Here is a 140,230-nt window from a genome sequence, read left to right as displayed (position 1 = left end):
ACAAAATATATCTTTAAAATTAGTTTCTTCACAGACTCTGATCCAGAAATATCTACCTCAGTAGCTTATAGATACACCACACTTTCATGAGTCACTCATCTCTATATTCTGAAGGTTCCTACAGAGGGGTTTGTTCATAAATCATTTATAGTCTGATTTACACAACATTTTATTACTAAAAACATGTTTCAATTTTCTTTTGTGGCTGTTGGCAGTATTTTTGGGATTTATGAAATTCCCTATAAAGCCCTTGACTCTAATATGTCAACAAAGTGACACAATAATTTCCACCTTGCTTTATTCAATGTTCAGATCTCTGCTCTGGAAATGTACGTGTTTAAAATAGCACATATTTGATAAGGCAATGCCTCATATGCATATTCAAACATCAGAAAACTCAATCTAAAACATGGTAGCTATTGCACAAAGTTTTTACCCTGTTCTGGTGAAATGTTTCCCCTTAGAGAAGTGAAAACATTGAGACTGAAGGTTGTCCGTCAGATGAGCAGACATCACTCTGTCTTTATGCTCATTGCTGCTCTCATCTGCTCACAACAGAAAATCCTCCATCACACATTTATGAGGCCTCACTAAACAGCAGCTAATGCCATTAAAGGAAACACAAACAGTCACAGAGCTGCTCTTTTATTGCAGTGTGAGTCAGGGTCCATGTTAAAGGTTCCATAGTAGACCAGCAGGAATGTACAAACCATGTGTATTTCATCTGTTCTATGGAGAGTTTGAGGGTTTCTGAATATATGAATTATGAATATACTCTAACATCCACAACTCAAAGCTCCAGTTTGCACCAACTCACCTGCAGATTCAGCTTTTCATTTCTCCCTGGACTCAGCAGAGAGAGTTTGTGTGTTTGTGTGGCCGTTGGCCGACCTCTGAGCTGTGAAAATGTGACCCAGTTTCTCCTTAACCTTCAGGCGCTGCATGACCTCGTGGAGACAGAAGGTCAACATGCTTTCTGCTGTTCTTACTCAGCGCGGACACATGCACATTTCACATGAGGAGCAATGGAGTTTTCTTTTTCTTCTTCTTTTTCATTAAATCAAATTAGTGATGCTGACATTCTTGCTGTAGAAGTCTGACTCTCAGCAAGTGAGAGAAAAAGGTAATAAATAAATAAATTAAACAAATAAACAAACATATAAATAAATAGCAAAAAAAGTATTTTTCTGGTCCTTAGTGTCACACACAGACTGAACAGGTACAGAACAGGATACATGATAAGATACAAACATATAGTGCAATAATAATAGATATGACCACAATAAGTGGTAAGTAAAATGTAGGAAGTGTAAATAAAAATACCTGGTAGTGTAAATATAAATACAGGTAGTTAAAATATAAATAGAGGTAGTGTAAATATAAATATAGGTTGTTCTAATATAAATATAAGTCTTGATAAAAAAATACACGCAGTTATAATGTAAATACATTTAAACAAATCTCTAGTTGCATTAAACAACATTAAAAGCCGTTTTGCACTCTTTTCCACCTTAAATTCCCCCTTAAATTCCGTAGTTGACTCAAAGCTGCTTACACCTCCTTTAAGTCTGCGAGGTAAATATTGAACACCAGGCCAGACAGACAGCAGCTGAACCAACAGAGGAACCACATTATTTAGGAACTACTTTATGGTGTTTACAAAAGCCACAAGTCAAATGTGTTGGCCAGGAAGTGGAGGTGGCAACAAGTGGCAGCCAGGTTTGAGTGAAATCCCAAGAAACAAAGAGGCAGTTAAAGGGTTAAAAGTGTTTATTACAGTCATTCAGTTTGGAAATCACAGTTCAAAGATTAAGAGTTATGGAATGACACAGCGTAGAGGCTTCATTCATGAAATGGTTTAAAATGTTTGATTATTCTGCTAAATTTAGAGCAAATGGTATGTTTGGATGAATAATAGTTTTATTTTTTTACAATTATATTAGTGTGTAATAATGCAGCCAGAGTAAACCTTTCAGATTTACTTTTTTTAAATTCCATATTTCTGATAATTCAGTAGTTTGTGGCAGCTATGGCTGTGAATAGCTAGCACTTTACTGATGTTGTTGCATCCCATGATAGCACTCCCATGTCATAACATTTCCTCCCATTGATATTTGGTGCACTTTCATTAAGATCAAGTAAAAAAAACAACAACGATGGTCTGGAATGATATAATTCAAAATACGAACTCTGAATCAACAATATAAAATGCTAAGTCTAACTATATTATCCTTTAAGTTAACAGTCCAAATTACGATCTGTTAAAGGGGAAACTACTGGGTTGCACTGATTAGTTTGCAGCCTTTAACAGTGAAAACAGGCTGCACATTAACATGGATCAGAGAGCTCCAGTCTATTTTTGTCCCGCAGCTCAGATACACCTGGTTCAGCCTCACACCGCCGGGAGAAGAACGGAGGAGATTTCAGTCTATTATCTCATCAGTCTGATTTTTTGTGAGGCACAATTTGAACTCTTATCAGAATTTGGACTTAATTATAAACAGACTTTTCAATATATAGCAACGCCTATACAATGTATTTGATTTTTCTAGAACAAAAAAAAGCTAAATATTAAACATAACCTTACCTAAGAAAAAAAAAACCTCGGTGAGTCAAAACAAGTTTAAAAAATAACTTACCGACAGAGAATGATGAGTTTAACCTTAAATGTTTCACTCATTTTTGTCACTGTGTTTCTGTGCAATGATATTAGATACTAGGAAAATAATAATAATAATATTTCCAATAACCTCAGAGTAAGCCACACCGCAGATGATATGGGATCATAACTTTAATCATAACTGCAGTGTCTCCGGTTCATTCTCGCGTGCGCAGGTGCCGACAGGAGACGCGGGCGGCAGACGTACACGCGCCACCAGACGCTCGAGCTGGAGAAGGAGTTCCACTACAGCCGGTACCTCACGCGGCGGCGGCGGGTGGAGGTGGCGCACGCGCTCTGCCTCACGGAGCGGCAGATCAAGATCTGGTTCCAGAACCGCAGGATGAAGTGGAAGAAGGAGAACCGAGCCACCGAGGGCGGCTCCCCGACGGCGGCCTTACAGACAACTGGAGATGAGGAGGAGGAGGAGGAAGAGGAGGAGGAAGAATAGGAGTGACAATAACTCTACTGGACACTTTGGCTCCTCGTTTTTTTTTCTCAATAAGCTACATTTTCACTAGTGATGTAGGGAATTTAAAGTATTTTCTTTCTGTATGTACGAGCAAAGGAACATTTGAAATCAGAAGCACGTTTTTTTTTTCTTTTTATAAGCAAATACATATCCATGTTGGTTTATTTTAGAGTTTACAGCTCAATATATGTTTTAGCTCAAGCTAAGAAAAAGGAGGCAATTCATTGAAGGCACTAACTTCCATAAACACTTGATTTTTAGAACATAACAGTGATGTTTTAAGCTTCTTAGTCTTTTAAAGTCAACGGTTTGCTTCAAATACTGTCGTTTTTCAGAGGTCAAACTGAAATGTATTGATCCTGGTTCCTCTCAGATGTCGCATTCTGTCCCACCACAGGAAAAGCTTTTTTTTTTTTTTTTAATCTACAGTATCCCTGAAGTTATGAGAACAAGCTCGCTCCTCTGAGCTGCAGCAGAGAGAGAATGCAAACCTGGATATTAGTAGAAATGTCTGCAGTGAGTGGGATCATGTGCCGATTATTATTTTATGTGTGTTGAAATTTCAGATTAAGACAGCAGCTCTAATGTGCTCCATCCAGGTGGTTCTTAGTATTTAAAGCAATCACAAAATGTATTATACTTTCTGTAATGCTGCAGCTCCATTATGGTCTTAATGATGTGTCGTAACTAGACCCCCTTTCCTCCATTCGGTTTTATTACTAAAACACGTAGATTGTATAGGTGTTTAATCTATGAGACCTATTTTTGAATCTGCCGCATTGCTAAAGATATGACCAATGTATGTGCTCAATATGACCGACACCAGTTTGCACCAGTACGAATGAGGGTTTGATCCTTTTCCCGTTTGATTATAATCAATGTAAAGGTCTCTTTTCCAATGATTGAGAAAGAACACTAAGTTAAATGGAGAACCAACGGTTTGTTTAAAGACTATCTCATGGATCAGTGATGTGTGATTTTTTTTTTTTGGTTGAATTAGCAACTGACTGAGTCTTAATTTTCTGTTCTTTCGTCTGTGTTTATGTTGCCCTGATACATACGTGTTCAGACTATAGTGCACATGTAAATACAAGAAATAATACAAAAATAAAACGTTAACTTCAGTGAATGTGTTGTTATATCTTGGAAAGGTTCCCAGATTCGAGCTGTTTCATAATTTCATTATTTTGAGGTTCCGTTTGAAGATAGAACTACTTCATAATATGAACATAATACTACTACTACTACTACTACTACTACTACTACTACTACTACTACTACTACTACTACTACTAGGCCTACTACAACCACTACTGCACTGGCTGTAAGCAGAACAATAAGCCACCGTTAAAGGTCTGGGACAATAACTTCCCCAAATCTGGAATAATGCTAGTGGAGAAATCTACAGTTTCCCCAGGTCATGCTTCTCTCTTCATTTTGGTTTCTATTATTCAGAGAATGTTGGAATGAGATAAATATCAAGTTCCTAGAGGAGGAGTGTCATTCTTGAACACATGAAGCATTTCTTATATGGTCAGCTTTCATCCATCGTTCTGTGTAAAAAAAAAAAACCTATCAGCACTCTCCAAACCACATGTTAACATAGAAATTGATAAAAATGTTAGATTTGTGTAAAAATCTAGACCACAATCTGATATTTAGTGTGTTCTACGTATAAGGGGTAGGGAATAAACAGGATGTAAACAGCATATCCAGATATGATTAAAATGTTCTCATGTGGGCATTTTTTGTCATATCTGACACCCTTAACTAACGATTTCAATTCGCAAATGAAAAAAAAGGTTGTCTATTCATATGCAGTTGACACACACACACACGCACACACACACACACACACACACACGCACACTGCAAGAGAAGCATTATGAAGAGTTCCAACCCTCTTTTATAGGTTTCACTTTGAGAGTGTAATCAAGACTTTCACAGATTATAAACCACAGCAAAGAGCGCCGATGTGTCAGTATTTACATTTGCATTTATGTCAGTATTTAGTATTGCATACTTATTTAGCAGCAGTGCAGTCACGGCTATAAGGTGCTATTTTTTAGCACCTTATGAAGACAAAATATGATGTGTGTGTATGTATATATATATATATATATATGTATATATATATATTCCCGTTTCAGATGTTATGACACCGACACATCACTGCACCAACTAATGACACCGAGGAGCTCGTGGGCATTTTTTGTTCCCCAACACCAGTTCGATAGCAATCAAATAAGAATCCACTTTATTGGCCAGGTATGAAAACACAAAACCATGAATTTGATTGCAGTTGCTGCTCTCATTTTACATGCACATAAATAGAGAAACAGCCTTAAAAAAGGACAACGAAACAAGAGAAACAGAAAGATTCAGCTTTATGTAAATGTCGATAGGTGAAAGAAAATCAATATATAAACAAAAAAGTACAGACGAGGTATAAGTCAGGCTGTTTCTGTAACAAAAATGTTAATCAATATATATCACACGATCTAATTACAACATGGCACAGATAGTACACAAATATTTGCTGCAAAAGGGGAAAATATGTTTTGCATTAATGTCATATTTAAAACAAACTTACAATATTACAACTTCCTTCATTTAAATCTTACATTTTTAAAATAAAGGTTGAATAATTTAAGAATTCACACATTCATTATCTCTGACGCCTTCTTACTGCCTGTGTGTTTTTTTTTAAAATAAAAAGAATTGGAGCTGGATTTTTAAACGAATTTTACCTGAGTTACCCCCGCAGCCTGGCGTTGCCCAAAAATAATCCAGGTAGCTACAAAAAAAGTCTCACCAAATCTGCATGAGATTTCTAGGGGGGGGCACAGTCTCCTCTGGTAGTCCTGTGGAAGCCAAATGAGCTGGCCTAAGGTGGTGTGTATATGTGGGTATACATGGGGGGGTGTTATAGCAGGTCCTAATGTCTTTATTGCGTCCATGAAAAGGCCGGAAACCCCAATAAAAGCGACAAAACAGACAAAGAACACCAACAGGACGCGGAGCTGTTTGTGGCTCCTGCTCTGCGGTTTCTGTTAATTTTTAACAGGACGTTTTTAGCATAGAGGAAGCTGCGGATCCGGGTCTCCATGCAGAAACCAGACGTGCAGTTTGGAGGAAAAATAAGGGTCACGCGTGGGTCACTGAAGGTTTAACATAAAGTGTTGTGGGGTTAGATAAGATACAACATGTGAACCATGTCTGTGCTGGATGGGGGTTTTCTGCATATCCAGATATGATTAAAATGTTCTCATGTGGGCATTTTTTGTCATATCTGACACCCTTAACTAACGATTTCAATTCGCAAATGAAAAAGGGGGTTTTCTGCAGGCTAGTTTGGACATAGAATCACCTGACTGAAACCTGACTTTGTGTTTAGAGACACAAAGGCTGGATTTCTTCGTGAAGTCCTACCCTCACATTGCATGCTTTATGAAACAGATGTAGGAGGACAGTATGAATGCAGACAGAGAGCCAGATATAACAGGAAACAGTTGACCAGGTGTTTAATAAATTGGGACGAAATATATTCTGGTTGCAGCATTTTAAACTCTGGTTTTTGGCACCCGACATTTAGAAAATGTAGCAATATCCCTGTACGTGGACGGCGTCTTACTGAATCAGAATTGTTGTTGCAGGGGGCGACATGGACCTCATTTAGGATTCAGGATGAGTTCGGGCTCGTGTTTCTGTCTGGGAGGAATGGATCTTCATCAACACAACCAAAGAAGATGTATTTATATATTTAACCATTGAATCAAACAGAAGAAACCGACCAGCGGTTATTAAGGTGCGTTTTTTCACGTCTCTCCTTCAGACCGCTTCTGGCTGCTTTAAAGATGCTGTAAAGGCAAAAAATGTTGTGTCCAAAATAGAAAAAAAACAACCCCGCTGCGGTGTGTATGTGTCTGCAGCGTCTCTCAGAGCTTCCTGCGGCTCCTGCGGCTCCGGGGCCTGCAGGGCCGTTAAAGACGGTGACGCGTTGCCGCAATGCGAAACCGCTTTTTACGCACGGCTCCTCCAGGCCGCCGCTCAGGTGATGCTGGTTGCTGCGGCTGACAAAAACGACATCGAGCCAACATTTCACCTTGTGTGCACCACTGTACCCCCAGATACAAACCAACAACACGGACACATTAAGGCCTATTTCGCCTCTGGGAGCCTGACTTTATTTTATTTTTTTAAATAACGAGTCATATTTGGAACCTATTTGGTTGGTAATTATGAGGATTTCATGTTTCCATTAAAAAAATGATGTGTTTTTTTTCACGCTTCGTGGTGCAGCCAGCCAGAGAGCCACGGCTTCACCTCCTCGGAGCTGCTTTCATTCACACACACACACACACACACACACACACACACACACACACACACACACACACACACACACACACACACACACACACACACACACACACACCTTCCTGCTGGATTCATCTGTTGGATGACGCTCACTCCCGCATGGCACAGAAATGTGGCTTAAACATGATTAAACCTCGGTGCTTTGTCTCCGTTAGCACTGCCGAATTGTAACCCCATCGTGTTTGGGAAGTTATATCTGACTATCTATCTTTTTTTATAATAAATTGTGAGCTTTATTATAACCTTTTGGGTTCTAGTGTGTATAAAAAAGCATCACATATAGCATAAGTCCAACCTCAGTGGATAAATAAAGGAGCCTGTAGTAACAGATAGTTTAACAGAAGAGGAAAAGACAAACTCTCAATTTTTGCTATGTGTTTTGAGAACTGCTAGCTGTTCTAAATATGGGCCAGAAGAAGAAGAAGAAGAAGAAGAAGAAGAAGAAGAAGAAGAAGAAGAAGAAGAAGAAGGAGGGGAAAATGGCGGCGGGAGGAACGGGAGAAAAGAGCAGCACCCCCCCTTTAGCAGCGCTCCGTGAAGAAACGCAATAAATTCCTTGTTGTTTTATGAAAATTTACAACTTTGTGATACAAGTTTATGAGTGGCCGCGCGCGGGGATTGGCCGACGGGCTGGTCATGTGGACGCGCTTAACGTGAACATGAACTTTTTATGATTTCCCAAGTGGCTATATTGCTGCTGCTGCTGCACTCCGGCCCGAGCAGCCCGCCTCTCCTCTCCTCGCTCCGGGCCGCGGTGCTCGGGAGGCGCGCGGCGGCGGAGCGGCGGATGAGCGGAGCCGGTCTGACGGGCTGCCGGCTGTAATTAAGCGGACTAGTTAATGAGGATACTAGTTGCTAACGAGGAAAACCGGCACGAGGAGACGCTGACAACAACCCGCCCCCTCCTCCTCCTCCTCCTCCTCCTCCTCCTCCTCCTCCTGCTCTTCCTCCTCCGCTATGGCTCCGCGCGCTCCGTCTAGTCTCTCGTGTTGCTGAATCGGCGGACCCGAGCTCGGGACGGTTCCGCTGCGGTGAGGCGGAGAGGGGGGGGGGGCCGAGCCACCGACACCACCGAACCCGGAAAGGAACATCCCGGAGATGACCTCATTTAATTTTTTTATTTCTAATTTGACATTTTATTAAATTTGGAGGATGAGGAGGAGGAGGAGGAGGAGGATGATAGGCTGCGGGATGTGATGAAGATGACAGCGGGGTGTTTTGACGACTGGGTGACAACGGGGGGGGGGGGGGGAGGAACGCACCCCCCCACCACCTCCCCTATCCGGCGTCCCTCTCATCCTCACCCCCGCGCGCCGCCACCGCCTCCATCCAATTATCATCCATCCATCCGGTCTGCACGCGGTACAGGACTCTGTCTCGTGCCATTCCGGGGCGCCCCGGCTGCCTGCGCGCGGGACGCCGAGAAGTGAGCCGCAGGTATGTGTGTGTGTGTGTGTGTGTGTGTGTGTGTGGGGGGGGGGGGGGCTCGTGACGGATGATCAACAAACGGTAAGAGCCGCCCGTGCACGTTCCCTCCTCTTGGCAGCTCCGCTCTTTGCGCTGCTGCTGCTGCTGCATGCGCATTGTTGAAGCAGCAAAACAAGTCGAGCCGCAGTGTTTTTTTGTTTTTTTTTTTTTTAAAAGTGATTTCTGCTGCTTCTGGTTTGCACATTTACGGTATAAACGAGGTGTTACTTCTCCGTCTCACATTAGAGCGCTTTCCTTGGCCGGATCAGGCTCCGCGGTGAGCCACCCTGATGGATCGGCTCTGTAAGTGGTGGGATCAGCCGCGGAAGAGCCAAACATCGGTTAGAACTCGGTTGGTTTAGGATCCGGGAGATTAGCTGCTTTCTTGTTTGTTATTTTTGTTGTTTTGTGTGTGTGTGTGTGTGTGTGTGTGTGTGTGTGTGTGTGTGTGTGTGTGTGTGTGTGTGTGTGTGTGTGTGTGTGTGTGTGGCCCCGAGCCGTTCACGGTGAACGGAGGGAGGGGGTAGATGGAGAGGGAGGCTGGCTTTTTGTGTGAGCGCAGGTGTGCTGGATTTGTTAAATAATCTTTTTGGATATCACGTATTTTATTTTGAAATGGAGACATTGTTTTTCTTCACTTTACCGGTTGTTTCTTATTGTATGTCTTTACATTCATAATTGTTTATTATAGTTCCTGTATTTTTAACTCCCTGCGTTTCTAAATTGTCTTTTGTGCTCTCGGGGAGTGTTTGAATTGTTACACTTCCAGATCTCAGTGGAAGAGCTTCCAGGTTTCAGCTGATTGACAGCCTGTGTGTGTGTGTGTGTGTGTGTGTGTGTGTGTGTGTGTGTGTGTGTGTGTGTGTGTGTGTGTGTGTGTGTGTGTGTGCTAGCAGACACAGGAATGTTTTTTTTTCTCTGTCTCGGTCCGTCCAGCCCACTTTTATGACTTTGTTTCCCTTCTCATTTCCTCCCTGCGGCGGGCAGGCTGTTTTTTTTTTCTTCTTTATTTTTTTTTGTCTACACCTAACCAGCCAGGACACCGCCCAACAACCTCCACCCCCCACCACCACCACCTCTAACCCACACCCACAAACACTCTGCAGGTCTGTCTGTCTGTCTGTCTGTCTTCTCTTTGGTCTCCAATATATCGCAGTCTCAAATATCAAACACATTTAAAGATGTTTGATATTTTAGAGGGAGTTCCTTCATCCCACACAAACACACACACACTTGGAAAAAAAAATCCATCACTCTTTAGATACAGTTATAAATGCATGTCAGTTCATTACATTACATTACAGTCATTTAGCAGACGCTTTTATCCAAAGCGACTTACTGTTCATTTTGAAAGTCTGTATTTTTGTGTGTTGGCTCTCCGAATTCTGTCTACTAGTTCAGTGAAAGGCTTACAACCACAGTTATAAACACGGGCTGAAAAGCAGGCTAATAAGAAAAAAAGGGGTTTATTTTATTTTATTTTATTTTATTTTATTTTATTTTATTTTATTTTATTTTATTTTATTTTATTTTATTTTATTTTATTTTATTTTATTTTATTTTATTTTGAAGCTGCACTGTTTGTTGTTCGCCTTTTTTAAAATGTAAATTGTATTGTTTTAAATGTTATAATTATTGAAACTGCATTGGTTCGTTATGAGACTAGTATTAACTTCTGTGACCATGTGTTGATGTGTGATATAGACATTATTTCTCATAAACAGCAGATAGGCTGCGGTTGGTTCCATGTGTGTGAAACAGACATGTGTGTGACTGTGCAGTGGACATAAAGACGATACACAAGCTGAGGCGTTTAGTCTCTTTATTCGAGGTGTTTTTCAAAGGCATAACACAACACGTAGACATTCTGCGAAATATAGGCCTACATCTGAATTCAATATTCTATTTCCGCTGACCTCGCTCACCCTGGAGGCGAACACAGACGTGCGTTGACACTGTATCCACTGAATGTCAGAGACACCTCTAACTGGAAAGGCAGCTTTCATTTCTGGAGGTTTAGCATTTTATGGCGCAAAGGAAAGTCTACTTTACGGTATGAATTTGAAAGCAACACGGCGACGTCTCTTCGCCTCTGGACCAATGAATAAACACATGTCATCAGCAGTTATAGATACAATTATGCACTATAGTTAAAAGAATGATAACAATTGTATTTGTATAGCACTTAGATACTTAGAGAGTAGATCAACACCAATACAAAATATCAAGAAATAAAAACATAAAGCATCATGTGGCCCGGCTACATTTCCCAACAGCGTATTATTGGCGTAGTATGTTTTCTATAATTAATTTAGCGTTAGTAGCATATTCATTCTGCAACCATTTCATCAGACATTATGTAAAACTCAATCTGTAGAACTCAGCCAAATTTATGATCATGAACTTTATGTTCATAACCCATCCTTCATTCCCGCAGCACAAACACGTCTCTGTTAAATCGCCTCGTGTTTAAAAAAAGAAAGAGAGGAGAAGGAACAAGAGAGCCAGCTTTGCTCGGGCGCAGATTTATGCTTTTAATATCGGCTCAAACGTTTTATTCAAAATAAAGACTTTATTTGTAAATATTAATTCGTGTGTGTAAATCTTCTTCCAGAGGATCATATAGTCGCCACAATACACACATTGGGGTCCTAGTTAAGTCTTTTACTGTAGCTGTTAGTGTTTCTGGTTTTTTTCCCCGTGCAGTAAAGATGGATATTATTGTTGTCAGTATAATAACAGTTATATGATTACTATTTATATTCAAAATATAATATTCTCATTATCGGCTGGTCGGCAGCTGTGTCATGTTCCAGGCTATATTACCTGCAGCAGCAGTTTTAGTATTAACAGTCACGGGGTACGAACCAAGTGCGTGAGTTTATTTATATTAACATGTTTTTGTACAAATATTATTTTACTCATATACACTTATGTTCATTCATATTCTCAGTCCAGATCGACTTACATCACAAGTTAACTATGTAAATATAATTTACATGGCATATTTGGCACCGGTTGAAATAAAATATGTGTCTTCCCCATACTAACTAAAGACACAAAAACATGGAAAAATATTAGATATAAATATAGTATTTTGTTGAGAAAACCAGGATACAAACTTGTTCAGCTCAAGAGGCTCCAGGAGCGGCAACACACACACACACACACACACACACACACACACACACACACACACACACACACACACACACACACACACACACACACACACACACACACACACACACACACACACACACACACACACACACACACACACACTGACCCGGCCGGGACGGTCGCTGCACACATCGGGCCCCAGCGCGCTCCTGACGCTCTGGTGCCATCTAGCGTCCCGTTGACGACAGTACCGAACATTCACAAACACACTATTACTTCATCCTCTTGGTATAATTACACACTAGTCAAATACTCTCGCACACACGCTTTGCTCCCTGATGTCCGTGCTCAAAGTGTCTGTGAAGCAGTTTAAATGTGTGATGTGCTGTTGGCTGCATGTGCGTGAGTGTCTGTTGACGAACTGTTAACTCCACTTTTTTTTATGGTCCTCTTTGGAATGAAAGCAGACTTGACGAGAGGCAGGGAGCGCGAGCGTGTGCGCGCTCACGGGAGGGGCGTGCGTGCGTGTGCGCGCAAGGGAGTCAGTCTTTTGTCTCGCTGGCTGTGGGCTTCTCTCTTGTCTTTGATGTGAACGCAGAGAGGGGACAGATTTGTGGCATCTCTCTGCCAGGTTAAGGCTTCACTGTGGTGAATGAGGCGTGGAGAAACACGTGCACGCGCAAGAACACACGCACACATGTTGTGCCCAAGGAAACAGAAGCCTTTTTTTTTTTTTTTGTGCTGATTGGTCAGGGTCCCTGTTTCGATCAACAAAGGCAAACATAATAACTCGTCCTTGCTCTGTGATTTCATCAACTTTTATTGGCTCGCTCATCTGCAGATCTGCTGTGCAACCTCCCGAATTTATGCATCCAGGTGTCTGTGTGTGTGTGTGTGTGTGTGTGTGTGTGTGTGTGTGTGTGTGTGTGTGTGTGTGTGTGTGTGTGTGTGTGTGTGTGTGTGTGTGTGTGTGATCATTTGAAAAACCCTCGTGGAGGGAAGGCTGGGGGGAGAAAATAATCCACAGCGTTGCATTTGATTTATGTCTCCAGCATCATCTGACTTTAATCCGGCATTCAAAATCAACTTCAGCGCATTAAATCAACAACCCCCGCCCCCCCGCAGTATCAGGGGGGGGGTTCCACAGAGCCATTCAGCGGCTGTAAACGATGCAAATGCACCACCGTGTTCACACAGAGTAAATTACACTTTGGTAATATTATTGGTAAATTAGAGATGCTGTGCAGGCTGTAATGAGTGAATTAGCAATGCATTGTTTTTTTTTATTCTAACAACATTATATTGTAGTACGACCACTACCACATAATGACACAAATCTAAAAATGCATTCCTTTCTAAATTCTATTTAAAACCACATTAGAAAAAAAAAAAAATGTTGTGTAAAATTATGTTAAATCATTTACCTGTGTGATGCCACGCTCCTGCACGTTTCTTATTTAGCAATGACTTACAACAAAAAAAACTCAAACACTTTCAGAGAAAAACAAGCAGCCCTCCCCGTGATGCTGCATTCATCCGCCCGTTAATCTTTAACTCGGCCCCGGGGGCGGGGGGGGGGGGGTTTCTTGGATGTGGCCGAGGGCTCGAGTCCACCGGTAACAGTTCGGTGAGCTGACCCAGAGCACGAGCTCACGGCGCCGTGAAGGACGCGGCCAGCCGGCTCGCGCTGCCCTGGAACGATCTAACATTGGAAAACAACAAAAACAAAAGCAACAGTGGAGCAGTTTCTCTCGGTTTGTTATTAACTCGCACAGGACACACACACACACACACACACACACACACACACACACACACACACACACACACACACACACACACACACACACACACACACACACACACACACACAGCACTGTTTCCTATCCAGTATAATGAGTTTAAACTACACAGGCATGGACATCAAGTTAACCTTTAGTTTGAAAATTGTGGGTAAAGTCACAATTTCCTCTCTTCCTCTTACACGAGCCAACGGTGAATCTAGCTGCTAATTAAAATGCACAGCCTATTTTCAAATATTTAACTTTCGGAACAGAATCCACAATTGAAGATATTAATTATTCAATAAAAACGAAAAATCCCCTCAATCATCTGCTGATGAAAATATTCCTGATTATGTTTTCTTCAGCGTGCCGTGGAGTATATAAATGGGTTCCCCAATTGAGAATAAAAACAAATAGTAAAAACGACGAAAATCGAGAAATAAACATGCGTTGTTTTTTTTTTTTTAAATCTTATAGCAGCATTATCAATTCTAGTTCCTTTGTGAGGTGGTGAAGGGATATTAAAAATCATTTTATATCTCTGCTTGGCTTAAAATCAAATTCTTAGTGTATAAAAAAAAGAAATCTATCTATTCAGAAAAGGGTTAGTAAATTAAATAAGTCGCAAATGTTTAATTTCACAGACCGTTAATTATTTCACCACGCGTTTTTACTGAGTGAATTGCCGGCGCTTTGAGCATTACCGAGGCTGAAATGAACCGCAGATGAACTGTACAACGTCGTGTGTGTTTGTGTGCGTGTGCGTGTGTGTGTGTGCACGCGCGTTCCTTGTGTGCAGCGCAGCACATGTGTTCATCTGCTGTTTGCTGCGGGCCTGTTTTTCAGTTCGTCGCCATTCCTCGGACTTTACAAGGAGTCATAAACGGCCATAAAGCCATAAAAGTCCTGAGGTCTCACACACACACACACACACACACACACACACACACACACACACACACACACACACACACACACACACACACACACACACACACACACACACACACACACACACACACGCTCACACACACAAGCGCGAAGCCATAAAGCCATAAAGCAGCAGTCTGACTCCTTCAGCTTTAATTGTCGATAATCTCTGAAGTTTCTCAGATTCCTGGAGTTCCTTTAGCAGTTCTTAACTGTTTCCACTGCAGCTCAATCACAGTCTGATTCACTGCGGCTTAAAACGCGTGTCCGTTATGAAATTAAAATGTAAAATACTGCCATTCTTATTGTACCATCACCCCGGCGTATTTAAAAAAAAAAAAAAAAAAAAAAAAGTAAAAAACTCTATCACACAATGCATTTTTTTGTATTATTATTATTATTAATATCATCATTTGTATTATCAGTATTATTCGTATTATAATATGAATTATTATGAATATTATTATTATTTTCCTAACTTTTGGTTAACTGTCTCCCAGTCTGAAACAAATCCAGAATATCATAATTTGTACTGTTTTATTTCCATGCAGGCCTATAACTTAAGCATATTATCATAATTGTTATTACCATTATTAGTATAGTCGAAGTAGTAGTAGTAGTAGTAGTAGTAGTAGTAGTAGTAGTAGTAGTAGTAGTAGTAGTAGTATTACTAGCTAAGTATTGCTGTTGTTGGCTCTAAAATCCGTTGCTGTAATAGTAAAAATATTTATACAGCCAATTCCCCTTGTTTTAATTCGCGTATTTTGCTAATAAAATTTCAATTGAATAAATATGAGCAAAAAGTCCAAGAATTCAGTCCTATAAGAGAACATGTCCATCGCTTTGCCTCACAACAGTCGTTACAAATATTTTAATAAAGAAGTAGTTCATGTAACGTTCAATGCTCTGAACACAGGAGGAAACGGCAAATATGGGCGAAAAGACAAAGCATTGACAAGTCTCCCTTTAATGTAGGTCTTTATGGGAGCCATGTATGTGTGTATGCCTTACGCTGTCCCGTCGCATTAGCTGCTGCTCCCAACCTGACCCAGGTTTAGGTTTCCCCATTTGTACCAAACAGTTTCCAGTCTCGTTTCCTCTCTCCCTCCTCTCTCCCTCCTTCGTGCCATTTGGTGCCGTTTGTCTCCCCGAATCTCCCAAACTGCACACCTGCAACGACAAAAGACAACAACCCCTCTCATTACAGCTATCTTAAGTCACAAAGACAGGCTAGCATGTGAGCTATGCTGCTGAATGAATACATGTGGAGGCAGTCAGTCACATGACATGGGGAGTAGAAACCAGCAGAATGAAGCAGTAGGCCCAAGTCACACGGTTTCAGTAGCCGCTGCTGCTAATAGTTAAACTAACAATTAGCTTCTCTAATAGGTCCCATGGGTTGTGTAGACTAACTTTGTATTATAGGTATTCTAGCTTCATTCCGCCTGCTAGGCTATTAATTAAACACTGATATGAGAGACTTACAGTGTTGTATGCCAGACTTTGCTATTGAACAAATAATAAAAAACGTCTAAGCCTTAAGTCATGTATCATTATTCTACATTATGTCATAGAATATGTCATAACATTTCTGCACCTGTTATCAGCTGGGATGTGTGTAAAGGTTCGGCTAACATTTATCCAAAACAGCTTATAGCCTTTATTGTTAGCTTAGCCCTTGCCTGCTAACGAAGTGTAATAAAACTCCATCATGGAGTATTTGTTAAAGGTACTTGAACCCCACCAGCTAAGGCCTGCCGCTGCATAATTTAGACACAATGTTCAAACACGTTTTTATCAGCATAAGGTCTTCTTTTATATAGACTCAGTTGCACTGTAGATACACTGGATAAATATTAATATATCAGAATTTCATATGTCCCCTCCAGGCTGCCGTGCAGGTACTACTAAGTGTTTTTTTTTCTTTATTATACCAAAGCCACACTCAGGTTAAAACCATGCAAACGGCTGTGTTTGTAATAATAATATTACACCGTCCTGTGTGTGTGTGTGTGTGTGTGTGTGTGTGTGTGTGTGTGTGTGTGTGTGTGTGTGTGTGTGTGTGTGTGTGTGTGTGTGTGTGTGTGTGTGTGTGTGTGTCCCAGGTTGAAGCCATGTCTGTCCGGCCCCGACTGTTAGTGCTCATTAATGATTAAACCACAGTCGGGCCCGAACACAATGCTGCTGCTTCCCGTTCCCACAAAGCGGAGAGGAAGCGGAGCGTCCTGCCTGGGGAGAGAGAAAGGCAGAGGAGGGGAGAGAGAGAGAGGAGAGGGAGAGAGAGAGAGAAAAAGAGGGGTCAAAATGAGAGTTAAAAAGTGAGATTCCCCCAACTGTCTGTGTGTGATCCTTTACAGAAAGCGAAAGTCGAGGATTCAACTTGTTATCTGTCTCCCTGCTCTGAACAGTGTTCCTTTAAAAAAAAAAAAAAAAAAAAAAAGAGGGAGAGAGAGGGGACATGGAGGAATGGACGGGGCGGGAGGGTAAAGTAAGAGTAAAAATAGAGTCTTTGTCTCTATTTGTCAGTCGGACTTGTCTGCAGTTTGGCCATGCAGACAAGTCAGAGCCTGTAAGGGAAACACAGACAGAGAGAGAGAGAGAGAGAGAGAGAGAGAGAGAGAGAGAGAGAGAGAGAGATTTATTTATGGCTGCGGTTATTTTACGACCTCAGCGACACATATTCCGTTTGTAAGTGCGAATGAAAAGCAGGCCGACTTTTCGCTTTTCAGCTTTTTTTTTTTTCCTCCCTCTCTTTTTAAAATAATCACAAGGAAAATGAAACAAATGTATAGTTTTTGTCTCATATTTGTGTAAGTCAATAGCACTAAGTAACACAGTACTCGATGTGTGTGTGTGTGTGTGTGTGTGTGTGTGTGTGTGTGTGTGTGTGTGTGTGTGTGTGTGTGTGTGTGTGTGTGTGTTGTGTTTCTATTTCTTGACATGTTTTATTTATTAGGCTGCTTCTGGATTCATTAAACTCAAAACACTATTATGCTAAAAGTAGCCCCCAAGTATGTCATAATAATATAATAAAAATAAGTTTGTGATACGAATATGGCCTTTAGGAACTATGTATTTACTGTATATACACATTATGTTTTTTATTTATATAGCATGAATGTATTTGAATCAATCCTATAATGTACTGTATTGGTTTAAAAAAAAAAAAAATTCAATGACTAACAACGTATTTTAAGAAAAACAATTCATCCTGTTTCAAAGACCAATTGATACAAAATAATTCTGATTATTTTATATACAATCACTTTATAAATAGAAGATAGCTGACTAGACATTTCCATCAACATTTATTTCATTAAAAAACTATTTGTTTTAACATGTTATTTTGATTTTATTTCTGTTTATCTCTGTGCAATTACCTTAACATGATGAATCTAGGCCTACAGCCTAATATGTAATTGATAATATTAAAACATATCTTTTTAAATAGCTGGATGCTGTAGTAATAAGATATAATATATGGGAATACAAGTTTTTTTTTCTCCTTAGGATGTAGTTTGTATCAGTATTTAGACTATTGCTGTAGTAATAAGATATAATATATGGGAATACAAGTTTTTTTTTCCTTAGGATGTAGTTTGTATCAGTATTTAGACTCCATTTGTATAAATATATTTCACTTGATTATATATGGCCCCCATGGAAAGAGTTCAGGCGCAAGGCTCCAATCAGTGTCAAGAGAACGGGGGGGAAAATTGGGGAAACTTGGAGACTGTTTTCTTTCTTCCTTCTCCTTTTACATGTTCAGCCCTAATCAGTGTCACGGAAGGAGAAAAATAATAATTCACGGCGCTCACTGATCAAACAGTCACCGAACACAACTGGAACACTTTTTTTAATTATCTACAGACAGCGCAGCTCGGAACTATAACGCGGTGTGTCACCAGCACAGACAGAAGAGGCTCCATCCGGGTTATCTCCCATCAATAAAACAGGAACAGCTATCAGATTATGTTCACAAAATCCCTTCCACATAATAATAATAATAAGCCCACTCGTCCGATATAGAGAAAAATAACTGCGATGAAAAGGCCTGCGGTGAGAAGAGGACACACACACACACACACACACACACACACACACACACACACACACACACACACACACACACACACACACACACACACACACACACACACACACACACTGACCGGCATGGGAGGCATAAATCCACCCACCGACCCAAATATACCAATTACAAATGTTCAAACACCTCAATTATAGACGTGGATAGCCCACATTATGTTGTAGGATAACTCACACACACACACACACACACACGCACGCACACGCGGGACCACACATGACTTGGTGCGCGCTCCCGTCTTGTGATTTACGCTCTCCAAATTCATTTTAATACGGTCGGTATTATCTGCAAAGCGCCGGGAATATGTTTTATTGTTCGGTTGCCTCCGGTGGTGGTGAAGCGGCAGCAGCAGCAGCCCCGTCCTCTCGGTGGGAGGGCTGCGTGCGCGTTTGCGTGAGCGAGCGAGGGAGGGAGCGAGCGAGCTGCCGTTTATTTTGTATTTTTTTTTTTTTATGGGTCCAACAACAGACGGAGGAGGACACGCGGGGAGAGGAAAAAAAGAATCAATTTAACGCGCCGAGGATTCCGGTGTGATTGCGCAATCTCACCGGGAACCGGAGGGGAGGGGGGGGGGGGAGATTAGAAAAGAGAGGATGGGAATTAGAAAGAGAGAGCGAGGGAGTGAAGGAGGAAAATAGGAAAGAGGAGAGGTGGTGGTGGTGGTGGTGGTGGTGGGGGGGGGTCGTGGTAGTCCCCCCCCCCCCCACCTCCGCTTCTTCCTCTCTCCAACGAAAAGGGGCGAACGAATGCCAGGCACGGAAGCCTCCCATTGGTCAGTCTGAGGTCAGCTGGTCTCTGCCTCCCCCTTTACACCCCTCCTCACCCCATCTCGTCTTCTCCGCACACACACACACACACACACACACACACACACACACACACACACACACACACACACACACACACACACACACACACGCCCCCCCATCTCCCCTTCTCTGTCCCACACTGGCACTCAGCCACCCAGATACCCCCTCCCCTCCTCTCGCCCTCACCCTCCTCACCCCACTCCTCCCAATCTGCGATAAACTAAGTGATAGCAGCAGCCCGTCGGACTGTCGGCTATAAAACACAACAAATCATAAAGTGCAGGCAGGGGAAGGCAGAGGCAGGAGGACGGGAGGGAGAACCGTTAGCCGTTAGCCGTTAGCCTCTTCTACTCCTCCTTCTTCTCCTTCTTCTCCTTCTTCTTCTCCTTCTTCTTCTTCATCATCGTGTGAACGTTGTTGTTGTGTTTGTTCCGTGCCCTCCTGTCCTCCCCTCTCCTCTCCTCTCCTCTCTTTCTCTTCTCCTCCTTCTTTTCCTTCTACTCCCGTCCTACTTTCTTCCGATGAGTTCCTATTTCGTCAACTCCACTTTCCCGGTAACGCTACCGGGAACGGGCGCCGGCGGGCAGGCTGCGGAGTCGTTCTTGGGTCAGATCCCGCTCTACTCTTCGGGATACGCCGCCGACCACCCGCTCCGCCACTACTCGGGGGCAGCGGCCGTCACCGCCGCCGCCGCCGCCGTGGCTTACGGTGCAAGCGGCGGCGGCGGCGGCGGCGGCGGCGGCGGCGTGCACCAGGAGAAGCCGTACCCGACGGCCGCCTACTACCAGCAGGCGGCGAACGGAGCGTACGGCGGCGGGCACCGGGCGGCGCAAGGGGTCGGTGTCGGTGTCGGTGTCGGTGTCGGTGTCGGTGCTTGCGACTACGCCACCGCGGCTGCAGCGGCTGCCGCAGCGGCCACGAGCTTTTACCGGGACAAGGAGCACGCGCTTAGCCTGGAGGAGCACCAGCTCGCGCTCAGCCAGGAGGGCATGCACCGCAAAGCGGAGTGCGGTAAAGGGATGTTCGGGGAAACGATGGACGAGAAGCTGGCGTCGTCAGCTCCTATTTATCCGTGGATGCAGCGGATGAACTCGTGCAACGGTGAGTGTCTTCTTCTTCTTCTTCTTCTTCTTCTTCTTCTTCTCCCCCACTTGTTTCTTGCATATTTTATGATCCCCCCGTCATAAAGCTGACGTTCGCTTCCTCTGTCGAGCCCCTCCGCTGTCTTCCCTCTCCTCCTCCTCCTCCTCCTCCTCCTCCGCCTCCTCCTCCTCCTCCTCTCCCAGTAGCTGCTTTACGAGCCCCGTTTGTCGGCCTGTCAGTCAGTCATGTACTCGGTATTTTATTGTCCGTCATAAACCCGAGTTTGTTTGGGTTGAAGCTCCTGTTACTGTATGTGACCCGATGACCGACGCCGCTACCGGGCTTGAGGGGGGGAGGGAGGGAGGGGAGGAAGAAAAGTTAGAGAGGAAACGCCTGTCAGGGAGTGTTGTGGGTGAAAACAATGACCAGATACAAAGATAGATAGACAGACAGAGATGAAACTAAAAGTATGCAATCTCTACTTGTCAGTCATCTTGTCTCATATGTTTCCTTTCACATGATTCCTTTTAGTCTGCGCTGCCTAAAAAGGCAGAATTAAAAAGATAATTCAGCACCTTATGAAGACAAAATATGTTGCATATATCTCTTTATTTATTTATTTTTGTTACATTGTGTAACCCGCTTCTGATAAAGGAAACGACTGCTGTTTATTTTGCATTCCAACTCCTCTTTTGTTATCTCATGCTGACCCTGCACTGTTATTCATAACCGAACAGATTAGATATTAAATCCGTTTTGTGCCACGGCACGGCCAACCCCGAGCGTCTTTGTCAAAAGCCAGAGAGAAAAGCGGGCCTGTTGAGAGTGTATAGTGAGTAATGCGGACGATGCGGCGCTACTGTGGTACTAAAGCCCTGCAGGGCACTCCGAGCTATGACAGATGATGTGGAAAACCGGGCTCGGCTGCAGAGAAAATACACATAAGTAATATAAAAAAAGGCTAAAGCCGTGAGTGACAGTTGAAGATGTAAAGGGCAACTTTGAGAGAGCGCGCAGAAACCCTGTGTGCTCCTCCATAATCTGATATATTCTTTTATTTATTGATGGATATTTGGATAGATATTCGCCCTGAGCAGCGTGCGGTTTTTCCATCCGTGCTCTGCCCATCAGATCGATACAGAAACTGAAGCTGCTAAACTGACAACATGGCGAGTTGTTTACCACCGGGGGCCAAGAGATCAGAGGAGACTGTAGCCATGGAAGATGATCCTCTCTGGGGGGGGAAATACCCTCCGAAACATCATCCGTCCTCCACTTACTTTTACTAGTATTTTAAAATATATATTATTATTATTATTATTATTATTATTATTATAGTGTGAGCTGGAAAAGTTGAACAACGCGTCTCTTTCTTCTCCGCTGAATGCTGCTATTCACCAAGTTTGATAAATAAACGAGTTATTATTTTTCACGGGGTTTTATTTTGGTTCCACATCAAACCAATCATCATAGTTATCTAATATAACATTACACCGAGAGATGTGTGATTACTCTGCGACCTGTTGGACTAAATTCTAACTTGATTGATCCCCACCTGCTAGTTGGAGCAGAATAAATTGCATTAAACAACGTCAGGTTGTATCATAGAGAGTAGAAAGAGACAAAAGGAAAAAAAAGACGCACTCTTTCTCTTTCACGCATACAGATTTGGCATTAATTCGGTTGAAATGTAACTTTCTGTCCTCCATTCCCCTTGCAGGGACCTTCGGCAGCCCCGGGAGGCGCGGGCGGCAGACGTACACGCGCTACCAGACGCTCGAGCTGGAGAAGGAGTTCCACTTCAACCGGTACCTCACGCGGCGGCGGCGGATCGAGATCGCGCACGCGCTCTGCCTAACTGAGCGGCAGATCAAGATCTGGTTCCAGAACCGCAGGATGAAGTGGAAGAAGGAGAACAAGCTGATCAACTCCTCGTCGTCCTCCTCCTCTTCCTCCACGGTGAACGGTGTCGAGGAAGAGGAGAAACGGACGGAGTGAAAGAGGAGGACAAAATGAAGAAAAAAAAAAAACTGATGTTATACACATAAAAAAGGAAGATGGAGGAAAAGACATGCTGGTTGATCCCTACCCTTTTCCCGTCTCAAAGTCCGTCCAGACGCGTGTCTGATGTGAAAACTCTGGGAGAAATGAACGTAGCCTACATATTATTTTATTTTATTTTTTTACCTGAGCAGGGTTGTGAAGCACGTGCAAGAGATGAAGTGGGGATTACTTTTTTTTTTTTTGGATCTGTGTGGTCTGAAAATTGGGAAATAATTTTACTCTTGTGGAAAGGACAGATAAAAGTAAGAAATAATAAAAAAAAAAAAACTTAAAAAGGAGAGAGGTGGGACAAGTGAAGTGTATTTAAAAAAAATACAGTAAATAAGTAACCCGCCACCCAACGGGGACAAACTGTGTTAAGACGCAGTTTATTGTTGCATTCCAAGAACAACCGCCCAACTTCTTATTGTACTTAAGTTTTAATTCTCCTCAAAAAACGTACTTCCTTTATGTCAGGCACTTGTTTGTGGAAGCTTTTGGACCCCACCTATTATTATTATTTTTCTTATTTTGTAAACGTACTGTATTATACCTTTAATTAGACGCGCAGACACTCTCATACGAGGACGAGCTATAGGAGAAGTGTATGTATGTCATATGGTGTTCATATTTAAACTGTATAGAAACAAGCAATGGGGGGGGGAAAAAGCATCACCTTGCACGGTGAAAATAATGTCATTTTGGGGGTTAGGGGTGGGGGTAACTTAACCTTTCCAGGGGTTTTTCCAGTATTGAGGTGGGGGGGGGGGGGGGGCTGTCAACCTACTGATGTTATTCTCCAGACTACCTATAAAAAAAAAACCTTCAGGAAAGTGTATATTTTATGGATTTTTACATTGTTTATGTTAGTGTTTTTGTCAAGTAACTACGTATACTACCTATGAGAACTGTTCAATAAAATGTAAAGTATGTATCGGGAGGGATTCTTCTCATTGATTGATTGAAACGTGAAACGAGCAGGTCCGCGTCAGAAAGTGATCATTGAGAAGTGGAGACTGTTTTTATTTGATGATTTAGTGCCCCGCTTACTCGCGCGCTCGAAGAATCATAAACCTTTTTTTTTTTTTTTTTTTACCCTCTCACTTGAAACGGAGGGACGGGGGGGGGGGATTGCACGAGGTTGTCCGGATGGGCAAAGTGACAAGGAGCGTGAGCTACACTGCTGCATGGCGGTGCCGAGCTAATTGATGACCAGACCCAGGGAGAGAGAGAAAGTTGACCTGTCCTCGAGGCGACCGGCCAGACACGTCACACACACACACACACACACACACACACACACACACACACACACACACACACACACACACACACACACACACACACACACACACACACACACACACACACACACACACACGTACTTCAGCCAGACAAAGTGGACAATGTCCTCACGACCCTTTGAACTCTGCGTTGTCCCCTGAGTGACCGCCGCGCACGGGTTCCATCTCTCGGCAGTAGAGCGGGTTTTGGGTTTCAGCGAAAAATATATTTTTCACTATTTCTACACTAGCTTATATCGTGTGAATGATTCTAATTATTACCAAATAAAAAAACATAAACACGCATAGTAACAGCATTAATAAAAAGGAAACCAGGAGCTATGACAACCACACTCATAATATAGTTCATAATAATGAAGTCAACTGATATACTGAATACTACTCTAATGTATAAACATTTAGTGTCTCAGTGTCTATTTTATAAATAAATACTATGTTGGCAAGAAGAAAGACTCTCTTTTTAGTTTGTAAGAGTTTTTTTTATTTTTTTATTTTATATTATTATTGTCTATTGTAGAAATAAATCCGCTGTTAACTCCCAGATCACTGCTTTCTTTACTATATTGAGTTGCAGAAGGCATATTAAGTCTGCTATTAAAAGCCCGTGCAGTTGTCGAGCAATGCAGTGAACAGTTAATAACAGTAAAAGTTTAGATTTATGATTTATTTCAGTCCAATGAGATTCAAAAATCACGCAGAGCTTCAGCTCAGACCAAACAAAAGCAGACCCCAGCACCAAATGAAAATATCAAGTTAAACGTGTCACAACTGTGTGTGTTTCGTTTAAATTGGTTGTTGTAAGACTCCTTCTTTGGCTCGAGCATACCAGAGTCGGTGGTTCGATTCCCACGCAGTGCGAACGTGTTCTGGTTAGCTTTAGGCCAGCAGATGTTCCATGTAAAACGCAGTGGGAATGGTTTCACTGTGACACCGAGGGGGAGCTCAAGTGTCACACCAACTGCACACGTCTTTATTTTGTCTACGCTTTTCCATCCTTCACTCTCACTCTCGTTCCCGCGAATATAACGTTTTGGGGGGAGTTTTGAAAAGTACGTTTTGTTTCATGATGTGACTTTCTTGCAGTAAGATCACCATCTGTGGCATTTCAACTTTAAGTTAAAAGGTGTAATCCTCCAAAAACGGGGTGCGTCTCAACAGCATTTTAACATGTGGAAACGAGGATTTAGGTAGTCTATAGATTACAGTGGATTGTTGCGCTCCACGAAAGAAAGTCTGCTATTTAGTGGATGATTTGATCCATAAACAATGTGAGCAGAGGCAGATTCACATGGCAGTTGAAACACCTTTCTCCAACAACAATTGAAACCCTGAATCCTCACAAAAGACACAAAAAAAAAAGAGGGGCAAAGAAATATGAAATAACATCCAGCACAAGAACTGAATGTTCTCCAATTTAGAAATTGTGTATTCTATGAAAAAAAAAAAAAAATCTAATAAATTATGACTTCTGTTATCTGAAACTGTGGAATTTGTTTGGACCAAAGTGTTCAGCGAGCTTTCACGGCGCAAATATTCAGTGTGGTTGGAAAATCTATATATAACGAGGGGAGTGTGTTCTGAGGTGTGTGCCAACTGGGTCAGTTCCTCCTCCTCCTCCTCCTCCTCCTCCCCCCTCCTCCTCCTCCTCATCGTCCCTGCGGCTCGCAGGCCATTTCTGGCACAGTTTTGGGTTCTGTGCCTCTGAGCCCCTCGGCCTCTAGTGAGTAAAAAGATAAATGTGATCTCTGTTTTGTGCATTTGTACCCCTGTCTCGCTTGGTGCCGCGTTCTTTCATTCTGCCCTGGTTAGTTTGGAATATTCGGGATGATTTCCATTCCAACTGCTGCTTTCTTTTCTTGCGCATGACTCCCAGTGTGCAGAGGAGCAGCTCAGTGTCTCAAATGTGGCCTTAAACTGCGCACACATGCACGAGAGTATGCGTGCACACTTGGGCCCCCGGCTGAAGTGCGTTCTTTTGTATCATTTTGCACACACACACACACACACACACACACACACACACACACACACACACACACACACACACACACACACACACACACACACACACACACACACACACAACACAAATCTGGAACTCTTCATGTGTCCCATGTTCAAGCCCGTGTGCATGTACATGTGTGTGTGTCAGACTTACACCGAAACATGCGCACCCGAGTGCAAGTTGAGGCCTAATACAAATAGACACACACACACACACACACACACACACACACACACACGCGCGCGTGCACACACGCAGAGGCACCGTGCCTGAAATGCATCCCCGACCCGGGAATCAACAAATCATAAATCAGCAGATCTCCATCCAGTGTGGACGTCACAGATCAGGTTTAACATTCCTCCTCTGCAGCTGGAAGGGAGGCTGCAGGGAGAGGAGGGGGGGGGGGGGGGGGGGGTGACGTTATAACGCGATTAGAGAGAGCGAGAGAGGAGCACAGTAGGCCGAATCTAAAAGGTCTGGGTAGGCTTTACTCATTAAAACAGTTTACTTTGGTACTTCCGGGTTTTTTAAAGGCAAAGTTTGAACCTGCGAAGGATAGTTTGTTGTTCATACTGCAGTAAACATGATTATGACAACAGCAACACGACGCTATTAACAATAAATAAGTAAATAAGGTCCTATCGGACTTTATTGATGAGGCCAGTGTTTTGGCGTTTAAGGAGGACGAGTGTGGTTATTAACTATCGATGATATTGTTTAACATAATCGCTGCTATCTGACATTGCATAATGACGCAGGATAATGACTCAGTTTGCGGCATTTAAGGTGCATTTAAGGTGCAGTAACGTATACATATTAGTTGGCATCGGAAACGTCCGATGCCAACTAATATTTATATGTTGTTTTTAATTGTTTGAATTATTTTAACCATGGTATTATTATCATTATTATTATTGTTGTTGTGGTTATTATTATATTTTATCATTTTCATTTGTTTGATCATTTTTTTAAATTATATTTCATTTTTACATACTAAACTCTCAACTGAAGAGCAGCATAGGTATACATATTGATATATATTGGAGATATTGAATGTTACTGGTTTGTCTGCCGTGTTAGATATTCTATTATTAACGGGTTATTGTATTGTTTATGGTCACTGGCTTCTAATTTCCGGCCTAAGCAAAAGGTCAATTAACTGGCCTGAGTGATGAGATACACACTCACTAACAGGGAGAGAGAGAGAGAGAATATTTTAGAACAGCTCTCTAACACTCTTCTTTTTTCGAGCGTCTACTTTCCTCCTCTCCTTCTATTTCGGTCTCTTTTTTTTTTTTTTTTTTAAATCAGTGCAATAAATTATGTCTGCAGCAGGTGGCGCTCTGAGCTCACCCCCGGCACCTCCGGCAGTAGCATGAAGGGTGAGACAGACAGAGAGAGCGAGAGAGAGAGAGAGAGAGAGAGAGAGAGAGAGAGAGAGAGAGAGAGAGAGAGAGAGAGAGAGAGAGAGAGAGAGAGAGCGAGCTTCCCCCGCCCATCCCTTCATCATTAGAAACCCCAGAGCATGAATTACCTCTCCAAAGTCATCGGCGAGAATTTACGACTGGTCAACAAAAGCACGTGACCGCCCTCCACCCCCCTTCTCTCTGTCTCTCTCTCCTCCCTCACCTCACCCCTCACCTCCCCCATCACACACACACACACACACACACACACCCCCCTCAATCCAGGACACACACACACACACACACACACACCACCACCACCCCACCCCCATATTTGGACGACGCATACATAGCTAAAAACGAAGTACAGTGCAACGCCATAATTCACTAATACATCATAAATCGTTGAAAGTACCCGCGTTATAACGACCAGGAGAAATCTAACAAATCAAGCGCCCCTTAGTCCTCAGCCGTAAGCCTGCAACTCTCTAAAACAACCTAAATGAGCTCTTACTTTGTAAACTCGTTCTCGGGGCGCTACCCAAATGGCCCCGACTATCAACTGCTAAATTATGGAGCCGGCAGCGGCGCAATGAACGGCGGGACGTACAGGGACTCTTCCTCCGCCAACATGCACCATGCGACGGGCTCGTACGGCTACAGCTACAATGGAATGGACCTGACCGTGAGCAACCGGGGAGGGGGAGCGGTGGCACCGGCAGCACCGGAGGACACTTCGGGGGCGGCTCGGTCGTCGGGGACTCCCGGGGCTTCGGCTCCCCGGCACCGGAGACAGGCTTCCGACAGACGTCCAGCTGCTCCCTCGCGTCTGCGGCGGATTCCATGCTGTCACCCGGTGGCGGAGACGCCAAACTGGGCGCCCGGAGCTCGTCTCCCCGTGCGGAGCAACCAGGAAGCGGTAATCTCAGCTCTCCAAACCTGTCCTCCACCTCCACCTCCTCCTCCTCCGGCGGCGGCGGAGGAGGAGGAAGCACGGCGCAGCTTTTCACGGAGCTGGACGACGCGTCTCCGGACACTGAGGAGTTGTCCCAGCACAACCGGGAACTCGGCCACGGCGGAAACCCGACGCCAAGGACCGGGCAGAGGCAAGAGGGCGGCCCGGCGGGATCAGCCTCTGGCGGCACGACGGGCAACGAGACTCAGCCACCACAGATATTCCCCTGGATGAGAAAGCTGCACATTAGCCATGGTACATGCTGCTCCTGTGTTTACGGCGTGTTAAGCTCCGTGTCATAGGGCGATAATATTCATAAAGATGTCGCCTATATGTTTTGGACACATGGGGGTCGGTGACAGTGTAGTGCTTATAGAAAAAGGACACGGGGGAGCCACGGTGCCTCTTTACATTCACACCAAAGATTCCGCAGATTTATTGCTGCTTTGATTTGAGTTGTGTAAACCGTCTGGCACACGTTTAGCCACGGGTTTTCTGTTTTTGTGTGCACCTCATGGAGCTTTTTTTCCACTGTGCAAATTTCATATTTTCATATGAATGTCAGAAACCAGTCAGCGAGGTGTTTGAACCTCCCAGTAAAGCACAAATTGTATTATTTTGCTCATTACTTTTATGCGCATACATAGCGGTAAACAGGTATTTTGAACGCATTTGGAAACGATAAGAAGTAGCCGAACTAAAGGGGACAGCTTGTCAGCCTCTGGTGAGCCAGCTGAGGTCGTGTATTCGCGTGTTTTTCCTCAGTGCGCACTGGGTGCAAATTGCGTTTTAGCATTTCTCCCTTATTCAGAAGCTTTTTTTTTTTTTTTTTTTTTTTTTTTTTTTTTTTTTTTTTGCTCCCTCTTCTTTTATTTTAGCAAATTCCACAAAAGCGTCATAAATCTGTCAGGGGGGGAGAGGCAAAAGCCGGGCAGCGAAGCCCAACAGGCTGAGGAGCGCAGACAAGAGCCGGGTGGGAAAAAGACACACAAAAAAAAATAGTAAGAGGAGGCCAGGAAAGGCTTTTGGAGACTGTTGCTCCTTTGAAAAGTGAAGCTTTATTACGTGTGGGAACTTTATTAGGGAGGTGAGGCAGAGGACGGGGGGCAATAAAATCCTCAAGGCGGCTGGAGAGGTGGGGGGATATAGAGAGGGTGATGGTGAAAAGGGTTGGTTAGAAAAGAAAACATTGATGTGACAAATAAAAGCAAATCTTTTAGCACGGGCTGTGGAGCGGAAATGGCACAAAATACTGCTGCCAGAATAAGGCAAATGTGCCTTTCTTCTGATAAAAGTATAGAAATCAGCCTACTATATTATGTGTGTGTGTGTAGGGGGGTTATAGATAGGGTGGACATGATACTATCAACACCTGTAGCTGCAATAAACCACAATTCTGCAGATAACACAACCTTGCGCATGTTTAAAGCCCAGCTGGGGGTTCTTTTATTCTAGGGTGGATTGTAGTCTATTGTAAGGTGTTCCCGGTATTTTGTCCACCCGCTGTTAGTGAGCATTTCTAAACGGTAGCCCGGTTATATCAGATGTTTGTGCATCCAAACACGCCCCCCATCCCCCCACCCCACCACCAATCGATCCCTAACAGCCTTTTTGTTCGCTCCAAACCCACCTATAGATATGACAGGCCCGGACGGGAAGCGGGCGCGGACGGCGTACACCCGCTACCAGACGCTCGAGCTGGAGAAGGAGTTCCACTTCAACCGGTACCTCACGCGGCGGAGGCGCATCGAGATCGCGCACGCGCTCTGCCTCACGGAGCGGCAGATCAAGATCTGGTTCCAGAACCGCAGGATGAAGTGGAAGAAGGACAACAAGCTGAAGAGCATGAGCCTGGCCACCGCCGGCAGCGCCTTTCAACCCTAAGAAATGAAAAATCAAGAAAAAAAGAAAAGAAAAAAAAGGAATCCATCCGTCCATCTCTTTGATGAAGGTTTCACTACCATGTGGTAGGGGGGGGAAAGACAGACAAAACTGTATAAAGACAAGCAGAAAAATGGAGCAGAAGATGACGGTGATGAAGAAACATATGTACAAATCCAGATCTAGATTTAAAAAAAAACAAAAAACACTTCCTTACTATCAACGGAGTACTGTACAGCAGCGCAGCACTTTTTATTTGTCCGGCATGTTGGTGTTTTTAGGGCAACGTAAATACAAACTGTGGTACTTGCTCTTGTTTAAAAAACGTAGTGTTCCTGTATGTTGTTTAAAAAAAAAGAAAAGAAACATCTGTCCGGAGCAGAGGAGTCGAGATAAGGGAAAGATGAATAACGCTACCTAAATATACGTTTCTACTTTACGTCCTACCTTGCAACCTTGCTACCTATACCTGTTGTTTAGTGTCTGAATATCGTTTTATGTGCCACGTGCGATGTTTTATAATTGACAAAGTGCTTTCTAGAGATGTTAGCATGTGAGCTCTTATTCTAAGTTTACGGCCAATAGCGTGTGTAGCCTTCTGTCTGTCTGTCTGTCAGTTACTCGCCAGTCAAATCAGCCCCTATTTCTAATGTAGGAAGCGGGGGAGGTGTGTGTGTGTGTGTGTGTGTGTGTGTGTGTGTGTGTGTGTGTGTGTGTGTGTGTGTGTGTGTGTGTGTGTGTGTGTGTGTGTGTGTGTGTGTAAACAAACTGCTAACATCTCCGTATCATGTTGTGTATAGCTCTATTATTAAAAAAAAAGGTGTAACTGTATATTATTGTTATTATTATTGTAATTATTGGATACATGTTTCAGAAAGGATGTACATAGATATATATTGTCATTTTTTTAAATGTGACCAATTGGCTATTTGTAGTTGCAATGTGTGTGCGTGTGCGTGAGAGAGAGAGAGAGAGAGAGAGAGAGAGAGAGAGAGAGAGAGAGTGTGTGTGTGCGTGTATGTGCGCATGTGAGATTAACGGCTACCGTCCTGTGAGGCCTGTGAGCTTTCTGCCAATGAGCTTTTTGTATTTTGTTTGTAACTTGGAGTAAAAAAAACAACAAACAATAAAGTTGCCCATACTCGTGAAAAGCAGACAGACTCGACCACAGCTGCTCGTGTGTCCCCCAAACTGAACGCACAAATGGCTTCGCTGTTCCTCTATGCCAAAAGGTTTTTTTAAGGTTTAGGTCTTTGGGTTCAGCTGGAGCAATGTCCTCGTACAACCAAGAAATATGATTTGTACAAATCAACAATCAATCAAAAGTATTTGATCTGAATATTATGAATAGTGTGCAAAAATCTGTGTCCACTACCAAAACTCTCAGGTTGGTGTGTCATATAAATGCGTCTCTCCGGCTGAGGAATAGCCCGGGACAGTGTGTAGGTCTGGACTTATTGTCCAAACCAAACCAAGTCCAATTCTTGTAGAAAATTAACTTTCTTTTATACATCTGTGCATTTTCTTCTATATTTGCATGGGCATTTTTCTGAGCCGGGTCTTATGCAAATAGCTTAAACAACTTAGTTTGTTAATTTCACCAAAAAGAATCAAGCTGGGAAGAAAACCCAAACTGCCTCATGCGTAAAGACGCACCGAGTCAACCATGAGTCCGGAGGGCCCTGATAGCCTGTTTTTCCAGGCCTCGTTTTAACCCTGAACGCCACATTTCCAAGGCGACAACCTCCTGGACATCAGCAGCGTCACGGCGTCGTGCTCACCAAATCACTAAACAAGCTGCATAAAAAAAACACAGACGCACACAGAACAGACGCACACAGAACAGACGCACACAAGCCAATTTCCATCCCCGCTGACCAAGTCTGACAAGACAACAAACTGCCCACGGCGGACAAATTGGTCACTTTTCTCTAAACGGCCTCCCTTTCCGTCCAATAACGGAGGTCACTCCCGGCCAAATTAGGTTACCTTATCCCTCCTTCCAACTGTAAACACCCAACTGAACTTTTAAACTCACCGACTGATTCCGCCTCGGCTTCACTGCTCATACACGGCTCTATTTCTGAGCTGATGTAGGGGAGGTGGTGGCGTGGGGGGTTACGAGATCCTGTCCCTGGTTCCTAGCCTCATCTGGACACAACCGCCATCTCCTGCCTCCTCTCTGTGTGTGTGTATGTGTGTTGAGGTGTTTTTTTTTTTAAAGCTAACCTCCTTCTGCTTTGGGCCAAACTATAAAAAAAGACGGTAGCTCTGACATTTACATGTCAAACGGATGAGGGTTTTTATCTCCAAGTTGGATCGTAAAGATCAGGCCAGGCCTCAGACTGATACCTCTCACTGGCTCTCCCCTGGTCACGTGGGGTCCATAAAGTTAGTTTTATGGTTTTGGGGAGTTGACAATGTACTATATATTTCACATTCTAGAAAGCAAGTGACGGTTTAACGGCTTCGCGGGGATCCTAAAGGGGTCAGTAAAGTAGAGACGGAGCGGGAGGGAGGGTGGTGTGTGTGTGTGTGTGTGTGTGTGTGTGTGTGTGTGTGTGTGTGTGTGAGAGAGAGAGAGAGAGAGAGAGAGAGAGCGGGCCACTACTACCGGCCGCTGCTCCTGCTCCGGTTCACACGCCGAGCCCGGCGAGCTCCTCTCTGCTCCGGGAACGCTTGAAAAAACCTCCGGTGGAGAGAAAGAGCAGGAACGCACAGTGAGTAGCGTTTTGGCTGTCTGTAAGTGGGGAGGGGCGGGAGGTGGCAGAGGAGAGAGAGAGAGAGAGAGAGAGAGAGAGAGAGAGAGGGAGCTGTGTAATTACCATGTCACTCACTCACTCTGGAGTGTGTTGACGCGCTCGCTGAGTGCCACGAAAGCTCCGGTGCGTTTGAGAGTCGTTGTATGTGTCTGGGGTCCGCGAGACCGGACGGCTGGTCCGCGTCACAGATGTGGGTGAAATGCTTCGGTCGCGCTTTTTGGTGTGTCGCCTCCAAATCACGCATGTGCGCGTTTTTGGAAGTGTGCGTAATGGTGGCGCACGGGTTTCAACGGGTAATCTGTGGTGTGGAGAGGTGCCCGGCTGCAAACACACAGAGTGGTTTACATCCATGAAGTTCTTGTATGTCTGAATGGGCACGCTAAACTTTTACAAAGAGAAATTAAAAAAGGGATAAAAGTTGGATCTGTTAGAATAACGTTACTATCACGTTTCACCACGAGGGTCTTCCCTCTTACATTTGAGAAATGGTTCGTTCAAGTGCTTTAATAATGGGTCTGAACGGCAGATGCTTGTTGTTTACGTGCTTTTTGAAGGTCCTACTGATGTGTTCTCTCTCTACCTCTCTGGATCACAGAGAAATATGGCAGTCATTTTGTGAAGTGAAGTGGCTTTTATTATTGCACCATTATTATTATTATTTTGTGGAGAGGAAACGTTTCATATCACTGTATTGTATGTTTTGTCACTTTTTACGCACGGGCCTTCGTGTGCGTAAAAATGGTTCCAACAAGGGATTGGGAGGAAAATGCGCCTGTGTGTGTGTTTACATTAACCAAGAAGTAAATGGACAAGGACACGCACACACATGCACACACAGTCGTGTATTGATATGCGTCCTTGGGTACAAGAAAATCTTTGTCCGCCCCCCCCCCCCCCGGCCTTCTATTTCCCAGGCAGGATGGGTGTGAGTGAAAAAAAGCGTCGTGGGTACAAACATTCCCAAGGCTCACCAGGTTATTTTACAACGGAGCTTTGGCCTGTTGTTTGACTCTCTGTAAACACACACACACACACACACACACACACACACACACACACACACACACACACACACACACACACACACACACACATACTGTATATGTGTTTCACTCGAGCTGCTTTTGTTGGAGAAAAGCTTGCAAATCAAATCAAACTTTCTACCAGGCGCTATAGGGCTTTCAATGTAACCCCACACAGACATAAACACGTAAACTTCAACGATATTCAACCAGGGCGCAAAACAAACAACCAAATTCAATACAGACATTTCAAAAAAGGCTTCAAAATGTCTACTTTAGAGTCAATCACATGTTGCTAATCAGAATGACTCCGCGTTACACAAAAAGAAACTCCCAAAACGTAAATCCTCTCCGTGAGCGGAATCCTCTTCATCATTGCATATCTGAACGATATAAATGAAACCAGGCCGATTAAAGAGCGTTAAATATTAATGGGAACAGTAGCTAATGAGATCACGTGATACCCAAAAACACTCAGTTAAACAAACCTAATGGACTTCAACATTTAAGCCATTAAAAAATAATAATACACATGACATGTCGCATACACAAAATGAACAGGGATAACACTATATGCGTGCAACAGGAAAAGTATGAGAATTTGGCACATCAACACGTTCTAAATTCACATTAAGACACAATCAATTCAAGAATGATTGGTCGAATAAGCCGCCACGGAAACCAACAACGTTATAAAAATAATATTAAAATTGTTTATTGGCTGTGTTTGAGGTTTTAACAGTACAGTGACTTCCCCTTTGACCCTGGTATATCTGTATTAGTCCGCCGCACTGATTCGAGCTGTCAAAACCCGGCTACCGGTCACGCTCGCCTCTTATTGCTTAGATCCGTCATGTAAATTGTTTAATGTCTCCTGTCAAGGGCAGACGCTCTTATATCGGTAGATACTGAGTGGAGTTTCAAACTTTTTTTTTTTTTTTTTTTTAACATTCAATCAATGCCAAACCCCGATTGTAAAAACGTTACTTTTAAGACAAGTTCAATTAATAGTTCTCTTTTTTTTGTGTTAAGGCCAACATGGCGCCGACAAAACCACTATATATGTATAGCACTGACATACAACACAAAGTCTACGTACTTAAGTTATTTTTTAATCATTAGGATTCAATTGGCAGCAAAGATTTTTATTAAAGAAAATATAATACAACGTCATACAGCTCAAAGCTCCGGGACAAAAGATAGCAGTAAGTGCTTGTGTTTCATCAACATGTCCCATACAATATGGACATTTCATTTTTATTTGAAAAGATTTTCCCTAGACGTCTATACATTTTTTGCTATAGCCTACAAGTAAGAGGGACTTTTTTTTATACATATTGTTTCTATCCACGTTATTTAACTCTCTCAATTAGTATAATTTTTTTAATTTCCGTCTTTTTTTCTTTTCTTTTTTTCTTTTAGTTTTTTCCCTCAATACATTTAGCAGTGTAGGCCTAAGTGCCCATGAACTAGCCCTGCTCTTACAGTGTTTAAGTATATGAGCGTGTCTCTCCTCGCCTCGGCCGCACAGTTGATCCGGTGTCCTCTGCTAATAAGAGAGGAGGATTCTAGCTCTCGGAAGTCCCTCTCTGCTCTCAAACTCTCATTTATAACGTTCACTTTATGGCCCCGATGCATTTTCAGTCTGGGGATTCCTGCCCCCCCCACCTTCACAATGATTATTCACCAGCTTCACACGAATGTTGTTTAGAGTCATGTTCATCAATTATTTAGTAAAAAAAAAAAAATAAAAAACGTTCTTCTTCAAAGTAAAAGTATGTTCTGGTAAATTATGGGGAAAAAGGTTAATTTCATCACAACAGATGTCACCGCACATTTGACTTTTTTTCCCACATTCATAATTACTCGTCTGAAAAACCCTGCATTTCTTTCCAGTCTGTAGACTATCTTATAATAAAGTAGTATTGTATTATCTTATAGAATATATCCGATGAACATCATTATCCTAAAAATATCAGTCAGAAGATTTACGCTCAAATGAATTAAAATACACTGAAGTTCAACAATTTTTTTTCTGCGGCTTTCAGGGATTTTTTTTTCTTTGTTCAGTGTGTTACAAAGATATCATTTTATAAAATGTAATTAACAAACAGGAGTAATAGTGGTAATGTTAATAATAATAATAATAATAATAATAATAATAATAATAATAAAATAATACTAACAAATCTTGCACGTAGCTGAGTCTATCCCATTTTTTTTTTTTTTTAAATGCATGTATGTTTTTTCAGCCAGCCTTTTTTCCACCATGACAAAAAAGAATTTTCTACATCCGGTGTGAGATAACGGTTTATACCCCCACCCCAAGGCCTATGCGTGTGTGTGTGTGTGTGTGTGTGTGTGTGTGTGTGTGTGTGTGTGTGTGTGTGTGTGTGTGTGTGTGTGTGTGAGCGGCCTCGGTCCTTGAGGAAGTTTCAGTTCAGTAAACAGGAAGACGAGAAAAAAAAACCCTCCACATTTCATTTTTCATCAACTTCCTCCTTTTAATGATGATACAGGAACACCCCCGCCAGTAGCAGTGAACCCCCTCTCCCCACACCACACACACACACACACACACACACACACACACACACACACACACACACACACACACACACACACACACACACTGGGGACTGGGACACGAGACACGCGTGACACACAAATTGCAGTTGGCTTTTTTCTTGTCGGGATAAAAATAAAATAAAAACAGCGAGAGAGTCTAGTGACACGGGGGAAGGTGCGGCAGCTCTGTATGGCCTCCTTTGTGCTTTCCTCGCTGTGTGTCATCTGTTTCCCGTTTATGTACACAGGGCAGCTCCAGCCCTCACAGCGCATTATGTGCATTATGTGCGCTATGTGCACGGGCTTGCCGTTGCTCCTTTGAACCTGTCGAGGCTGTCACAAGGCGCTGAGTTTGGCTTTACAGTCTGTGTGTTGGTGATGATGAGTGGGGTGAGTAACTAATGCGACTGGCCCTTTTCTTTTTTTTTTTTTTTCATTGCATTACAAAGGTGTGTTTGTCGGTGTGTGTGTGTGTGAGTGTGTGAGAGAGAGTTGTGTGGGAGGTGTGTTTTGTTGTGTTTGGTGGGTTTATTGGCAGGGCATGAAAGAGAGAGAGAGAGAGAGAGAGAGAGAGAGAGAGAGAGAGAGAGAGAGAGAGGGTGAGTGACCCGGGCATGGGAAGGTCCTGTGTGTGTTGTATACAAACTACTGGCGTGGAACACTTTTTTTTTGTTGCTCAGTCTCAATTTGATAATGTAAGTTCGAATTTCTTCGAATTTCATCTGTTTGCTGCATATTTAAAAAAGTCCATTCTGCGGATTCCAGCTACATGCGAGGATATTGTGAAGTCTATTTACAGAAATAGCTATTCCCTTTCCTGTGCAGCCTAACACACGCACCCACGCACTATATGTTCTCCCCCTTTTTCTCCCGTCGCAGCATCGCGCATGATTGCTTTACGTTTAAATCGGCATTTGCGAAGCCCTAATGTCCTCCCGCACACTGACAGAGGGGGGTGAACGGCGGGGCCATGCCTCATGAATAATGCACGAGCAGCAAAGTCACTGCGAGGTCAGCAGACAGGCTCGAGCCACGCACGGCTCGAGGAGGCTGCCGCGCAGGCGCAGTGAAGGGGGGGGTCGGGGGGAGCGAAGAGATAGCACACAGCTTCACAGTGAACTCTCTCTGTGTGTGTGTGTGTGTGTGTGTGTGTGTGTGTGTGTGTGTGTGTGTGTGTGTGTGTGTGTGTGTGTGTGTGTGTGTGTGTGTGTGTGTGTGCCATTTACTATTTACAACTGGCTGCTTTTTTTATTTATCTACCCGTGTCCCCGACTTCCAGGTCAGAAGGGTGGGATGTTTACCTCAGACAAACCAAAAACTTCCACAATTTAAATGAGGCTGGTCGGGTAAATACAGAGCGGGTAACCCCATTAAAAACCATGGTAAACTAGCACACGATCAATCATAATGCAACATGCGGAAATATATGTGGTGAAAAGAATAATTGGCCTATAGCCATAGATTTCAGTAATAAAGCGGCCAAATTAATTGGTTTTCTATTTAAGAAATGTGTTTGCAGTCAATAAAAGCTTTTATCAGTGGCGCTTTGTGAGGTTGGGAATACAGCCACAATAGAGTGTGTTTGCCTTGGCGTAAGGTTATGACAAGCTGATAACCTCGCAAATATTTAATGATACCCAGGTCATGGGTGTGTGTAAACTATATCTATTTTTTTTCAGGTTATATGCCAACGTACGCCTGGGTAACACACTAAGAGATAAACTGTATATGGTTGGATGCTGGGTTGGAGGGTGATGAAAATAATCTTAAAAGTTATGCTTATGTACATGCTCTCTGGGCATGGAAATAAAGTGAAGGCTACAGATACATAGCTGTGGTCCTATTATTATTATTATAATGTATGAAACGCAGGACACAATTTAAAGCAAAATGTGCATTATGCTACAAGTGTTATTGTTATTGTAGATTTAAACATCAATTCCTAGCGAATGAAGGCTCACTTCTATTTAGGGTCAGATGGTAAAATATTAGCTATACTACAAATAGGCCAATACTTCTAATGATAATATAATAATAATAATAATAATAACACATATCTTGTAATTCTAATAATAATAATAATCACACAATAATTACAATAATCTCCAAAATACAGCATATTGTAATAACAATACTACTACAACTATTCCTAATAATAATAATAATAATAATAATAATAATAATGGGAATACAAATATTAAACAATATGTACAATGAATATCCCAAATATATAATAATAATAATAATAATAATATAAATAATACATATATTCATAATAATAATAATAATAATAATAATAATAATAATAATGGGAATACAAATATTAAACAATATGTACAATGAATATCCCAAATATATAATAATAATAATAATAACGATAATATAAATAATATTCATATATAATAATAATAATAATAATAATGGGAATACAAATATTAAACAATATGTACAATGAATATCCCAAATATATAATAATAATAATAATAATAATAACGATAATATAAATAATACATATATTCATAATAATAATAATAATAATAATAATAAAAAATGTCGTCGTTGCTGCTTTAATAACAGTAGTTTTGTGATAAAGGCTACAGAATATTTGCTGGCTTGGAAAGTTGCCTCTATGGGTGGAATTTTTCCCGCCACAAACTACAACGAACGAACAGTCGGTTTATTTGATCCCAACACGTGCGGGAGGATTCCGCTCCCCCCCCCCCCCCCCCCGTACAGCGTGCAGCTCCCTCGCGCCGCCACCAGAGCCCGCTTCAGACCAGGACAGCGCGAGGAGCGGAACCCCTGCGCGAGCCCCATCCGCTCTGCTCCTACAGCACGCGCCCGCCCCCCCCCCCCCCCTCCCCGTTTCTTTCTCTTTTTTAACCCCCCCCCCCCCCCCCCCCCCTCCCTCCCTCCCTCGCTGTTTAAATACACAACTGTCAGAACTGTCCTGCCCCTCTTTCGCGGTTGATGAATGGCGAGTGTTCGTTTGGCAGGTTCAGGTGTGGAAGCTCAGAGAGGATAGATATACAAAAGCGCCATCTTAAGGAGGCGCTGTGGGTTCAAAGTCTGCCTCCTTTTAGGTCTGTTTTTGTCGAGCCCGGCTGGACGTCCCGGACTATAACAGCACAGGGTTCACGGAGTTGAAGGGTCAAGAGTTCACCGTCGGGCGTGAGTTCCTCCCTCTCTCCTCACTCGGGCTCCAGACCCCAATTGCTGTATGTCAAAGGCAAAAAGAGAAAAAAAAAAACGAGGGGAGGGGAGGGGAGTGAGAGGTAGAGAGAGAGGGTACAGATGAGAGCAATGATAGCAGGAGGCGAAGGAGAGGTGAAGGCCTGACCTTCCCTTCCCTTCCCCGGTAACAAAAGGCGGGCGCGGTGTACTGAAGGGAGAGATGAAGGGAGAAGAAAGGCAGGAAAAATGGAGGGGGTTATAGGTGGTGGTGGGAGGGCGGAAGGTATTCGGTGACATAGAGGTGGGTGGGTGGGGGGGTGGGTGGGGGGGGTGCAGGTGTTTGGCTACACATTGTGTTCACACCAGCTAACATTTGCATTTCATATGGAGTCACTTTTCTGCTCAAAGGCTATTATGATAGTTTGGCCCGGGGCAGAACCTCACTGGGGTGAGAGAAAGGGGTGACACAATTAAACCTAATATTACTTTTATTACTTTCTAAATGAAAATACAAATGTAGCTAAAATATTGCATTTTTTATTACCAACAACCATTAATAAACTCTATACTCGTGTATTGACATGAACCTTACAATGTACAATAACAATACAATATACATTTTATATATATATGTGTTGATGACAAATCAAATATTACATTGTTAGGGCACAATTGAGTCTATGCCATGTTCGTGTATGTGTTGTGTGACGCAGAGAGAGATTAGTGGTTTTAAAGTGGTGCTTTTGTTTATTTTTTTTTTTTTTTTTTGGGCAGATGGGAATTTAAGCGAAGCGGAGCTCTTCCTCTCCTCGGCCTTATCAGCACAAACCTGTCAAAAGTACACCCTTATCTCGCGCACCATCCACAAAATATTGCTCACTTATCTGATTTTTTTTTTTTTCACCGAAGATTAATGTGTTTTTTTCCCCCCCCCCCCCCCCCCTCCCCGTTGACTTTACTGCCTGAGAAAGATGAGCCTCAAACCATTTTTCTCACTGCTGTCCATCCTTCTCTCTCTCTTTGTTTATTTGTATAAGCTGTAGATTTTTTTTTTTACATGGGACATTATAATAATAATAATAATAATAATAATATCAATAATAATAAGAACAATAATAATAACAATTACAATTAAGATCAGGATAAACTTTATATTGTTAACACCTAACTACATGTACACATTTTTTTATTTGGACTGTTGTCGTTGTTGTTGAATGTTTGTAGAGAATGAGTTAGCCCTCTCCATCTTTCAAACAAACTTAGCCAGATGTGGGTTGGAAAAATAAATCAGAAACAGAACCCAATTAAGTGGTCATTAAAAAATAAAAGGATAATCGAATGTGCACCAGCGTCTGTTTGATCTGGCAAACTGCTTTGACCTCGAACAATGAGACAAACAATCCGAGTTTCGTATCGTTTAATCTCAGCTCCTGTTGAATAGCAGCGTTTGGACACTAATTGTTGAAGCTATGCTTTATGGTTAAAACGGGAGGAGGCAGGCAGAGGGGGGGGGGGGGCAAAACTTATAATTCAGTAAATAAATAATCCGTTTATTGACGTAAACACGCACGCCAAAAAGGTAATGGGCGCATAACCACGTTACAGATTCCGTCTTTCTCCAAAGGTTCATCCTGAGTTCAGCAGAATAACTCAATTAAGAACGTAGTGCGCTTGCGCGGTTTGTCAGACGTGAAACTACTGCAGGTTTTGCGCGTGCACGGCACTTCTAAAAACGTCACACGGGGAATATCACTCTCTCTTTAAATAAAGATACAATCTACAGGGTATCATTCACAAACACGCCTCATGTAAAACCAAATGGAGCATAAAATAACAATAATACACATGTGTTTCTGTTCTGTGACCGACATGCTGGTGCTAAAATGAGGAAATATAAGGAAAGTAAATAGAAGTGAAATGAGCGGGGATAAGTGTGGACACATGGCCGCGGTTAACTCGATAAGAATCCACCGGGGTTTAGGCTGCAGAGAGTCCAATAACATCACTATAAATCCACCTGATCCCTCCGCGCGTGAGGTTTCTAGGAAACACGCACGCGCATAGAAGACTCTGTAGTTTGGCTGCGGGTTCACGTGTCAGCATGCACGCTGGTGTCATTTATATGTATACAACAAAAGGGAGAGAAAAAAAAAAAGGAGAAATGATCCTGGGAGAAAAGAAAAAAAAAAAAATCCATGAGTGAGTGAGAGCGAGAGAGAGAGAGAGAGAAAGAACCCCCCCCCCCCCCCCACCCCCTCCGCCCTCTTTCACATCTACTGACCATTTTTCTTCAAAGTAATGACTCCAGCTCAATGTAGGCCTATGTGACGGAGAGGGAGAGGGAGAGAGAGAGAGAGAGAGAGAGAGAGAGAGAGGTGGAAATGGCTAAAAGAAAGGGTGTGGAAAAGGAAGAGAGAGAGAGAGAGAGAGAGAGAGAGAGGGAGGGGAGCGGGGGGGGGGGGGCTTGGTTGTGCTCGGGGTGAACGGGAGGTCAGCGCGTCTCACCAATATTAAAATGTGTAGCCTACCGGGGACGCGGAGTGACACGCCTCGCCCGTTAAACAAAAGAGTGTGCCAAAGTGGCAGATTAATTCGAAAACTTGGAGAGTCCGTGCACTCACACATGCACGCGCACAACACTTAAACGCCTTAAAGAGCCCACGGTCCCCTGCTCGCGCTCCCTCAGCCCCGCGTGACTGCTCGCCGTAACACCGGGGAACACTCGGATCGGCCACCGGTGACGAGGGGGGGGGGTGGGGGGGGGGGGGGGGGGTGGTGATTTCTCCTTTTACCAATGCTTTTTTTTCTTTTCTTTTTCCTTTACGCACGGGAGCGCACCGGTGCTGGTGCCGCGACGCTCCGGTGTCCGTGTTTTTTTGGGTTTTTTTTTGATCACCCTGGATTAGTCCTAAATATAATATCTATATGCGGTTACTTCCACGCGGGATTCTGAGAGAAGCTGTTCGGATACAGTCTTGTTTACACCGGAGGACCGGAGTGAGTGAGTGAGTCTCTTCGCGCGTGCGTGCGAGCGGGGGTTGTCCACGGTAATGACAAGATACTTTTTTTTTTTTTTTTTTTTTTTTTTTCTTCCAAGATATCACGGAAGAATCCCGAAGAGGTCAACAAACCTGTGGCGTCGGAAGGAGAGAGAGGAAGAGGAGCTGAGGCGTGGATGCTGAATGGGAACGCTTCTCTCTGCGTGGAGGGGCAGAGAAGAAACCGAAAGAAAAGGAAAAATAGAAGAGTGGAGCACATGATGCCGATTTGTTGGAGATGTAAAAGAAGCAGCAGAAGAAGAAGAAGAAGAAGAAGAAGAGGAAAAATGCAACCATGATACCGACAACTGTGATGGCGACGCCGGGGAGGAGATCCGCGAGCTACAGAAGAGTGAGTACACAAACAAAACAGAAATCGGCTTGTAGAAGAGGAAGCTGCCTCGTTTGCATATGGCTGTGTGTGTGTGTGTGTGTGTGTGTGTGTGTGTGTGTGTGTGTGTGTGTGTGTGTGTGTGTGTGTGTGTGTGTGTGTGTGTCAGCTTTCTTAGTCCTACCGTGTGTGTGTGTGTGTGTGTGTGTGTGTGTGTGTGTGTGTTGTGTTAGGCAGGTGCTTTGCCCATGCTGGGAGGAACTGGGAGACCACGTGTTGAAGCGCGCTGCCGCAGCACCCCCCCCCTTCCTCTTGAGCCCTTTAGTTCATAACGATACATATTTCTGATCGATTATTGGCTGTGCACGTAGCGCCCTGGGTATTGGGGGTATTTGTAACTGAACGTGTTTTCCTCTCCGCGCGCACCATGACCTTCACTGTCATCATCATCATCATCATCATCATCATGGTGGAGACTTATTTAGTCACCTGGGGCTGTGTGACGTCAGGTGACGTTTGGTAGACGTTTTGGCAATAATTTAACTTTTGCTGTGTCTTACTCTTGTTCATCCAGACCCCATGAGCTTGTATTATAAGTGCAAATACCAGTGGACATTATGGATGGATGGATGGATGGATGGATAGATAGATAGATAGATAGATAGATAGATAGATAGATAGATAGATAGATAGATAGATAGATAGATAGATAGATAGATAGATAGATAGAGCTTTTTAAATTACGTCATCAGGCCTATATTCACCATCCAACCACACGCACACACGAAAACACACACACACACACACACACACACACACACACACACTAACACTAATATGGCTACCGAGGGTGAAGGCGAGGTCGTGGCCAGTGGGAGGTTAAAGGTCATGGACAACTTTCTCTCCTCCATAGCCTTAAATTCAATTCTGAAACATGTTTTGATAGCTTTATAAAAAATAAAAAATAAAATTCAGAATAGCAGGGCTGCTCCATTGCTAATACACATTTTCTGTGTGTCTGTGCTTCTGTAAGAAAAAAAAAACCAAAAACCTTAAATAGCTACAAAGAAATTCGTTGCTAAAATGCTCCTCATGTGGCATAATTATACTCCAGAAAAAAAAGATGAAGAAAAATCACAGTATGAATAAACTGAGACTTGTTTTCTTGCTGCTGCGGTTTTTATCAAACGTGCGGTTTCCTGCCGACGGTACAAGAAGCCCGTACGGCTGCCAGCACAAAGCACCATGCGGTCCCAGCTGTTTATGTCCCTCTGCTGATTGCTAATGAGCCGTTTTTCTTTTGATTATAAAATGGCTGCGGAATAAAAAAAGAAATGTGATGAGAATTTTTTTTTTTCCCCTGCACGTTTCCCTGCACGGAGCCGTGCCAATGTGTTCACCGACCGCTAGAAACGTGCTACTGGTTCATGTGTGGAGGCTGTTTATGCAACATATCTGCGTCTATTATTTTGAATGCAGCCTCAAGACACGTTTGGCCCGCACACCAGGAACACAGAGTTATAGTCTGACCGTGTTAAGAAGGTAGCACGGTTTGGACACAATGGAGGTTTACTGGATGTTATTAAGGAGAGATAAAGAGCAGCATTTCTCCGGCCATTCTGTAGCCAGCGCTTGTATTTCTTACGCCATACGTTGCAATGTGAAATGAATGTAGTCTTATATATATATAAAGGCAAACTGTAAATAATATATATATATATAATATATAGTACCAGTCAAAAGTTTGGACACACCTTCTCATTCAACTACTTTGAAGAATGTAAAATATAAAACATATTCTGGTTTGTTGAGCATTTGTTTGTTTACCACATAATTCCATATGTGTTCCTTCATAGTTTGGATGTCTTCAATATTAATCTACAATGTAGAAAAAAATTAAATTAAAGAAAAACCATTCAATGACAAGACGTGTCCAAACTTTTGACTGGTATACAATATATATATATATTTATATATATATATATTTTATTATTATTATTATTATTTTATTATTTTATCCTGACCCTGCCATACGGAGGGAAAGGCCTTCTTCATTTTTCCTGCCCTGTCCGATATACTTTGCATGACAATAACCCAGGGAATGGACCTCGATTTATTTTTCAAACTGCACAAAAGAGCAAAAACGCATTTCTCTTCTTCTTTGTTGGCTCTGCAGCTTTTTCCACCTCGGTAATATTTCAGAACATTGACATGCGGGTCGCTTCAGATAATGGCGCCGTTTAACCCCTCTCTATGTTCCATTTAAGGACCACCGTTGAAATAATAACAATAAAAAAAATAAAATAAAACGACTTGGCTTTTTAAAAAGGCAGGGGTTAAAAATGTGATATTATATTTTTTTATGCAGTTGACAAACACGCTTTTTTTTTTTTTTTTTTTTTTACTGGTTGAGTCTTCACTATGTATATCCCCTTTTTATGAACAGACCCGGGGCCAAACAAACGGTTGAACCTTACCTCAAAGAATCCATTTTAGTCAGAGGTTTAATCCCAAAGAAGAAGAAGAAGAAGAAGAAGAAGAAGAAGAAGAAGAAGAAGAAGAAGAAGAAGAGCGGCGGCTCTGCGGTTTATTTCTGCAGCAAAGCCAACAACAATTGAGTTAGTTTGCACGTGAGGAGCTGATGGGACAAACTTGTTTTAAAAAAAAAAAAAAAAAAAAAGGTCGTAAATTGTGTGAGTGTGACTGTAAAGTTATTTATTCACACCGGCTCTCTTCCGCTCCTTGAATATTTTATTGCATTTTTTTTCCAACCCCCCCTCCCTTAAAAAACAAAACCTTTTCAAATGACAGTCTGAGCCTGTTGGTGTTTGAGCTGTGAACGGATCTGACCCGCAATAAAAGGCTCATGTGTAAATCCAGATGCGCTGACCTTTTCCCACTCACAGTGTCACGCTGTATGTCATCCTCTCTCTCTCTCTCTCTCTCTCTCTCTCTCTCTCTCTCTCTCTCTCTCTCTCTCTCTTCTTAAATGTTACAGCAGCGAGACAACCTATTCTTATTTTGTTCAGTTGGAGCTCATTCCAATTCATTCATCTCGAATGTGCGTTGAGTGTGAGAAGTGGTCCTCTGCTCGATGAGAGGTTATGCTTTATGACATTAATGATATTTGAATAAACCAGAACAGCAGTATGAAGCTGTTTTTTTCATTCATGTCAACAACATTCTGACTGTTTCTTATTTTAAAGCGAGCAGCTGCAGCTCCTTGTGCTACATTATTACACTGTTTCTGTATATAAACGCACTTGGTGAGAAACCCGGTTCTTCCCATATCTTTCTTATCTAAACACCTCCTCTCAGTGTGTGTGTGTGTGTGTGTGTGTGTGTGTGTGTGTGTGTGTGTGTGTGTGTGTGTGTGTGTGTGTGTGTGTGTGTGTGTGTCTGGTCTCCGGTCTGCGCATTGACCTCTACCTGCAGCCCGGAAACCTCGGGGCCTCTCCGTTCAGCTGAATGCTTGCTTGCTGACAAACTTGACAGAGGGCCGGGAAGTGCAGCAGTCAGACTCAACACACCTTGATCGATACCTGAGATGCCCCCGCGGCATCTCAAGCGTGGAGGTCAAGGTGACAGAAACACGCCCACACCTGCGATCAAATCACTAACGAAATGGAGAGACCATACGCTGGGATTAAAATGGAGCTAAAACAAAAAAGAGTAGGACGTTTCACTGGACGGTGAAAGGAACGATGCAGACTAGATGCAGGTAGACAGTGCCTCACCCTTCTTTTTTTTGTTCTTCGGTCTGGTGATGTATGGGCAACTTTTTTTTTAAGGAAACAAGAGAACAGCAATATTGCCTCCAGCAGGGAGAGGAGAACCAGTGTCACAAAATCAACGTGGGAGCAGCACAGGAGCACATGCGTGGAAAATATAGCGGGGAAAACGCCTAGAAAATGCACCAGGACAAGAACATTTTATAAATCATTTTGGCTCCTAAATGATCTTTTAACACAGCATATCAATATGATACTAAAATAAGGCAGTTATATATATATATATAGTAGTTTAAAGTTAAATAAATCCAAATCAAAGTTTTGTTTTATTCTTGATTTATTGTATTTAGATAGATAGATAGATAGATAGATAGATAGATAGATAGATAGATAGATAGATAGATAGATAGATAGATAGATAGATAGATAGATAGATAGATAGATAGATAGATATATATAGATAGATAGATATATATATAGTATATATATATATATATATATATATAGATAGATATATAGATAGATAGATAGATAGATAGATAGATAGATAGATAGATAGATAGATAGATAGATAGATATATAGATAGATATATAGATATATAGATAGATAGATAGATAGATAGATAGATAGATAGATAGATAGATAGACGGATAGATAGTATATATATCTATCTATATATATAGATATATATAGTATATAGATAGATATATAGTAGATAGATAGATAGATAGTATATATAGATAGATAGATAGATAGATAGATAGATAGATAGATAGATAGATAGATAGATAGATAGATAGATAATTAAGGAGTGCAGGCCCTCCTTTATAATTCGGTTGGATCAGATTTTTCGAGGACAGACTGCAATTCATTTGGCACAGTGAAGGGACATTTATTCATTTATTCATCGGTCCATCCATTCTTCAGTCGAATCAGTCAGAAGCATTTTTGATAGGACAGTGTGCCAAGCGATTTATCTTTTTTTTCTTTCTTTCATTAAATCGTATCCATTCGGTTAGAACGCTCCACGGTTGGAGCTGCCAAGATTTTTTTTTCCTCTTCTTGTTCGTTTGGATAATTACAAAAGTGTACAGTCTGTGTGGTTATTTACGTGGGCGGAAAGCTTAAGGAGTTGATTTTGAATAAAACATTCTGTTTTAAACGGAGTAGTGGGAGAATCAATTGGGCATGGACATATTCAAATTGATTAAAAAGCAGGAGGTATACATGTTTTGTGTCATTGGCAGGGGCCTGTATTTCCCGCTTAAAATGGTTACAAATGATATAATTGTATAAGGCCTATAATAAACAATATTTCATCCCCTGGGAATAATAATACTTTATGCATTTTTACTCGTATTCCTCATTATAACAGCTTAAAAATCACCGATAAGGAATTCTTAAATCAATGGACATGATATTAAATAAATGAGAATAAGCCTTTAATCTCATATTTAAGATTTCTTGTCTCGTTTTTAAATGGAAACACAATTTCCAACAGGACAATAATTCAGCTCCTGTGCGCCCCCCCCTCACTGTCTCCAGGAGCTGCAAAGGTGTTTATTTTCTTTATCTCCTTCTTTTATTTGCGAGTCAGTCCATCGTCCTTCCCCTCGACTCGCAGGAAGTGTTACAGCATCATAACTTCATTTCCCCAGTATCATTTACCAGCGGCGAGGAGGTCAGGGGGTCAGAAAACCGAATACAGACTGATGGAGATATTCCAGTGTGGCCGTGGCGGTGGAGTTTTATGAAAAGCAATAAAAGTCTATCGACGGTGTAACCCTCGCGCCTCCAGAGAGCCGCTGTCTTCTATATCTACCCTGTAGATCCGGATTTGTGTACAAAACATTAAAACAATCACAAATTCGCTTCTAGGGGAGTATATAGTGGATTTATACGCGACGGCAGCGATGGATCCGACGCAGGGAGGAGAGGCCTTTGAGCGGCTGTTATTGGGTTGTAACGCCTTATGGATCGCTGCTTCACACTTGATTTTTATTCATTTTTTTTTTCTTACTAGTGGAACTGTAAAGGTTAATAAAAATGTCTCATGCACGAATTTGTATTCCCCAATCAGCGTTGACACGCGCGAATTAATTCATTTCAAGACTTTATTGCTGGTTTATTTGGACACGCCCGCTCTCCTCCGCTTTGATGGAAAACTCAAGTTACTAATTGTATTTATTTATTCTTCGATCATTTTCTCCCATTTTTTTTAAAGGCCGAATCCAGGTTGAATTGGACTCCCTTTTTTATTTATTATTTGTCTAGTTGAAAAATGATGCGGTCGACTTTACTGTTATTCTAGGAAGGGGGTTGGGTATGTATGTGTATGTGAGAGGGAGGGGGGGGGTTAAGGTTTCGATTTAGAGACGGTCAATTTTCTCGAAACAAAGGACTTGGATATCTCCATCATCTTGCCTCTGTGTGTGTGTGTGTGTGTGTGTGTGTGTGTGTGTGTGTGTGTGTGTGTGTGTGTGTGTGTGTGTGTGTGTGTGTGTGTGTGTGTGCACCACCTTCAATCCCACTGATAACACCACAGAAATGGCCTCCTTTTTGATTGGAAAGAACGTGTTTTTACAGCCCATGTTATCTGCTTGTGTCTCGTTTGTAAGCTCCTGAACGCCTGCGGAAAAAACTGTAAAACTTGTTAAGAGAATTCCGGGAAATTTGTGTGATTGTTACTCTTTTATAAAGAAGTGTGCTCTCTTAGTTTCCCTGCGTTTCCACTTTGCACAACGCAGGTTCAAGTCCTTGTTCCACGGAGTGTTGTGTCCGTCTCACAGCAATAAGAAAGTGACACTAGTGACGTAAGAGTGTGTGCTACGTAGAAGTGCGTTAATGTTTGAAACATGGAGGGGGGGGGGAACAAAGCCATGCAGGGCGTTTTATAGTACGGTTGGGGAGATGCATTTATTTTATCAGGAGGAAAAACAAAAAACAAAGAGCTGTATCTTCTGTTCGGCAAGCTCAAGGGTAAAAGCATATGAACTCGCCATGTTAATATCAGGGAGTGGGGGGAGAAAAAAATATATAATATCTACATCCTGTTTGTTCATGCAAGGCAAAATGCGAACCCAGGCTGGAGCTGGATTACCATGCAAAGAGGGGAGGGAGAGTTTTAAATGTGGAGAGCCAACCTGTGCCGGTCCCTCTCGTTCCCGTAATGCAAAGGTCTTGCTGGGTGATTTAGAAGGCCCGTGTAACCTGAATTAGTTGATGAATTTTCTATCGATCCTAAACAAGCCAGATTTATCTCTGACACGGTGCTGCTGCCGGGTGGCGGCGGAGCACTCTCCCACTCCCCGTTATTAGCGATCTAAAAGAGAGAAAAAACGTTGGCAAGCACGTCTCTATACACACACACACACACACACACACACACACACACACACACCAAATATATACACACGGAGGGTGGTGCAGGCGCCACTTTAAATCCCCCCGAGCGCTTTCTTTCTTTTTTTTCTTTCTGATTTTCTTTTTTTTCTTCTCCTCCTTCTTTTTGAACTCCCAGCCAGACGAGTAATAGGGGGGGGTCGTTTGCATAAGGGAGGACTTGGAGGACTTGTCAACTGTACTGTACTCTTGTTAATTGTTGCGTGTGTCCTCCGCGCGCGCGTTCCTCGAGCTCGAGCGGTATGTGTGTTTCCTGCGCGCGTCGGACGCGCTCGTGTTATTGTTGTGATTCTCTTCCTGCTTTAGGGCGACATGTGGCGGAGAGATCTACAGAGAGAAAGACGGGGGTCCGAGGGGAGGCCGAGGGGACGGTGTGTTTTGGGAGGACCGTGAACGCCTCACAAAACGGAGGCCATATGATGATGTCGCGCGTGCGGGGGCAGTGTATACGCTTTAATCCCATTTCCTTATCCGGGGTTCATCCCGGAGACGCGCCATTGGCCGGCCGCCGTCACGTGGTTTCTTAACTTTGTTCACTTGACAGAAAAGTAGGAGGGTTCAACGGAACAGGAATAACCGAGGAGTAAAGGGATGAGATATAAATTTTAGTTATATATTTTCCAAGTAGGTGCAATTCCACAAAAAGACTGACATTAATGGCCATGAGCTCCTATTTGATCAACTCCAACTATGTGGACCCGAAGTTCCCACCGTGCGAGGAGTACTCACAGAGCGACTATCTGCCCAGCCACTCTCCGGACTACTACAGCTCCCAGAGGCAGGAGGCAGCCGCCTTCCAGCCGGACTCCCTCTACCACCACCACCAGCCCCACCAGCACCACCCGCAGCACCAGAACCACCACCAGCAGCGCGGAGAGCCGCCGTACACGCCGTGCCAGCTCCCGGGGGGCAGCCCGCCTCGGTTGTGATGTCCCCGCGGGGTCACGTCCTCCCCGCGGACGGACTACAACCGGCCAGCGTCCCGGAGCTGAGCCACCGCTGCGACTCGGTGACGCCCAGTCCTCCGCCGCCGCCGCCGCCGCCGCCGCCGCCGCCGCCTGCGACTTGCGGCCAAACGCCCCATAGCCAGGGCACTTCGTCCCCCACGAGCACCAAGGACCCCGTCGTCTACCCGTGGATGAAGAAAGTCCATGTAAACATCGGTAAGTGCTGCATGCAAACTTCTTCCTCCCTCTCTCCCCCCCCTCTCTCTCTCTCTCTCTCCCTCTTTGTGCCTGCCATGCAGTCAGCTATGTGTCCACCGTCCACGGCTTCCCCATTCCCTGCTTTCCGCGAGAAGCAGAAGAGTAGCCCTTGGGGTCAAGATTTACGATCGTCTGTTTGCAGGGCCAATATAATTACACCCTCCATAAATTTTTATTACACCTCTCCGCCGAGGTGCCTTTTTTGAAGTCCGATCTCCGGCTCGCCCGCTCTAATTCCTCGCCTTATGACAACTCAGACCGAGCCCATAAGTTAGCTTTTTATGCTTTGGTAATTTGATTTTAAGTGGCCGACTTGTATAAACGGTGTACTTTACTCTGTCGAGCCTTCCTTCCCAGCTCGTTGTATCAAGGGAGGGGGAAAGTTTTATGGCGAGCTGAAATATTCATGTTTATGGAGCCGGCCGTAAAAACGCTAATGTAGAACCGAACAGCTCCAGTCTATTACGGCTCCTCTCTGTAATCTACTAATAGACTTCTTGCCTATACGAGTTCGAGAGGGCGACAAAAAAAAAAACCAAGTCACCATAATGCGTTCACTCCACCGGGATGTTTAAACTCTCTCCTAAATATCTCTTTTCTCCCGTTTGCAGAGTTATTTTAGATGTCAACAGACTCCTCTGCTGGATGTCTAATCGCTGCTGTATTGGTTTTTGGTATTTGTTGAATCAACAGCCAGTCGGCCATTCAGTACCGTGGTGTATCTGCTGCACCTCCCCACCACCACCACCGCCACCTTTATTCTCAATCAGTTTATACAATGCTGCCATCTTTGCGCCCTGTCCGTGGCATCCCTGCACCGAAATGTTATGTATTTAAGTGCACGTGTGTCAGAGAGGCAGTTTATTTTTTTCTTCTTCTTCTTCTTCTGTTTGCAAGATTTTCTGATTTCGCACTCAAATCACAACATTTGGACACCAGAGTCAGGCTGGATGGTGCTCAAGAGGGTCCGCGCCGCCGCAGGGCCCGAAATGACACCTGACAACATGCGTGCACTGAAAACCCGCAAAGCCTGTATAGCGTGAAACGGAACGCGCTCCACTGTAACAGCTGCGTCTCCAAAGCCCGGGACCAACAGATGTAGTGGTGGGATAAAAAAGGGGATTGCAATCTACAAAAGGGGGTCTGCAAGGTTACAGCCATTTTGTATTCATCAGTAGGTCCAACCGCGGTGGCCATGGCTTTATTTCTCCCCGGTGCGTGCTCATTACGACACTGACGGTTATATTTGTCCGCGTGGCTTGGTGGGTTTCAAGTCTTGCAAGTTGTCGCTAGACATCTGTGTTGCGTTCTCTTCAAAGAACCCACAGTTATAAAACAATAACTATGTATTTTTAGTGAACAAAATGTTCTACTCTCATGTTTCACTGTGATAAATCTGAAAGCAGTGGCTGGATATCCTGTATTATTTACATTTATATTATATATACATATATATAATATATATAATATAAATCAGAATAATATATAATTCGTGTTATTGTGGCAATGGTTATTGTTATTATTATTATTGGCTTTATTTTGGAGATGAATTGTAATTATTGTAAAAAAAATAAAATAATGTTTGTACTTGACTGGCTCATGTTGTGATGGTCATATATTCCCATTGTTGTCCCACAGTGAGCGCGAACTACACAGGCGGTGAGCCAAAGCGCTCGCGGACGGCCTACACGCGCCAGCAGGTCCTGGAGCTCGAGAAGGAGTTCCACTACAACCGGTACCTGACGCGCAGGCGCAGGGTGGAGATCGCCCACACGCTGTGCCTGTCGGAGCGTCAGATCAAGATCTGGTTCCAGAACCGCAGGATGAAATGGAAGAAGGACCACAAGCTGCCCAACACCAAGGTCCGCTCCGGGACCACCGGCAACAACAACAACAACAACAACAACAACAACAACACAACAAACTCCCAGGCTCTAAGCGGCTCCCAGAACCGCGCCGGGCCCCTATAGCCGGGTTCTACGGCTCTTCTGTCCGATGTTTGCCCTCTCCTTGTTCCGAAACTGAACGTCGAAGCGGGCAGCCGCGCTTGTGACCACCGGAGCTCGCACTTTGGACCGGAATAACGCCTTTGCTCTGGAGGGAGGGGGGGGGGGGGGGGGGGTGGGGGGGGGAGAGACATGTCATTGCCGCCTTGTCGGCCTTGATATGTGCTGATGTTACACTATATATAACATGGCGTTATGACGTGGGGAGGTGGGATAATTCCCATTCATAAAAACAATGATATGAACAGAAGTAGGCGAAGAAAGGAGACTGAGCGAAATGGGACGCGGCCGCTTCTGTGCTTTTCCTCCCTCTCTGTCTCTCCCTGCTTTTTATATGTCTGTCTTTTATACTCCTCTCTCTCCCTCTCTCTCTCCCTCTTTCTCTCTGTGACGGAGCATAAGACGGTATAGGCTGAGGATAATGTGCCCGCGTGCGTCGTTTTTTTTTTTTTTTTTTTTTTTTTTTTTTTTTTTTTTTTTTTTTTTTTTTTTTTTTTTTTTTTTTTTTTGGGTGAAGATGGATCCTCGTTTTCATCTTTAATCATGCCAAACTCGGGCCCCATTTGTCATGTTTACTCTGCGGATACAAAGCAAAAGGGGTGAACCGCGGCTCTGCCCATTACCCCTCGCCCCTACCCGCCACCCCCTCCCTAAACCACCCCCCCCCAACCCCCCCCCCCCTCCCACTCACGCACGCACTTGTAATAAATGGAACTCTCGTTTCGTCAGGAGAAGTATTATCACACCACGCGACACACACACACACACACACACACACACACACACACACACACACACACACACACACACACACACACACACACACACACACACACACACACACACACCTCTGTCCGTCCTTATAAGCACTCCGCCATCAAAATATATGTGACCCGATATGACACCAGGCAGTCTCCCGCCTCGCTGTCATCACTATAACCGGTTGGTATTTCTGTTTTGTTTGACGACAAAATATAGCTTATTTTAAAAAATTTGAATTATAGTTATTTTATTTTTTCGGAATTCAGTGTTGATTGTAAAAACGGGTACTCCGTGCCGTTTTTTTTTTGTGTTGTTGCTTAGAATGACAAGGAGCGTGTCATGTGGTCCGTTGATTGTTCACGTCGTGATGTTGTAAACAGGGAAACAGACTGACAGGGTGAATCCAGATATTAAGGAAACGTACCGAGCAGGGTTTATAAAGCTGCCTGAACAAAGGACACCAATATCCAAACCAAAATCCCGGTACGAGTAGCGCCAGAACACGTTATAAACGCAGCACTATGATACAATGTACTACCTATTACCTCAGTTCTACTTCTATAAATATATATTTTTTATTTCTTTGGTTATCTTATTTCCTCTAGCTCGTTCAATGAAGTGACAGCTTTTCGAGCTTTTTTATATTTTTGAAATTGTGTGACGAGTTATTATAATAATTATTATTATTATTACCTGCAATACAATAACAAGCGCTATTCATTTATTGTATGTGGAAGATTTAAAAAAATAAAATAATGTAATTTAATTATAAGCGATTGTTCCAGCCAGGGACATTGAGAAAAACAAGGAGCCTTTTTATTGCATGTCTGAATGGTGTTGATTTTTCTTCCTTCTATTTCTTCCTCTTTGTCTTTTCTCCGCACATTAAATGCGCGCGCACTTCCTCTCCCCTCCTCGCTTCTCCTCCTCCTCTCTCTCTGTTCTGTTTTCACATATTTTATTCTGCAAATGTTGTTTTTCTTCTTTAATTGATGTTATTTTATTTACATTCCAAAGATCACGTTTCTATCGTTATTGATGGTGATGATTATAACGATGATGGTATTGTTGAACGTGTGTGACCTCCTCCGATGTGTAAGTTGCTCCTCTCTCTGCTTATGCCTCCTCAGTGTCTACCTTACTATTATTTGTAAATAGTTCATAGAAATTTAAATAAATGGCTAAAAAGGATCCTTCTCCATCCTCCTCTCTCTTTTTTTCCCCTCTCTCTTAGAATTCCGATTTCTTCACATTCTTCCAAAAATTCCCAGCATATAATATTGGTTAAGTCAAGAGGTTTTATTTTTCTATAATTTGTCATGTAATATTTTTTTGCCTTCACAGCAGGTCTGAGAGAGCAAAAAAGAAAAAATAATAGAAAAAAAAAACTTCCTCCTCTCTCCTCTCATGCACGTTTTAAAAGCTGAGGGATGTCTTTTAAGCATATATATATATATACACACACACAAACACGCTCCCACGTGCACACACAATAAATAATTTCATTTCATTTCACTGTTGGTTTTGCCCACAAACGCACATAAGCCCTGTCTCCAGAAATCAGCAGCCTGCGATGATTAATCTGTCCCGGCCATGAGTGATCTTGGTACATTACGTCCTGTAATCTCGTTTTAAATCACAAACCGTCCCTCCGTTTCACTCCCGTTCTCCCGTTAATTTAACGGCTGCTCAGACGCGCTTGCACCGGCCCGACACAGAGCATGCCCCCCCCCCCTTCCCCCCTTCTCCCTCCTTGGAGAAAAAAAAAAAAAAAACATTAAATAGTTTCTCGGTTCGTGGTCTTTTAATGCTTTAATGAGTGGTAATTTTTGCACAACTGTTTTTTTTTTCCAAGCCACTTCCCTATCGGTGTTTTCTGGACCGGTGCTGTGCGCGCATGTGTGTTTTATTTTTTTTGTATATTACAAAAAGGGAGCGGGCCGGCGCCATAGCTCAAACCCTGACAACCAAATAGATAATCAACAAGACGAATGGCTTCTTTTGTAAGGCGCGGCTCCCGTATTAATTTTCATTTTCTTTTCTTAGAGCAGGTATCGAAAAATATAGAGCAAGAGGAGGGGGAGGGAGGGAGGGGGGGGGTGGGGGTGGGGGGGGGGGCGAGAAATAGCATTCCTCTCGATGAACTTTAAACAAAAAAAGAAAAAAAGTGTGCCCCCCCCCCCCCCCCCAAATTGGTCCGCTCGTATTCCTCGGCCCAGAGAAGATTCCCTATTACTTGTTGGTTGATTTCTCCCTGGGCCTCTTGCCACAGAGACTCCCTCTGCCCATTTATCTGGTTTCTTCCTGTTTATGAGAGGCTGCAGAAACGCCGCCCCTCCTGCCCCACTGTACAGCAGAGATGCGCTCGAGCGTGCACACGCATCACACTGCGCCAAAAATGGTAAACAGGCTTACACTTGGGTTAACCTGTACATCTTCTCTGTTTTACAACTGCAAAACTCAGTTTAAATGTTTCTGCTTCAAAGTAACAACGGCCTGTTTAACTCCAGCCTTATGCTTTATATATATATATATATATATATATATATATATATAAAATTCCCTTCCTCCACACACACAAGATCCTATTTGTGTCCTGTAATTTTCGCCATACACCAATTGTCCCATATTGGAGCATCCAAACAGCCCTAACCAATATGCACACATACACACACACACACACACACACACACACACACACACACACACACACACACACACACACACACACACACACACACACACACACGTATATGCCTCCACAATAACCCCTAAAGCCCCTGAGCGCTTTTTCAGTCCGAGTTGAAATAAATGAATTTGCGTGCCGGGTGACACTGCGCACAATAAAAAAAAAAACCCCACCAAAGAATCCTTATTCTTTCTCAGCCCCCTTTTATCAGCCGGGGCCTTCTGCCGCTTCTGTGAATGGGAGCAGATTTTTCTGTGAGGATGTGCCCCCCCCCCCCCCAGTTAAAAAGTTCACCGCCATTATTTGCCGGACAGCACAGAAGGGGGACGACACCTCAAGAAAAATGCGAGAATTATACGGGAAGGAAAAAAAAAATCATTAATCACTTGTTCTTCTTTAAACACTTCTTCTTCTTCTTCTTCTTCTTCTTCTGCTCTATTGTCATTCGGCAGCCACACACAAGACCCCTTCTGCCAGGAGAGAGAGAGAGAGAGAGAGAGAGAAAGGGCAAGGGACAGAGAGACAGACAGAGGAGATGAAAAAAGAAGACGTCTTGGAAGACACCCCCCCCCCCCTCCGCCTCCCCCTCCCTGCCTCACACACACACATAAACAGTCACACACACACCTCCCCTTCCCACCCATCAGCAAGCTTCTTTTTTTTTTTTTTTTTTTTTTTTACACTCCACAAGTATCCTACCATAAGAAAAAAAAAGTTTTTTTCTTCTTCATTGGAAAGAAGAAAATCCCTCCAAAGAAAGTCACAACAAACCAGTCAGAGAGCCCTCGAGGCGCAGGAGAAGATGGCCCGGAGGTCCACGAGAGTGGTGGCATCCAAGGTAAGAGGCCTGGGGACTTCATTTCATCTCCCCGTTTTCTGTCCTTTGGCTCTCCTTCCTCCTCTTTTTTTTTTTTTTTTTTTTGCCTGATGGCTCGTTTGGCGTTTTTATGGTTTTATTGCCCCCCTGCGCATTTGGCGAGGTCAGGCGAAGGGGGGGCATTTATGGCCCTGGAGGGCTTTGATTCTCAGCGCTTTTGGAGATGCGTGTTTGTGTTGGAAGGTGTGTGTCTGTGAAAGTATGTGTGTGTGTTTGCACGGAGCGTACAACTACAAACGAAAAGCTTCTATTTACTCCCTGAGTTTGTGCAACTGTTTTTTGCGCTGGTGTCACTTCTGCGTCTGTTTGTAGACTCAAGCGCATCTGTTGTTTTGCGTGAAATAGTGCGTCTTTTACGCACGGGATTGGGTAAATGGACCTGTTTTTTTTTTTTTTTTCCCCATGGTGTATTTTACTTCACAAAGGTTTATGTGACGCAGTTGGACAACAAACTTCACGCGGTCGCCTGTTGCAGGCTCGAGTGGTTCAGAAAGCTCTAATGCTAATGTATGACAGAGTGGCCCGCGTGGATGATTCCCGGTTCACCATGGAGCTTATTATGCATTTTGTCTTGGCTGTGTTTCTCTGGTTATAAAGTGTTGCTGTGGCCTGTAGCTTTTAATGAGATACTGTTGCATGCGCTCGTGTGTGTGTGTGTGTGTGTGTGTGTGTGTGTGTGTGTGTGTGTGTGTGTGTGTGTGTGTGTGTGTGTTTGTGTGTGTGTGTGTGTGTTTGTTGTCAGCCAGGTGCAAAAAGGCTACCGAGACTGCGGTGCGGCGGAATATGAATAATACGGGAGGGATGCAGGGGGAGGAAGGGAGGGAGAGAAAGAAAAATTAAAAGAACAAGGTGGAGGAGCGCTGGTTAATGGATACTCTCTCGGTTGCGCTCCAAAACAATTTACCTCGAAAACAAACGATCTGCGAGCCTTTCCCCCCCAAATGAACGTAGCGGGAGCAGCAGCGGCCTTCGGGAAGCGCACTCACTCCTGTTTGACCCCTTCAAAGAATCAATCGGACTGGCCCCCGGCCTCTCTAGGGGGGACGCGGACAGTGGCGTGATGCGATGCGTGGAGAAGTAAGAGAAACTAATGAGGGAAACATATACGCGGCCTGGATCGAAGGGAAGGCAGAGGATGAGAGAGGAGGGGAGAAAAAAAGCTCAATCGATGGTCATGCAGGGGCAGCGGGATGGACAAGCTGCGGCCGAAGAGGGTTCAACCAGGGGACACGTTCTCCTGACCGATGAGGTCCACTGGCTCTGAAGCCAGAGGCTGACCCCCAGCCCACCACACACACACACACACACACCACCCATACCCCCACCACTCCAGGTCCCCCTTGACCTCCTAGCAAAGTTTTGCCGCTCCCTCGGACATTCCCAGACCTCCGGGGGCCCCCCGGGCCACTTAGTCATAACAGGCCCGAGTTCAGGGCACTGTACCCAGGGGGCACGGCGGCCGTATCTCCGCTCCCACAACCAGCCAGACAGACAAGTGAGCTAACCTGGGCAGGGGGTCAGCGGCGGGCCACTGCTGACTGTCTGTTTAAGGGGGGGTGGGTTGAAGAGCACACAGTTCACTGCTGCTAAAAACTGAGCTCCCAGCACAGAGATATACGGGTTGTAAATGTTGCCAGTGTCGCAAGTATTGGTGAATCTGTCCCTTAGAAGCAAAGCTTTTTCAAATGTGGTGTACTGTCTCAATCTTAAGGCTTGAGCTCTCTAATACAAGCTGATCTGGTATGAAAGGGTCAATGTGCAGCCTGGTGGTGGACAGTATTTGGACAGACTGGGACCTCAGTGTAAACAGAGCCCTCCCCCTCCTGATTGCCTTGCTGAAAAGCTGCTGAGCTATTTTCTTTTTTTAACTTCCAGGCTTGTTCCAACCCTGTTCATTAGCTGTTATTCAGAGGAGAATTTCCCACTATGCTTGGTAAAGTTCAAGACACCACAAGTTGATTCACAGTAGCCAATAATTACAAATAGCACAGGAGAGAATGCTGATTTTTGTTTTGTTTGCTGTAGAATTGATTGTGAGAAACTCAGTGAGCTGCATCCACCATTACTTACGGGCAATGTGCTGCTGGTCATTTACCAGCCTGGTAATCTGACCTGCAGCTTGGAGGGGGCTCTGTGTGTGTGTGTGTGTGTGTGTGTGTGTGTGTGTGTGTGTGTGTGTGTGTGTGTGTGTGTGTGTGTGTGTGTGTGTGTGTGTGTGTGTGTGTGTGTGTGTGGAGTACTGATTAATCACGGGCACAATGGCATATAGGGAAATGTTGTTCAGTTTGGTTCCACCATGCCTTCATTACCATTTAATTAGTCCAATACGGATATGTCCCTTCATTTTCTATTTCACATGCAACATATAACAGCTGATGGGTCCATGTTTTCATTTTAGTCAGCATCCGAAGATAGCAGGCTGAATTATGGGGGAATCTATACATCATATACATCTGTGACATTCAGTGGGAATACTAATGGATATTGTTTGGATCAGACCTGTGACTGTTTGTTTAGCTCACCGTCTCCTTAAACTGCTGTCCCTTCTGTATATTTGACATGTTGCAGTTGTAGAGTTGCCCCTTATGCATCTCGAGAAAGCTCTCAAAGCTCTCCTTCTCTTGGGATTTAGAGCTCACCGAAGGGAGAAGGAGGATCTGCATCACAGCTGTGGTGAAGCAGTTTTTCTCCATGAGGGAGCAGTTGGATTTTATTTTTCACATTGTTTCTTCGTACATACATACAGCAGGAGCGAGTCACATGCATTAACTGACACAGCTCTGCATTACTCTCAGTTGGATGGTGTTTTTTTCTTTACCTTTTGAAATACATGTGCGACATTAGAGATGTCTACTTACAGCAGATGAGATGCTCCAAAAGCTTCACATGCCAACAGCAGAGAAGATGAAAGGTCAGAGGTCATAGCACCTTGGGGATTGTTAAACATATTTTTTGCCAATATGATGTCAGTACCCACTCCAAAATATAATCGTTTCAATGTCTTAAGATTCTCAGTATTTTTTCTATATTCATATGTTTGCATTTCTATCCATTTAATACAAGTTAGAATGTATGAATTGCATCATTTTTTTAAAAATAATAATAATCTTAATACTTAAATTCTTCAATTTAAAAAAGTACAATCAGACAAACATTCATCAAAAGTATGTTTTAAAATCAGCAAACATTTGATAAAAGAATCAATAAACAAGCATTTGATGCCACATTTTCAACACAATCCACATAGTTCTTCATTTACAAACCAAGCTAGGGTGGAGTTGCTAACTAGCTGCTAATAAGTCTTAATAATAATAATAATAATAATAATAATAATAATAATAATAATAATAATAATAATAATAATAATAAGTCTGTGTATTTTCTGCCCTTGAATTTATTTTTTCCTTTCTGTGTGTGTATATTCTGAAATACTTTCCGTGCTTTGAACAGAAGCAGAAATAATAGAACAGCTTGACGGCGGTTGTTTGCTCAGACACCTTTAAACGTCCTGCTGGTAAATAACGTGGCACTCCGGGTGGTGTGAAGGTTCTGGGTGGTGTGAAGGTTCTGGGTGGTGGAGGAGGAACGTACAAAGCGGAGACTAAATAACAGCCTCTTTTTTTTTTTTTTTTTTTTTTTTTGTCATTTGGGTGTGAGGACTTCTTACACGTTTCTGTTAATTGCAGTAAAAAAAAACAACCCAAAAAACACTGATGTAACATGTTGCAATAGAAGAGGAGATGTTGCGTTCAAAGCACAACCAAAGTAAGACAACCGCAGTGGCTCAGAATAAAGCTGGAACGGACTAAATCTCATTCCTGCCCTGAGCTCGTGCAGGTTCATTAAAAACACGCTTGTTAAATTAAAAGTCCTTCTGCTCCCGCTGAGCTCTGATTTAGTCAGAGTAGATATTACTTTTTTTTTTTCTTCTGTGTGTGTGATTTGAAGTCTCTTTCCGCCTCCGTCTGTTGATACCGGTTTTGTTCTTTTCCTCTGAAGCCTCCCACTTGCTGCGTCTCTCCATCTAAATGGGGGAGATTTCTGCGCGTGTGGCAGTTAGATGACTGTGAAGTGAAAGCGTGACGTCTGACCCTCTTTGCTGTCACTGAGGCCGTTTTGAAGGGTTTCGGATCAGCTGTTGAGAGCTGATGTTTCAACAGCGGCTTTACACCGGAAGCTGCGGGCTATCAGGGTTTCAAAACAACGCAGTTACCAAATGTCTCCGTGTGTGTGTGTGTGTGTGTGTGTGTGTGTGTGTGTGTGTGTGTGTGTGTGTGTGTGTGTGTGTGTGTGTGTGTGTGTGTCCACATGCTTCAATCACAGGCAGAAACACGCACCAACACATCCACAGCCCAAACACCAACTTCTGTCTCTGACCTGGGGAGTCTCGCGGTGGTTAACTAATTGCTAGACAAATCGCCCTTTTCTCTCTCTCTCTCTCTCTCTCTCTCTCTCTCTCTCTCTCTCTCTCTCTCTCCTCGAGCCCGTTGAATTTATTATTCTGGAGAGCGCGAGGAGAAGGGAGGTCACGGTGCAGGCGCGCGAGCTGCAGGAGGAGGTCGTCACGAGAGATATATGGCTGCCAGGCTTTTTACTATAATGTGTGTGTGTGTGTGTGTGTGTGTGTGTGTGTGTGTGTGTGTGTGTGTGTGTGTGTGTGTGTGTGTGTGTGTGTGTGTGTGTGTGTGTGATGTGTGCAGGAGAGAGCGCGTGCAAGCCCTTTAGAAGTAGACATGTATTAAGTATTAAAAGGAGAGAGCCAAATAATGGGTGCCAAGCTGCAACACGCGCACACGCACGGGCCTGCGTGCCATGTATTTTTAGGCCATGGCTGCTGGAGCGTAACGCCGTGGCAATGTGTTCTGGAGTGCAATAAAGTCAATAGGTGTTATTTATGATTACTACTTACTATAATACATTCATAAAACATCAGTAACCTCAAGCAGAAAAAAAAGCTTGAATGACTTCCTAACTGTTGTAAGCAACAAACGCCTCATTGTATCATCTTTTTGTCGTTGTTTTTACGTGAAACCTGGCAACCCGGAGGATTCGAACGCTCTATTAAAGCATTCTGCTGATTAATGCATACGATATTATCGATTAATAAGTCATAACAAATAACGCCTTTTTATTTAGTCGCCCTTTTGTTGCGAAGGGACCCTGCAGTCGGACAAGCGTCACCCAGTCTCCGCGATGCCGCGTTCAGGGGACGGAGACAAGTGTGATGACTCCACCGTTGTGTTCCAGCAGCGTTCATATCCGTTAGATGCGAGTGATAAATAGGCTTCTGTTGCCCGTATGACTAATGGCGGAGCATTAAACGTATTGATACCCAAGTATTAAACAACCCCCCTTAGCTTTTACTTATCAATATCCTAATGACAAAGACGCGCTGACTGCTCTTATATTAGCCTATATATATATATATATATATATTTATATATATATATATATACTCCACTGCGACAGAAAGCCTGCAACCACATGAAGATTTTGGCAAATACAACCACTGTTATAGTGTGACATTTTTAGAAAGTAGAGCGACGAGAAAAGCAACTTCCACTCAAGACGGTCATTTTGACCCTGACTTTGCTTTTGTATTATCATTTGTTTGGATAATCTTAACCCTTCAATATATTTAAACCCCTTCACATAAGGAGGGACATGCAAAAAATATTCTACACTTAGTAAGCAATATTTCTACTAAACAGTTATGCCTATCTTCTCATAGATTCATCATTATTCATAGATATCTCCGCCCATGTAGAGTTTGCATAGCCAGCATCAAAGATCGTCGATTAACTCTGTGGCTTATATCACCAGTAAGAAGAGAAAAACATAAAAAAAAAACATGTGGCCGAGTTGTGTTATGTGTTCATATAAAACTGTAAAGCCCAATATTATAAGTGTCATTGTAAAAAATGTCCCACACATAGACACAGTGTCACTGGTCTACACAGTATAAAGTTAACACTGGTGAGACAGCCCGAGCTCTGTTCGAAAGCCATTGATCCTGTCACGTGTGCCTATTAAAACTCACTAAATGTACTAATAAAAGTAGAGACGGACGGGTTCTAGATAGGATTCCCCCTATATCACTTATGGATCCTGTTTCCTTCTTAATAATACTAACACATAAATAAAACGTTAATGAGCGCGTTCACAGATCCATTACTAAAATGCTATTGTTTTTTTTTTTTAATTGTGATTTCTATAACAAATATAGAGCAATACTACGGTATGAGGGGTTCCATCACACGGGGGGGGGGGGGGGGGGGGGGGGGGGGGGTTCGTCTCCGGTGCGATCCCATAATATCACTGGGAGGGAAGACCTCGCGCATGGAGAATATATTTTTTTGTGAGCGTGCAGCCGTTTCGAGACAGATTTACGAGCCCCGGTGAAAGGCGAGATGTCGGGGCTTTGGTAAATCAATCTCTCTCTCTCTCTCTCTCTCTCTCCTCTCTTACTGTCTCTGTCGTCCTCCTCTCTGCCGGAACAGCCTAGCCTTAATAATAATAATAATAATAATAACAATAATAATAATCATAATATAGTCTCTTGTGATCTAATATAAAACCACTTAATCACGCCGCGGACACTTTCATTTTACGGCCATTCTCCATCTTGACAAAGGGACATTTTCAGTGTCTCTCTTTTTATTCAGAGCCCAGTTAATCATTAACGAAGAGGAAGAATCTACCTGTCCTAATCCATCACGGGCCAAGAAGACCCCCAAGATCTTCACACAACCACCACCTTCAATTACTGGCTTTTTTGGTGGGACTCTGTGTCCAACTAATAAGTGTTAAAATAACTGTTTTAATAAGCCGCAAGACATGCCGTGAAGGAATCAAACTGCCTTGGTTAAAAAAAAAAAAAAAAAAAAAAATCCTGATAATTATCTGCAAGTATATGACTTATTAGTATATTAAGAATATTATCAAACTATTTATAATATTTAGTAGTATTATTATTTCATCTTTATATAAATAGCCAAGTCCATCATGTCGCAAAGACATTCCTTTGTCTCCCATCACTACAGGAATGATTGTGATGGTTGAGCTCCAGCTTTACGGCACTAGAGTTGAAAAGGATCTCCTTCTGCTTGACTCTACACACGCACACGCACACGCACACGCACACGCACCACTCCCAGCCATCATAATTCGGATGTTTATGCTCTCGGAATGTTTTTTTTTTTTTGTAACAGCTTTGCGCGCGGCTGTGCCAAGTTTACAGAGCTGAGTCTCGTGCTGCTGCCAGGCCGGCGCGCGGGTCTCCACCGCCGCCGCCGCCGCCGCTTATCTTTCTGCTGTTGTGTTCCCACTGTGATTGCTATAATTTATGGCCGTCATTACAGACGCCATCATCACCGCCGCAAATGTTTGATTTCAATCTTGTTGTGGGTAAAAAAAAAAAAAAATCTCGGGCGCTCGGGATACAACTTTAAAGGACTCTTAAAAAAAAAAGAGAGCGAGAAATAAATCAACTGTTTCACAGATTTAAAAAAAAAAAAAGAAAAAAGAAAAAAGCCTCAGATCTGTTAGCTAATTATTTTTTATTTCTTTGTCATGTGGATTATATATTTTTTTAGGAAAAACCCTGTTTTGCTCTGGGCTCAGTGGCTAATTGCATTTGATGTTACACATCTTCTACATCTTTTTTTTTTGTCACTTCTCTTCTGGCATCCCATAAAATATACAATAACTAGTTATAGCAGAAGCTCCAGAAAAACACAGCGTTGTTTAAAATCACTGGCTGTGTTTTTTTTTAGCACGTGCTACCTACCTGGTTTACACAGTGAGCCGCGTGCACTTCTCATTGTTTGACCTTGAAGTGTTTCTTGTTGGCCGCCCAGCAGAGAGCTTAGCCCCGTTAGCCTCCTGGCATGGACACTGGGTGTTTTTTTTTTTTTTAAAGAGTCTCGAACTCTATTGTTCTGCCATGAGGCGGCTCGAGCTCTGAAACCGGGACACAGAGAGCACTGAACAGGATCCCAGCTTTCTATTGTTGCTGGTGTGGCCTCGACGGGGTTTTTGTCTCCTAGTCTGTCTCAGTGTCTCCGTCTCCTCTCCCCTCCACGGTGTCCCTCTCTTCATATGGTACCTGTCCGTTACTCTCCCTTCTTAATAAATATGCCCATTTCTCTAAATGCATGGGGACGGGGGGACTTGTTCACGGGAAAAATGTAATTTAGCCACCTTGTCAAGATAAAATACTTAGTTTCAGCCAGTTTCAGGGATTTTTCTCTCATATTTCCAGCCAACTCACGCATACATGGATTTGTAATAATTCAACAGTTTGAGTCTGTTAGATATTAAGCTGAGCTCCGCTATGAAACCAAACAAGAGAAATAAACCCTGCTGTGATGCACAGTAGTGATATATATATATATATATATATATAAAAAATAAATATATAAAAAAAAAAAAGATATGCTCGCGCTCTGTTCCGTCATCATCGAATACTTTTTTTTTTTTTTTTCAAATAGCAGAAAACAGACACATTGTGAAATATGACGGGACAGCATGAGGAACCCCCTCCTTGTTCTGTCGACTAACGGCGACCCCGAGAGCGAGCTGACAGTGAGGAATAACGGAGAAGACTCTATGGCGGCCGGTCATTTCTTTTTTCTCAAAAACGAACATAGTCGGTGACAATCATCTTTTATCGGGCCTCTCTGTGCGTCTGTCACGGGCCTGCTTCACCTCACACTCCACACAGCCCGCGGAACTCCCGCAGCAAAAGGAAAAGGTGAACAGAGGTGCTTCACGCGTAGGTTATTTCTTTTTTTAATATTTTAATATTTCTTTTTTTTGAAGTTACAGTCCTGCATGCGTGCACTTGTCCGGATGGGTCCCACGAGCTGAGAGGCCGCACTGGTCGCCCCCCACCTCTTACCACCCCCCCCCCCCCCCACACCCCCACCCCCGACGGACGCGTCACGTGATTCATTAAATAATTAATGCAGAGGGTTGCAGAATAGATATGTATTCGTCGGGAATATAACGGTGAGACCAGTGTGTGTGTGTGTGTGTGTGTGTGTGTGTGTGTGTGTGTGTGTGTGTGTGTGTGTGTGTGTGTGTGCTGTGTGTGTGTGTGTGTGTGTGTGTGTGTGTCTGACGTCGAAAATCCAACTGTCCTCTCAAAAAAAAAAAAAATACAAGCCCCCCTATAGCAGCGAAGAGAGGGGGAGAGAGAGAGAAAGAGAGAGAGAGAGAGAGAGAGAGAGAGAGAGAGGGGGGGGAGAAGAGGAGACACCGAGAAAACGCCGACAGAGAGAGAGAGAGAGAAGAGAAAAGAGAGAAGGAGGCTGCAATAAAACAAAAATTTGGACGGGCGTGCGTCTTGCGGGTCGCTGTGGACACCGTGAGTATTGCGGAGGGAAGGTGGACTGCATGGGGGGAGACCACGCTTCTTCTCCTTCTTCTTCTTCTTCTTCTTCTTCTTCTTCTTCTTCTTCTTCTTCTTCTTCTTCTTCTTCTTCTTCTTCTTCTTCCTCCTCATCTTCCACGCCGCTGCGCCGCCTTCGCCCGCATCCCTTTACCACTGAATCATAGGCTATTTTAACACCGTGGTAAATATGCCCCCACACACACACACACACACACACTCACATCAAAAAAAAAGACCCATCTTTCGCCGTGTTTTCTCATCGTGCATGTTGCTGTCGTGTTGTTTACACATCTCACCCCCCCCACCCATCATCATCAGCCATTGTTTATAGGTTTGGAGCGGTGCAGCAAGGCAGCCTGCAAACCGGGGAGAGAGGGAGAGAGAGAGAGAGAGAGAGAGAGAGAGGAGAGGGAGAGCGATGTTAGCCGGTGGCTGTTTATAGTTTTAAGGAGCGCTTGGATTATTCTTCTCCATCTTTCGCCCATCACCTCCTGTCTGCCTCTACATCTCTCTCTATCCGCCCGGCTCTCCGTCCATCCCTCTCCCTCTCTCTCTCTCTCTCTCTCTCTCTCTCTCTCTCTCTCTCTCTCTCTCTTTTTTTTTCCTCCCAGCCAAGCTACTTCTCTTGATTTATAGTGAGGCAGGGTGTCAGCGTGCGGCCGGGGCTGCCATTGTGTGTTTGTGAGGGAGCGCTGTTGTTTACGGTGCCGCCCGCGATAAATCACGCTTTTTTCCCCTCCGCTGTGGGGAAAAAAAAAAAAAAAAATGACGGTCGATGGACCGATGATACACCGGAACGAGGAAGAAGAAGAAGAAGAAGAGAGGAAGAGATCTCCTCTCGGGCTCCTCTCTCTGATCCGGCTCTGCTTCCCACCGCCGTGCTCTCTTCCTCCTCCTCTACATCTTCAAACCCATCACACACTTTTCTCTCACTCTTGATTATTACTCCAGGTGTGTGTGTGTGTGTGTGTGTGTGTGTGTGTGTTTCCCCCCTGCTCAGTATGTAGCTGGCTGTACAGCTCCGGGTCGTGAATTACTGCGGCGACCAATTAACGGGAGATTTGTTTAAATGTGGCGCACGGGGCACGCCTCTGGCCGCCAAGAAATCTCATAAAAAATTAAAAGAAAAAAACATGGGGGGGGGGGAACCTGGGGAACCTGCCGGGGGGAAATCTAATCCATCTAGCCAAGAAGTGTGAGTAGCTCAGCCAGAGGAAGTCAAGCTCCATGTCTTCCCAAACGCAAACTAGCCTCCAGGCCGCTGTTTAAAGTGTGAAAACAATCAGTAAAATGCTCTCTGCGCTGAGAGAAGATATCCAGGGAGATTCAACTTGAGTTTTGGATTCCATGTCGACTTTATTGTAGGCATTGCCACCATGGCAACCCGTCTATTGTTATAGTTAATAGGGTATATACATTTGCTGCTGGTTGATTGTATTGAGAGGCGTCTTGGTGGTGTCAACACTCTACACTCTGAGTTCATTTTTGCTTTTAGAAGTTCTCTCTCCATGCACATTTTTTTTTTTTTTTTTCTTCGGCGTGTTTTCTTTGGATGCCTGCTGGAATGGAGCTGAGCGCCATTATTCATGTCAGCACTCAAGTGTCTCTGTCTTTGCTCAAACCATGTCACCGTGAATCAGACCTTCTTCTTCTTCTTCTTCTTCTTCTTCTTCTTCTTCTTCTTCTTCTTCTTCTTCTCTTTAAATGTGGTGAGGGAAAATGAGATGCTGGATTTTTTATTTTTTTTTGCTCTCTGTTTATATTCACATGCATTTCATATCCCATTCTGCTGCGTTTTCTCTTCCTGTGGAAATTCCGAGACTCAATGTAGACTTTTTGAGTGTATTGTGGTACAACGTTTGTTTCTTTTTTAGCCCTTCCCATTGCTAGTTGTGGGATGGTTGTGGGGGGTTTGAGGAGGGGTGGGGGGGGGCACGTAATTCTATCGGCTAACCTCATAAGTCACTACAGTAGTGGATGAAGCTCGTGTGGGGTTTTTGTTTTGGCTGTGAATATTCAAAAGTGCAAAATGCAATGAGTACAGTGGGCAGTGTGTATAACAAATGATACATTTTACAGACACAAAATAAGCTTGCACGACATTTTTTTTTATTAACGTTCATTTTATTTCTAAAAACTGTAGTAATGCATCTGCTCTCTGGATGGAGGGAGTGAGGGGTCGGGTGGATGTGCATCCGGAATATATCACTTCACAATTACATTTCAAATGCTGAACTGTCCCAGCATCCTCTCTACCCCCACCCCTCTGTGTGTGTGTGTGTGACCATCGCTACCAGTGTAAACCTTAGTGTAACCAAATTACAGCGGCTTCCCCATCCCATAATAATAGCAGTGGCTATGGAGAGGAGGCGTTTTACTGCAGAACGTGTATTCCTTGCTGCCCGCCGCCGTGTCACAAACAATATCCCGCCTCATTTCTGTGGACGGAGACAGAGAGCTAGAGAGGGAGAGAGACACAGAGAGACACAGAGAGAGAGAGAGAGAGAGATTGTCATATATATTTAAATATCTTCTCTGTGTGTCGCGGCCTTAAATCGGATTAGGACGACAGGGAAGGCGTTGAAAATATATTTTCCAAACGCCACACACACACACACACACACACACACACACACACACACACACACACACACACACACACACACACACACACACACACACACACACACACACACAGGCAGGCTGGGAGTTGTTGACGAGTTAAGAGTGGCAAGCAGCACTCCTTTGACGTTAAAAATTAATAGAAGCTCCAGACAGCGGCACATAAAAAATAGTCCCCTCGGTGAAGGGAGCCCGCTTTATCTTATCTTATTCCGGGCATGTGTCCGCCGTTGAGTGTCTGTTTTTGTTCCATAGGCAAGACAGTTCCCACATCAAAAAACCCCAGCTGAAATAGTTTAAATATTTGAAGCGGCGTTGAGAAATGATAGCACTCCCCGTCTGACATCCATTATAGCTGCTGCTGCTGCTATCCAAGCTGCAGGAGGTGTGGGGGGGGCTCCTGTGAGGCCTCCATGCATCTCTCGCTAAATACTATTCTGCATGCTGCTGCTGCTGCTGTTGGGCGACTATTATTCATAATCCAGATGTGAAAATGCATGTTTGTTACCTCATTGGGAAAAAAGTTAAAAAAAAATAAAAAATACAGGTAGATCAGGTCGGTAGTTTATTGTGACGCCCCAAACATTTGAGTCTAGAATTCAATGTTAAAACACGCTCATTGTAATATGAGGAGAATAAAGGAGGCAGCTTTATGTGTTTCTGGCCTTATAATAAGACTAGTAGCTTGTTGTATTGCGTATGGTAATACCAGACTGTCTGGTTGTAGCGTTACTGTTGAAACTGGAGCGACTGGTGTGAAGGGAAGGACGGCGCATTTTCGTTATTATTGTTATAATGATTATTATTTAAGTGCTGCTTCTTATGGTTTAAACTTAAACGCCTTGCACATTCAAATACATTCATATATGTATATATGAGAGACAGAGAGGGTCTTAAGCCAAAGTGTGAGCTGCTGAGCTCAGGGGGAAAGCTTTGTTTTAAATCGTCCATGCGTTCGGTGTCGTGTTGCTTTTATTGTTCGGGCTGGAACACACTAGAATCAGAAGAGTATATCAGAGTTTTTGTATCAACCGTGATCGAGACATCCGTTTATTGCATGTGGTCAAAGACAAGGTCGGTGCGGACCCACGCGTCTGACGGACACGCACGAAGGCAGGCGGACAAGGAGAATCTTCCCACTCGCTGCTTGAGACTGGCAGCCATATTGTCTTCTTCTCTGTTCTTTTTTTTTTTTCCACGCAAGAAAAAAGAAAAAAAATAATGCTCCGAGCCACCGTTTTTGGTAACTGGGATAAATATGTTCAATATTTAAACCAGATTATTTTTGATTTATAATCCCGCAAACCGCCGCTCAATTTTAAAGTTTGCTTTTTCAGACAAGACAGAAAATAACATCGCCACAAAAACAACACCAGCAGGGGTGTTTGTTATATATATATATATATATATATATATATATATATATATATATATATATATATATATATATATATAAAATATGTAAGCACGTAAACCCGGGTTGGCCTGCACTATGGGGACTACTTTGGGGTCAAAGTATGTAAAAAAGAATTCAAAAAAATGTTAAAAACCCAACAACAACAAAAATAGTGTTTTGTTAAGTGCACTTTTAAAACGCAGAATAATGTGAGTATTCCAGCCACGTAAAGAAGTCCTTCAGAAGAGGCCTTTAAACTGTGCAAATATCCACCGAACGAACAGCATCCTAAATATCCCATATCCATAAAACTCTCTCCAACCTGCCACCAGTTAATATAACTTTAAGGTTTTATACAAAGACAGGCTTTTTCCAACAATTAAAACAAATACACGGGAGCAACGAAAGCATTTCGGGTTGAATGTGAGAATGGAGCAGATATCCTTCCAGCGCAGTCAGACATAAATCAGAGGAGCGCGCGCGGCCTCATAAATCTGCAGCGGCGGGACGTTAACGAGAGAGAGATTTAAGTGTGGGGGAAAATAATGTTCCCAAAACACGTTAACATGTGTTCCAAGCCCGCCTCGACGAGGGGGGATACTCCAGACCATGATTTATTACAACAGAAACGATCGATCCGCTAAAAAATAACAATACTATTCATATCACAATACATATCACTAATATCATTTCACCTATATAGCCCCAAATTGCCTTATCTCTCAGAGGCTGCAGATATCCAGTCTCGTGCTCCATGCTGCCAGGTACTTCCGGGGCTCTTCCCTCGCGCGGAGATGATTACCCGTTCGGAAATCAATCAATAAGAAAAGCCTCGCGCTAATTCATAATCGGCTGAGCGAGGGGGCAGTGATTCAAAGCGCGTGAAAAACGAGCGACTGGAACCGTATCCAGAGCCCGCGAGATGCGCTTTTTTTTTTTTTTTCCCCCCCCCTCCAACCCTTCCCCACCCTCTCCCTTCCTCCGTTCAAACCGAGAGCATGCATGCACGAGAGCGATAAGAGAGACTGCTGAGCCGGAAATGTTTCCACGAGCCCCTTTCCCCCCCCCACGTTCTCTTTCTTTTATCATGGAGGGGAGAAAGTAAAAATAACGGATTTCGTGTAATTGAACTTCTCTCTCTCTCTTTTCTTCGACCTCTTCCCCGCTTTGTCTCGCTCGTTCTCTCAATGTGTGTGTGTGTGTGTGTGTGTGTGTGTGTGTGTGTGTGTGTGTGTGTGTGTGTGTGTGTGTGCATGTCTATACGCGTGGGCAGATAACACGGGTTCACACAGAGAGGGGAGGGAGAGGTGCGTCTGTTTGGGATTCATTTAACGCCTAAATTGTATTTGAGAATAACGGCCAATACCACACAATAATAATAATAATAATAATAATAATAATAAAGAATTACAATCCAGCAACATGTGCACGGTGTCCAAAAATGTCCCATCGTCGAGTCTCACGAGAAAATGTGGCCATTTCAAATCATTTCAAACAACAGCCGGATATCATTTCCAAATTAGAAAGTCATGTTCTTTCCCGTTGCCGTCACATTTGTATTTTAGTTTTTTTTTTTATTGTCGTCACGTGGAGAAAGGGTTCAGTCACATGATTTTGGTCACAAAAAAAACCGGTTTGGTCGATTTCGCTCAGTGATACATTTCTAATTGAATGTCCAACTTTGGTTCCGTCCGCTTCCGCTCAGATTCTGACCACGTGTCTTTCACGTGGGGCCTACCTCATGAATATCATATAAAAATAATATAATTATGACTGTAAACTGCCCCCAGATCGGACAGGGTCTGCAGGTCAGATCGCAGCGGAACGTCTGCTCTTCCTCCTCCGTCTCCCCCTCTTCCTCTCCTCTGATCGCTCTCAGTTTGACGCCATGTAACAACCAACATCTGGCCGGCTGGATGGACAGGCAGGTCACGCTGATCCGCTCTACAACCAACCGTGCGCACCTCAACCACGCTCCCCTATTGGACAGGAACAAGAACCAGAACCACCCCCACCACCACCACCACCTCTCCGATCCCCACCCTTGCCCGACTCCCTAGGTTCTTGCCAGTCCAAAGCCTGGTTCAGGAACCCCGCATACCCTCATTCAAAGCCAGGGAGAACCAGCCCATCTGGGATTGTCTTCAGAGGAAAAAATGCGCGTCAAGAGGACGTTCGACTGTTTTAGAGACAGACCTAGAATATTTAGGTTCTCGGGGGTTACACAGGTCAACGCGGAGGGCTAAACGACAGCAACAGAACCAGCAGCAGCGTGCGTTTTGGCGGCTTGGACCCTCCAGCGAGCTGAAGAAGACCGGAGAGAAGAACCGGAGAGAAGCGCCGCCGGGACCCCAACAGTGTCCCCCGTGCCGGTAAGGAGCAGAACACGACCTCCTGAGCACGCAGCGGCCTGCTATACGGGGGGAGGTTGTTACAGCGCAGGCGGAGGGAGGGGGCGAGCGCGCGCACGCGGTGTGTGTGTTTTTTTAGGGTAAAGTATAGCACCGCGAGCCCCCCAGACCGAGCAGTCCCCGTCAGCTCGTGCGCTGTAGGTGTATAGGCTTTGATTGTTGGGAAATTGATGGCGGAGCCGGCTGGAGATTTATGGCTTTTTTTCTCTCTCTCCCCTTCCCCAAAGCGGGCTTTCCAAAAACGCTTGTCGTCCCGTGATCGAGGCGTTCTGATGGACGCGCCGTTATAACGGAGAGCAACAGTCGGCGGGCTTCGAGCCATTTCTGAACTCGACTAAACGTTAGGAATAATCAAAAGCAGACAAACTGTCGGTGAATATAACATCCAAGGAGGGGGATTCTCTTGCTCGCCTTCACTCCAAGTCCGTATCCCAAAAAACAGACTGCATCCTGGGAGGAAAAAAAACAAACACACACACACACACTCACTCACTCACTCACTCACTACAGCAGGAGGAGATCCAGGAGGGGAGACACGCCGAGAGAGAGCAGGTAAGGTCTGCCGGGATGCTTCTCGCTCAGTGTCCCGGTGTGTGTTCCCGAGTCACCCCCCCGTCCCCCCCACGCTCGACATGTCATTAATTATCTGTTGTGTGTGTGACCGCGGTCTCAGCCGGGGTGTTGCCCGTGCTTGCGCGCATGTGTGTCTGGACAGATGCCTCAGAATAGGTAACAGAGAAAAAGGGGCGCCATGGTCTCTCTATCTCTCTCTATCTCTCTCTCTCTCTCTCTCTCTCTCTCTCTCTCTCTCGTTATTGAAGAAGAAATGTACTTGCAAGGTGGAGTGCAGTGTGTGGACGAGGATGAGTCGCGGTGAACGGGGGACCTGACGGCTGGGTGTGAAGAGAGAAGATGCGCCGTGATTTATGGTAGTGTGAAAAGATTGCTTACTCAAGAAGCCGCCCTCCTCTCTCTCTCTCCCCCTCTTTCTTCCCTTCTCCCTCTTTCTTCCCCTCTCTCTCTCTCTCTCCTCTTTCCACAAATTGTCACCCCACCTCCTCCTTCAACGCAAAACAAATCCACAAATGGTCCTATGATAACAGATTCCTTTGACCAGATCTAAGCAAAAAACAGGCAAACTGGTAATAAATAGACGTTGGCCTATCTTTAGTGTAACTATTTCCATTTATTCCTCAACGACCCCTAATACACCTTTAATTTGACTATCTTGTTGGGTTTCTCAGCCAGCTTAAACCCATTTATTAAGAGAGGGATTTGTGGAACCACCATCAGCAATATAGGGATTTGTTTATAGGAATGTGATTTAACCAGCGAGCAAACAGATTTAATTCATTTGTTTACACAGTATATCCTCAGATCTGTAGTAGCAGTCAGTATTTTTTACATCAAATATGTGACTTTCTTTAAACACTTCTAACACAATTGTTTACGATGTTTGATTTTCATTTGAAATTAAAACGCTCACTATAAATAGTTATAATTATAACTCTCTGTCAGCCGACACCCCAAAATGAATCTAAGGGATGAGAGGTAGTAGCTGATTATTTCATATGTGTGGGGCATAAAAAAACCCTCTCTAAACTAATCATCTGAGATTAAAAAAACATTATTTGAAGTGTTTGCCAATCATTAAACACTGAGACCTCGACCAGGAGCTACAAGAAGATTTCAGGGGGGGCCACTAGCCAAATAAAGATAGGGACCAGTTGCTTCGTCATATCAAGTAATAGCCGGACACATCCTCTGGAAGCTCTCCTGACCTTGGTGGTTTTTCTCTCACTTCCCCTCATAGAGACTTTAAAGTCGCAACAAAAAAAAAAACCCACAGCAGCTCCAACACAGCTGTGATTTAATAGATTTTTTCATACATCACTGACAAACTATGGGCAAAGCACCGATCAGAGTAGAATAGCGGGGGCAAGCACGTCGAACTGTATAAAGGCTGACAGGTCTGGCTGGGTTCCATGCAGCCGCTCTCTGCTGCTCTAACAGGCTTGATAGAAGGCCTATCTGCTGCTGGGGCCAACCGGCCTGATTGTATTACAATCACTGGCTTCTTTTCTTTATTTATTATGATCCCTGTGTCAGAAGAGGTTGTTAGGAAACGGATACAGGCCTGTTGTACTGATGCAGGTTGGTTCAGAAGGCCTCAAAGCTATTATAATAACAATTTAGTAAAATCCATTTTCAAAGCAATGCCAAACCACAAATGACTGCACGGATACATATCACTGAGTGCTAGAAAGGGATTTGTTTAACCAACAGGCTGCCACAGTGGATGTATTGTGCTGAAATTCAACATCCACAAACTGGATACACACACTGACAAACTGAAAAAAACAACAACTGAAAAATATGCTCGTCATTGGACACAGTGTCATCCAGAGGGACAACCCAAACCTACAACCAGAATCTGGTGGAGCTGTGCATTGAGCTGCAGTGTAACAAGTGTTCTTAGTGCGATCTGAGAGTTTGACTTTGTTGCCAGGCGCCACACACTCAAACCCCGCCTACAGTATGTTGTCGTCAGAGCAAAACATGCCTACATGTGATATTCAGATACAGCTGGGATTCATTTCAATCAGCCAGAAATGAAACTTTCCCTCATACAAACCTTTTTTCTTTGGTGATTTCTATCTCTGAGCACACACACACACACACACACACACACACACGCACACGCACACGCACACACACACACACACACACACACACACACACACACACACATAGCAGCAGTCACATCCATCCCTGTTCCTCCTGTTATCATTGACAGACTTGGTGAGCTTGGCACTTTTCATGGCCCAGGAGCAGAAAAGGGCAACTCCACCTCCCTCTAAAAACCCCCCAAACCCACTCCTCCTCCCTCCCTCCCTCTCTCTCCCTCTCCTTGTGGCGTCAGGGCTTTTCTTTGAGTTTGAGGTTAAAGATTAGCATCTCTGATAAAGATTAACTCGCTGTCAAAGGAAGGAGCTGATGGCATGAGTTTCTGGTTCAGGACTGGGGTGGTGACACCGGGGCGAGCTCTGCAGGGAGAGGAGCGACCCTGCCTGCAGCAAGAGAGGAGGACACTGGGCTGAACATGTTGGATCAGTGGATACGATTTAATATAAGACAAGATGGCTGAATGTAAAGTTGTAGGAAAGTGATTTTGATAAGCCATGAAGTCAGGTTTGGTCCACTTAATGTAAAAACAGCTCGGTTGCATGGAGAAATAAGATTCGTAGAAGAGTAGAGGTTCCTATTTGAATAAGGTTAGAAATGAAAAGCAAAGATTTTGCACATGATAGTTACAATCTTGAAGACATTTTCAGCTTCTCAGTCTCCCTCTTAGAATCTAATAACTTGTCAGGATCTAAGTTTCAACTCTGATTGTTGGCTAATGTGCGCGTGAACTCTTCTAAGGACATGAATTGCGAACGATTCGTCCTCTCTAGCAGAAGCCTAGCGCCCTAACCGGGATTCAAACAGGCCCTTTGTGCACCGCACATGCTCAGTTATGTTTGGACGGCCAGGAGCAACCGCACCATAATAAGTGGTAGATTTGTTCAGAGTTCACAAGCTGAATGAAAATAACGGGTTTGCCAAAAACTAAGATATCATCCCTTCCTCTGACACGCTTCAGGAGGTGCACCACACATGTAGGGCTGTTAGATGTAACTGAGAAGTGTCAGTGTGTAGAGAGGTGGTGGTGCACACGCCCAGAACAGGTCATGCAGTTTGGACTGGTTGTGAAATGAATAGCCTACAATGTGTTCTCTCATGAGTGCATGTTCATTTCGAACACCTTTAACAATGGAAACAGTGAAAAGATGTGATCGTGTCCTGCTTGTTGCATGTCAGAACGATGATGCCAGTGCATGGGAGTCGTTTGATTTAAATTGCAGTCTTTTGGGTTTATTAGATTGATTTGAATTGTACTAAGTAGAGTATAGGTAACTGCTTATGTAGAGGAAAAAACCCCCTCACCCCTCTGAGAGACACTCTTTCATTAAACAAACTGCAAGCAGAGGAACATGCATGGTGTCTTTCAGTGTGTTGACTATCTGCTGCCTGAAAAGCAGTGTTGAAACGTGGGTGGGGGGGGTGAAATGTGTTGCAGTATGGGGGTTTTTGTTGTCGCTTGCCCATTTGGCTCTGCTCTGTGCCGGTGAATGTGGCGATTGGTGCTGCGTGGCCGTTCGACCTCATTGCACTTCGGGGAAAGCTTCAAATGGACTTGATGAAAAATGGATGGATGGATGATCTTTAGGGGAGGCACATATGTGATGGCAGTGGGTGCTCTGGTGACCCCCCCCCCCCACAAGAAAAGGTCAACATATCTGGGCAGACACTGATTCAAGCAAAAGGTGAAGGAGAGTTTGCTGTTTGAAAGTAGTACTTATAGTAAAATGTAGGGTTCATTGGGAGAAAGTATAAAACTGCAAATGTGCATGAGTCTACATGTGTTGACAATTTGTAAATGTTTTTACACGTGGACCAACATGTGTCCAAAAATCACATGTGCTCTGAATTGATAGATTTTCTTTTCATTTTTTTTTGTCAACGAAGTGAGACCTAAATAAAGAGTTCAGCATCTGGGGAAAGAGTCCACCAAACTTAATGCGATTGGAACCATGGAGATCATTTGGAGAGGAAGTCAGGTGGCCAGAAGCCCAGTGGTGTTGCAGTAAAGGATGTCAAAACCCGGAAATTGGATACACATGGGGGGATGTGTCCTACAGATAGGTTGTTTGAGGCCAGGGCATTATGAAGTTACTCTTTTTTTTCATCTAATTTTTGCAGCTACTGCAACTAAATGTGATTCAGCTTTGACTGATGATGCTTCTTTGTTAAATAACGTTGAATACATTCAGAAAGATTTTCCATCGACAAATAGGCCTGTCACACTACGTTATTATTAAGTATATAATTTAATATCACGATAAATGGACACGACTTATCACTTTTACGTTATCAATTTATTTTGTGATAAACGTTCCGGACCACGGTTATTTTAACATTATCAAGTATATGTTTTACGATAAATAATCTTACGACCTCGATAATTTTAATGGTATAAATTACTTGTTGTCGATATATTGACATGTCCAATATCATTCTAAAGTTATCAACCTCTTTTTGTATTATATATTGAAACGACAACGATAATTTTAATGTTTTAGACTACTTATTGTACGATATACGGATATGACCTCGATCAATTTTTATTCATCGGCTTATTGTACGATATGTGGATACAACCACAACGTTTTTAATGTTATCAACTACTCTTTGTACGATGTACTTCCATGGACCTATCGTTGGATATGTGGACAAGACCTCGATAATATAAACGTTATCAACTTATCTTACGGGACATGGCTCTGACCTCGATCATTTTGACATTATCAACTTATTATATATGGATATGAATGAGACCATCTTTAATGTAGCAACCTATCGTATGATATATGGACATGGCCACGATTGTTTTTTACGTTATCGACTTACTATGTACATGACCTGAATCATTTTTCTGACCACCTGTTGCCTGTTGTGTTTACATTCCTTGTTTTTTTCAAAGACACCAACATTTTAGCAAACATGATGCCAGATAAAATAGCAGGGTTTTTTACCATGATAAGATGTGGGCGTTTCGTACTTATTGCACATTTTTTGTTAAGAGAGAATGAGAGTCAATTTTACTCTGTTTATATTGTTTTTATCTGTGTTTTTGACAGTCAAATGCCAATTTCTGAATATTTTCAAGAACTTAAAGTCAATTGCTATTTGAAAGGGTGTTCTTGGCATAATTAGGCCATTATTTTATGATTATATATGGTCTTGAAATGACAAAAACATTTCATATGGCAATTATTTCTGTGACAATATATATTCCAACAAAAGTAGTTAACGTTGGCCGACAGTTTATGTCTGCATTTGATCATGGATGCCTCCCTGACCTCATGGACAGTAATTAAGATGTAGACTAACTGATTTCTGACAGTTAGCTGAAAAACATGTTTAATCATGACATAAACAACCTTGATCAATTGTTACATGCAAACACAGTTTGGTAGATAATCTTGGAAGAGAGTTGGAAGAGATGACTTTAAATCTTGTCCTCTTATCGGCTGGTTGCAGTTTCACAACAACAGTCACAAAAAATGATTTTTTGGGGGGATTGGAAATTAAATATCCTTGTGTCCCTATTAAAAGGTTACAGGCTCAAGGATTAAAGCATTAAATAGCACTTTACAATGGAATGCTGCAGCACTCCGCCAGTGGGTTGATCATTAAAGAACTGAGCTATTGCTCCTCAGGGTCAAAGGTCACTTCTGGAGAGCTGTGTGCCAATTTATCACTGTGTGGGTGCTTCGGTGGGGGCTTGCTGCTTTCTCTGTTAATACAGCAAGATATTTTTTTAATGTTTGACCACGTCTGTAAAGCAGCAGCACTGATAGTTATATACTAGAATGTCTGGACTTGTGTTGTAAGTGTTGCAGTTTTGTGTTTCTGTTGTGTTTCAGGTGGAGCTGTAAGGTCAAAGAAGTATAAGGACAAAGACTTTTTTAGATGAGGCTGATCTTTATTTCTATCCGGCACAGAGACTTTGATAAACATACTGAGTATAAGCAAAGCTGTTCTGGAAAGGAGCATATGTTGTGTGTGTGTGTGTGTGTGTGTGTGTGTGTGTGTGTGTGTGTGTGTGTGTGTGTGTGTGTGTGTGTGTGTGTGTGTGTGTGTGTGTGTGTGTGAGGGCTGAGGCAGGCCGGTGACAGCACCACCAGACCTGGCAGAGATAAGAGCAGGAGGGAGTCCTGATAACTCCTGTTCAGGTCATGTGAGACTTTTAAAATGAAACTAAAAGCAGTGAATGAATCCATCCATTCCTCAACATTTCCCTGCAAATTATTAAGAATAAATATACATAACAAAATATCCCATGATCACAAATTGTTTCTTATCGTTTCAATTCATGTCCCAGGAGTCTTAAAACATGCTGTTCGCTCACTTAGCGTGCCTTCTGTTCATTTATGCACCACTGAAAGCTTTGTTATGCTTTTACCTGCAGCATGCAGATGCTCAAACCCTTCATTTAAACTTCAACTCCATCCTGAGACATAAAAAACCCGAAACACCCATCATCATCGTTTTTATTCAGACTCTGGATCCTGATCCAGGAGCTTGTAAAAAAAAGTCCCCCTCTCTCCCTCAGCCTCCACTCAAAAATCTGGCTCATCAGCTGTTCTTGGGGGGCTCTGGAGGCGGCGGCCTCCTCCCTTTGTCTCGGCCTATGGGCTAGCTGGCTAAGCTAAGTTGGGCCCCCTGCATCACTTTCTGGGCAACTTTAGACTAGTCCACTCCTGCTCCGCGTGTCGCTCCAAATATCCCGACTAGATAACCCTGCAGGGGCTGAAGTGAAGCGAGGAATAGAAGGGGAAAACACAGGGAGGAGACCCTCCGGGGCCGGTGCTGCGATGGGGATGGAATTTGGCCGGAGATGCGCGTGAGTGCAAGGAGGGAAAAACAATAACTAAGTTTATAGCAGCAGGCTGTAGGAGTATAGTGGTGGTGGTGGTGGTGGTGGTGGTGATGGTGTATAGGCTGGTACGGGGAGGTTTGGGGGGGATCCTTGCTTTTGATTTATGTGTTTTGGGGGGAAGCTGTCAGAGAGCAGAAACAGAGGCAGAGGAGATTTTTATTCCAGCACTTTAATAAAATACACCAGCCGCTATGCAACAGCACCAGACAGCGTGGATGCTGTGATAGAATTATTACATTCACAGATTAAACCATGTTTTGCCACAGCGGGGGATGGACGCGTACCTGCCCGTGTCAGGGTCGGTGCGTCCTCCTGCTCCAGGATAGAAGCGGACATATCCCACTAAACGATGACCGGGATCCGTGCGTTTCTGTCCGGATGATTCTGACGTTATTTATCGGCCTAGTGCGTGCAGAGCTGCTGGGGGAAACAGCTGTTCTCCTCATGGGGCCGCTTCTCATATTCGCCTGGTTCCCATTTTTCTTTTGTCGGTGGTTGGCAACATTTCTGACTTATTTTTTTTCATCCCGGTTGTTATTGTTGTGGATTTGTTCCGAATTAATGTCGAGGAGTTTAGACGTGTTCATTTTGAGGGTTTCACGCTGCGCTTTTGGATTCTATTTTCTCACGATTTTATGCATTGGAATGAATCAGAATCAGGATTTAGACGCATCCCATGCATGTTGTTGGATTGGAATAACTTTCTATTTTATCTATTGGCTGTATTTTTTGTCACATTGATGGAACAATTTACGTGTTAACGTTCTCATAACAGGCTATTATAAGATATTTAAGATGAAGCCTATTTATTGTTTGAGATACTTTTTTTATTTTTATTTTATTTTTAGGATTAGACCATCGAACACAGACATGCAGTTGAACTATTATGCTACTATTACTCCATGAGCTGATCACACAATATTGTTTCTTATTAATTATGGGTCATTTTAAATTCCCCAATTCTGTCAATCTCTCCATTCCTATGTTCAACTGCTTCATTGATGGGTTTGAGCGCCATCTGTTTCCTCGTTAAATAAAACTTTAAGACAATTAAGACTTTCTCTCAAAAAGCATTGGCAACCCAGATGAAGTATTTTTTTTTTTTTTTTTTATTTCAAACAGCAGAGTAAATACGGCCAATATAAAAGGATGTGTAATATGATAACCAGGATCAATAACACGTTAAATCACTCCCACCCAGCCTGCGTTCCCCTCTCTCGCTCTCTCTGCTCTTATTGCTTCTATTCCGGGATATTCAGAGGGAATAAGTTCGGGTCAGCGGTACCTGTCAGCGGTACCTCCGTCCAAGCAGCCGCTCGATTGGACTACAAGAGGTCTCTGCTCTGTATCGGATTTTTTAGCAAGACCTTTTTGATTACATATCTCTATCTCTTTCTTTCCAATCTCCCCTCTATCCCCCTTTTCTCTCTCTCTCTCCCTTTTTTTCCTGCAGTTCTTAGGAGCTTTCTGGAAGCCGTTTCCTTCCGCCAAAACATCAGTAAATAAGAGGAAATCTTTCGGTGAGTCCTGCTGTTTTATTTTATTTATTTACAGTGATACTATATGTAATGTGAGAAAAAAGTTGGTTCATGTTGTTTAAAACCCTCTTTAATTGCATTCTCGAAATGTGTTTATATGCTGAATTATTCCAATTTAAACCATTCGATCTGGTCCAAACATTACATATATATTTTTTTTTTTTTAAAAATATGGACGGGGATCTTTTTTTTTTTAATGGAAAAAAAATGTGTATTTTAAACAGTTTTTTGTCTGCACCGTTATGTTTTGTAGGCTAATCCTTTTATTATTTTCATTATTAATAATTTATTATCCTTATCATTAATGCGAATACTTTAACATTTCCACACCATGATGTTAAAAGTGAGAATTTAAAGTAAAGTGAGTTCTTGAGTGAGTAGTGAGTCGATTAACTCGCTATGTTTCCTTTAATAATCGACCGAATCTGCAATAGGGTGCAGCCGAATGAGTGCATGCAAAATGTGTATATATATATATGTAGCCTATATATATACATATATGTGTGTGTGTGTGTGTGTGTGTGTGTGTGTGTGTGTGTGTGTGTGTGTGTAATGACACGTGATAATGTAATATAATCCAGCGGTGTGAAGGGCAGTGTGATGACCGCAGCAATGAGACGCCAGGGTCCTTTCATCATTTCATAGTTATTAAAACAGTCGCTGCAATAACGACCCCCAACGCTAATAATAATAATAATAATAATAATAATGGTAACGAAACTAGCACAAACAGCAGCAGCAAAATAGGTCACAGTGGTAGAGTTATATTCATTTAAACCATCAAGGAACGGATATTACAAATAATTACTATTTTTTTTTCCCATTGGTATTTACAGCAACACAGTGTTTCTGCACAGTAAAAAAAAAAAAAAAAAAAAAAAAAGTGCGAAATATGAATTCAAATCCCGTAGCTGGAGGAAATTCCTTAGTGTCGTCCTCCGTGGCCTACATGTCCCGAGGGGGGGAAAGAAAAAGAAAAAGAAAATGGAAAAGAGGATTTCCAGGGCTCTGCGCGCCAGAGAGGTTCAGTTGTGAAACCCAATATCCGTGACTCGATCCGAAACACGGAGCCGTCGATGCGCGTCTGCCATCCGAGGAGGGGGAAAAAAAAAATCAAAAATAAAGAGAAGAACTGGCCTCCTTTAACAAGCGCCGGCGTGCTTTTACAAGTCCATACATAGAATCCACTCTGCTCGTTCCTCCACTTCCCACGCTGCTGCTCAGTGAAAGAAAGAAGGGGGAAAAAAGAATCAAAATAGCTGATTAGTGGTTAAGTTAATGAGTGATGAGGGGGTCTTTCCTCAGTCCTTTTATACAAAAAAAAAAAAAAACCAAGATGGTTTGAAGGGAGAGTTGCAGACGGACGCATTTCGGGCTCCCACCTTCCACCTACACGGAGCTCATCCTCTCATTTCAGCAGCCCACAGCGAATGCTATCTGTTTTAAAGTTGGGCTGTTTACACACACACACACACACACACACACACACACACACACACACACACACACACACACACACACACACACACACACACACACACACACACACACACACACACACCGACACACACGCTGCTGGGTGCGAGAAAACTCATAAATCTTACGTAGCCATAAACGACAGGGGTAGCGTCCTGAATAATAAAAATAGAGGGAACTAGGAGAGAGAACTAGGAGAGAGAGAGAGAGAGAGAGAGAGAGAGAGAGAGAGACTGTGTGTTTGGAGGTGTGTGTGAATGGGGGTATGCAAACATAGTAAGACCCCTTCATATTTTCATTTCCACCTCTCTTTTACTCATCTCCTTCTGCATTCTCCTTTTTATCCTACATCTTCAATTGTTGCATCTCCACTCCTGTTTTCCTCCACTGTGTCAAAAACATATGTTTGCGTCCTTTAAAGGAGCTGGAAGTGGAGGATTTAAAGTTTCCCATCACATCTTTTTATGTCATAATTAAGCCCCCCCTTTTTTTTTTTTTGCTACATTGTTGCTTTGTGTATGTCTCTTATTCACCACTGTGGCTTCTTTTTCTTTTTTTTCTTCTTCTTTTTTTTTTAATTCACACACTTTCTGTGCAAACATAGCAGTAGGGGGTAGACAAAGTGTTGAAATGTTAACAATATGCACTGTAGATCTAGTGTCTGCAGGGAGGCCTGAGAAATAATTATGATAATAATAATAATAAATCACATTGCTGGAAAAGTATGGAAAGGGTGGTGGGGGAGAAGGGGGAGGGCTTGGGAGCAACTAGTCTCCTCATGTTGCCTGTCACCAAATATTATATAAAATAATATTCCAAATGGCCACAAACAGGATCATGGTGCAGTGGAGTGCAGGCTCTTCAACTGAGTGTATTGTGGCTATAATGCACTTTCAAAAAGTGGCAGTCAGACTTGGCGTAAGGATGGATACACAAAAAAAAGGTACTATCCATAAGTCACCCAACATCTGTGCAGTGAGCTGAATGCTGTTGAACTGTTCTGCTCTAGCCTCTTTGGTTTTGGCAACAACCATATCCCATCCCCTAATGGTGACCTCAGGTGAGGTCAATGCTTGTTGCCATACACTTTACTTATCATTTTATATTTTTGCTTTTTTGGGGTGTTAGATACCTCAAAGTAGTTTGATTTTAGTTTCCTATTATTTTTGATTTAGCATGGTTCTAGTTATATGAGAGTTCATAGACTACAACTAATCAACAGCCAAACTCAGCACATTATGGAATGCGAACACCTGATTTGGAAATGAAGCTATATGGCAAATGCGAACTGTTTAAGGCTGTTCAACCAGGCCCACCATGAGCATTACCATTGCTGTTAAATATATGGTAAAGTGACCCGTGTTTATTGGAGCCTATTATGAGAAATGAAAGTGAAGGGCATCCAAACAGGAGTTCCATAAAGTTTAAAATATGAGTTTTTAAAGGAGAGAGTTTTTTTGTTTTTTTTCCATTAGGCTACATATTAAAGGGAAGCCAACGCCGTATTGGTGTAAATAGTCATTAAAATAAATAACTCCAGTTTAAAAGACTTCATGCTAAACTAATGGCGCCATTTAAAAAGTAGACTTTTGAATTGCACTAACACAACCGCCTGCTGCTCGTTCTCACTTCCAGCCAGTGGAATTAGCATAATTCGTGAGGTGTTTGATGGAAGGGGGGGAAGCCCCGTTATTTCCTCCGTTACTACCCCCCTCCAGCGTCGCTGATACCCGGGCGTCGCGTTGTCAACAACATAACGAGAACCGGCTTCCTACTGGGACACTACCACTGCAAGGCCAAGCTGTAGGCTGCGTGGCCGTGTGGAAGAAGCCCGACAACGGAGACCGACGGGAGCCGAAAAGACCCCAAGACAGAGAGGAAGACGCGGTGACAGAGAGAGAGAGAGGCGGGGAGACCCGGGGAGACCGGGGAGACCGGGGAGACCGAACACCCCCACCCAAAAAAAAGAAGGGTGCTCAACTGGACCTCCAAAAACGATGGGTTGACGTCTGGCGGACCCGTTCCTCACAGCTGGCCCCCGTGAGCGACAGAAGCAAAGAGGGAACGCAATTTGAGGCCATTGTTATCAGCCAGCGGCGGTGCAAGGCAGCGCTGGTGCTGAGGGTGGAGGGTGGAGGGGGTGGTGGTGGTGGTGGTGGTGGGGGTGGGGTGGGGGGGGAGCTCGAGCAGGCAGCAGGCTCCCGGTAAGCTCGTTCAGCTCGTGCGCTAGCTTGCCTGCCGTGTAGCCTTATTAGCGTGAAGGCTACACCAAGTACACCGTTACTTCTCCACCACCACCACCACCACCACCACCACCGTCACCGTCCCTCTCTCATCCAGCCGGCCGTTCATGCCACACTGTGTCCGGCTGACGCGCAGTCCGGTCCGCTGCCGCCTTTGGCTCCAGGAGGAGGTGTTGTGGTCGCGACCAGCCGTGCTATAGAGACAGCACCGGAGGAGCAGAAGAAGAAGAAGAAGAAGAAGAAGAAGAAGAGAGAGCAGGAGGAGGAGGAGAAAGACAGCGAGCGCTTTCGTTATTAATTTAATTATTTATTATTGTTATTGATTACCCCGAGCGAACGCGCGTGAGGACCTAACCTGTGATGCGGTGTTGTCGGGTCCGCGGCGGACTGGACCGGGACCGCCGGTGCTAAATAGAGGTAAGGAGCATCACCGGCGGGCGGGTGAGGCAGGCAGGCCGGTAGAGCCAGTGTTTGTCCGCCGTGCAGGTCTGTGAACGGCGGAGCGGCTGGCTCAGTGATTTATGGCCCGTATGACTTCAATCCCGGTTCAAGAAGAGTTCACAATGCTTTAAGCTGCCGTAGCTAGCAGACCCCCCCCCCCCCCCCCCCCTTCTTCTTCTCTCGGCCTCTCCATCTCTGTCTCTTTTTCTTTCTGTTCTTCACCCTCTCATCTTCTTCTCCTATTCTCTCTTCTTCCTCACTTAAAAGCTATTTATTTACAAAGCAACGGACAATTATATATATTTTTTTTCCTGTTATGGATAATCTTCTTCTCCCTAGTCGTTACTTTCTCCCCCCACGGGCCTGCGTTATTATTATTATTATTATTATTATTATTTTGTTCATATCGGACATTGTTTTTGATGCAGTTCTTTTATTTACACGTGTATATTGGCTTCACTGTTTGTTTGATTTCAGCCTAAATGGAGGCCACGAACATGGCAACAATAGCTCTGATCTGGCCAGTTTTGTTTTATTTCTGGGCCCGGCTCCATCAAATTGGCCTCTCTCTCTCTCTCTCTCTCTCACTGTGTGTGTGTGTGTGTGTGTGTGTGTGTGTGTGTGTGTGTGTGTGTGTGTGTGTGTGTGTGTGTGTGTGTGTGTGTTAATGGGATAAGGAATACGTGGATTGTCCCAAGTTAATGCATTCCCTGTGTGTCTCCCTGCCTGTTTTGCTCTTCTCATGGCAGGCGCCATTTGTAATTTTATATCCCAGGATAAAACACAGACACTGGACACCACTGGCCGACCTCTCTCCCTCTACATCTCTCTCTCTCCCCCTCTCTCCCTCCCTCTGTTGTTTTTGTTTGGGTGGCCGTTTCTCTGTCAGTGTGTAAGTGGATTATTCAGGGAGGCGTCTAGTAAAGTTGGTGATTGTATTAAGCTGCAGCCCTACAAGCAAGGGGGCAGAGACATTACGTGTCCCGTATAATGGCCAAACAGCGATATGATTTAATAACATATTCCTCCTACACTCACTGCCACGGCCTCTCTCTCTCTCTCTCCCCCCTCTCCCCCCCTCTCCCTCTCTCCTTGGGACTACTCCTCAGAGTAAATAATTAGGATTCCAGCTTGTCTACTAGAAAGATAAATGGCTGACATGTGTGACGTGCTGAGAGCTGGAGAACGGCTGGACTGTCTAGTCACAAAAAAAATAAAATAGAATAATAGTAATAGATCAAAATTAAAAAAGAACGATTTATATGGGCTATGTATATTTAGCTATATATTGCGATTTTACTCAAAACATTCACGACTGAAAGAGGACGTATTTATGTGTTTTTTTCAAGTGAGAAACTTTTTTTTTTTTGCTTTTTATTTCTTTGTTGATATAGGACATGAAGCCTAGTATCTAGGCCTGGCGCGCTGCTGGGGTTTATATAAATGATTGTACTGCATAAGCTTTGCATGAACCACACATATAGTGGAGCCATAATCTGCTACTGGACATCATTTCAGTTTTTTCTTCCTTTTTTGCAGCTTTTTTTGCAGCGGAGGACTGATATATTAAATAAAGGAATATAATATATAAAACGACCTTATGGTGCCACTTCGCACTCGCTTTAATTAGCACTTTATGTTTATGTTTATATATATATATATAAATAATATATACATGTTTATAATGCTAAATAATATATACATGTATTTTCTCTCAGATATAATATATATATATATATATATATAATATATATATGTATATATATGCTATATATATATATATATATATGTAAAGTTTTATATATATATATATATATATAAACATATGTTTTATATATATATATATATAAACATAAAGTGTTTTATATATATATATATATATATATATATATAAACATAAAGTGTTATATATATATATATATATATATATATATATATATAAACATAAAGTGTTATATATATATATATATATATATATATATATATATATATATATATATAAACATAAAGTGTTATATATATATATATATCTGAGAGAAAATACATGTATATATTATTTAGCACTGAACCCCGGAAGTGACTTGAATCTATTTTTACATCGTTAGATAGACTTGGTGGCTTCCCATAGGCTGACCTATTTGGGCTGTGGAATGTATTATTGCTAACCTTTATAGTTGCTGGGCCTCAGTTAGCTTTAGCTCTAGCACACCGAACCTTTCACCTCCAGCTCCTCCACGTTAAACATTCTTTTTTTTGTGTTTATCTCTACAGAGGAGCAATGAGTGCCAGGTGCTCCCGGCACACAGGCCCACCCTCAGCGGTGAGGGTGAGATAGGGAGTCTGTGGGGGCTCTCACTGCTGTGGGCTTTTATTCTTTTTTTTTTTTTTTTACTACCCTTCCTCTCCCTTTTTCCCGGGGCCGTGATAGAGCACTCGACCCTAATGAATCGCTGTCGTTTTTTCTTTCTTTCTTTCTATCTATCTTGATGGCCTCTTTTGTTTTTTTGTTTCTTTCTTATTTGAACATTTCTATTTTAAACGTATAGCATACAGGTGAAGCACCTTATTAAACCATATAGAACAGTCCTGACATCATTTCCTTTAACCGAAAAATACAAAAAATGTATGTTCATGAGAAATATTCCCGTGATCCCCCTTCTTGGAGCACCTTAAACACGTTTTTTTTCTTTGTTACTCTAATTACAAACCCCCCCCCCCCCCAAAAAAAAAAAAAAAAATCAGAATAACTTGCAATAATAGGTATTACTGTTTTTTTTCCCCCCATCTTGACCTATTAAAAAGCAAAGCTACCATGATGGAAGAGTAGCCTTTTATTCGGCAGCAAACGATCACTTCCGGAGATAGACTCCTATGAGTGAGGTAACAGCCGAGTGGACGGAAAACACTAAATCATAGCGGGGTTTGACAGAAATAGGCTACCTACAGCAGTCACACAGGGAGAACACATCCACGGACCACATTCACTGCCGCCATTACGCGACAGAATGTCACGTTCGGCTTGAATAACAGCAGACATGGCGGGGTAGTGCTTTATTATGAACAATTCAATAGAATAAAACATCTCTGAACGAAGCATCGAATAAGCACAACAAAATATATATAACATATAGTAAATGTTTAAAACGATACTAATAATACAGCTTCTGTCGTTTTGTTTTCAAATTCAAAGGTAAAAGCATTGTCATCATTCTTAGATTAATTGCTGGAAAATAGAGAATATTTAGTTCATATCAATAACAACAACAACTCATTCCAAGACCAATACCACTCTTTATAATACGAGTGAATTGGCTTTTAAGGAAATAATAATAAAAAATAAGAAATGAGATAATAATAATAATGATACTACTATTACTACTACTACTAATAATAAAACAAATACACTTTTAATTACTACAATGTGAATAAAGGCAACATTTATGTGAAAACTCAACATTAGCTAATGAGTGTGTGTGTGTGTGTGTGTGTGTGTGTGTGTGTGTGTGTGTGTGTGTGTGTGTGTGTGTGTGTGTGTGTGTGTGTGTGTGTGAATGCTGCGTGCCCTCCTGATGCCTCCTCAACTAGAGCATCTGCAGGCTGTGCACTGGGCTCAGAGGGGAGGGGGAGGGTTAAGGGGGGGGGTGAGGAAAGAAAAGCAGTGGTTTCTATTCATGTCATGGCGCCTTTCATGGGAGGAAGATGGATTTATCTCTCTCATTTCTCCGTTCTGCCTCTCCTAACCTTTCAGGTCAGATCGCAGGAGGCCGCTGGAGAGACACCGTCACGTGACCCCCGGTGCCAAATGGTCTTCCGGCAGCAGCTCTCAGCAAGGACCGGAGCACACGAAGACGCCGCCACCTCTCTCGGAAATGCAGAAGACAACCTACTACGACAACTCCTCTGCGCTCTTCGGCGGCTACTCGTCCTACCAGGTGCAGGGGGCGGCGGCGGCAGCGGCGGCGGCCAATGGCTTCGGGGGCTACGATGCACCGGTCCCAGTGTCCCACCACCAGCCGACCTTCCAGTCGGCGGCCCACCTGGACGTGGATTCGTACCAGCGGTCGGCCTGCTCGTTACAGTCACTGGGCAGTAACGGCAGCCACCAGCAGCAGCAGCAGCAGCTCGCCAAGACCAAAGAGCTGAATGGCAGCTGCATGCGGCCCAGCCAGCCTCCTGAGCACCACCCGGGCTCCCAGGTGTCCCCTCCGCTGCCCCCCAACCCCAGCAATGGCAATACCGGGGCCCAGCAGCCGGGGGGCGGCGCCGTGGCCTCCTCTGTCTCCAAATCAGGCCCCAACAAGTCATCTAACTCGTCCTCCTCCATATCGTCCTCCACGTCATCGTCCTCCTCCTCACTGCCCCCCAACCCCACTGTGGCCAAGCAGATCTTTCCCTGGATGAAAGAGTGTCGACAGGCGACCAAGCAGAAAAACTGTTCGCCCAGCAACAACTCTGGCAACGGTGTGTTCCACTACACCTGTCTCTGTCTCTCTGTCTGTCTCTCCACTCCCCATAGCACCATGCAAACAACATGTCCTCTTACACCAGTCTCTCTTTTCCTCATTTTTTCTTTCCTCACTTCCTTTTGTCCTCCTTCTATTTCTTCCTTCCATCATTTTCCTTCCTCATTAGTGCTTTTTCCCCCTATTATCCCACCATCACCACGTCCCTCTTTCCTCACCTCTCTTATCAACATCCCCTTTCAAGCTCCGGATCCCCTGAGGATTTAAAAGGTTTCTCAGACTATAATGGCAAAACGGGTTTCCACAGGCACTTCAAAATAGTCGAGCTGGTAATCTGTAGCTGGAGAGTCAGTCTGCTGTTGTCCAAGGTCATGTTAGGCGTCCAATATTGCTCTTTAATGAACCAGTGGCTGGTGAGCTTCTCCCCGAGACAGCATGTTAGCATGGAAGCTAAACAGTCTTGTGCTAAAACCTAAATCAATTCTGCTTTGGATTATCACTCTAAAGCTGTTTGATCCAGTCCCTCAATTGACCAAAGCTCATCAGCAGAGTAACTATAAAAAGCCCTAAATAGGCAAGTAGTGAAGAGTAAAAGAGGTCAAAGGCCAGAGGCCTGGCAGTCTGAGAAATATTCCTGCAAAACCTTGAGGAATGCTCAGGTAAACAAGTAAAATGCAGGGGAAAAGTTTTTGATTTCTAATGACTAAAATGTTTTAGGAAAAGGTTGTGGTTATTTTAACACAGTCTCATGGCTACGCGGGAAATAGTCACAAAATAAAATCTATTGGTTTCCTGTTCAGGGACACAAATTGCACGTTTTTTTCCTGTCCCTTGGAACAACTCTCTTTTTGTGAAGACTAAGGTTTCGGCAGCAAAACCACTTTGATAAGTAAAGTGAAAAAAAACTTCATGGTCGGGCTTAGATTTAGGCAACAAATCCACGAACGGTTAGGTTTAGGCAACAATGCTGTGTTGGAACCATCCACCCGCCTTTAGAAGTCTTTTTTGGAAATGAAACTTGCTCCAACTGTTGCTTAGTCACGTTGCTGCATTTAATTTGGGTCTCCACCATGAACAAAGCTCTTAATTTACTTTCCATTGGTTTTATATTCATCCTGAGCGACATGAAAAAAATGGACAATTCGTGTCCCTTGACAAAAAACAATGGAATGCATTTCGTCACTATTTCATGAACTTTCATAAGGTTATAAGGTTAATCAGTACCACCATCATGTTAAGTGCACAGCCAGATTCAGGAGGTTATTAGCTTAGCTTAGCATAAAGAAGGCTGCAGCTAGCCTGGTTCTGTCTGAAGTGAAATGAACATGTTGCATCTTTTTTTTGTTTAATCAGTACATAATGTAAATACAAGTGATTATGGTTTTTGATGGAGTTAGTGCTGGAACTGTTTCTTGGCAAACAAAAGCCAGACGCAGCGACTTACTGGGATGTTTTCCCGATGGCAAAGGCCTGACCCGACCTACGCTCACTCTGATTGGCTATTACTCGTTGCCTTCTTTGGTTAGATTGGTTAGGTTTAAGGATGAGGAGTGAGCTTTGTTTAGGGTTAGGGTAAAGGGTACTGGGCGGATGGATAAAGTGTTGTCGATCAAGAAGTAGTTCCAACGCATGACTCTCCCTAAAAACACCGTTTTTTGAGAGAGGCATAAGATGAGAAAAGTAAATATTTCAGAAAAGGGCAAAAATAATCGGGTTATCACGGGACTTCTGCTTGCTCTCCTTCATCCCCTTCCTCTCTCTCTCCTCTCCTTGTAAAGCCACAGCAAGAAAGGAAGATATTAAAAAGGGGGTGATTTAAATGTAACGTACGATAACAGATGAATAGATCTTCAGAGAGAAGGAGAATGACGTGCAGACATTTGAAATGGAAGATATTAGTAAATGTGGGGTGGTGATGAATTTGAATATCATCTGCATGTCTGATAACAGCCAAAGGAAACAGTCATTGAGGCAGACGGATTGGTAGTTATCAATGAGGAAGAATATGTCCCACCATAATGAATATTATGATTCTCGTACTCAGAAAGCATTCGGCTGACTGGGCCGAGGGTTGAGAGGAGATTAGGCTGTTTATTGATGAGAATTTGAAACGATCATTTCTGAGAATGTCAACGCTCTGCGAGACAGATGATGTGATGGTTACCTCTCTCATCAACTGTTTACATTGTTGAGATAGAGAGCGAAGCTGTGGGGAGATAGGATCTCAGTATGAACTCTACTGTGTCGGCTTATTAGTATGAACGCAGTGAAGGCGTGCACGTAGGAACATAACAAGATATTCATAACAGAAAGGAGAGAGAGAGAGATGGAAGAGGCACTGGAGTTCAGCTCCACTGTTTACTGTGGAATAAACACCAGCCCCGAGTTAGTGAAGGATCATCTGTTGCTGTTTGAGTCTACATTAGCGGCCGTTCGTTTTTCAGCAGCAAGTCGTTCGGACACATGGAACCTTCAGACCTGCTGGGTTCAAATTATGTAGTGGCTTTTGGCATTTATGCTCATGGCACATGGTTAAAAATTATTTTTTGCACACCATACATGAACGCTCTGGAAAGATTTTTTTTTTGTTAGTGTTTTATAGCTCTAGCATAAGAAGGCATATAAGGGAAATTATAAGTAAAAAGAAAAAATAGAGAAAACAAGTGAATCAATTAATAAATTAATAAAAAAAAAAAAGTACAGAGGCGGGGAGAGGGTTATATTAAGAGTAAAAAAAACTAAAATGTACATGAAAAAAGCTGTTTTATCTCTGAGATTAAAGGGGTACATATATATATATAAGAAAAGCTCACACATTTACAAGAAAAATACTTGAATATTCTTTGAGATTAAAAAATCAAAGGCGAACAGGAAAGTTATTACCAAAGCCAAACATCAGAGATCGGCTTTCTACTTCAACTTACCTACTTCGATTGCCTGGTTGTGGGTACCAAGTACAACCTCGCTAACACTGATACCTCAGAACTTCATGGAGGCTATAATGTTGGTGTTATGTTCAAACTGTTTAGGAGAATTCAATTTGTGGTGCTCTCAAACTGTATTGCGTTACGCTGACAGGTGTTTTCTATTATTTATTTTACCCTCATAGATATAAATGGGTTGGAGATAATATTAGAAACACAGCATCATACTGACCATTATAAAAGATGAACATTACACCCTTTCATGAAGGACTGGTGCATTATAATTTAATTAGGTGTACTTTATAAACTGGCAATTTAGTTAAGATAATCAGCCTTATCTGTTAACTTGTTTACAAGCTGCCTGATCACAAGAGAACTCTTGTTTGTTCACATATTTGACCTTCTCTTTCTACTGATGGTATCACGTTGCCAGTTTCAGCCGTTTGATGAAAATGTTATCATCAACACGTGTAAAGCAGCCAGAGCTTCATTGTAAGGTCCTTTTAAAAACTGTTAATTAATAGGTAATAAGGCCCTTTTAAGTCATTTTAAGATGCCTATTATCATTAATATGTTAATAACACTATGCAATAATTAATAGTAGCCTCATAGAAAGGTTTATTGTTGGAATATAGTACATTTATGATCAACTCGCTAACAGTTTATAGACTATTTAATAAAAGCTGTATGAATTTCTTATATTTGCTAACAAAAGCAAAATAGACACATTTACTTACCGATGGTGTCATTGTTAAAGCTTTACGAAGCTTATTTTTTCTAGTTTTATTTACATCAATGCAGTTAACTATGCTTTCTGCAGCTTCTAGATCAAACAATGCCTTAATGAAGTACTTATTAATAACTATAAACATGCAAACACCTTCAATAAATGTGTGATGATGGTATTATTAACACTTATATAGTCTTGATAACGCTTAATAATGTGTGTTAGAAATCCTTTCCCTTTCTTATTGTGAGAGTAAACAGGCATGTGCCACATCTTCTTAACAAAACGTAACTGATAAAGAAGTGACTGTAGCTGATTTGAAGCTAACCTGCTACTATGGTTTGCAAACTGTGTCTTTTAAACAGTTATCAGGCAGACCTGATGGAAGGGATGCAGAGTAATCACAAGCTGCATGCTAGTTATTGTGGCAAGTATATCAGACTGCTCAAGGCCTCTCTGTGTCAGACAACCAGCTATCCATCTAGAATACCTTTCAGCTCTATTAGGAGGAGAACTATCACATAAACGTGGCGAGAAGCTCGTCTTTTTCTCGGCGAGCTGTATGAAGTGAGTGCAGGTCAGCCTTCTCTTCCTTGTGCTGCAGCTGCTGTTGCTGTGGGGGGTTTGTCTCGATCAGCCAAGATGCAATTTGGCTGCCCTCGGCCAGCGCTGGGGCCCTCCGTCTCTTAATAACTGCCACTGTTATGAAGTGTTGACAACTAATATCGGGGGATAATTCAGCCAGCACGCCCGGACCCCCCTCTGCTTTATTAAGAACCTGAATGCTTTCAATTTCCTGCAGCATGCAGCCCGACTGTGTTTTATTCCCTCTTCCTCTCTGGTTCTATCCATGCTCATTCCATCATCTTTTTTACCTGTTTCTTACTAAGTCATTTTCCCACTCTTTTCTTCCTTTTTCTTCCTTTTTCTATGTTTTCTCTTTTTTTAATTTTTTTTAATTCTTTTTCCCGTGCCATCATCCGTTTTCTCTGTGTAACCTCCTCTCCTCTCCCCCTCCAGCATCAGGAGGAGCTGAGAGCGGCAGCAGCGGGGAGAAGAGTCCAACCGGCGGCTCGTCGGCGTCGTCCAAGCGGGCCCGCACGGCGTACACCAGCGCCCAGCTGGTGGAGCTGGAGAAGGAGTTCCACTTCAACAGGTACCTGTGCCGGCCACGCCGCGTGGAGATGGCCAACCTGCTCAACCTGTCCGAGCGCCAGATCAAGATCTGGTTCCAGAACCGGCGCATGAAGTACAAGAAGGACCAGAAGTCCAAGGGCCTGAGCTCCAGTTCCGGGGGGCCCTCGCCGGCCGGCTCCCCTCCCCTAACCATGCAGTCCTCTGCCAGCTTCCTCAACTCCATGCACCCCATGGGAGGGGGAGGCGGCTACGACGTCCCGTCCCCTCCGTCCTTCGGCAAGCCCCACCAGGGAGTGTCTTACTCCATGTCCACTGCCTACTCCAACGTCCCCATGAAGGGCTGTCCCCCCCAACAGAAGTACGGCACCCCGGACCCGGACTACGGCGACCCCCATCCTCACCACAGCCTAGTGCAGGCCAACAACGCCGGCTACGGGACTCCTACCAACATGCAGGCCAGTCCAGTCTACGTGGGGGGCGGCAGCTACGTGGAGCCCATGCCAGGCTCGGGGCCCTCCATGTATGGGCTGAATCACCTCGGCCCCACGCCGCCCCACCACCAAAACATGGACTACAACGGCGGGGGCCCATGTCAGCCCCCAACCAGCACCACGTGGGCGGAGGGGGCCCCCCGGGCCCCTGCGACCAGCCCACGCACCCCACGTACACCGAGCTGTCGGCGCACCACACCTCGACTCAGGGCAGAATCCAGGAAGCACCCAAGCTCACTCACCTGTAGCAGGTTTGGAACAAAAAAAACGGACGTAGGAAATAGTGAAGACGACACACAGAACGCTTGACACGACGAGACTCACTAACAGACGGACTAACATGCGGGGACTCTACTGCTACAACGGGACGGCAGGAGGGACAAAGGGAGACCGACAGGGGCCGTCCAGTGGTTTGTCCTTCGCTCTGCAGACACAAAGGGGAGCAATCAGTGTTGTCCAGCCACCTTGTTTCCACTGCCGTCTAATTAGGGCTAAGCTTTCACTGTTACCTTTAAAGTACAGCTTATTTGATTTAAAAAGACATAACGGTTGCACCTATAATAAAGTAGCACGGACTCAAACCATTAATGTTGCTAAAAGAGTAAACAATAGACACTCTGCAATGAAATGGTACTAAAATCAACGTATCAAAGTATCTTTTTTAAAAAGCCGGGACCAAACTTACTAACTTACATCCTCCTACAGGAACTTATTTATTTTACACAAACCATTTTTAGAGCAATTTACACTCTTGAGAGTCCCAGGTGTAGCGAAGCGTATTGTAAGCGGCGGGGGAAGAAGTGTACAGTCAATTGTCTCCCACGTCTCCCCCCCTGGGGACAATAAATGTCAGGAAGCTGATCTCGCGGCATCAATGCGGAGATATATCGGCAGCTGTACGGCACAACGGGATCTGAAGGCGAGCGCTGTTGTTTAGTCTGATAATCCACTGCACAGTCAATCAGGAAACTACAACGGGGACTATTTCAAACATAGCAGCTTTTCATTTTTTTTTAAATCTCAGAAACCCCCCCAAAAAAGGAAGAGCATTCTCTTTGTATAATGTGTTTAAGTTATACATCCAAAACATGTTTTGGATGTGTGTAGCGTATGTGTGTGTGCAGCACACTGCAGCTGTAGCTCAGCTAGCATGTTTGTCGGAGCCATAGCGTGTTGTTTAAAACTGTATGTCGGTGATAACATTCACAAGCCTCCCTCCTGGTAAATGAAATAGTTAAGATTTGAATGGGTGGTTTAACGAGGTGGTTAGATATATGATGCTGAAACCCCCCCCCCCCCAAGGCAGCACATGTTGTTGTCAGCCGTTCTGAGCTATGTGGAGGGCTCTTCCTCTCCATCAGCTGGAGAGAGAGGGACAACAGAAATGTATGGCTCGAGCATTCGCCTTCCTCCGTTCCACGAGTCACATTTGAAAAAAGAAAACAACCACTGGACGGTCCTCCCCTTCAGTGTCTCCTCCCGCCTCCTGCCGGACCGGACCCAATCACTACTAACCTACCGTCTCCTGTCTGTGGCAGCAGCACATGGCTTCTGAAGGGAGGCCAAAAATATGTCCCACAATCCGCCACAGACCACCCCCCCCCCCCACACACACACACACACAAAACACGCACACATCCATCACCACACGTGCACCCACCGCCCCTCCCATCAATCTTAACAGGGTTTTAAGAAGCTACGAGCTCAAAGGCTAAGCTAGCAACCATGTAGATGCACATCTGCACTAAGCAAAGCTCATTCCTCCCCACACGCACATACACACACAGCAATGCTAAGCTAGCTTCCTTTCGTTGACATACATCCACAGCCAGGTGACCAGCTGTTGACATCTTTACACAAACACAGGAGAGGACATGGAAGAGACGTTTTAATGTTCTTGTTTTAGCACATCATCGACACAGGGTAAATAATAAGAGTGGAGAACACTATTTATTTATGTTTGGGTAAGTCATTACCCCTCCCCCTCCCTCTCTCTCTCCATCTCTCTCTCTCTCTCTCTTTCTCTCTCTCTATCACTTTGTAAGGGTTCACTTTGGCTACATTAGCGAACACCGATGCAGACTTTGTCCACCTTTTATATCGTTTTGTTTTGTTCTCGCATATCTTGACTTTTAACGTGGATACAGGGTATATATTTGAACAAAAATGCATGTCCCAGATATCAGAGCTGACGTGTGTCACACTTTTTTAAAAATGAAAAACAACCAGGTGTATTTGTTTGAACAGTCGCTGCTGTTCTGGAAATTAACCTCTTTTATTGTTTTTTTTTTAAAAGAATGCAGACCTACACAAAAGCTTTTCATCTGGGCATCATTGTTGCACTTAGAGTTTACATTTTGATGGTTAGAGGTAAGAAAAAAATAATAATAATGAAATCTTATTTTGAAGACGGAAGGCCCTCCAATCAAAGTGTCTTTCGCCAATGTGTGTTCAAGTGAACATTCATATATAAATATTTATTTGTTATAGCCAGTTTAAAAAAAAAAGACTTTCTGTTTTGTATTATTATTATTTATCCTTCATGTATTTATATCGAGAAAAAATACTGTACTTTTTTAGTATTTACCTGTTATGAAAGAAAAAAAAAACGTTGTGTTTCTTCTTGTCCATTGTACTGAAGTTACATTTTTTTTTAGTTCTTGTATTTTAGAAGAATACGTAGTTTTTATGTTCCTATAATGACCCTTGTACATACATGTCTTGGCTTGTACAGGGAAAAAGGCAAGGACGGGGATTGGTGACCCGTCCGAGCATAGTCGGAAAATTTAGACAAACTACTAGCTGGAAAAAAAAGAATGAGTCTTTTTTTTTTCTTTTGGGGAGAAAAACAACTTCTTTTTTTGTTCTTTGTAGCTCCCTTTTTTCTTTCATTGTTGAGAGAGTTGTCTGTCGAACAATTCTTTAATAAAATGTTATGTTATTCAGAGATATCTTCGGTTTTGTTTATGATTCTCAGGTGCTTTCGGTAAAGAATTATTCAAACGTTATCGTCTGTATCAGCGGTGTTGCTGTCAGGTGAAAACCTGCCAAGGCCAACTGTACTCACTGCCATGGCAACGTACAAACAACTCTCTGCACTGCAGTTCGCTGCCAACATTGGCAAAACAAAAAAAGAATGATGAAAATATGCAAATAATTGCGCAGTGCATATTTTTGTTGATTATCAACTTCAACAAAATGTCAACCTACTGTCCCTTTAAATTCAGCTGACCTCAAGGATAGAACCACAAAAAAACAACATGACAAACCATACTGACAATAGAACAGTTTAAAGATGCAGGACATTACTTAACACACACAACTGTTTAAATATGGCATAAATAATTTAGTTTAAAGCTGCTATGTGAGCGTTGGTCGGCGTCCCGGCACGGAGATCATGCGCGTTCTACCGTGATGTGACGGTTGAGGATCTGGTGTAGGTGTGACTTCTTTCCAACAAGCGGGGCTGACCTGACACTGAGGTGCCAGTATTGAATGTCAGGTCACTACCTCAGGGGCTAAAGCATGGCATCGCTGTCAGAAAAACCCTACCAATAATTTCTTCTGAAGCTGAGAGCGACGTGTAACATGTCAGAAGTAAAGAAGAATCTTTAGGGAAACTTCAAATCTGCTGCTTTAGTCTCTTTTATGCCTTTAGATAGAAGGAGATTGGGGCTTAAAGGTGATGCAGTGGCAGCTATTCTGCTACTATTTCGCTGGCTGGTGTTCATTTACTGTTCCGTTTACCAGCAACGATCCACAAAAGCCAGTGTGTGTCAGAGACCAGGCTGCATCCCAGAGAAGGTCTAAGGTCGGATCCCAGATCTATTCCTGAACTTAAACCTGATACTTGTTGCTGCTTGTTCTTCTTTATTTTAGAGTCCTCTCTCTCAGATTGAAACATTGACTTCAGCTCTGTTGTTTTTCTCTGATAGCAACGTCTGTGTTCAGTACCAGTAAAAGATCACACTCACTTTTGCTATTTTAGTGTGCAGTATTGTACAGCGTCTATATTTAACTGTGCCAGATGCTGGAGAAAAACCTTTAAGACTCAATCTCATGATTTAAAATGATAAGAATAGAGTTGTTTTGGTGTTGAAGTAATATCTTTTTTGGAGCTGAAAAGTAGCAGCAAGGCGACTTGGGGTTCAAACCCTAAACACACAAACCCAATGCTGCTGACGTGTCCTTGAGCAAGATACTGACACCCAATGCTGAACTCTAAACCTAGACGTTTTTCAAATGAAAACGATATTGAGTGGAACATAAGTGCTCTGACTTGGTGGAGTCATTTTGTTCTTCTTTAAGTTAGCCATTCAGACTTTTTTTTTTACCATATAACTAACCACCATGTTTGATTATTTTATTTTAATAATTCACTGTTGATTCTGGATTTACTTTATTTACTATTGCTCTTACTGAGGATGTTCATTTTCACTCTTGGGGTTCAAAATAGTTTGACCTTTTTCAACAGATAGGTGACCCAAGACACATCTTCATGTTAAAGGGACAGTTCACCCCCCAAAAAAAAAAAATCAAAAACACATATTATTCCTTTTAAAATGGCACTTCCTTATGTATCAGTCTAGATTGTTGTAGTGTGAGTTATCTACTGTTTGAGATATCTGCAACAAAAAGAGATGTCGCTGTTGAGTTCTTCGTGTTTCCTTTTGGCCCTTTGAGCACGAGCTTAGTGTGATATAGTCACATTATGCTGAAGAGAAGACAGACATTTTCTACAAACGATATTTCCAAAACTAAATTACTCACACCAAAACTATCTAAAATATGTATTTTTGATTTTGTGGTGAATTGTCCCTTTAACATTTCCTCTTTTTTTCAACTTGCCTTTTCCCTTGTTATGTCTTTTTTCCCCCACATATGCTGATGCTATATGTCCTGTGATGTTGTTTATGACTAAAAAAAAGCCCTGAGGCCTGCGCCTTGGCCCAGTCACATGGTCTCTCTAACCCCCCCAACCTTCTCCCTCTCTCTCTCTCTCTCTCTCTCTCTCTCTCTCTCTCTCTCGCACGCGCTAGTGCTGAGAGGCCTGAGAGCAGCATAAAACTTGAGACATAAATCAGGCTCCCGTAAATAATGGCCGCACTTCCCTTTACATCTCCGTTGGACTAACAGACAATAAAAACACCAATAAGCAGAGATTGGATCTAATTTATTGCCTCATAAAAAAACCCGGCGGAGGGCTCGGCTTCAGAGCAGCTCAGCCTCTGCTAAAAACACAACAGCTATTACTACAGAGCAGCTCACAGCGAGGGACAGACACTGATCTGGAGTCAGACATTACTACTACATTGATAAGGGGCCGATTTTAAGGTATATTTGGGAGGAAATGTGACAAAAAGTTAACCGTCAGATGTTAACAGTCGTCTTGTTTTATCATGAACTTAACAACAACATTAATAATAATAATTACACGATGATAATAATTAAATAATAATAATGATTGTAATAATAATAGTAATTATGATGATAATAATAATTGATTAATAAAGGTAGCCTGTAGATAAATCCTGGTCGTTTTGATTTGTTCTACTTTACTTTGGTCAACTCAAAATCTCAACGATCAATAATTAGTGGACTAATTCTTTATTTTTTCAAATTATATCAAATCACGTAAATACTGGTATGGTAAAAAAAATGTTGTTTTACCCTGGGTCACCCTTAAACAAGAGAACTGACTGCCAAATAGAATACAATTAAATAAAAGTAACAAATTCCCATCTTCCGTCGACTAATCCACGCGTTCCATTTGATGACTAGCATAACAAAAAAAACCCAAAAAACTGCCTCTGTTCGCCAACAAAACTTCAAATGAACTCGTCGGTATTTTACAACAAAAAAAAAAATACATATATTTATACAATTTCCAAAAGTAGTAAGTAGAAAACTAGATGAAGAACAGACACCGAGCGGCCCGCGGAGCATTGTGATGTTGGAGCTCAGTCAGCAGCTTTCTCTGCTGCGTTCAATGGCCCTCACTCCCACACGCATTTCTGCCTTTTACCCCCTCTGCCTTCTCTTTCAGAGTCATTGGGGGGAGCAAAGCCAAATGGCATGGGAACGAGAGATTGGAGCTAAATATTTTTTTATTTTTTTCTATTTGTATCCAAGTGGTTTTATTTGCTTCCCTCAACCGCGTGACGTTTATAGATGAGCGCATTTTTTCTGCGCGTAAAATCTGTGCCACAAATAAATAATAAATAAAAAACACGAGGAGTAACGGATCTGAAAAAAAAGGGAGGGAGGGGGGTGGATAGAGAGCGCGAGGGCCGGAGGGCTGCTTGTTATTTAGGGAGAGAAGAGGGTTCTGCTGTCAGGCCTCTTTGCAGGGAGTGAAAGATTGATCACCGCACATTTGCTTGCTCCTCACTCGGGGCTCCTCCAGCCCTCCCCAAAAACATCCTCCCGAGTTCCTGATCTTTATGAGGGGAAAACAATAATAATAAAACTCTACATGTGCGTCCTGTTGAGCCTGAAGGCCACTCAGCACACTCTCACTTACTGTTAGCGTTCATAACAGTGTTGCTGTATTAGTACTATTATTATTATTATTTTACTACAGGAGGCCCGTGCGCTCCCCTCCTTGTCTCTCTAGCTGCACGGAGCGACCTCGCTGTGAACTCTCTCTCTCTCTCTCTCTCTCTCTCTCTCTCTCTCTCTTTCTCTCCCTCTCTGCGTAAACACACACGGACATTTTTAACACACATACATCACACTAGAGAGAAGGAGAGAAAGGGTGAGAGAGAAGAGCCTGAGTGCAGAGGATGTTTTTATTTAGAGAATAGTTTAGGGTTCCCTCTCTCCCACACGCGCTCCAGCATCTATTTATAAAAAAAAAAAAAAAACATGATTTAATGAAGTCTATTGAAACAAAAGAAAGTGCACTTACACACCAACAGGCTTCTCTCCCCCGTTAAATCTAAAACGCATCTCTCTGCTCTGCTTAGAAGCCAGTCTGCCTCATCTTCATCATCCTCTCCTCCTGAGCTGCTGCGCCATCTAAAACCCTCTCCAAGTATATTTTTTCTCTCTCTCTATGTCTAAGTTGGGTATTTTCAGCCTCTGTCACACTTTATAAGATTAATGAGCTGAGTGCTGTAAACAGTGATTTTTTTTTTTTTTCTTCTGAGGAGCCAGATTGTAAACGGTGCCGTCCACTACCTAACCGTCATTGCATCACCCAGAGGACCGAGAAAAAAAAAAAAAAAAAAAAAAATGTCCGAGAGATGCTCTATTGTCTGAGCGTCTTTAACACCGGGTCTACGGGGATGGCGTCGAACCCCGCCGCCCACACGGCGCACATGGCGACCGGCCTCCTCCTCCTCCTCTCACTCTACCCCCCGTTAGGACCAAACAATAGCAGCTATCCTGTGATGCAGCCCCGCGTTACCACAGCATTTGGTGAAAAAAAATAATAATAATGCTTGCTTCCCACAGCCATCGCCATCGCCGCCGCCGACGCCAGGCCCCGGGCCCCCCTGATTGGCTGTTCCGCGTCACATGACCAGGAATTGGCTGCAATTTCGCCCCATAGTTCTTCAGTTTAGCCTACCCATGGTCCCCATACGCTAGTAATATCACCAATATACACAATTATTATATAGCCGCCGCATTGACGCCATTGCGGTTGGGAGCCTACATGCTCGTGCGCTTTTTTCCATTTTTTTTTCTTCAAAGAAGCCATATTGGTTTGTGAGCGTGCGCGAGCGTGCGCGCCTATGTGTTTTTTTTTTTATTTTTTTTATTTTGGGGAAGGGATTGTTTCGGGGGTCTCGCCGTTTTGAGGTCGAGCCGGTTCGAGGGAGCTATGAATTTTGAATTTGAGAGGGAGATCGGTTTTATCAACAGCCAGCCGTCCCTAGCAGAGTGCCTGACGTCCTTCCCCGTCCTGGAGTCATTTCAAACTTCATCAATCAAGGAGTCGACAGTAATTCCGCCTCCCTTCGAGCACACCATCCCCAGCCTCAGCCCCTGCACAGCCAGCCAGCCGAGACCGGCAGCCAGGAGCCAGCAGAACCGGAGGACCTCCGTCACCAATGGCCTCCAGACGCACCACCGGGGCGCCCAGCAGCCCTGCCCGCCCGGCCAGACCCCTGCCCCGGCCACGGCCGCCCCGGCCGGCCCGCTGGCCCACGAGTTCCCCTGGATGAAAGAGAAGAAGTCTTCGAAGAAGTGCACGAAGCCCGGGAGCGGCCCCGGCGGTGGCGGATCCATCATCCCCACTGCCTCGTCTTCCCCGTCGCCGACCGCCTCCGGGTACCCTTCGGCGGGCATCGAGTCACCCACAGGTCGGTATGCAGGGAAGCTGGAGCCAGTATGTGTGAGGGTGTGTGCTGGTGTGATAGTGAAGGGTGTGCATAGAGCATAGTGCTTTCATTTTTGATCTGCATCTTTATTTCACTTCATAAATATCATTTATTACTACGCACAGCATGGATTTGAGATGACATTGTCGTTTTCTTCCTCAGAATGTGTGTGTGTGTGTGTGTGTGTGTGTGTCTGTGTGTGTTGTGCAGTGCTGTAATGCTGTGTCAACAGGGTGGCCATATCTAGACCACTGCATTATGCTGCAGTGCTTTGCACTCTCTCATCATGCATGTAAATGTACAACCATAACCTCTATCTCTATCAGATTTCTCTGTCAAATTCAGCCTCACGCCTCTCACATCAGCTCCCTGTTCATTCTGCATCATGACAGGAATTTACAAAAAATGCCTATTGTCCATATGGAGTTATTAATCGTGCGTAAAGACGCACAGAGGTGGGTCTTTTATTCCCCCCTTCTTTATCCACCCTGCAGAGGATTCCTGCTGCAGCCTGTGTCGTTCTGTTCCCTGGGTGCTGTGATTTCAGCAGCAGCATTGCCCTGGCATTATATATTCATAACACAACCGAGATGGTAGCCATATTGGATGGCGGTGTAGGAAAAATAATGGCGAGGCAGAGCAACAAAATATGTTGGGGGGGGGGCTGATGATGGGGGGGGGGGATAAGCTACATCCTACACAGCATACAGGCTGCACACAATCTGATTGTCATGGGTTTAGCTCATTTCTTTCTTTTAAAACTGACCTCCATAACAATCACTGCATTTGTTACCCCCCCCCCTTCTTCGCTTCTCCAAACACAATATGCCCCCCCCCCCCCCCCCCCCCGTTCATTTTTTCATCCTCGTGTTCTTTTCTCTCCCAATTTCCTGCTTTTTCTTTTTTTTTCCTGATCTCATTCACAAAAAAAAAAACATTGGTAATTTTTTTAGTAATGTTCCTGCCACATCGGTTTCACGTGGACATTCCCACATTTCCTCCCTGTGATTTATTTATTTCCCCCCCTCTCTCTCTTTGCATATTTCTCTCCTCTCCTGCTGCAGCCGCCTCACATTTTTTTACAGAAGAGAGAAAGCCCTCTTTGACATTATGATCATCTGTCTTTATTTACCTTTTTTTTTTTTTTTTTTTGCTTTACTATTATTGTTTTTTACCACCAACAAATTGGTCTGCTCTTACAGTTATGGCTTTGGCTGCTACTGTAATTGGGGGAGTATTTTTTTTTTTACGAGACTTTTTCGTGTGTTATTATTTTTTATTACAGACAGAAGAGCCGAGGGGATTCCTGCTCGATGCTGAAGCAGCTTCTTTCTTAGCACGCAATGAAATATGTAGAGCTTTTTACAGGGCTCCCAAGAAATGGGTTGGAATTAGCCTACAATCTGAAGTTTAAACGAAATATAAAATTATAAATAATAAAACAAATGAGAATATCACACACACAATAAATCCTCTTTCCTTTTTTATTTGTCTTCTGTCTCCATGCAGACCCGAGCCAGGCGAGTCTGGACTGTGGAGGAGCCGGGTCCCGGCGGCTGCGCACCGCCTACACCAACACGCAGCTGCTGGAGCTAGAAAAGGAGTTCCACTTCAACAAGTACCTGTGCCGACCCAGGAGGGTAGAGATCGCAGCCCTCTTGGATCTGACCGAGCGGCAGGTCAAAGTCTGGTTCCAGAACCGGCGGATGAAACACAAGCGCCAGACGACGCACCACCGGGACGGCGGAGGCCACGAATCCGGCGAGTTCGAGCCGCTCGAAGGAGCCGACGCCTCGTCCCCGTACTCCAGCCAGCCGCTGGAAGCATCCGGCACCGGGGAGGCTGCGTCGGACGGGGAGGCGGGGAGCTGTAATCCATCTTCGGCCGCCGCCTACGCGAGTGACAGCGGGGACAATGCACAACCTACGCCGGAGGAAGGAGGCCGGTTGAGCCGCCCCGAACGCCCACAGCCGCCGGCAGCATCTGGCTCCTCTGACGCAGACGTGGCTCGCCACTCTCCGCCGGCGTTCACCGCGACGACCTCCGCCGATAACCCGGGCCTGATGCAGCTCGGCGAGGCCGTGACCTCGGCTACAGCAGGAGGATCCGACCCGTCGTTCTCCGAGCTGCGGGACTCCTCCGTCTCCTCCACCTCGTCCTCCGCTCCCGCCGCCTCCTGCTCGACCCCGCTCCCCGACCTGGCCTTCTTCGCCGGGGACGCCTGCCTGTCGCCCAGCCTGCAGAGCTCCCTGGACAGCCCGGTGGATTTCTCCGAGGAGGACTTCGACCTGTTCACGAGCACGCTGTGCACCATAGACCTGCAGCACCTGAACTTCTGAGAAATATAAAAGTACTGAAACACTGAGGAGACAGTGTGGAACAATCGGCACTCTGTTGTTTAAAAAGCATAAAAGCTTCTCGGCAACATTCCTGAGACATTTCTGAATGAAATATTCATATGTTCGTTTCTAAATCTATTTTTTCATCTTCTTGCTGGTTTTTATTTCACGGCTGTAATGTACCTAGTGTAAGAGAGATACAATTCATTTTATTTTTCATTTTAAATATCGAACGGATTTTTTTTAGTTTTTCCACGATCGAAACTTTGTGGATTTTTTCTCTCTCCCCTTGTTCAGGTATTTATTGCCTTTCTTTTGTTTTTTATTTTTTGTCAAATATGATTAACCGTTATCGGTATGTGTGGATTTGTTTCCTCTCAGTACATTCTGGTGCAGCTTCATGGATCCTTAATAACTTCTCAGGAACTGTTCACGGAGTCTATAGACACAGATAGCTGGACTGCTTTTTAGAACAAAACCCCAACTGGAGAATGAATTCATTCAAGTCCTGCTGACGACCCGAGTTTTAGACCCTAGTTTATTTATTGAGATTCTTTAATAGTGAAAATCCAAATTATTTATTGTACATATATTTTCATAGTGGAATAATGATAATAATAATAAAAAACACACAAACATTTAAGATGTGGCCCATGTCGTTTTGTTTTATGAATTCGAGAGATGCTGAAAAATGATGTGGATACGCGCAGTATTTATATTTTTTATCCTAAACTAATAATTCAGTGCAATTTATGAATACACTGAATACAAAACAAAGTGAGCATTCAGCAGCATATTAGTAGACCATTTATTTTTTTCTTTATTCATTTTTTTCTGCTACACATACTAGTGTAAAATTTGAGTATCTGTTTTTTATAGTACAAATCATTTTAATGCTACATTTATACATGGGAATTAATTATAAGCCTAAAATTCCCTTTTTTATTTTAATACTTTCTTTGTAATCATTAAGGTTTAAATTGTCATTTTACTAAACAATGGGTCGTTTTTATAATATTTCTAATATTCTAATATTCGTTTGAATTTTGGCTCATAATGGGGACAAAATGCATATTCTTTTTTTTTTTTTATGTTTTAATGCATGGCTGGTTGTAGTTTTTCCACACTATGAGCTACAACATACATATATAACCTGGTTCAGCTTGTGTTTACACAGAGATAACCCTGTAGAATTAGGTATTTTTCCAGAGCAGATAAAAACTGGAGAAAGAGTCTAAGGGCCACAGCTGGGTCATTGCTTTCCCTTTATAGCATTAGCCTAGCTTAGCTGAGAAGGAGCTAATAGTTAGCATAGCGAACCAGTAGTAGCTTTCACCATGTGAGAATAGCACAGAAACTACAGTGTAGTCTTTAACTTGCAGCGTGTGGGACCCAGAGCTGACCCCAGAGCAGCACAACTCACGTCAGTGTATGAGCATGGAAGCTAACTGTAGCTTGGCCTTGCAATTTCTCTCCCACCATTGAGCTGGCAGGGGGAATATGGAGCAACCCATGAGTTAGCATGGCTTCCATGAGAGTGTGTGTGTGTGTGTGTGTGTGTGTGTGTGAGTGTGATGCTAACTAGCTGCTCCTCCTCCCACAGAGTCAAAATGGCGCTGAAGACAAAGCAGGATGTGAACAATGAGCAGTGGCAGCCATTACAGGATGACTGGCTCAGTGTGACAGGCATGGTGTGTGTGTGTGTGTGTGTGTGTGTGTGTGTGTTTGTGTTTGTTAAAGGGAGGTTCAAAAAGAAATGAACATGACTTGTCTTCCTAGGTTTATGTCTGATTGTTAAATATAAATATAAATATAAATATAATAATAGTAATAATAATAATAATAATACCAATAATAATAATAATAATAATAATTTAATGATTTCATAAAAAAAAAATAGACTATAACATTTAATCACCAAAAAAGGATATTTTGAATTTGCAAACATACTGAATCAGGAACATTGACTTGGTTCATATTGGCAATAATAGAGATTGGTGCATGAATATTTCAGTTAACTTATCGCAGTTTCATTGTCAATATGTTGGCCTGTTACTTAATGCATGTCTATTGTGAAACAAGTCTGAGAAAATATTCAACCATGCTGAATGACCAGCCACTGCATCATCATGAGTAAACATGAGGACAAACATATTCTAATTTGGATAAACCATCTTTTTCTTTTTCTTTACCACACATATGTGGTGCATTCAATATGTGGTGCATGACATCGAAAAAACATGTTAAAGCTAAATGTGGAATTTATAAGCTGGAAACAACACTTAGAGTTAGCCCAAACCCAGACTGAAGGGGCTTAACTCCCATTGGTGCTGTCTGATTTTCTTCTCAACACAAACAGAGAGGATTCCTCACGTCTTTATCTTGGGCCTCATTCAAAGAATACATAACTTAGTATTTATAGTGGGTCCTTAAACTGTGGCAAAACATCTAATAGAATCATTCAGCCACTGCATTCACTGTAGTCTGACTGATGATTACACACTAATGTTGGATCAGTGTAGTGAAGGCAGCCGAACTCTCTTTTAAGTCAACATAGCTCCCTTTGTGTGCTAATTACAAAACCTACAAAACTCATCTGAGGTCCATGCAAGTGAGTGCAAGTTTTAAACTGTGTAGATGGAGTTCCCATGGGAACCAGTAGGCCCTAATAATAATAATAACAAGCAATTGTAAAGTGCTTTACATAAACTAAAAAATATTTGAATGAACTTAAAACATAGCAAATGCAGTAACATACACAATAAAAAAACATCTTCAAAATATAATGAAAACAAAATATTTTTAAATATTTTTTATTTTATTAAAAAAACATGTGAAGGGATTCCATAGAATATCTGGTTACCTTGATTTGCTTAACCTGGTCTGCTTTGGGATCCTGCAGAATCTGATCATCAGACCTCAAAAAGTTAAAAGAGTAAAACATTTGTTTGGGGTCCAGTCCCTGGAATGTGTGCTTTAAATGTTTGGTAGAATGTTAAACTGCATGTTTTCCCTGATTCTGAGTCAGTCGGGAAGTAGTGTTTTGACCTACCTGAGGTCTATAGACAGTGCTGGTTGGCTCAGGCAGCTATACTGTGAGATCAAACATACGTAACGGTCTGCAGGATTCTGAAATACTTAATCTTTGATACTTTGGTAGAGCATATAAACAGGATCATGAAACAGTAGTCTCATGCTCTCTTGCAATTTATGGGGTCAAAAGAAAACGTGTGCCCAAAAATGTAAATCAATCTTTTGTCCCCATACAAGGTGAACTCGTGGCAACATGTAGGCAGAAAACAGCAGAGGCCCCTGTATAGAACCTTGGGGAACTCTGCTGATTTAAGGCAATGTGTCACTTCAGCATCAGCTGGTCACCTCAAAGAAGATCCAGAATGTGCCTCTTGACATGTGTGGTTCCAGAAGTTTTTGAGACGCATTAACATTTGCAAAAACACTCTTTATGCTAAGCTAAGATAAGCAGCTACATGGCACACAATTTGAAGAAAAACACCTTGAGAGTGGATTGTGGGATCAGTAATCAGGTCAACTTGTGTTCTCTCCTCTCCAAGTTTGATTTCATCAGATAGCAGTAACTTTAAGTTAATATGCTAGCTTGCATTGTCTGTGTCTTCATTGCTGCAGCCACTTCCAGAGCTGCTCTGTGAGACTTTGTGCCTGTGAAATACAACTTATTGTTAAGTTTGATAAACTCCAGAAGTGTTTATAAACTTCAGCTCAGAAAAGATAACCACGTCGAGCGTGCATGGATTGACATAATTCAATATTGAATAGAAAATGTTTTATCAGCTGGGCGTACTGGGCAATATGAGTGCTTATCTCTCAGTAAATAATGACCATCAAGTATTAAGCCAACCCATAGTATAAACAGGATTTGAAATTTTAAATAAACAAATGGAATCTGGCTGGATTAAATTAATAACAGTACTGTTCTCAAAAATTTACAATTCTATGAAACCATAGACTAATATTGTGAGGACTGAACTAAATGGAGTGAAGTGTTTTAACAGCGGGAGGATTGTAGCAGCAAACGGTTTGCATGGCTCATGGGTCAGGACTTCCACTGTTTATATTATAAAAACAATATTTAGGTAATATTTAGGTGGCATTTAAGTATTTGCGTAACTCATTTTAACACCTGACAAATAACCGATGTCTTATTTGGATCAGAAAAAACCCCCCTAATAATGTTAATTGTTACTGCATGAAGAACACTTTACCATCACTGCGACTTTGGATTGTCCCGAGCACATCTGCAGTCGGTTTGTGTCTTACTGTGATTGGCTCTCAGCCAGCAGTAAATGACATCTCTAAAATTCTTATAAAACAATACTGGCCAACAAGCTGGAAGGTCAACTCTGAGGATGAAGATGTCTTTTTCATCGGCCTCTGCTTCGGTGTGGAACGCATCTTTTGATATCTCATATCTTACATCTGGTCAGATAGGAATCACAGCCAGTGTGGAGAAAATTAAACGCTTTCAATGTACAAATGGCAGGTGAGTATTGTATTAAGCAAATCCAAACTATCCTTTTGAAATATTAAAACATGCAAATAAAGATCCAATAACTCTGTACGTAGCTCATATAAAATACAGCACTGGGTTTTCAGACTGAAGAGTGGGACACTGAAACACGGCCTCTCTCTCCTGTAACCATCCATCTAAGTGTATCTTGTAGACAAAGAGATTACAGCAGAGTACATCTCTATGCTTGGAGACATATCTCACCCTCTGAGTGCCTGTATGTGTGTGTGAGGGAGAGATTGTGTGTGTGTGTGTGTGTGTGTGTGTGTGTGTGTGTGTGTGTTCCAGTAATCTCTCTCTCTCCTGGCTGTCACCGCCTGTCGGCCTGCTGCCATGCTGTAATATGCGGACTGCTCCTTTATCTCTTGCATCACCGTCACCATCACTGTTATGATTTCTGCCTCCTCTCTCTCTCTCTCTCTCTCTCTCTCTCTCTGTGAGTGTGTGTGTGTGTGTGTGTGTGTGTGTGTGTGTGTAGATATTGCATAACTCAGGCGTGATAGATCACCCACTTAACAGCTCTGGTGAAATATGTGAGCGGTGGATTTTTTATCATCCCGGGGCGTCGAGAGGAAACCTTACCCCCCCCAGACACGCAGTCAGTCCTGCTGCTCCTCCATAACTTTACACACAGACATGTTTTGTTGCTGACACACGATGCAGACTGCAAGTCCTGTGATGGGATGACTTAGGTTAGAAGAAAGAACTGTCACTTCATGTTCTGTGCTGACTTCTACCTTCAACTTGGATGATTAGTAAGAAGCCATAACAATAATTATAAATGGATTACCTACAGTTATACCTGCATTATTACATAATAGGCTGATTTTCTTTCCTAACTGGCAACCCAACAGTTGATGGAATATTCACAAAATACATTTATTGGTTTTGTGTACACAGAAACAAATTGTCATTTTTTTTGTGCATGGTGTTCGACCCTGCATCGTGGTTTTGTTGCCTAAACCTAACTGTACATAGATTTTTAATCCCAACCGTCAAGTTTCTTTCCCAAAAAACTAAGTAAGTGGTTTTGTTGCCTAAACCTAACCAGAGTTTGTTTTCTACCCTCTTTCACTCCCAACTAGTCAAATACCGATGTGCCCCCTGGTGTCATAAATCAATGCACAGAGAACCCTTAGGCTATAAGTGATGCTTGGAGTTTTTAACTAACTACAATGTAAACCTGCAGTGATAATGGTAAGTAGAAATAGAGAGATAGTCCTCACAAGGATGGAGGGTGGTGGTCAATGGGTCAAAAAAACACAGGACTTTAGTCCAGGAAGCCGATGTTTGTGTCCAATGCAAAATTAAATTTAAAATTCAAAGTCACATTTACCTAGACCACGCTATTTTCCTTAACATACCTTAGTGGTTTTGTTACCCAAACCCAACTTCCTGTCAGTACCAAAGTTCATTTTGAAATGATGTGGAAACTTGGAAGCTCCAGGTTGCATAGGCCTACACTTAGAATGGACTTTTTTAGTGTACATTCTTTGCCTGACTGACTTATACTGACTTTATATGCGTAAACGAGGGTTTACACTGCATGAGCATCTCCTTCATGAAGGCTGATACATGTCACTTTTCCAGAACTTCCGGTTTCATTTGATAATATAAAACAAAATAAGCTAACTGAAGCTGTTTTCTGAAAATAGGTGTAATCAAAGTTGGGTGATCATCTTATATTCAGCCAGTATGTCCTTTAGCTTACTTATAGCCTAGCCTACCCTCTAGCCTATAGAGCTCAACATGGAGTTTCCATAAGCAAAAATTCCAATTCTGAAATGAGGATTTTATTAGCCATAATGCGGTAATAGTCCACCTGAGCTGTGAGATTGTGAAAAATAATGTGCTCTTGTAAAAAGTTCTTATGAGTTCAACCTTGTTTTAATGAAACACGAAGTATACATAACCCAAAATCCTAAGTGTAAAAGCGACATCTCTGATTGGTGGAGCTCGCTGCTACCATCGACTAACTGAGGTCAGGTGCTAGTACGTGATGCTCCATGGCGTCTGCTCACAGATTTTAAAACGGGCCAATACAATGTCTTGTTTGGAAACACTTGTTACGATAATAGTTTGCAGAAATGTGTTTCTGAAAACATTTGAGACGATAAATAAACCATTCTTCATTTCAGATTCTTCGTTTCCGGGAGTTTCCAGAGGTTGCGAGTCTCCATTCGCAATGATTTATGGGATGAGCAGTTCCTTTACTGATAAATAATTACACAGTCTTATACATTTATCTTTTTTCCCAATATATTTATTAATGTTGTCTTATTCGCAGCATCAGATAAAATAATTCATAACAATTACTCTGTAACTATTCAGAGATAAAACCTGACCTTTGACCTTCTAGTTACTATTTGTTTTTAATGTTGTGAAAAGTTCAATAGGATTCCCTCTAGATATCCCCAAATAACTACAATCTACAAGTGTAACTTGGACATACAGCCTAGTACTGTACGTTCAAAATAGTCTCTAAAAGACAGTACAAAGGAGAAATATGGCACTATAAAATAAGTCACCTTTCATAAGAGGCTGATTGCTAATAAGCCCTAGTAAGAATACGTTTTGCATCGCCCAATTGTGAAGTTTCTACCTCTAAAATCTAACAACCTTCTAACATTGATGCCTGAGAAATTAATAAAATTAATTAAAAGAAGTGGGAAGTTCTTCTTCAAAAACCGTCAACCCAAAAATTGTCACTTTGAAATGGCTTATAATCCAGCCCAGTATTAGGTTGTGAAATGATGTAGTCATGAAATGCAATCTATTAGCTTATGTGTACATGAACACCAATTGTCTGTTTTGTGAGCACAATAACAACGCCAACGGAAAGTAAATTAGTATCCTTGTGGAAACACATCCACATGACTATGCAACAGTCAGAGCTGGTGAAGTTTTATCCAAAAAGACACATTATGGCGAGTGGGAGGGGAAGTGGATAATCCAACAAACACAGGACTTTCAACCACAAGACCTGTGTCTGACATCGTGTTGTGGTTTTATGGTTGTGGTATTCTTGCCTAAACCTATCTGTACCAGCTATTTAAAGCCCAACATGATGTTTTTTCAAAACCTAACTTAAGCGGTTTTGTTGTCTAAACCTTACTTTCATTTTTAAAGTAAAACAAAAGAAAGGTATTTCAGAGCAACACGAATAATACAATACAATACATACATACATTACTTGTATATCTTGTATCAGTTGTTTTGATACCTGAACAATTTGTCAAGGTTGCCTAAACGGACCCTCTTCTTAAATCTGAGCCAAAATGACCGCCTGGTGTGAGAGGGATCCGGTTCAAAGAGAGCATATTGAAGGTCAGGGCAGGGTCAAGGCTGAAATAACAGTCAACCACGGTCCATGCTTGTACATGCTGTGTGCGTGTCTGTCATATGCGCACAGAGGCAATCATTTCAGTACCTCTCTGTTTATTCTATGTGTGTGAACGGTGTGTTTAATAGCATCCACTAAGCTAAGTTAGCATCCGTTCTGTAAAGGGAGTTCAGAGGCAGATGATCAATGCTTCAGCCTCTGAGGGCCCCATCAATTCACAGCTTAGGTGTGAGAGAGAGAGGAGGCTGAATGGTTTTCCACATGCAAACACACACACACACACACACACACACACACACACACACACACACACACACACACACACACACACACACACACACACACACACACACACACACACACACACACACAACTGTGTATTGAGTTGTCAGGTAGGAGCCTCGGAGGAGACACGCTAAACACAAATCACTCTGTGTATGTATGTGTGTTGGTGCATCCCCATAGCAGTCTCTCTCTAATAGGTCAATAAAGAGCCATTCCACAGGATTTACTGGTATTTACCAAGGGACCAACGCAGACAATTGTCAGTCAATCCAACTGCACCAATTAACAGCCGGCAAATAGACTGCTGAGTGGTCGGCTCAGATCGCTAACCAGCAGCCGTGTTATTTAAGCTAACTACTGACATCACCAAAACTGTCCAGTCAATGAGTTACATATCAGTGACTTCATGTTTACTTCCCTCAGGTTTTTCTTTCCATTGGTCTAAACCAGGCAGCAAACCTCCGGATCTGAAAAGTGAAGCCAATGCTGAAGTGTCTTAAACCTGCATTCTCTCTAATGTCCAACAACTTTAGCCCCTTCACTGTGTTTTTAGTTCATGAAGGTTCATTGTACCATTTTGGTCTTATTCAGTGTCCACTTCTAGTTGTAAGAAACCAAAACGGAGACGGACAAAGAACCAAGATGGTGACGTAAAAATGCAGAACTCGGGGCTTTAAAACCACAGTTCACAAACCAATGGGGACGTCACGATGACTACATCCACTTCTTATATAGAGTCTGTGGTCCAAACCAAATAAACTGATCAACAGGTATGACAGAGAACACTGAAACGCTTTTAAAGGTCTGTGACGGGATGCAAAACAGACACACTAGACACCAATCAACCCTACCCTTACTGTTTGCCTCATAAGGGTCACACTACATTGTGATGGGCACAGCATTGTAAATTATATCAGCTGCATGTTGCCGGAGTGTTGGTTGGGGATAGGGAATAACAGGGCAGTCTTCACTCAGGCTACCTTTCAAAGCTTGTATCGCTTTGCAAATGTGACATCACTGATTACTCACAAGGCTCATTTTCTGGTGTACAATTGAACTCAACTCTGGCACTTTGAAGACATGCAAGAAAGTAGAGAAGAATGTGAGTATGATGACATAATTCTTCACACACTAGCACAGTCACACTAGCTTTCATGTAAGTTTCATGGTACTAACAGTCCTTGAAAGTTCTACATAGTGTGAGCAATGGGTAATAAAAGGTTAGTTAGTTTTTTTGGCTTACGTGATGTTGGTGTTCAGTGCATGGTAATGCAGTTTTTCCAGAGATATGTTGGACAGTTGTGAGAACAAACAGTGTGTGTGAAGCTATAAAGAGCAGAAACACACACTGGAACCATTAACCTAACCTATTGTTAATGCACACAAATGCTTCCAAACATTCAAAGGTGGACGAGAAGCATCAAGCAGATTCAAACCATCTGAAAGCCTCGACCGCTCCGACCAACACAGAGCAAAGTATCTGTTTGTCATTTGGCTTCTGCAGCCACTGCGACTGCTGACGTGTTTGCAGCCAAAATTGGATTCAATATGAACACAGCGCTGGTGGTTACCAGATTGGTAAAGGAAATGAACTGGAGTGTTTTCAGTGGTGCTTTGAGTGACTGAAGAGTTTGTCATTCAAAAAGACTAAAACATTTTGCGGTTCAGCAATATAACGAGAGTCCAGAGGTCAGGGGAGGGTTCAGCGTTTCTCCCAATATTGGATTGATCAAACTTCACCATATCAAGGGCTGTGACTGATGATTATTTTCATTATTGTTTCATTTGCTGATTATTATCTCTATCAATCAATAAATCATTTGGTCTTTAAAAAGTCAGTTAAAGAAAATTTACATTGTGAAGCCAATTAGCCCATTTTTACATTTAAATTGCTGGTCCAAAACCCCACGTATTATAGGAAAACCAGCAAGTATTCACTTTAAAGAAGTTGGAACGAGGTGAAATTTAGAATGTTCTCTGTCAGTTGTTTAACAGTTTCACCAGTTGCTAGTCAGAGCCACATCAAGATAAATCAAAGGTAAATACCAGCAATTGGTTATACTGTCAGTACTACCAACAGTAGTTGGACAATACTTTCTTTACAGTACCCATTGGTTTTCAGTTAAGTACATATACAACAAGTGGACGTATTCATAGTCACCATGACCATGAGGTCACCCATTGGTTTGTGGAAGCCTCAAGTTTGTCATAAAGCTAGGTAAAGCATACCCTGCTGTATGGTCTATTTGACTCTAAAAGGACCATCATTTACTAAATGAACATCATGCTGTATTGAAGAAGACTTGAAACCAGAGATTGAGACCATAAACTCATGTTTACAATGTTTACTGAGGGAATAAATCAAGAGAGAAGAAGAGTCATTTTCTCATAGACTTCTATACAACCAGAGGAGTCGCCCCCTGATGGACATTAGAAAGAATGCAGCTTTAAGGCTCTTCTGCATTGGCTTCACTTTTCAGAACCAGAGGTTGCTGCCTGGTTCAGCAACAGTCATCGTGTCTGAAGATTTAAAGCTAGTGTTCCGGACATTCAGTTCTTCAGACTCACCGCTGGATATCAGGTCTAAGAAAACTCATGTGTTGAAATGAACGGGAAAAGCTTTGCACAAAAAATATTTTTTCCCCAAAAATGGTATGGTGACAGTGCCTACTTTCACCAGTTTCAACATTTTTTACTTCATAACTTTTGAAATGATTTCTACATTACGATTTTAGAGAGGGATGCTCATGGTGAATTTCAGGAAGGCTTTTATTGACAAAAGAAGCTGAAAACCATTGTCACGGCAGGAATTTGTTGGAAAACAGTTAAATGTATCATCATGTTACAGTATTGAATGATGTAATGATCTGTTTCGAAACATTTTCAGTTTCTTCTGAACAAGGCATTAACACATGGTCACTTTGGATTGAATAAAACTTCCACTAAAGGGCAGCAGGTACTTAAGGTTGGAGTTCTTCTAAATGTTTTCTTATTGTCATGACATTTTATTAAAAGACAAAAATGAAACTTTCCGACTTCACTACCCTATAGTGGCTCTCAGCCCAAAGTCCATTGGTTCCTACTGAAGATACAAGCCTTTAAAAACAAATCAAGAAGATATACTTTCATGTTTCTTTGTATTCTTTTATTAAATAAAAAGTCCAGATAATGTCCTAAAACAGCTGGTCACTTTAGTTTATCAAAAAGGAACTGGTGCATTTGTTGGGGACTATTTTCAGCGGAGGATTAATTCACATTCAGAGGTCCAGTTAGTATTTGCGTCAGCAGGAAGGTGAATGTGGGAATGAGTCAAAATAAACTAGTGTGTGTGCTCATGGTGATGAAGGAACATGTCAAAGTGTGACTCACTGATGTGTTTTTATTAGTTGGACATGTCAGGCTTTGACACACATTAGTACATTACATTACATTACAGTCATTTAGCAGACGCTTTTATCCAAAGCGACTTACAGTCAGTAGTATATTACATATCATTCACCCATTCACACACTGATGACAGGCTACCATGCAAGGTGCCACCGTCAGACTCTAACTAACATTCATGCAACATCCAGTCCACACCGATGGCAAGCCTTCGGGAGCAACTTGGGGTTAAGTGTCTTGCCCAAGGACACATCGACTGCCGAAGCCGGGTATCGAACCACCGACCCTCTGATTGGAGAACTACCTTGCTCTCCACTACGCCTTTAGTAGATATATTCCCTGTTAATCATGTGGTTTATTAGTTAATCATGAGAACAAAATACCTTTTTTAAGTTCTTGGTTAATACGCTTTTACAGTCTGGATCCTTTGCCTCACAGAAATACTTGTAGAGAGCTTTTCTTTATCTTGACCACTCAAACACTGAATAACTCCAGCTCTCACAACATTTCTTAGTTACCATTATGAAATTCATTCAGTTCCATGCACGGACATGAAGGGCTATTGTCTGGAGGCAGTTTCCGTCCTGCGTTGCCCTTCTCCTCTGCCGTAGCCTGGGTGTAAATGTGCTGTGTAGATAAGAGCGGCCCGAGCTGACAGCGTCTTATCTGACGGCTGATAGCGGTGAGCCAGCAGGGAAATCCCCTCCAGCTCCCATTTCTCTCTCTTGCTCTCCACCGTTTACTCATATCATCATTCTGTGTACACAGGAATATTACTTAGCTGCTGTGACCTCCAACCTTTGACCTCTGTTAGAACAGTTTTGTGTTTATTTAATGAGTAAGAATCATTCTTCCGAGCACAGATGTCGCTGAACTTGAGCTGCAGTTCTTCTAATGGCCACTAGATGCTGCCTTCAAGGAAACTTTGACTAACTTTATTTAAACCAATGGAAACATCTCTTTAGAAGTACAAAAGGCCCGTCCCTTTACCCACAGTTTGTAGTAGTCAAATGCCTTCTTGTGTGACATATTTCTTAAAACAACCACAGGTTCCAAACAGCTTTTGAGACGTTATTGTATAATAGTAATGCGGTTCGCTCAAATTCAAAGACATGGCTTAGTTAAGCTCAGATGCTTTGTGGGGTTTATTAAATGTTCCCACAATAAACCAAGAAGTAGGATCAGCCATAACTACATCATCACAGTTAGAATCAGAAGTCATTGGAAAAAAACACACACACTCGGGAGCTGAAAGGTTTAAACTAGCAAAGCAAAAATGTAGTTATCTAAGTCTTCTGTACGTACGTAAAGGAGAGATAATGTTGTATTATTTTAAGCGATTTGTGACAAAATATTAAGGGAAAGGACATACTAATTCTTACATTGTCAAATATGCAAAATTACATTATCAGCAGCATCAACAATAGATTTTTCAGATCGTGTGATAACCTTCTTATGTGATTAATGTCGTAAGACAAGCCCATAGAACATTTCACAGTTGTAAACATAAACGTTCCAAAGGGGTCCCACTTTATTTCCTGTTTGAGTCTGAATGACATAGGCTGACAGGAAGTGAGCATGGACCCAAGCTGTTGCCTAGCGATAACTATTGGTAGGGTATGGATGTTGGGAAGTGAATGCAGCCATTTTTCAAGCAGCTGGCAGTCTGAAGCAAGCCCCATTCACACATGAACTGCAAACCATGAACTAAACTAGACATTACCCGAGGAGCTGTATGTGACAACGCAAATGTCCGAATAGTTGGACCGGACATTAAAGGGACTTTACTCTGCTAGTTCCCCAGTACAAAGTCTGTGTGACGTCCGATTGAGCCCATTTGTGAATAAGGTCGGTCATTTTCTGGGTTAATTCACTGCGAGCGATTAGGCGTGTTGATGATATTTCTGTTATGCATATGGCGCAGACCGGTAGAATACAAACGTGAAGAAGAAGGGCTCATTCACGGGATGCCAACAAAATGTCTAACTGAGAGATGACAAGTTTGGGGAATTTCTGCTAGTAAGGGCCGACAAGGGTGACCAAATTGAAAACTATGTGGGCTACTATGTGACAGTGGTATAATCATGCACACTCTTCTCAGGGGCCAACCATCACCTCAACAAAACAATTATATCCAGTATAGGGGACAACTCCTCTGATACGGACAATCTCCTGTTGTGTGCTCAGCGTGTAAAAGGGAAAGTCGAGATATTGTCCAGACCAGGCGACAACTTCCTGTTCTACCAAGTGAAGCCAATGTAGAAGTGTCTTTAAACTTGCATTTCTCTATTGACCAGCAGGGGGGGACTCCTCCGGTTGTAAAAAGACTTCCAATTGAAAATGACTCTACTTCTCTCTTGATTTATTACCTCAGTAAACATTGTAAACATGAGTTTATGGTCTCAATCCCTAGTTTCAAGTCCTCTTCAACACAGCATGATGTTCATTTCGTAAATTATGGTCCATTTAGAGTAAAATTGACCATAAAGCGGAGGATGATTTAGGGTGGGCTTACTGTTATTGACAAGTTACTGCCACTACCTGAGCTGTATACGGCGTCTCTACGTCACTCCTCCGCATTTTGAATATGGTAACGTCCGTTAATCATTTGCAACGCGAGGCTTCCTAACGGCAGTCCACAAACCAATGGGTGACGTCAAGATTACTTTGTCCACTTTTTATATACAGTCTATGGTCCAGACATGATTCTTCAGACATTGTCCGAATTTCGATTTAAAAAAAAAATCAAGGAATCTATGTCTGTCTGTGTGTCTGTCTGTCTTGAACATCATGAGAACAGCTCTTCTGATCTACTTCACATTTGGCGAGCACACAACTGCTCAATGACTGCAGTTCCCTTTGGCTGCTGGATGCTGGATATAGAATGCTAATGCTACATGGATGCTGGATATAGCATGCCAATACTACATGGATGCTGGATATAGCATGCTAACGCTACATGGATTCTGGATAACTTTACAACTGAAGTATTCGTCCCTTCCCTGGAGTCAACGATCATGAGCGGAATGCCTACAGAACAGCACCATTCAGTCGTTGCAACTCAAATTTTGTAAGTTTTGCCATACTAATTTCTAATATTAATAATGTTGCCACCGGCAACATAACTATGCTAAGCTGAGCATGGCTGCCTGTGCCTCGACTGTTTTTACATACTAATGCAGGCCTACTTTATACTACGTACTCAATATGCTGAGTTGCATAATTTGAGCTCCCAAGGCCTTGTGTTACAATGAGTAACATGATTCAATATTTTTCATATCTAAACATTAAAAGAAATCTATAGCTGTTTGGGGCCCTTTTGGTTTTGGGTCCCAAGGCACCTACCTTTTGTCAGCCAAAGTGTATTTCCCTGGTGTTTCTGACCGTGAGCAGCCGCAACTTGGGTTTGTTACAGAACTATGTCATGCAGATGTATTTTTTAAGAACAGAGCAGTGTTGAGTGTGAATATGTTTGTATGAGCAGTTCTCCAGAAACACAACACCACAGTCCAAACATTCGGCCCGTTCTGATCAGACATGTTTTCAGCAGTCACTGCTCTAATATGAGAAAACGGCTTTAGAAAGCAGTCCTGTGTTAAAACAATGCTGCATTTGTGGAGGCGTGTTGTTTCAGGTACCAGTGAGACCTGAAACAACATGCCTAATCTGATCCAGGACGTCCAGTTGGAGTAACTGATTACTGCATTTAAAGGCTTGTCAGATGTTTATAATACTCAAGGACAGGATTTTACAACTCGCAGTAGAAATATGGCGTTCAAAGAGATCTACCAGGAATGTGCCCTTGATCATATATAAATGGACAACGCGTCTTGTCAAATAATGTGGCATTGTTCTCAGGCAAAAGTGAAGCCAAGATTATTTATTTTTTCACTCATAGTGCTGCAGGCCTTTGCCTTGGCTCCCCTGATATTTCAGCAACTTTTTGGGGTTTCATTTAGCTTAAGTAATTTTATATGAATCAGGGATGTACAAAAATACATTAACCTCAAAAGAAGAGAACAGATGCTTTTTACCAGATTTACATACTAGCTAATTTCCATCTGCAGTCCCTGGCCAGGTGAAAAGAAACAATACAACACAGAGCCAAACCTATCCTGTCCACTAGAGTTGGACCAGCAACCTAATGATGCCCATGCAGGCGTACACACTGCCACCCAAACAAACTTCAAAGGAATACACTAAAACACAATACAGGTAACTGCAACAGTATCATCACTGGTAGACCCAATAGAAAACTACACCAAATAAAAGCCAAGGTGCAGTAAAGCGTAGCTTTCTTTTCCATCCACGGAGCCATCTACTTTATACAAAACATACTGCAGCTGTGGTCCTCAGGTCAGTTTAGAGGGTAAAAATGGAAAGCCTTCACAAAACCAGCTTTCATGTTTCTTACTGAAAAATACACACACTCAGTATACATACTAGATTATGAAATAACTATGACTCATGTAAATATTTGTCAAGGGATAAATATATCCAGGTGACTTTAGTGAACATAAATTATATGAAACTTAAAGAAAAAAACTACCAACTTGAAGACTTGTCAGCCCATCACCAGTCCGCAACCTCCGATTCTGAAAAGTGAAGCAGAAGTGTCTTAAACCTGCATTCTCTCTACTGACCAGCAGGTGGCGACTTCTCTGGTTGTATGGAAGTCTATGAGAAAATGACTCTTCTTCTCTATTGATTTATTACCTCAGTAAACATTGTAAACATGATTTTATGGTCTCATGGTTTATGGTTGGTAGGACTGAGAGTATCAGCAATTAGCTGGTATTTACTTTTAAACAGTCAGTCAATTAATCAATCATACAACTAACTAACCAACTACCAAACTCAGTTTTTGTCGCTACAAATGTCCAAATCATCAGCTCCACGTTTTGTGTCACTTCTGGTTTCAAAAAGCAAGATAGCTATGACCAAATTGTCAAACTCAAGACTGTAAACCACCTTTGCAACACGTTAGTAACGTAACAATGTCTATGTCCACTTCTTATATACAGTCTACTGTCAACAAATACCACCTCAAAACTGGTCAAAAATATACAGCAATATGGCCGACCACTGGCTGCATGCAGTTTTAATTTCATCATCAGATCTCTTAAATTTAAACTGTCTGCGTCAAAACACCATGAAGGAAATGTAAAAAAATAAAAGTTTCTCTCTGCTTTGCTAATACTTTCTCTCTCTCTTTCCCCATCAGTTCAGGTGTGTGTGTGTGTGTGTGTGTGTGTGTGTGTGTGTGTGTGTGTGTGTGTGTGTGTGTGTGTGTGTGTGTGTGTGTCTGTAAATGTTATTAATAACGGTTAATAAATGCTGTTATGTGTCTGCATCAGTGGTTCAGGTTTCACAGCTAATGCAACAACGTCAGCAGTCTGGAAGCACAATTTCTTCCACTCAGTCATGCCTCCCTTTCACTCTCCCTCCTATATCATCTTTCATGATTTTCAGAAAGCCCCTCATATCACACACACACACACACACACACCGACAAACACGCACACACACACACATCCCGACTCTTTTCCAGGAATACTGGAGTGTAACTTCCTGGTTCCGGAGTTATTTGACCTGTCTGATGGGACTGTTCGGAAGGAATCCAGTCAGATTGCTGCGTTTCTCCGAAGTAACGTAATGGCTCCATTCTCTGCTCTTTAGTCGTACTTCTTAATTCACCCTGATCCAGTGAGGACTGTTGGGACATCCCAAATATGCAGACCAAAAGTCCGAAACGCTTTCAGATATTTTGAGGCGTGGGTCTGATTCCTACATTCCACTCCTGACCTGAGAGGAGACAGAAACCAGGCCGAGCCATCTGGGAGGTCACGAGGAATGGAGGTCAGTCTGTCAAGAAGCAGAGTCCAAAAAAAGTACAGAAAGACAGAAACACTTCACGAGAAGATCCGTGGTGATACATCTGACACATATCAGTCCATTCCATGGGTTATGATAATTGGCTTTTTGTTTTATTTGATTGTAGGCTCAACACTGCATTTTGGCATATGGTCTGTTGATTGGGGAAAACCAGCACTTTGATGACATCACCATGGGCTTTAGGTGACTGTGATGGACCTGTTTCACTAGATATTGACGTTTCTTTTGAGCAAACTATTAGTTGATTGATTGTGAAAACTTAATGTCACATTATGAAAAAAAAACAATTCCATTTTGCCCATAGACTATAAGAAGTGGACGTAATCATCGTGACGTCACCTATTGGTTTTTCGACTACTGTTTTGAAACCCTGAGTTCGGCGATTAGGCAGTCGCCATCTTGGCTTTTTCGCAACCAATGAATGAAAGTTACCATGTTTGGACGGCGGAGGGGTGACGTAGAGACACCGTATACGTCTCTGGTAGTGGAAGCTACCTGTCAATCACAAGGTAGCCCCGCCCTGAAGTATACCCTGCTTTATGGTCTATTTGACTCTAAATGGACCATAATTTACTAAATGAACATCATGCTGTATTGAAGACTTGAAACTAGAGATTGAGACCATAAACTCATGTTTACAATGTTGACTGAGGGAATAAATCAAGAGAGAAGTAGGGTTATTTTCTCATAGACTTCTATACAACCAGAGGAGTCGCCCCCTGATGGACAGTAGAGAGAATGCAAGTTATAAGACACTTTGGCTTCACTCTACAGAGCCGGAGGTTGCCACCTGGTTAACATTCTCTGTCTTTGGACCATTACATTGGAAAAGCAAAAACTCTCATCCCCCAAAAAACCTTTAACAGGAAAAAAAGGAAGAAACTTCAGAGAGAGCGACAGAGGAATGAGCCCTCTCCCAGGATGGACAGAATACAATAGATGTCATGTGTATAAAGAATGAACTACATGATATATTTACAACATAGGTATAAGGGATAAGGGACCAATATCCATGAAGATCCTGCTTAGCGAGAAAGCACAAATACTCTGGGGAATAAACAAAGTCAGTAATGTGCATTAATAGTAGTAGTTGCAGTTCTAAAGTAGAGCTAATACAGCAGAGCAGTAGAGCACCGTGTTCGTCAAATCCACCAGCTCCACCTACTACACTTACACATCCAGGTCCCATCTCCACGCAGGTAAGATAATGGAATGCTTATTAAAACCATGTTTGAATGGAAAGACCTGAGATCAGATGTCCTTAATGAGCTCATATACAGACCACAAGTAACAAACTTTAACACACACATAAACTACTATGAACAAAGAATGAATTAACAGAAGTACAACCTGACCTTTTGACCTTCCTCTCCTGTAGTGCCTTCACCACCCAGACAGCCGCGTGGGCGTCATTTAATCTTCTTCTTCTTGTCCCAGTCTGTTCCTGCACACTTCCTGCCCACTCGCTCTCTCTCTCTCTCTCTCTCCTTTCAGCCCCTCGCTGATCATTAACCTCCCTCCTTGTCGCACGCCCACGCCGCTCGTCCTGATTTTCATCCCGCTGGCGGGGCGGCGGCGCGTCTGCTGTCAAGCCCCTACATGGAGGCTCTGGAGGGGGAGAAATGGATGAGGGGTTCATTGGAGGCCTTCATAATGGAGGGAAGGATAATGAAAAGGTGTGCAAACTGTGAAACAGACACTTCATGGGCAAATATTTGACAAAGACATGAAGAGATAAGATTACATTTTATTTATCTCAAGTGAAATTGCTCTGCAAAGTTGGAAAAATGCAAATATAGAAGATAAAAACAAGGTGCAAAGATGATAAGAGGAGCCAAAGTCAATAGAGCAACTGTTGCTGACTGCCACTTGAAACGAAATTCTGGAATTCTGTACAGATTTTATCCTAAAAGGTTAAGAATGAGAGTAATTTTTTAACGTCAAGGACAAAAAGGGGGAAAAAAAACCTCCTTCCAAAGAACACAATGAAACACAACCACAATGTAAAAAAACAAAAACAATGTGCACAGTAGCAGGTCATTGTTCCGCGCACTCACAGAGGAACATTGTGCCGTCGTCAAGGCTACCCCTGCTTCCTGTCCTGCTGGACCGGCGGGGTTTGTCCGACCAGAAGGCCTCCTGTCTGCCTTAACCTCATTTCTATAACAGATCAGCTCATTCATTCAATTAACAAACAAACACACAAACACACACGTGCACTCTCACATGCACATCCAGCCATCAGAAATCCATGGCCTTCCCAATCCAATTGTTGAAAAAGTAAACCGATTCCCAAAAGTCTCCGCGATCAGGGCTCCACTGGTCGATGGGAAACCTTTTGATCCATTTAAAGACCTGCCCCCCCCACTCCGCATCCTGTGAGTAAAAATGTGCAAAGAGGAGATACAGTCCAATCAATGATCTTTAAGGTGACGATTGGTGTTGGTGAACCTGGCTGAAAGGTGAACGGAGAAGGAGAGATGAAGCTACAGTCTGTCGGTGCTGGATGTTTACAGTGGAGGACAGGGAGTCAATCAATCAGCCACATCACCAGATTTAAACGTCAGAGAACGAGCAAACACGCTACCTCCGTTCTCGTTTCACAGATTTAATGCTGCATTTTTACAGAAATAAAATCTCCTGTGACCCACCTGTGGGCCCCAACCCCGTCTTTGGTAACGTCCCTCCTAGCCAAACCCACTGGGAAGAGAACATGAAGGTGACAGTAAAAATATCTTACCAGGCAGTCTTGGTCTGTTTTTATGGCTTTAAATTTTGACCTGCAAATAAAGTGGTGATCAGCGATCCAGCTAAACTTGTCTCAACTTGTCTGATGCCTTTTTTTTTTTATATATCATTTTTTCCCAGACCAGATCAGAAAGGATTCTTTGGGCCTCCTCAGTGCCAACGTAGTCCCAATAAGGACCCCACAAGAGTAAATCTATAACCCACGTTCAAAATACATTATAATGCGTGGTGCAAGAGAATATGTAGTAAATGTGTGCCTCAAGGTTGTATAAGCTGCACTTAATATTCATTTACTTTGTGTATTGTTGACCCCATAGATGAATAATTACAATAAATTAAAACTATTTTTTTATATTATCTTCTTCTGACCTTTTTAGAACCTGATATGAAAAAAAGGACTGAGGTGGTAACATTTCCATTTGTCAAAATACCGGATTTCTTACAGAAATGACCTCAAAGCATAGTGAACACACTAAATAAGGAAGTATTTCATGTCTTATATGTTTTTATGAGCTATGCATGAACAAATAGTCGTTTTGTTTGCCAAAAACTCATTCACAGAACAAGGACAATGTACAGTATGTTATCCCACAGAGTTTAAATCCATCCTGTTGGAGCTCTGATGAACAAGCTTTTATTAAACTCCAGTAAACATAAATCCTACATTTGGGTTTTAACCATGGCTGTGTAAGATCTACTGTCGGCACCATCACCAATATGAACATTCGTTTTGTATTAAACTAGGCTTTTACTGCCTTAGGGGGTCTCTGAGAAGTGATGTGACAGTTACTGACAATTAAACCAGGTCATAAAAAAACTCTCTTCCATAAGGGATCATCATGAAACAGTGTGTTTTTTGAAGCTGTTAAAGTGAACCAAACACAACATGAAGGTGGTTTAATTCTACCAGCAGCAGCAGCATGACAGTGATGCTGCAGGATAATGAGAGATGTTTGGTGACCAGTTACTGACAATTAAACCAGGTCATAAAAAAACTCTCTTCCATAAGGGATCATCATGAAACAGTGTGTTTTTTGAAGCTGTTAAAGTGAACCAAACACAACATGAAGGTGGTTTAATTCTACCAGCAGCAGCAGCATGACAGTGATGCTGCAGGATAATGAGAGATGTTTGCATTATGTATAGATGTACAGAGTTACTACTAGAACATCAGAGCAGCAGTTTTCTGGGAGTGTTTCTGCAGTGAGGAGGTCTGGAAGCAGCAGGCCGGCTCACACAGCTCCTCTTTCTGTTCTCCTCCTCTCTCTCTCTCTCTCTCTCTCTCTCTCTCTCTCTCTCTCTCTCTCTCTCTCTCTGACAGATCCGCGCTGATATCAGATTGATGGGCCCGTTTGATTGAAGTCCCTTTGTCGCGCTAATGTCACGGCGAGTGATGGATGAGGCGCGTGCGTCGGCGCAAACTCGCGCGCGCGCACAACAACTATACACTCCCTTCCCCACCCTTACATACACATGGGTGTCGTCGTCGTCCCCCCCCATCCCCATCCCCATTTTCTGTGACCGGCTGACAGAACTTCTGTCCTGTCCGGTCACCACAGGCGACGTGACGGGCGAGCCACGTGACCCCGCGGCAGAGGTAAGAAAAGAACACGGGAGAGGAGGGAGAGGGGAGAGAAAAGTGGAGAAATGAGAGCAAACAGAATGGAGGAGGACGGACGGAGGGTGACCTGCGCGGAGGTGAAGAGGTGACTCGACTCTTTTCCTTCTTCTCGCGGTGTTTTTGCCGGCGTCACCGACGGGGACACGCGTGAAGGCCTCCCCCGTTCACGCACACAAACGCACCACGACAGAGCGCGTTACTCCTGTTTTCCTTTCTTTACTCCACGTTGGAAGTTGATGCTGTTTTATTCTATCATTAGATTTGCTGAACTATTTTACAGAAATATTTATATTTTTTTGGTTTATTTTTCTCACCATCCCCGTTTTTTCTTTTTTTTTTAAATGGAATTTTTCGTTTCTTGATGTTTTTTCTATCTCGATTCAGTTAACTTCATCTGTCGGCTTCTCACTGATCATCTTTAAACTCCACCGTCTGCATGGACAACATGAACTCGTTTGTGGAGTACTCCATCTGTAACCGACCGGGGACCGGCGCTTACGCTGCGCCTAAACCTGCTTACAACCATTATCACCATCACAATCTGCATCACCATCCTCTGGAGCAGCATCAGGCCTTCCCGGTGACCTCCTCCTTCCACGCAGGGCCCACCGGCTCTCCGGCTCCCGTTAAGGGGACGAGGGGTGACAGCGGCTCCGGGGGAGAGACTTACACCGGGGATGCGCGGCTGTACGGGGCCTCTGGACCGCACGGGACCGCGGGGGCGACCCAGCATCATCAGCAGCATCATCATCATCATCATCATGAGCAACAACAGCATCAGCAGACGCACAACGGCTACCATCATCAACTTCTCCAGACCCAGAGCTTACAAAGTGGAACACTGTCGGCCTATAATAACGGGAATACCGGGAACACCGGGGCCTATGCGGGTCAGGCGTGCACCACAAACCCGGATTATTTGAACCCTCCCAACACCGTTCACCCCCAGTATTTCATTGAGGAGCCCGTGGCCTCCACCTACTATCATCAATCAACCTTCCCCACATCGGCCCCCACCGTCGGCCCCAGCTACGGGGCCTTGGCCGGGGCCTACTGCGGGCCCCAGGGCGCTCTGGCCGGGCCACAGTACCCGCAGCAGCTCGGCGGGGGCCTGGACGCAGCGGGCTACCTGGGGCTTCCACACGGGGAGGTTACGGGGAGCTGCCGGTGTCCCAGGACCGAGAGAGGGGAGACGAGGAGGGCCAGCAGGCCGGGCAGGGTCAGACCTTCGACTGGATGAAGGTGAAGAGGAACCCGCCGAAAACAGGTACGGATGAGTGGGGGATATTTCTGGAGATAACTGGTCAGTTATGGTTCCAGCATTATCGAGGGGCTGGGCCTGCAGTTAGTCAAATGTTGAGATTACATATTCAGTAGTGAGGCAGCGGCCTCCTTTGCATTTATCACAGTAGCTGTCACGTCATAGGAAATATGGAAGCAAAAAAAAAAGAAGCTTGTTCAAAAATATTTTATGAATAGCTGCGATGAGGGGGGGAAATGTGACCTACCCTCAGTCTAACAATGTGAAAAATAAAAATGTAGGGGGAACAGGTAATACAACTGATTGCATCTGAAGAATAACCAAATAATATTAGCCTAAAATGTATTTTTATTTACTGCAGGCCTCCGTTTTCAATGTATTTATAAACACAGAAGTCAGGCCTTTTAGATGTTAATGTTACTTCCAGTCTGTTCTTCCCTTCTCTTTTCACGTTTAAGACTCACACGTTTCACTGTAAACCAACGTGGAAAGTCTTGTAGTGTGCCATCAATGTATTTATTTTTTTATTTTCTTGTTGTCCAACATAAAGACAGATCACATAGGCTGCATAAAAAATGCTAACAAAACTCATTATAATAATATTGAATTATTTTAACCACAATAATACATGTTGGCGGGCCCTGAAACCTTTTACTAATAACGAACGCGATGTCTTCGTTTCATTAAAAACACGTATTTGCTCTCCAATAAATAAGGAAATTAATAAAAACGTATAAATGACCAATTGTTTGCTCCATATTTTCCATTGAAAAAAACAAACTGTCAATTTAATGATGTAAATGTAATATAGCCTTGGGATTTTTTTGGATGTATTGCTCGTGCTGATGATTATGGATCATCGTTTATGAAACCTTTATTTTCTCATTGCGACGTAAACTTGACTACTCACATTGTGTCTTTGGGAGTAAAAAACGGTGTTTGTGGGTTTTCAGGACTAATTCAGTCTGCAGTCAAATCTCAGGCCAGATAGCAGGTCTGGTCCGGGTCCACGGTGGCCCCCGACGTCTGATAGGGGCCTTTTTTCTCTCTTAATGGACATAGCAGACGGTTACTTCACCCTAGGAAGTCTGTCCTGCTCTGTTATCTTTTAACCCCCCCCCCCCCATCATACCCCACCTCTCTACCCCTCCGCCCGTCTGCTCGCAAGCACCCCCCCACCTCCCACCCACCTCCTTTGTAGTCCCTATTGAAACTAGACATATTTTGCTGTAAAATTGGGATTTCCACCATTGTGATGTCAGTGCAGATAATGAGACACTTTGATCACGCATAAGCAAACCGACAAAACTACAATCTGGATTTAAATAGCCTGATTAGCAGTAGCATAGATACACTTTTATCATTAATTATTATATTCCTTTATTGATCCCCATGGGGGAAATTCAAGTGTTGCAGCAGCTCAACTACACAGAAACAGATAATAAATACACATATTATACAATAAAATAAAAATAAAAATAGAATAAAATAAAAAATAAGAATACAAATAAAAAATGTACAGTATATCCACATGGGGGGGGCTTAATACATATTAATAAATAAAAACATAAACACACATCATACAACAAAAAAAGAAAAGGGGCCTATAGGCAAGAGGAACAGTTTACTTCCTGGTTTACACTGAACGTGAGAGGCATTCTGGGTAAAATAAAACAGCAGCTTTTATTCGTACAGACGAAACTCTGGGTCCTTTGAATTATGAACTTCTAAGAACACAGTGACATTTATTAATTATACACATGACATCTATTGCATTCTGTCCATCCTGGGAGAAGGATCCCTCCTCTGTCGTTCTCCCAGAGGTTTCTTCCTTTTTAAGAGATAAGATAAGATAAGATAAGATAATCCTTTATTAGTCCCGCAGCGGGGAAATTTGCAGGCTTACAGCAGCATAGTTAAAGTGCACACAAGAGACATAGTAAAAGAAAGACAAGATAAAAATAAAAATGAAAATAAAAAAATAAAAATAAAAAATAAATAAAAAAACAAGTATTATAAATAAGCAACAAAAACAGTAGAAAAACACAACAACTGAGATATAATATTTACAGACAGAAAAAAAAACGATATTAACCATTATTGCACAGTGTTTTTATTGTCATGTGTCATGTGGTCTGCTGATTCCATGTTAAAGGAGTTTTTAGGGGAGTTTTTCCTGTGCCGATGTGAGGGAAGGACAGAGGATGTCGCATGTGCACAGATTGTAAAGCCCTCTGAGGCAAATTTGTAATTTGTGATTCTGGGCTATACAAAATAAACTGAATTGAATTAACAGCCTCTCTCTCTCTCTCTCTCTCTCTCTTTCCTCCACCCAGTCAAAGTGTCGGACTTCGGCCTCGCGGGCGCGCACAACAACGCCATGCGCACCAACTTCAGCACGCGGCAGCTGACGGAGCTGGAGAAGGAGTTCCACTTCAGCAAGTACCTGACGCGAGCGCGGCGGGTGGAGATCGCCGCCACGCTCGAGCTCAACGAGACGCAGGTGAAGATCTGGTTCCAGAACCGGCGCATGAAGCAGAAGAAGCGCGAGCGGGAGGGCGCCTCCGCCACCGCGCGCCCTTCATCCTCCTCCTCCTCCTCCGGGGCCGACGGCGGCGGCTGCAACAAAGACCCGGAGGACACCGATCACTCCTCCGCGTCCACGTCTCCGGGCGCGTCCTCGAGCTCTGAGACGTAGTCCGCCCGAGCGTTTGTGACTGGTTCCGCAGAATCTGTGGTGTTGCATTATGGGATGCGATCCGTGTTTAAGTCGTCAGCATCTACTTGTGAATTGGTTACTGACTCCCCTACATGTCCCAGAATTCCTTCTTTTTAAAAAACCCATCAAGCAGCTGAGCTTTACCAGTTATTTGCTGCTCAAGTCAGTTGTTTTTATATAGAGAATAAAAATGTTTCCTTCAAATACATGAACTACAGTGACTCATTAAGAGGTCAAAAAGGACTACAGCTGGATTCTGAGCCCACCATAGTTTATGTTTTTACCTCAACAATAGATGTAACAAAAGAGACTTATGTGAGAAAATCGACATGAGCACTCATAGGGCATACGGCTGATGATGTCTGGTGATGCAAAAAAAATCCCCAAGTGGAGGAAAGTCTCAGAGATGTTGATAACAGAAATGAAAAAAACTCAGATAAAGCTCCCGCCACTTATCAGAGATGTCGAGTAGGGTGACATAGTCCAGTCGAACTCTGCAGGTTCTTCCAAACCAAACCAAAACCACATACTCACATGGGATCACGTATTTCGTATTGCTCTTGTGCAGATACAAACCAGTTGCAGTGGTTCACCAACCTAAGGTTTGGGACCCCACCACGAGGTCCAAAGATGAGTCTGCATGGGTCCAATGTAATTAAAGGGTTATAAAAAAAAATGTAATTGATTCTCAAACGCCTTTTTCTTAGTACTCTGACAGTAACCCTGACAACGGCGTAGCACCAGCCACGTTATTTTTATCCCCCCAAAGGTGGAAACACTGTGGCCTTTGTTTGCACCGTTGGAGCTGTTAGCACGGTTAGCCTCTGGCTCAGCCGTCGCCATGAGAATCCTTTGACTTTAGTGGTAAAGGTTGGTAACCACCGCCCCAACGGACCTGCGGTGCATTAACCCTCTGACAGCGTGGATCACACGTCTTGGCTCTGTCCAAACCGGGATGATCGAACAATCTAATGCCACTTTCAGAGTCTTAAGAAAGTGTGTCTTCAGGGTGTATATTCTCAAACTGGTCTTCTCTCCCTGATGGAGCTGGTTGTGGTGCTTAAATGTTTGTAGAATATATTGTTGGACAAAAAACGTTGAGAGTCCTGACGTTTGGACGGACACATATTTTTGGGATGGTAGATAACCAGTGTCTGGTGTACAGGGTAGTGATGATGATGATTATGATGATGATGATGATGATGATGATGATGATGATGATGATGATGATGATGATGATGATAGGATGCACTTTGTCATCTTTATATGATGTCTGATTTACAGGGTTTTACTGGTATTGGGTTATTTGAGGTGGGTAATACATTGTTTTTGCTTTTTTTTTTGTAGAAACAAACCCTATGAAAGATGTGGATCATTATTGGATGCTAAGACTCCACTGATAGCCTTCGTGATTAATGTCAATGGAAAGAAACTCAGGGATACACAAGTGTGCTGACATGACAATTCCACGCTTAAAGCGTTCATTAATGATGTAAAACATGTTGAGCTGTGGTCCATCTTTAACCCACATACCAGCCTGACTAAATGAGCCTTATAATCAGGAATACAGGGAGCCTCTTTAGGCAAAAACACACCTATGTCTTATGTGCTTGTAGCTATTTTTGTTTCAACCTTTAAAAATGTATTATCATTTTTTTTACGTTTTAATTGTCGTACCACGTGTACGTATAACCCCATGCAGCTCTGGCCTTTGCACTGTGTGACTACAGGGTACCTTTGCAGAAAAACTGCTCCAATTTCGTACATTAATCTGGAATATTCTTTCAGTTTCTATGAATGGTGATTTACTGGATTGTGTCTTGAACATGTTAGTTAGACTCAGGGGCTAGTTTGGGATGTGTGTGTGTGTGTGTGTGTGTGTGTGTGTGTGTGCGTGAGGTGATGAAAACTACTGGAAAAAAATGCAGACGCCTGTTATGACACACACGTCTCCTTGGTGAATGGGAAAAAGGGGGGGAATAATGTTTTACTGCCTGCTCTCCCCCCGTGAGAATAATTTATTGGATGAATTTTTTGTTATTGACAATAGATAATGGGAAAAAAAAAAGTGTTCATGTTGTTCTCCCTGTGGACATCTTGTTTCTGCTGAAGGCCGTGATACTTTAAAGCTGACAAATGACTTTATGTGAATAGTTCTACTCTCATGTTAGATCCAGTAAATATCACAGGAGTAAATCTCGTCGTGTGTGAAATGTTGTCAGGTTAAATGACGGCCTCCTCCGTGAACTGATTCTTTTTTTATACTGTTGTTTTGAAACGAGAGCAGACTGACTGAGTTTTATCAGTTCTGCTGCCTTAGAGACTCCCAATCAAAGCTACCTCAATTAAAGACTCTTCTGTCAACTCTCTGCAATTGCACTCATTACAATGTCTTATTTACACTGATCATGAACTGTTTTGTATGATATGAATCTATTCATTCACAAATTACAGAGATTTGCTTCCAACATTCCCAGCATTTGAAAGCAGTGCTACTAGGAACCAATGTGCTGGGAACTTAGAGCCACAGACAGGAAGTCAAAGTAATGCAACGTATCCTCATAAAACGGTTAGTTTGATATATTTTATATTGGATAGTTACACCTCAGATTTTCGTGTGTTTTTACTGCAAAAGTCAAGCAACGCAAGTTAATTAACGCTCATTACATGCATACGGTCTTTTCAAAATAAACTTCCGTCCTCCAAGGAAACAACTGATCGTATGATATCGTATGATATCTTACAAAAAGTTTAATCCAATTTTTCATGTGTTTTCCTTCCAAAGACAGCAACCCGTGTCAGTTTCAGCTCGTGACATGCAAACGATATTTTCAAAATAAACTTCCATCTTCACAAGAAACTAATCAGAGAGTTTTAGGCAACAAAACGACTCAGTTAGGTTGGGGTGAATCTCGTTATAACTACAGAAGTGCAGTAACAGCATTACACAAGCTACGTGACTTTAGGTCAACGTTGACATCTCGTCTCACATGGGAATGGAACTCCTGGCTGAAAGATTGCTCTTTGTTGGACCCATCCACCTCCACCTCCACTCCCGGTCCTCATACTTCCTTGTTTACAATTATGTGGATAACATACAAAATCATTTTGTGGGAAATCAACAAATTATGTCACATTCTTTTTTTTTTGTAGGTTTAGCTACAACCATGGATGAGAACAGCCTGGTTATGTTTAGCCAACAAAACTATTAGCTACTATTACTACTAACTATTAAAGAATGGAAGTGACATGACAAATAAATCAATGTCGTGTTCTCGTATCACACGGTGCACGAATAACGGTCTCCTGAGCAAAAGACCGTTTTTTTGTTTGAAGGAGATTAAAGAAACACAACATCCAGAGAACTTCATGCATTTCAATGAGCATTCAGGCCTCTCGCATCCACATGGCTGCATGCCCTCTGGCTGACCCACACACACACACACACACACACACACACACACACACACACACACACACACACACACACACACACACACACACACACACACACACACACACACACACACACACACACACACACACACACATGCAGGGCTACAGTGAGGAATGTAGCGGGGCTTTCCGGGTGGCTCGGTGACCTGTTGACCTTTGGAGAGCCTCTGGGATATCTAAACATGTAAACAAACTCCTCCTCCTCCTCCTCATCTTCATCTCCCTCTCCTCTCTGCTGGAATGAGAAGGTGCCCGTCCTGGAGCCTGGGTGGCAAGCTCAGTCATCACCCCATCACACACACCGAACACACACCTCCGTCAGATCCTCCTCCACGGTCACACCTCACCCTCTGCAGCTCGTTGTTGTTTAATGAAGGTGTGTTGGAAGTTGGTGTTTTGGTCAAACTGCTTTTTCAAAACCCGCCTCATCTTCACCTGCATGTCGTGGTTTTCTACGTTCCCTTATATCCCACTACCCAGAACCAGTTTCAGCTGTGATTCAGACTCTTACTCCCCCCCCCTTTTCCTGTATGACTCACCAGATGTAGACTGTGGGTATAAGCAGTGTTGGGTAACATTACTTTTAAAGTAACTTGTTACATTACAATGTTACTCCAATTAAAAAAGTAACTCTTTAAAGGGTAAAGAGAAGTAACTCATAAGAATACTTTTGTTTTGCCAAAAAGGAAAACCCCTTTGCGATTCCTTGCACATGTTGGTAATATTGTACAGAGGTCTGTAGCCGACTGTATGTATACCTGTTAAAAGTATCATTGCATAGCCTCGGCTATATTATCTGTAACTGTGTTCACGCCTGCCTGATCATCAACTTCTCATCCTAGGCGCCAGCAGATGTAACAACGACAGACATAACAAGACATAACCTTGACCATTGTTTGTTACCGCCTATATAGCAGAGAGTGCAGCCTCTTTCTTTAGTGTACTCTTTGCAGACTTTGTGTGACTCTGTAAATCTGTGCATCTTCTTGCAAGAATAAAATACAACAAAGACACTCGATTGTCTTTTGATCTATATTTCAATGCTCATTGAGACTCATCTCGGGACATTAACAGATAGGATAGATTTTTTTCCACCACACTCTGCAGGCACAATCCAGGTATTATGGGATAATCCTTAATTCATTTGTAACTTAAAAATGAAAACAATGGAAAAAACGTTCCCTTTTTGCTGTCAGAATCATAAAACGTTTTTGTTATTTTTCTAAAGCAATCCGCGTAAATCTGTGCACCGTTGTTCATTTGTTTCTCCATTTCAAAACCAAACCAGATAAAACAAAAAAACAGTGTCCTTTCTGTTTTTCTGTTTTAAAATAAGAGAGAAATGGTAGAAAAAAAAAAAACAGAAAAACAGAACAAGTAGAGTCCTTTCGGATCAGGGTCCAGTGTTTCACATTAATTATGCCAGTTTCACAATGAACCGACAATGTTCCTACACTTCCCTGACGGATCAACTTGGGGGAGAAGGACAGCGGCTTTTCAGCGCTGCATTATATCGAGGTAGCAAGCAATTATTTTTATTTTATTTTATTTTATGCAAGGCACAGTTCCCCTCATGTTCAACCTCATTGAGATTTTTATCAATGCTCTTACGGAAAGAGACCACCGTTGATATCGGTAGCATCTCCTCCACCAGGTAACCAGCTACATGCTCCTTTATTTCCCTCAGAGTGACAGCTAGAGAGCCCAGCTAAAAGCTAGCTGTTCCATCTTTCTTCTCCTCAATGTGCCTGACCACATACCGCGTTGTGGAGCTGTGCCTGTGAACAATGCTTCATATCTGAATTAGACCTCTTATAGCTGACAGATGCTTTTACCCCAGGGCACAGTTTGCATTTCATGTTGATATCCTTGTAACAAATGGCTTGAAAACATAACAAAATAACTTATTATGTGAGTGGCAAATTAACGCTCCGAGTTACTTGTAAAAATGTAATCTGAGTACACTAATGTGTTACTTTGTCACATGGCACCCTTAGCACTCGTTATTAGTCTGCCATTGTCGCCTATTTTAGCAGGCATTCTCCTCCCCTTCTGCTATTTTCTATCTTGCGAGGGCAGCGTTGCTGCATCAGGGCTTAGTGCCGCCTAAGACAATTGTGATTGGTTTAAAGAAATAAACACAAGCCAGAGCGCTTTCACCCACAATGTCCATGTTGATGTGTCCTTGGGAGACACTGAACCCCAAATTGCTCCCGGTGCTGTGCTTACGGTGTGTGAATGGGTATGGATGGTTAGATAGATCCTGATGGGCAGGTGGCACCTTGAATGGTAGCTCCTTTCATCAGTGTGTGACTGTGTATGAATGGGTGAATGATGACATATATCAGTGTTAAAGCTCTTTGAGTGCTCGAAGGACTATACTAGTCCGTTGTACAAGTACAGTCCATTTACCATTTACCATGTAATAAGCCTATATGACGGGCTTATTATCTAAACACTCATTGCTCTTCACCGGAGTCTTCCACAAGCTGCTAGCTTGACAGCTGTACAACAATATCCATGCTTGTTGTTTACATTCATATTGATCATTTGGGGAGTGGCTTTGGGCTGTCAGTGTTGCCAACATGGCAACTTTCTCACTAGATTTAGGGGACTTTTGGAGCTAGCGCTGCTAGCTGCTATCATTGGAAAACAGTTGGCAACACTGGGCTGGGTTTTTACGTTTGAAAGGTTTTTCTATTTTTTCTAAAAAAAAATTCTTGCTGTTTTCACAAGATTAGCAGCTGTTAAGGGGAAAATAAAAAAATGGTGCTCTGTTTGAGGACAGAACATATAGGAAGAAGAGGGGCGGAAAGCAAGAAATGCTGAAGATGGTTACATTGGTGAAGCAGAGAACAGGAAATAATCAGGCTTATTGAGGCCGAGAAGACAGAAAGAGACAGAATGAGAGAGAGAGAGAGAGAGGGAGAGAGAGAGAAGGGGAGAGAGAGAGAAGGGGAGAGAGAGAGATAGCGGGAGAGAGAGAGGGAGAGAGAGAGAGAGGGAGAGAGACCTTGAGAAAGAGTGGAGATTCTTTCAGGGTGACCTCATACGGTCTGACCCCCAACTTCTATTTTTCTTTCCATAACTCATCCCAAGTTCAACACAGAGCTGTCTGCCTGAGTGCGTGTGTGTGCGCGTGTGTGTGCGCGTGTGCGTGTGTGTGTTCATGCCCTCACAATGAGCAGTGAGAGATAAAGTGGTGTGGCTGCAGTTCAAGAGTTCAGTCTCAATCAAATAGACGACTTAACACACACACACACACACACACACACACACACACACACACACACACACACACACACACACACACACACACACACACACACACACACACACACAAATTAGGCAAAGTTCTTAGGGATAAGGTGTTATATAAAAATAAGCTTATATTATGACATTTTGGAACAAATTAAAATTTTTAGCATGTTCTAAATTAATCATTGCTATTTTTATTCTAAATAGAAACCGTCAATAAGCATTTGTCATTTCTTTTGTCTTTCATGGGATTCTC

The 140,230-nt window shown here is 42.9% G+C and overlaps 7 protein-coding genes across 7 annotated transcripts in view; all 7 read left to right on the top strand.

The window, feature by feature from the left end:
• hoxb7a (homeobox B7a) overlaps nucleotides 1-4,238 on the top strand; it is a 9,077-nt gene extending 4,839 nt beyond the window's left edge. The window contains exon 2 of the mRNA XM_054606767.1: nucleotides 2,836-4,238. Coding sequence (XP_054462742.1) covers nucleotides 2,836-3,110 — 275 coding nt within the window. The 3' untranslated portion in view covers nucleotides 3,111-4,238. The remainder of the gene's footprint in view (nucleotides 1-2,835) is intronic.
• Nucleotides 4,239-19,962: 15,724 nt separating this feature from the next.
• hoxb6a (homeobox B6a) lies at nucleotides 19,963-23,542 on the top strand. Its single transcript, XM_054606764.1, has 2 exons — nucleotides 19,963-20,833; nucleotides 22,536-23,542. The coding sequence occupies exons 1-2, from the start codon at nucleotides 20,254-20,256 to the stop codon at nucleotides 22,811-22,813; spliced, it is 858 nt and encodes a 285-aa protein (XP_054462739.1). The 5' UTR covers nucleotides 19,963-20,253; the 3' UTR covers nucleotides 22,814-23,542.
• Nucleotides 23,543-27,901: 4,359 nt separating this feature from the next.
• On the top strand, nucleotides 27,902-31,555 carry hoxb5a (homeobox B5a). Its single transcript, XM_054606763.1, is given in 3 exon segments — nucleotides 27,902-28,285; nucleotides 28,288-28,783; nucleotides 30,165-31,555. Coding segments are annotated over 3 exon segments (954 nt in total). The 5' UTR covers nucleotides 27,902-28,075; the 3' UTR covers nucleotides 30,413-31,555.
• Nucleotides 31,556-43,241: 11,686 nt separating this feature from the next.
• hoxb3a (homeobox B3a) lies at nucleotides 43,242-98,373 on the top strand. Its single transcript, XM_054606762.1, is given in 5 exon segments — nucleotides 43,242-43,325; nucleotides 82,806-82,872; nucleotides 90,799-91,511; nucleotides 96,185-96,882; nucleotides 96,885-98,373. Coding segments are annotated over 3 exon segments (1,446 nt in total). The 5' UTR covers nucleotides 43,242-43,325; nucleotides 82,806-82,872; nucleotides 90,799-90,919; the 3' UTR covers nucleotides 97,041-98,373.
• On the top strand, nucleotides 43,244-53,696 carry hoxb4a (homeobox B4a). The gene is given in 4 exon segments (XM_054606765.1): nucleotides 43,244-43,325; nucleotides 50,745-51,343; nucleotides 51,346-51,601; nucleotides 53,282-53,696. Coding segments are annotated over 3 exon segments (837 nt in total). The 5' UTR covers nucleotides 43,244-43,325; nucleotides 50,745-51,094; the 3' UTR covers nucleotides 53,614-53,696.
• A 6,121-nt stretch (nucleotides 98,374-104,494) lies between the features above and the next one.
• hoxb2a (homeobox B2a) lies at nucleotides 104,495-108,088 on the top strand. The gene is made up of 2 exons (XM_054607356.1): nucleotides 104,495-105,101; nucleotides 106,629-108,088. Exons 1-2 carry the CDS (start codon nucleotides 104,621-104,623, stop codon nucleotides 107,456-107,458), a joined length of 1,311 nt encoding a protein of 436 aa, XP_054463331.1. The 5' UTR covers nucleotides 104,495-104,620; the 3' UTR covers nucleotides 107,459-108,088.
• Nucleotides 108,089-129,716: 21,628 nt separating this feature from the next.
• LOC129098991 (homeobox protein Hox-B1a-like) lies at nucleotides 129,717-133,239 on the top strand. The gene is given in 3 exon segments (XM_054608139.1): nucleotides 129,717-130,422; nucleotides 130,425-130,547; nucleotides 132,878-133,239. Coding segments are annotated over 3 exon segments (1,191 nt in total).
• The last annotated feature ends 6,991 nt before the right edge of the window (nucleotides 133,240-140,230 follow it).

This window comes from Anoplopoma fimbria, chromosome 11, assembly GCF_027596085.1.
Source record: "Anoplopoma fimbria isolate UVic2021 breed Golden Eagle Sablefish chromosome 11, Afim_UVic_2022, whole genome shotgun sequence".
In the NCBI taxonomy this organism is placed as follows: Eukaryota; Metazoa; Chordata; class Actinopteri; order Perciformes; family Anoplopomatidae; genus Anoplopoma; species Anoplopoma fimbria.
Note: the sequence above shows the minus strand (reverse complement) of the source record. Positions and strands in the feature narration are given on the sequence as shown.

Coding starts and splice junctions, on each gene's coding strand:
- hoxb6a (XM_054606764.1), top strand. CDS start 20,254: ATGAGTTCCTATTTCGTCAACTCCACTTTCCCGGTAACGCTACCGGGA. Junction 20,834..22,535: donor GCGGATGAACTCGTGCAACG/GTGAGTGTCTTC, acceptor TTCCCCTTGCAG/GGACCTTCGGCAGCCCCGGG.
- hoxb2a (XM_054607356.1), top strand. CDS start 104,621: ATGAATTTTGAATTTGAGAGGGAGATCGGTTTTATCAACAGCCAGCCG. Junction 105,102..106,628: donor GGGCATCGAGTCACCCACAG/GTCGGTATGCAG, acceptor GTCTCCATGCAG/ACCCGAGCCAGGCGAGTCTG.